The sequence below is a fragment of the Mercenaria mercenaria genome, chromosome 10 (assembly GCF_021730395.1).
Source record: "Mercenaria mercenaria strain notata chromosome 10, MADL_Memer_1, whole genome shotgun sequence".
In the NCBI taxonomy this organism is placed as follows: Eukaryota; Metazoa; Mollusca; class Bivalvia; order Venerida; family Veneridae; genus Mercenaria; species Mercenaria mercenaria.
This window is the reverse complement of record NC_069370.1, coordinates 44,966,714-45,107,257: the sequence shown is the minus strand read 5'-3', so window position 1 is coordinate 45,107,257 and position 140,544 is coordinate 44,966,714. Positions and strand designations below refer to the sequence as shown.

Below are 140,544 nucleotides of genomic sequence, written 5' to 3'. Positions count from 1 at the left end.
ACATATAAATTCCACTCTCATTTTTCGAAAGTTTGAAAACTTAAGTGCCAGAGAAGAAATTGAAATACGTACTTGCATGTTTTGTTTTGTTTTATAGAAAATTCTGTCAACTGAAAAATTCTCACACTCTGAAAACGTCAGAAAGAGGTAGGAGAGCTATCTTTACTAAACAGAAGACGTAAACCGCCATTTGCTATTTTGCAGACTTAAAGTTAGTGAAAGTACATTTTCTAAAATTAAGGGGAGTGTTAGATCGATCTATCAATGTCACGGGGGACGTTTTTGTATTTCTTACATATCGGTTCTGTATGAGGAAATCTGTGGACTTGCTGTGGCATGTGCGTGTTCGTTTGTACTGCTAGGCGCTTTGCCGTAATTGGTCTGGTATATTGTGATGGTGATTTAGTTCGTATATATTCTCTCTACTATATAATAATTTATAATGCGAACTTGTATCCTAGCGGATCTCACGTATGGGAAAGTCAACTGTTCTGAATATAATTATATCCCTTAATGCAAATTATCTATATATATATTAAATGAATCCTCGAGATCCAGTTAACTTTCAGAGAGAGAAAATATACCTTCTCTGGTCCCAATCAGTTATAAAGACTAAAAAGTCACTACTGATTTGTGAGACATGAAAACAGAGATTTGAGTATATATATATATATGTAAATGTTGAACCAGTACGAATGTGTAGTACAATTCGGGCTCGTATATAAAGCAGCATCGAAACTTATCTTATTGGGTTAGTGGACATGCTGTGGCATGTGCGTGTTCGTTTGTACTGCTAGGCGCTTTGCCGTAATTGGTCTGGTATATTGTGATGGTGATTTAGTTCGTATAAATATAATAATTTATAATGCGAACTTGTATCCTAGCGGATCTCACGTATGGGAAAGTCAACTGTTCTGAATATAATTATATCCCTTAATGCAAATTATCTATATATATATTAAATATATCCTCGAGATCCAGTTAACTTTCATAGAGAGAAAATATACCTTCTCTGGTCCCAATCAGTTATAAAGACTAAAAAGTCACTACTGATTTGTGAGACATGAAAGCAAAGATTTGAGTATATATATATGTAAATGTTGAACCAGTACGAATGTGTAGTACAATTCGGGCTCGTATATAAAGCAGCATCGAAACTACTCTTATTTCTGTTAGTGGACATGCTGTGGCATGTGCGTGTTCGTTTGTACTGCTAGGCGCTTTGCCGTAATTGGTCTGGTATATTGTGATGGTGATTTAGTTCGTATAATTTCTCTCTACTATATATATATATATATATATATATATATATATATATTGTATTGCCAATCTCTATCAATCTATAATGGCGGACAACAATAACATAGGGGTTTGCGTAAAACATTACATACGATTTCTTTAATACAAATGCATTATAAAACAATGTATGACTTAACTAAAACATTACATATATGGTGTGTATTAAATATTAGATAGACCTATATATATGTATTGCAATACAACGTCTATCAAAATATCTATTAGATAATGGCAGAAAGCAATATTAGATAAGTATGGTACGGGATCCATCAGTAGATTATTGTATTGGAATGTATAAGTCATAGAGGAGAATATATATTATTGGAATACAATATATATTTTATACTGAACTATAGACCTTAGACAATTCTTATTTCTTTATTCCCTCGTTTGTGAAAATGTCATCCTTGACATTGTATTTCAAAATTCAAGACGGTACGCCCTGCAAAAGAACATACAATAATTACAATGCAATGTAAGATTTAACTAAAATATTATATATATGGTGTGTATTAAATATTAGATGGAACGTGCTTGTAAATATATAAATGATATATTTATTGCAATACAATGTCTATCAATCTATTTATTAGATAATGGCAGACAACAATAGCGAAGGAATTAGAATGGCACGGCATCCGTCAGTAGAATATTGTATTGGAATGTATAGGTCATAGAGGAGAATGCATATTAAAATACTGGAATACAACATACAAATTAACAATGATACTACAGACTTGAGCCAATTCTTATTTTATGACCTATAACATCAATATTGACATCAAACTTGCAATAGTATTAGGTCACGCAAAAATGTTATTTTATTCATTTCAATACCAACACTCGTTTTTAAAATACACAAAAATACACATGAAAAAGTGAATATATATAATTGATAGAAATAAGGACATGTAGATTTTGATTTAAATTTCACACACATATCAGATGCTCTTTTTCCACTGGGCATTACGACGCCATTTTTCTGGGGTTTTTTGTTGTTGTTTTTTTTTGTTTTGTTGTTGTTGTTATTTTCTTCCCTCATAACATTTTTTGCTATTTTTGTAACTTCTTTATATTTTTGTTTATTTTGAGACTTTTCAAAATATGGGTTAAGCAAGTACATTGGGCGAATTTACATAAAAAAAACACAGTATAATTTTGGTGAAATTGTGAAAACTTACCAACAACATATTATTCTAAGCGTAGACTAAATATCAAAATTATACGGTCAGTATAAAAGTACTGGCAAAAGCACTAAAACGGGTTAGACGTTTTGTTCAGTATATAGAATAGAAGTAATTGCATACTCTAATTGTTATAACTTCACTTAAAGTAAATGTACTAAGGTATCCTTTGCAATACATCGACTTGGCCTGCTTTTGGTAATATATATAAAATCTGATAAAATTGGGGCTTTTGTTTTAAATCATACTAAAGTATGTTCGAATTCAGATAATGAGTAAGTAAACCAAGCATATCTCTGAATTCGATTTAGATTCACGGCTTAGAACTTTTATTATTAGGGGTTTTCATCAATCTTTCAATGATCCTCACTACTAAATAAAATGATTTTGGGCAGAATAAATTTTAAGGAACACATCATCTAAAGCTACCAGTTTCTTTATTTTAGTGTGTAAAATATACTCAGCTATAAAAGGAAATCGTACACTGTATAGTTTATGGTAACTTTTCTGGAAGCTGTTCAAGATACAAAATAAACAACGTTTTGATATTAGTCTAACGTTTCTATAACACGTCAATTTTAAAGTGAGTGTCAAATTGATTTTTGTCACATGCGTTTCAGTGCCCTTCCGACGGTTTGAGATCGAAAATCTTAATTTTGCTTGACATTCTGCCTAATAGTTTTAGCGTTTAAAATTAATATCGGGTATGACCATCTCTAGCTCTAATGAGTGTCTCTACACATTTTCTCATTGCAATTATGTAACGTTGTGTCAAATTATAGGGCAAGATGCTCCCTTCCGTCACAAGGGCATTAGTCAGCTTATTAATGTTACGCGGCACAAAATGACGGCGGACGCGCCTCCATAACTGGTCCTAAATGTGCTTCAATGAATTCATGTCCGGGGATGTTGCTGGCCATTGCATTGCGTTAACGTTAAATTGGCAGCGGTTCAGTGAGCACGGGCGACCCTAGCAACATGCGGACGGGCGTTGTCCTATTGAATAACAGCTGGGGCATTCCTTTGAATAAATTGAATGGCTGGCTTTAGCATTTAAAACATCGTTGATGTATCTGTTAGCACTCCAGTTGCCTCAAAAGATAATAAGTGTAGTATATTGTCCCAATTATCTCACCCCACACCAGAACACCAACGCCCCGGAATCGATCATGTTGTATAACACAGACACGGGGAAATCATTCAAAACACGATTACGGCCATTGACGTGACTGAGATTGTACGAAGACTCGTCTGAAAATAAAACTGTGTTTCAATCTCAGCGAAATCAGCGACGGTGCGCACCTGCCCAGCATAAAGTGCCTGGAGATTGCGTAAAGTTATTACGTATGGTTTGTGAACAAACATTATATTAAGCAGGTGCAGTCAACGTCGCAGGTAGGAACCTTTTTCGCTAGTGCGTCAAGACGATTGCAAGATCGTTCCGTTGGCTAGTTGCTACTAGGACGATCATGCACATCCTTTATTAGATACACCGGCGTTATGAAACCTTATGATTTCAGTTGTAAATTGAAATGTGTTCTCGCTGAAGTAATGCATAGCACTTTTGTTCAAGTTTTATCGGACATCATTTACTATGCTCAAGGTCTAAGTGCAAACAAGGCAACTTTGAGATCAGCCGAATCTGAATGATATCCTTTGCCAGAAATATATTTCCTTGTTTGGTCGTGGTGATCCCTACTGTCAAAATATAAATGAAGATGATTTTTAAAAAATCTTGCACAATTTTAACATTTATTTACATTGAATATTCAGCTGTAACGGAGTCATAATCCCTAGTATTGATGGTTTTCAAAATGATAATAATAAAAAGCAAAATTGTGACATAGGGGTTAAAATTTTAAACCTGTTTTATATAGTGGTCGCCTACTTTAGAGAGCAAATACTTTAAATTACATGGAAATAACTTTGGGAAAGTGTCTAGAAATACCAATCAGAAAATAATTCAATTGAATTTCCAATACGATCGATGGTAGATCTTCATGCTATATTGTTTCCTGACAAAGGAATATGTGTAACAGTAATGTTTTCTATATATATGATAAGTAACAGGTGCATATGCATGGTTTGAATATCATTTATCAAATGTGTGGTGACATTGTTTTTTAAATATCCCTTTATGCAAAAATTTGACATAAGAATTAAATATTACCTAAAAAAGTTTTTGCTGAAGAGAAGATAAGAAACAAATGATGAAAAAACCTATTTTGGTCACATTTTACATGTTAATAACCACATGCCAAATTTCAAGAATGTCCAGTAATTCAAAACCACTCAAAACTGAATCATTTTATAGGTGCGCATGGGCTTAAAATGAAACATAACTGACTTTAAGATATAGCCTTACATTTTGAGAATTTAAAAAAAAACAAAAAACCAAAAAGATAGTACGAAAAAATTGTTTCACATGAAAATTGAATAACATATAAAACATGTATAGTACTCTACACAATAACTGTCAGTTGACTGATACAAAAATGTATACATTGAATACCGGTAAAATCGGGCTGCATAAAGGGGACACATTTTCGGACAGTTCAGTGCCTTTAAAAACTCACCATTTGCAAAGCACCGTTACGTATCTTCGTTTTGATACGTTTTTTTAATCATGTCCAGTGCTGATTTTTCATAACTAGGTTGAACGTAGTTTTCAACAATTGTTTATTAATGGCATTCATTTTTAAAGAGGAACCACTTTTTATTTTATGCATCCTTAGTACGGGACAGTACGGTAGAACATGTAAAGGTCAGGTAGATTATTGGTAAAGATGTTGTTCGTTTATCAAATATTTCTGTGTATGGAAGATATACTCCTAAACCTTTATTTTACATTCGTTGCTTCAAACAAAGTACAAGAGGGCCATGATGGCCCTATATCGCTCACCTGAGTTTAGTTGCTTGATTGAACAAATTTCTTTGCTAAAGCTTCAAAAACAAGAAAGAAGGTCAGTAGGTCATATTCATGGTCACTAAAAGTCAGTTTTAAGATTGGTGTGCAAAACTGTACATGTCATCCAAATTTCAAGGCTGTATCTTAAAAAACAAGAAAGTAGGTCAGTATGTCAAGGTCACAGTCGGGTGACCCCTTATCACTTGGGGTCATCAGGTAAATATAATTAAACAGTTTAGGAAATATGATCTGATAATATTAAAGTATTTTTTCCTATATAACTGATATATCAAGTGACCCCTGGGGCGGGGCCTTTTTCCACCCCAGGGGCATAATTCGAACAATCTTGTTAGAGATCATCTAGGCAATTTATCAAAGGCATAGGCCTTGAATTCAGACAAGAAGATTTTTAAAGTTTTTTCCCATATAAGTCTTTGTAAAACTTGGGACCCCAGGGCAGGACCTCTTTTCACCCCAGGGGAATCATTTGAACAATCTTGGTAAAAAACCACAAGGCAATACTACAAACCAAATATCAAAAGCCTAGGTCTTGTGGTTTTAGAAAAGAAGATTTTTAAAGTTACTTTCCTATACACATGAGCCATCGCCCCCACCTTAACCCCCACACTGGGCTGTGTCATATTTCATCCTAGGGGGATCAATCTAGGTAGAGGCCCACTATATGATGCTACATACCAAATGTCAAAGCCCTATGCCCTTTTGTTTTTGACAAGAAGATTTTCAAAGTTTTTCCCTATATAAGTCTAAAGAAACAATGTGACCCCCCAGGGCGGGGCCGTATTAAATCCTAGGAGGATAATTTGAACAATCTTTGTAGAGGCCCACTAGATGATGCTACATGCTAAATATCAAAGCCCTAGGTCTTATGGTTTTGGACAAGAAGATTTTCAAAGTGTTTCCCTATATAAGTCTATATAAACCATGTGACCCCCGGGGTGGGGCCATATTTAACCCTAGGGGAATAATTTGAACAATCTAGGTAGAGACCCACTAGATGATGCAACATACCAAATATCAAAGCACTAGGCCATGTGGTTTTGGACAAGAAGATTTTTAAAGTTTTTCATTTCGGTTGTCATGGCAACCAGAGTTCTGTACGGAATTCAATTCTTTGAACAATTTTCAAAGGAGTCCATCCACGGATCATCCCTGTGAAGTTTCATCAAAATTGGCTTGGTGGTTTCGGAGGAGATATTGTTTAAAGGAAAGTGTGGACGTACGGACGGACGACGGACGGACGGACGCCGGACGGTGAGCGATTACAATAGCTCACTCTGAGCCATGAATGGTAAAATGGAATAAGTAATAGAAAGAGCATTGAAACTCGAGGGTAAACGATTTGTACGACGGGGCGTAGCCCCCGAGTATAATTCGTTTATCCGAGAGTTTTAATGTTCTTTCTGTTTTGTATCATAGCCATCCATATATGGTAGTTGTAAGCGTTCCACATTGCCATATACAGCAGTTCAGTGAGTACTTAAAATCCTTGCTTTACAAATGTGTAAAGCCCAGGTAAAATAAACCAATGTTAGAGCAGAAAATCAATAAAATACACTTCGTTGTCTACTGTTCCAGACACGCTGGCATACTTTCCTATCCAACAGTGCGGTAACTAGCGTGCGGGTATTAAATACCTGTTAAGAAAAAACACCGAGCTATGATACAATATAATAAAATTCATACGTACTTTGTAATGTCACTGAGAAGATGCACAGGGTACAAATTGCAGCAAAATATTTTCTTAGAATATGGTCATAATAAGTAAAGTTCTAGTACATAATATTGACTTATAGTGGACATTAACACAAGTATGATGAATTTAAGGGCTTAAGAAGCAATAAAATTGAACTTTTTAATTTTAAAATCGACCACATCGGAAAAACGCGGATAATGATTTTCAATCTTATGCTGAATAATCTAGTTAAGCCTTAATCTTGTGTGCAAATTGCTAAAAAGAAAGAACTGCCACCGCATATTACAGTATTGCCAAGATGATTGGTGATGTAAACAAAGGGTGCACAGGGGTCATCAATTTTGGCTTTGTGAATGTTTTACAGTGCTTTATATATAAAGCTTTTGTAAACATTATAATTCCTTTTCCAGGAAACTAAAGTAAAAAAAAATCATTTCATTTAAAGAATAAAAGAAACCTGACACTTATCTTCTGAGAAGGTACACAGAGAACATTTTTGAGTCTATAAACATGCATCAAGATTCTGAGAAAGTCTATTTATTGCACAAAACACATTTTGTCTTCAAAGCTGAATGATTGAAGGTCTTCGAAAAAAAAACAACCAGACTTCAGAAAAGTAATGCGTTCACGAAATTAGTGTTCAATATTTAAAATTTAGTTCTTTTTCCACCTTATTTTTTCATTAAGTGGTTCCATCACAAGATGTAAAATAGTGGTTAGAATAAGATGTTATGAATAAAAAATTAATCTGTTTAAAATGTGCAGTGTTTAAGTTACATCAAGAAGTAAAAGCTACAACAATAAAACCTGGGTTGACAAAAGAAAAAAAGAAAAAGAAAACAGAGTTAAAAACTAGCGTTCATGTAAATATCACACTTTTTGGTGTGTACCATGGCCATATTTAGCTACATGATTAGATGTAACAGTAAACTGCTTAAGCCATAAAGCTGAAAGTTCACACATTCATTGACTACATTTTTTGCATACAAATTGCCCCTAAATATTTGACCTGAAATGATATACTAGTATACTACTCCGTATTTTTTGGACATGGTTGGTAATAGGAGTGAGGTTTGACGCGTCATTAACTGGTTTATACTTCCCGGCCCGGTGGTGCTTTTGCCACTTACCGTTCCAATGTGGTGCTTCACTGTAATAATTTGATGTGTTCTCGCTGTATATTTGTTTTACCTCGTTTCAGTATTTTATAGACAAACACATCCACACAAACACTGTCTTTTCCCGTTAGATTCTCCTTTCACCTCACTTTCATTTACCCATTAACTCATACCCATTTTAATATATTTCATATAATAAAAATATACTTATTGTTCAGCATTAAAATCTCTAATTTGTCATTTAGCTTATTTCTCAAAATAAAGACCAAATATCTCATACAACACTCTTTTATTAACATCGATATGCATTGATACTCATCACAACAGGTATATATAATCTGCTTTTATTGCAGCTAAATATACATATAATAATGATGTAATCAAATTAGATCGAAGTATGTATATAAACAATATTAGGAGTTGATCGGCCGCTCATGACTCAGCAAGGGTCTTACATTGTAAAGTCGTTAAAAGCGCAACAGAGTCCGTCGACCGAGAGGAGAATGAATGAATGAGTTGGGTTTGGCCAATCGACACAAAAAGGTCATATATCGCCAACAAATAGTTAAATGGATTACGTTAATTGTAAAGCATAAATAAAACTATTAAAAGTAGAAAATATATACATATATAGTGTAAAACATCAGTTGCAAACATAAAAAAGTGTAAAAGTTGTGAATAAAAAATCAAATAAGGTTCAGATTTTATGACATATACCTATTTGTTTCAAAAATTGTAATATTTTGTCGGCAGGAATTTGCTCAAACACATCTTTTAACGATTCAACATTATAGTATGAATTGCGCTGTGGATCGAAGTCTATACAGTCGATTAAAATATGTTCAATAGTAATTGATGTTTGACATGGTACACATTCAGGTTGATCTTCATGTTCAGAAGGTACGAATGAGTCAACCGAGTATGACCTATTCGACAACGAGAAAGAACAACTTCCTCCCTGCGAACAGATCTGTTTCCTTGGTGCCATTCACCTAGAGTAGGTTTAATATCACGAAATTTATTGAACGAAGCATTGTTCCATGAAGACTGTCATTTAGTTAAAATGTATTTATTGATATTTGGCCTAAAATCAGTGTCTGGTAATTTCAATTTAGGTTGTTGTAATGAAAGTGATTTCTTTGCTGCGGTATCAGCATCCTCATTTCCATATATACCAACCTGACTAGGAATCAAACAGAATATGATGGACTTAAAAGATAGTTCATAAACCCTGGGAAGAATATTTTGAATGAGAGGATTTTCCGTATTTCGGTTGTATATTGATTTTAATACTGAAAGTGAGTCGGAAAAGATGATAAACTTTTCTTCATTATATTCTGAAATAAAATTAAGAGCCAAATTAATAGCTTTTGCCTCGACTGATAAATTATAGCGTTATTTGGCAAACGTAATTTTGATTGATGTAGGTGGCTAACGGCGGCACATCCAACCTTTGAATCATTTTTGAACAATCTGTATAAATTGGGATATGATCTTTTTAAGCCGAATTGATTTCGTTATATTTGAACTTGAATATTTCAAGGTTTGTTTCAGACTTTTTCAAGGCGGTTTTCATATCAAAAAGAACTGTTCATTAAAAAACCGGAAAAGAGAACAATTACGTAAAACTGCCGTTTCAAACATATTCTTCCATATTAAAGAGTAGAAGGTATGACAAGTTAGTTTTTTATTTAAGGCTATAGTCACTGCCTACTTTTGAAACAAGAGCTGTCTCCATAGGATGACACATGCCCCCGATGGCACTTTGAATGAATAGTTATGGCCGATGTTAGAGCTTAGGACCTTTGACCTACGGACCTGGGTCTTGCGCGCGACACGTCGTCTTACTGTGGTACACATTCATGCCCAATAATTTTAAAATCCATGCATGAATGACAAAGATATGGACTGGACACGCCCATCAATGCACTATCATGAAATATGACCTTTGACGTCTAAGTGTGACCTTGACCTTTGAGCTACGGACCTGGGTCTTGCTCGGGACACGTCGTCTTACTGTGGTACACATTAATGCCAAGTTATTTGAAAATCCATCCATGGATGACAAAGGTATGGACCGGACACGAATGCACTATCATGAAAAATGACCTTTAACGTCTAAGTGTGACCTTGACCTTTGAGCTACGGACCTGGGTCTTGCGCGCGACACGTCGTCTTACTGTGGTAAACATTCATGCCAAGTTATTTGAAAATCCATCCATCGATGACAAAGATATGGACCGGACACGAATGCACTATCATGAAAAATGACCTTTAACGTCTAAGTGTGACCTTGACCTATGAGCTACGGACCTGGGTCTTGCGCGCGACACGTCGTCTTACTGTGGTACACATTCATGCCAAGTTATTTGAAAATCCATCCATCGATGACAAAGATATGGACCGGACACGAAAATTGCGGACAGACTGACAGACGGGGGCATAAAAAATATTTGGCCACTGACAATGGTACTTTTATAAATTTATGGTACGTATCATGTTCCAAAATTGGCAAAAATACCCAGTCACAACTCTGAGTAGCTTACTTTGGTCTACATACTCTGCCAGAAAGATGCTTTTGTATGCAGATTTTGCATGTCATTGTATAGGTGACATGTACAAAAACAACTTAGCAAACATATTTGAGCCGTTTAGAAACATAAAAACATTATTTTAGCGATATTGTCTTGTCACAGAAATCTCTATAAACTACGTTACCATTTTGAGCTGAACATTTAAAAATTAATGCGTATATAGATATGTGTTATGATCAGTCTCGAAGACAGTCAAAACATAGAAAAAGTACAATAAGAAATTATTTCGTTCATATGCCTTGATTTTCAAATTTTCAAAGCAATCCCTTAAAATCGGTACCCCGTTAATTTTACATTATTTTGTGAACTACGTTACCATACATAACCGCTATATGCAATAAAAACAAAGGTACGCCTATTTCTCACTAAATACACATTAGTAGACAGTATTATATTAAGCAAAAAAGTGTTACTGTGCATCATGTTTATTAAGTCAGACAGACTTAACCTATTTTTTGTGATCTAAGTTACCGTGAATTATGTTACTATCAAATTAGCAGAATGTCTGATATTTAAACCTAGGATTAATTTATTGGAGAGCAATACACATGGGAACTGACTACACTTCACGATGTTCTGTGTAAACAAGGATGGTGCGTCATATCTGTGATTTCTTCAAATAAAAGTAACACAAACAATCATATTTTAACCAGTCGTCGTTTAGTAACAGATCAGGTAAGTTAACCAAATGATCAATTTTCTACATTTTCTGGTGGTAATATAATGACTTTGCGTTGTGTTACTGCTACATTAAATGCAAACGTAGGTATAATACTTGGAGATCATGCTGGAGATGGTAACGTAGTTCAAATTAATTTATTTGTGATCAGAACTGTTTTATCATACCAGAAAATGGCAATGCATTGTTGTTTTATAGACTTTAACAGACGTAAACATTATGTCACATGTTTAACTTGTATTTTTATCATAAGCAAGGATATAGTTCTTACAAATAAGCATTTTTGTGAACTACACTACCAAATACATGTACTAGTCGGCATTGGCTTCATGTTCTTTTCGTTCCTTGTTATTTTAATTGAGTTACATCTAGTTCACATTTCTTTACGTTAACTGTCACTACTTTTATTTGTAATATTAAGCGTAAAGCAGCACTTAGCGCACAGTTGATAAACACAGTCTCAACTGAAATCCTTACATATTAATCTTGGTTACACGTCTTACTAGTCATATAATGATTTAGTACTAGTCAGCATTAGCTATGCTCCCATACATTCCTGTTTTTATTGTGATCCCTAGTAAATATTTGTTAACTGTGGTGACTATATGTCTATTCTGAATTAATATGGCATGATTTTTTCCATCACATATATTCATATTAAGTGAGTTCATGGATTTCAATATTAATCTTTCTTAAAATACTGTAAAATAAGAATTTTGTGAAAATATAAGATGTATAAAATTACTGTATTGCAATATAAAATCGTGAAGAAAGTATTTGGCTTTAGTTTTGAAACATTATGTAACATAAATTAACGGCAACGTCACAGTTATAGTCTGCAAACTATAGAATAGTGAACTACGTTACCAAACAACATCTGTTTTTGTGTCAATGTGTATTGCAGATTTTGCTTCTTCAAAATTCAATCTTGGATTATTCATAAAGTGAAGTCATAATACTTATAATTAAATGTACTGTCCTGTATTGAAACATTATTTTGCCATCCACAGTTAACTTTGAAATAAGATATGTGTAGAAAATGGTGTAAAACAGAGATATTTTACATTTTAAAATACAAACATCTGACAAAAATATATGTCTGTGGTAAATATGTTCTGTTAAACAGTTTTTTATTGTTTAAGTAAAATGTAAGAAAAAGGAATCGTTTAAATGTTATTCCAGTGGTCATACAGGTATAATGAATGTATCCACTCATTATATAACGTAGTTCACATAGCGAAATTGATATGTATAATGCTGTTTCCAAAAGAATATTTAGCCAGTATTTGCATTTTTTTAATGTTCAAATTGTAGCAGCAAGGATTAATCTGACGAAATTAAACCCTCAGAGCATATTACAATGACAGTTTTTCACGTCTCGTGTAAAGGGAGGGTTCCTTTCGACAGGCGATGTTCTAAATGCGCCAAAAGCAATACGAAGACCTTGATTATGGATGGTGTCCAACATTTGTAAATACAATTTCCTGGCTGAACCATAAACAACACAACCGAAGTCTAGCTTGGATCTAATCAAAGCTCTATAAAGTCTTAACAAAACCTTGCGATCTGCTCCCCAATCAGTATTTGAGATTACCATAAAAAGATTCAATGATTTCAAACATTTGGCTTTCAGGTCTTTTATATGTGGTATAAAAATAATACTAAGAAATTTTGCTTTGTCAACAACGGGTATTTTTTCCATTAAGGAAAAGCTCAGGGTCACAATTATATTTCCGTTATTGATAAAAGTGGACACACTGAGTTTTTGATTGGGAAAATTTAAAACCATTTTTCATGGCCCAAGTTTGAACTTTATTCAAACACTATTGTAGTTGGCGTTCAATCGTACGCATATTTTTAGAACGATAACATATCAGAAATCATCAAAAAATAATGAACCCTGGTAACAAACATTTCACAATATTATTAATTTTGATGCTAAAAAGTGTAACAGATAAAATAGAACCTTGTGGGACTCTCTGTTCTTGTTCAAAAGAGTCAGAAAGGGTAGAACCAACACGTTCTTTAAAATTGCGATCAGATAAAAAATGTGATATAAATGATGAAAGACGACCTTTTAAACCTAAGTCGTTAAGATAATTCATAATACCATATTTCCATGTAGTGTCATAAGCGTTTTCTAAATCGAAAAAGACAATGTTTTTTTTTCAACAAATGCATCACGAATAATATTTTCAAGTCGAACAACATGATCAGTTGTGCTGCGCTGCTTGCGAAAGCGAAAACCGCTTTGAAAGTTAGAAATTAGGCCTTGAGATTCAAGATACCAAACTAGCTTAGAATTGACCATAAGTTCTAGAGTTTTACATAAACAACTAGTAAGGGCAATCGGTCTATAATTATTGGGGTTCGTGCTATCTTTCCCGAGCTTTGGTATTGGGATAACCATAGCTTCTCTCCAGGTATCTTGAAAAATGTCAGTTTTCCATGTAATATTGTAAATTTCAAGGAGGAGGTCTAATGATTCTCGTGGTAAATGTTTTAAAAGTTGATAATGAATTTGGTCTGGACCAGCTGCAGTATTATGACATTTGTCAAGAGTCAAGCAATTCTGTGAGCGGAAAAGGTTTATTATATCTTCATCATTATTTGAATCAAAATTCAAAGGTTCACTTTCTTTAGTCGATTTAATGTTTTGAAACCTTTTATCATAATTTTTGATGAAGAGTTGTTCCAAAAAGTTTCAGCAAGTTTATTGGCAATGTCCTCCTTGGTAGATGCAATAGACTGGTCTGATTTTGTTAGATGGGAAACATTTGAATTTTTTCCTTTTCTACTTATTTTACGAGTCATTTCCCAAACTTTTTTAACCTATGACCTAGAATTAAATTTGGAAACGTATGAATGTTACTATCTTTTTTTTGTTGCTTGTGTTATAGTTCTGTGAGCATTTGCGCGCTCTCAGAATCTTAACTGATTGTAAATTGTCTTTTATGGGCCGTATATTGAATTCTTTAATGGCTGCCCTACGTTTTCGAACAGCGGTCTTACAATCATCATTATACCAATGCTTAATTTTATGTTTACCATCTCTTGAAGTTTTGGGAATGGACTTGTCAGCGATATCGGACAGAATAACAGAAAACCGATCAACAGGATCATAAAAAACAGTGAAATTCTCCAAAGTCAAATCATTTTTACATAACGTTTGAAATTGCTTCCAATCAGCTTTATTAAATTTAAAGTATAAAGGATGGTCTGAAGGCAGATTAGAGGTATTTGAAATAATAATGGGAAAATTGTCACTGCCACGCAAGTCATCAAGTACTTTCCATTCAAAATCAAGAAAAATATTCGGTTGACAAATTTCAAATGAATTGTAGAAAAGTTACCTGTTGCAAGATGAAGATACGTTTTTGATTTATCATTTAATAAACAGAGGGCATTTCTTTCAATGAATATTTCAATAAATTGACCTCTAGTGCTGCTGTCAGAACAGCCCCAAAATTCATGATGACCATTAGAATCCCTCATAAGCAAAAAGGGTTGTGGTTATTGTTGTAAAAGATTGTGAAGATCTTCCAGATTGTGTTTAATTTTGGAGGTATATAAATCCAGCAGGAAGGTATTGGTCGATGCAATGTAACGTTTATTACAGCTGATTGAATATTTGTATTTAGAACAATTTGTCTGTGCGGCCATGCATTATTAATAATATAAGATGTAACACCAGAAGCTCTGTCAGTGTTAGTATTAAGGAAGTTATACACTGAATAGTTTTTGAAAGCTATTTTATCAGTTTTCTTTAAAAATGTTTCACTAAGGCACATAAGTAAAGGATTATATTTTGATAGGAGAAGGAGAATTTCATTATAATTTGTTTTAGGTCCACGGCAATTTTACTGGATAATTTTACTTGCCATTTACATTGTAATATTTGTTTCAAATGGTAAACAAAAATGGACGACTGGAAATTTAATCGATAGATTAGTGCTGCATTGACTCAGGAGGCGGGACCATTTTGATCTTCACCTCCTTTGCTTATGGGATCATTTGATCCCTTTCCAAACCCATCAGTTTTCAAGGCAATTTTTTGTCTGGGTGTTTGACTAACCCCACGTTGATTGGAGTTTGATATAACGTTTTGTCATGACGATGGCGTACTTGGCAACTAGGGAACATTTTGTACAACTGGTGGCAGTGTTGGTTTAGCAACTGCCTTTTGAACTTGTGGTGTCTGCGATGGTTTTGCTGATACTTTCGGCTATTCATTTGGTATGTCTGGGGCAGGTACAGAATCAGTTTGCGTAGACGCGTCAAAAAACGTTGTTGATTTGTTTGTTTTTGATTTTGTGATTGAAAAATATGTTGTTGTGAGAGATGGAGACATGAATTTAGCATTCGCGATTCATCTGGCTTCAGGGAATCCAATGCCCTGTGCGAACTTGACATGGATGACCTTCTTTTTGACCTTCCATGTCTTGCAGTCGCGAGACCTGGCTGAATGTTCCTCGCCGCAATTCACACAGCAAAATGGACTATTACACCTGTCAGGCTCATGAAAGTAACCATTTTGTTTGCATTTATGACAAATGTAATCTCCTTTGCAGTTCGACTCATTGTGACCAAATTTGAAACAGTTGTAGCATTAAAGGGGATTCGGTATGTATTGGGTGACCTTTGTTTGGAGATAGGCTACTCCTATCAAAGACGGAAGAAATGGAATGCCAAAAGTAATTATTATAGTGTTTGTAAAATTTTCTTTTCCATCTCGTTTTATTTTGACTCGTCTAGCTGCAGTAACATGTTGATCAGCAAGTCCTTGCACAGTTTCCGTCTTTGATACCCCAGCATGATCAGGGGAACGAATGACCCCTCTAGAGGAGTTCAGAGTACGATGTGCAATGCACTTGCAAGGATGGCCGAAAAATGATGTTGTACCAAGTAGATTTTGAGCATGTGCCGCTTTATCAACTTCAACGAGCAGATCCCCAGTACGTAGCTTTTTGACAGATTTTGGTACACCAGCTATACTCTCAAGAGTTTTCTCTATTACAAAAAGTGAGATGTTTTTCATCCTAAAGTTTTCGACTGTTGACTGAATGAGAAGAAATCGCGGAAATGGAATGTTTGAATTGAATTTGAAGGTCGGTGAGAATAATTCTCACCTTCCGCGCCGTCGGAGTCTGTTTCGGTATGCGGTCTTTTATTTTTGTTTTGGTTATCCATGTTAAATGATTGGTATTCGTCACTCGCAGCCCCCATCCGCCGCGGAGTCCAACAAGGGAACATGTAAATAGAACGGATATCCAGCTCATACATGTTAGGGATACTGTAGTGATATACTCGACCAGGTATTTTACAATCTTGTTTATATCACCAGCTGTATTGCAGAAAAGCAATCACGGGATTCAAGGGATTGTTACTCTACCAAATTGATTGGCCCTAAGCCACCGCCTTCTTGGAAACTTAGATTGAAGTACATATGAAACTATATTGTTCAATAAATTTGTGTGAACGTAATATGAAGTATGCTGAACACAGTAAAATGTGACAGTAGAGCAGATTAAAGTTAGATTTTGTGTAACGTATTTTGTTTCAAAATTATGTTTGTTAAAATATAAAAATGAAAATATTTAGATGCAGTTTGAAATAAACAATAGAAAATGTAAACGTAAATGTGAGATTTCCTAGGGCTTGGCATGACTAGCCGATTAATCGTATCGGGCCAATACGATCGCCAAAACGTCTACACCCAATTAGAGGCCAAAGATGTGTATTGACACCCACACCAAGAAAAGGGGATACACACATGAAAACAAATATGCATCACCTCCCAGGGCGCTAGGTGGCACCTCAACATCGAGGACCCTCCTCTCCGGCTTACGGGCCGCCACCCACGGCAAACAGGCTGCTCCGTTTTCGGGGGAGTCGTACCTCTCTGCATGAAGATACAGCCGGCACTTTCTATCCCCCCGCCGGCAAGGGGCCCGACTGCGAGGAGAACAGAACAAAATATATTTAATGTCAAGGTTAAGACGCCGATGTCATACATAACTATAGTTGCTCACAATAATATGAAACTGTTTCCTAGCGATAACCAATTAAGATAAAAAAATTTAAAGTTCACATGAAATGATAAATGACTACGATCGTATAATTATTTTTCTGTGATGTTAAGATCTCGATACAATATGTTTAAGTAAAAGAGAAAAGCCGAAAACTGTCCATTATGTGAAAGAATGGACAAATCGAGGCACAACGCGCCGCGATTGTCTATTCTTTCACATAATGGATAGTTTGTGGCTTTTCTCTGACTTCAAGAGGCACTACAAAATAACTATATTCTTTTGTGTTTCCAAGACGGTAATTATTAATGCTTTGCATGAAGAAAATGAGAAATACATTGTAACAAGTATCTAGTTACAAATTGACAGTGACATATTATATAAGGCCAAGGCAATTTGTTTACTGTCATAACATTTTATTGAATTAATGCAGCAATATGTACATAAGTTAGTGTATTTAGTTAAATTTTAATAACATTTTGTTTCTACAGAGTAAGACAGTTATTCATCTATATTCTTAAAAGTATGCTGATTGACTGAATAAGTACGCACATAAAGTTGTCAAAACACATTTATTCAGGAAGGGCCTAAATGTCAACCTCAAAACTTGTAGTATACCTGTATTTTACCTGTATTATTAGAATGATTTTTATGAAGTTTCAGTGAGCGAATAAAGTAGGTCACTAGGTCGTGGTGGGTCTTTATAACACGGTCCTCAAGAAAAAATCAGGATTGTCGTGATATTATATAATGTCTCTTATATTGCTGCCTTTGAGGCAAAGACAATTCATTGATTTGTGTCTCTGTGCTAAGTAAAATTACCAAGTCAAATGCAGTTTAAATTAGATTGTATATAAATATTTATTGCAGTTAAAAGTTTTTTAAATACTAATGATATTCAGTGCTGATTCTTAGGAAAGTTTAGAACATATCTCGTTTTGTCATATTTATGAATAATTTGAAGTACCTTTACAATTCGTAAAATTTGACTTGGCCTCATGATGTATGTATTAATAATTTTCCATGCTTTGTTCGTGCTGAGTTTGCAGTTTTATATAAATCAAGTAATTTAATAAATGACAACACCCTATAAACGACTGTACTCCCACTCTTCCTCTTGCGAGTGATCAAAACAATAAACAGACACCCGGAAAGTAAGAATTATGTCTCCCAGCACACAGTGGTGTGGGAGACATACTGATTTACTCCAGTCTGTCTGTCTGTGTGTCTGTGTGTGTGTCTGTCACAAAGCTTGTCCGCACTCTAAGTCGAACATTTCTCATCCGATTTTCACCAAACTTAAACAAAATGTGTTTGACCATAACACCTCAGCCAAGTTTGATAACTAGCTAAATCGGCCAAGACACTTCGGAATTATGGCCCTTGACAATAATTTATGAATCACCTAGATACATAAAAATGCTGAAGTCTTCATTCTCAAACATGCACCAAAAACCATTCATCTTGTCCGCACGCTAAGTCAAATATTTCTCATCCGATCTTCACCAAACTTGAACAAAATGTGTTTGACCATAAGACCTCAGCCAAGTTCGATAACTAGCTAAATCGGCCAAGACACTTCGGAATTATGGCCCTTGACAATAATTTATGAATCACCTAGATGCATAAAAATGCTGAAGTCTTCATTCTCAAACATGCACCAAAAACCATCATCTTGTCTGCACTCTAAGTCAAACATTTCGTATCCGATCTTCACCAAACTCGAACAAAATGTGTTTGCAAATAAGACAATTGGCCAAGTTCGATAACTAGCCAAATCGGTTAAGACACTTCGGAATTATGGCCCTTGACAATAACTAATGAATCATCTAGACTCATAAAAATGCTGAAGTCTTCATTCTCAATCATGCACCAAAAACCATTCATCTTGTCCGCACTCCAAGTCAAACATTTTTTATCCGATCTTCACCAAACTTAAACAAAATGTGTATGACCATAATTCCTCTCCCAGGTTCGATAACTAGCAAAATTGGCGTAGGCACTTCAGAATTATGGCCCTTGAATTACTGAAAATCAGCCATTTTACTCTTCAAAGGTATATTTGTTGTGACTAAACAGTATAAAAACATTGACTTAGTGTTTAGATGATTAGGCAGTTGTGGGAGACATGCGTTTTTCTCAAAAGTAGCTCTAGTTCTTCTTGAAATTAATTATTTTGTTTGACACTGTATGTGTATGTAAGTTTAACGATAAGTCTAAGTATATGATAGATGACATTGACAGGTAATGTTTACAAACAGCTGCCAATTGTTGACTGATCACACTCATTGCATGAAAGTTCACTAGACCAAGTCACGAAACAGATGAATAACACGTCAAATTGATTTGTAATCCAATAATCCATGATGTTTTCTGAAATAAGAATGCATAAATATATGTAAATTAGATGTTTTAAATCTGTTGCGTTTTTGAATGAAATATATTTTTATCTAGTCAATGAAAAAACATTCACTGTATGCCGACTTGCCAATTTTGATATTTGATCTGAACGCGTATTTGCGAGTGAAACTGTATTTCATCTTGCGAGTAAAGTAGGCGATATATGTCCTGTAAAGATGTAACTGAAATAAAAATGCATGTAAAATTGTCTCTTTTGATCAGTCGTCATGTAAATAATGTCATTTAATGTCGGACTCCTCGTTCTATGCTTGTACTAATCAATTGGGGATAGAGGGTCTGTGACTCTCTATCCTACTTAATCATATAATGAATTGAATCCATCAGCATCGTTGCATGCAAGTATTCAGTATTGGTTTTAAACACATATACTATCATAAAATACAGCATTAGAACCTGAAAATTTACACAGGGTCTCTACTATTCCATGCAAGAAATTAACCGTCGATTCCCTATGGAAATCACGCGAAGAAATGTTACCTGACGATTTCAAAATATCGATGAGATGAGACAGGAGGGGACCTCCGTCTGCCCGTCCGTCTGCCAACAAAAAGATCCTCTGATTTTTTAAAAACTATTGCACCCACAAGTATCCTGCGAATGGACGGATAAATAGAAAACGATAAAGAAAACATTATCGGAAAAGTCGATTAAGTTCTTATTAGTAATTCAGGGTTTACTTCATTGTAAATCAGTCAACATGTTACCGTTACAAATACCGTTCGCGAGTAGTACAGCCGTTATGTTTACTACCTATGAAGATTTAATCATTATTTCTATTTGAAATAATTTAATACATTTGATAGTGATAACGCCTGCACACGCCGGGAATCTGTCTTTGCGGATTTAGTCGTTTTCACTGCTAAGTCTTTCTCAATCCACTTCCGTTTCTTAAAACATTGGGTGAGTTGTACCTCGTCCTTTGTTTCGATTTCATCAAGATCATCAAGGAAAACTTTCTGACCAAGATTCATGGAGATACAATCATAAATGTGGCCTCTAGAGTGTTAATAAAATTTTCCTTTGATGTCAAAACAGGTGACCTGGTTTTTGACCCCACTTGACCAAGGTTTGATCTTTGCCTAAAGATCATCAAGATTAACATTCTGACCAAGTTCCATAGAGATATTGCCATAATTATGGCCACTAGAGAGTTAACAGGTTTTTCCTTTGATCTTATCTGATGACCTAGTTTTTGACCCCAGTTGACCCAGATTTCAAAAGTCACCTATAGATTATCAAGATTAATATTCTGACAAAGTTTCGTTACGATATGGTCATAGATTCGACCTAAATATCATCAAAAGTGACATTCTAAAAAAAGTTCCATTAATAAATAGTCACAAATGTGGCCTCTAGACTGTTAACTAGCTTTTTCTTTGATTTGACCTTGTGACCTAGTTTTCCAACCCAGATGACCCAATTTCGAACTCGTCCAAGATTCTACTGAGGGTAACATTCTGACTAATTTCCATTAAGATTAGGCCAAATTGTGATCTCTATACTGTTTACAACCTTTTCCTTTGATTTGTCCTGGTGACTTAGTTTTTTAGCCCAGATGACCCAATATCGAACTCGTCCAGGATTCTATTGAGGGTAACATTCTGACCAAGTTTCATTACAATTGGACCAAAAGTGTGACCTCTACAGTGCGAACAGTCAAATTGTTGATGCCAGGCGACGACGACGGACACAGGGTGATAACAAAGCTCACCTTGAGCACTTCTTGCTCAGGTGAGCAAATTAACCCTCCTTTTCCCTCTGATGGCACTTCAGCTTGTAAAATGGGGACTTATTTCATTCGCAGAATGTATTTCAGTAAAATAAGACAAGTTCCATGTTGTTAAATTGCATTTGTTTATGACAAATACAAAGACAGAACTAAAATAGAGCTGTTTACTGTGCGACGCTGTCAAGAAAGCAATCCACAAAGGATTAGTGGATTCAATCTGGCGCCGTTTCACTAAAATCACCCCATTTACTGTTCATATTTTCACACCTTATTACTGTAGTTGCGATGATATATCGGTTTCAATGGGTTGAAACTCTAGAAAATATAGTCTTGTGTGCGACACATCATCTCATTGTGGTCTCATGATGGTGAACATTTGTGCCAAGTAATTTCAGAATCCCTTAAAACATAAAGAAGTTATGGCACGGACACGAAAAACAGACCCTGTTTCACCTTTAAGTGTCACTTTAAATGAAAATGAAACTAATAAGACAAACATTAACCACATATTGCCGATGTTTGTGTGTAAACTTTGACAGAGGTAGGTGTAATAGTATTGAAGTAATTGCACGACCAAATTTATGAGGACACATATACAAACAGACCTAACAGACAGACCGCATGTTGACTCCTATATACCACACTCCTTCAAACTTTGTTTGCGGATTAAAATTATGAAAAAATGCTACAGGAGCGTAGGAAACGCCGATATGTTATAAATAAATCACTCACGAACAGGCATACAGTCTTTTTACGAAACTCGCAAGCACTTGTACAGTACTTGAGCAAGCATGCATACAGTCAGGAAATAACACAGAATCTTCTTTCATTGACGGTTATAATCAAATTGGAGAATTTATCAATGATTTTATTTCGTTTTACCAAACTAGTATTGCTTCTTTATCCAGAAAACAGTGGAATTTACATGTAATCAAACTAACACATTAAATACAGAAACTAATCATGTTCAGCTTCCGATAAAATATAAATATACATACCTTCAAAGCAAATCAGTCACTTTAAATTGCTGTTTTTCAACTTTTAGCTGTCAGTTCATTGTTTTGATCACTCGCAAGAGGAAGAGGGGTAGTACAGTCGTTTGTAGGGTGTGATGACGGGTCCAGGTGTAGACATTCTGAAATGTATGTATATGTATTTTATATCGTTATTAGAAAACAATCGTTCTTATCTCGTAACTACGAGATATTCTATCAATATTTTTAAAAGAAAATTGCCCGTATCACATGAGATCTTTACTCGTTATGACTCATATCTCGTTTTTACGAGAAAATATTTCGTTATTACAATAAATAATGTCGTTGTTGCAAGACAATTGTATTCTAGTTCAATTAAGATCATTACGGCAAAATTTTCTGGTAATACCGAAACGTGCAGTAAAACCTTAAAGAACTTGACGTTTTTTGTTTGTTTTTTGTCTTTGTAGTAGAAAGGTAAAATTGCACATATCTTGGTTTGACTGCAACAAATGTCCGTTATGGCACAAATGTAACCATTTTTACACGAACACTGCAGCATTTGAACAAGAGCTATCACTAATGGTGACAAATGCCCCCGCAGCGCCTTGACATTTGAACTGGTGACCTTGACTTTTGACATGGTGACTTCAAAGTCAATAGGAGTCGTGTACTTAATAAGTACTATTAGCATGTGAAGTTTGAAGGTCCTGGGTGAAGTGGTTCGCGAGTAAACTGCCTTCATGCAAAAACATAACATTGGCCCCTGTGACATTGACCTTTGACCTCGTGACCCTAAAGTCAGTAGGGGTCGTGTACTCAATAAGTACTATCAGCATGTGAGTTTGAAGGTCCTGGGTGCAGTGGTTCGCGAGTAAAATGCCTTCATGCAAAAAGTTAACGTTGGCCCCTGTGACCTTGACCTTTGACCTGGTTACTCCAAAGTCAGGAGGGGTCGTGTACTGAATAAGTACTATCAGCATTTGAAGTTTGAAGGTCCTGGGTGCAGTGGTTCGCGGGTAAAGTGTCTTCATGCAAAAAATTAACGTTGTGACTAACGAACGAACGGACGGACAGTTGAAAATTTATATGCCTTCCTTCAGGGGCATAAAAAGAATTTCCCAAAGGAAAATTATGTGTTTTAGCTCGTCTATTCAAAGAATAGGTGGAGCTATTGGACTCTGGTTAGTTTAATTCTGTCCATTATTTTCTCTTTTAGGGCACAGCCGTTATTTTATCTGGGGACCATATGCCGCTTTTCATGGAATTGCACTCTGTGCATCATTGAAGGTTCCATGTGCACCGTCGTATGAATACATCTGCGGATGTCTCTAAATTATATTTTGGTATTTGTAACATGTGTAAATGTTGAGCTCTGTTCAACCCGGGGCTTAAGGGCGTGGACGGTAGCTTGCACTTCCACTACCGTCCATGAACAGGCTCAATCAAACCGAGCCTGCAACATTTTCGTTTATGTTGTGTAAGGCGACCTGTGGTTTTCCACTTTTTTATTTCATCCATGCGTTTGCGTCCGCGTCCGCGTCCCGATTTGGTTATTTTTTTGTATATAAACCGGTATCTCAGTAACCATTTGTGGGAATTACTTGTGGGAATGGATTGAAACTTCACACACTTATTAATTGTGGTAAATTTACTTACACTGCACAGGTTCCATAACTCTATTTTGTATAATTGTTTATTAAGGTTTTATCGTTTTATATGTAAGCTGGTATTTCAGTACTTGCTAATGAAAATGGATTGAAACGTCACCATCTTGTTCATTTTGATGATCTGACATGCAGTGCTCAGGTTCCATAACTCTACTTTGCATTTTTACAAAATCATGCCATTTTTTCGAATATTAAGCAGTTGTTGGTTAAATATTTGTATGAGCTGGTATAGTCGAGCGACAGCTCTTGTTTTTACATAACGTTGCCTATTTCCGTCTATTTTGACTGAAAATGCCATACCATGTGTACATCTGCGATACTTTTCTATTGCGCTTTATGAGTACACAAAGAGGACTTCACTACTTTCTAACGGTTGAAGATTTAAACTAACATTCTGTAATTGCTTTTGGCACATTGTTTCATTATCATTTGACTGATAATTTGTGGGACGATTTAGGTTAAAGTCATACGTTCCTCTTCAGGGCTTTTTTTTATTGCAGTTACAAGTTCTGTTAAACGTTGCAGTTTATATTTCGAAACTTTCATAGCTATATAGGTTGATGTAATCACACCTCTCAACGTACAAGGTTGTTACTACACCTGTCTATTATTAACCTGTACCTGTCCATTCTTAAAGTATTTATTATCTTAAGAATGGACAGTTACAGGTTAATAATGGACAGGTATAGTAAAATAATCGTGTGTATAGAACGGTATCGGTACAATAACCTATATAATGGACAAAATTAACGAAGGATTACATCACAACCGTGTTTTAACTTAAGATTGTGGAACTGTTAAAATAATGTAATTAACACTAAAACGGTATCTAGTTCACTATTGTCTTCACGCACATTTAAATTACATCTTTCACTGGAAATACATATATCAATATCAACAGTTTTTCTATAACTGAGCTTTAAAAAGTTCCAAACTAAACTGGATAGTCCTATAACAATACATAGACAGATTCATACTGAATAATTTCCATGAATAACAAAATTAATACACACTGTCACCGTTCATTTGAAACGTTAAACACTTCAAAATAAAATATGCGTCGAGAAATCCGTGCAGAACTACGCGCTATTATCTGAGTCTACATGTCTTTTTGACAACGCCAAGCACGTGATCGCGATCGGCCAATTTGCTCTGAACAAATTTATATATTTTATGCTATTATAGACAAATTCGGTCATTTCTGTAAAATTACTACATAAATATGGTACGCTTTATATAAAGTATATAAAATATGTTAACTATTTGCGTTGTTAAATAGGCTCAGGTCTATAACTCTCTTTTGCGGAAAATATATTAGCAATAATTGTGTATATGTTAGAAGAGTTTCAAATAATACATGTTTACTATCTTGCATAACTTCGAATATGACCACGCAGATAATGAGGTCACTGAAAGGAAATTTACACTAGTGTTTCCACTGATGTGATAATTATTCTATTATTCTTATCACTATAAACGAATGCCATAGTCTCAGCCTATTCTTTTATTAGTACTTATCCTCGCAGAAACATAATATTTCCGTATTTCGGGTCTGAACGGTAGATATTCGGATCTGGCAGTATGTTAACTAATGATAATGTTACCGTCTGTGTGATTACACAGTCCATAAAAGCTACCACAATTACTAAATAATGGGATAAGTAATGTTATTTCACGTTTATCTGAACGTTGCGTAACCTGTCAATTCTTCAAAAACAATTTGAAACGGTGACGTCGAGAAAACGTAAATTTGTTGACCTAGTATCAACGCATAAAAGCTTATTACATAAAAACGACACCGCAGAACTTTCTAAATTACGACTGTTATTCAGATAAAATACTAATGTAAAACATATTCAGTTTTAATAAAAAAAATTACGAATGGATATTTTTTTAATGCTGAGCGAAGTTATATTTTGTGGAAATTTTAAGTAAAAAGAAAACTCGTATTTTGGCTCTTAAATCATCATTAAATAAAAATCTATTATAGTTAATTGTAAATGTGTAAATAAAGACTAGCGGCACTTTGGCTACCTACCCTATTTGTTTAGCATGTTACCAGAAACAAACTTGTTTTGCCTAACCTTAAGTGCCATATCTTCACATTCACGTCATTTTTTTCAGCGTCGAAAAATGTTATTGTAGTGATGCTTAAAAAGTTCTTATAGCCACAAAACGACACGGTAAAACTTTCTGTTTTTTACTATATATTTTCAGGACGTATTAGTGTAAAACATATTCAATTTTGGTAAAAAAAATTACGGATGGATTTTTTTATAATGCTGAGCGAAGCTATTTTTTGTGGAAAATTTAAGTAAATAGAAAACTCGTTTTTTTTGGCCCTCATTTTATTACGCGAAAACGTAGAGCAATTCCGATTAAACAATCGTCTGGAGGTTCATGTCAGCTTTCATTTCATGTATAATTTGTGGGTTTACGTTAAAAAATATTGCCGGTACAATAATTTCAAGGCAGATTTTGTCCCCGTATATCTGACGTCAAAAATGCGCGAAGTGGTCATGTTTGCGACGTCATGGAAACGTCACTGATGCATTAAACGTAAAAATATATACAGATCTAAATCAGAAATATCTTCCAGTTTATGTTGGTACCAGTCAATAACGTGGGCTCTGAAAAAAAGTTATAGTGTGGTTCCTCCTTAAAACCAGCTTGAAAATTTGCGGATCACTTTAATCGTGGGCAACTATCTCAAAAAGAAGCAAACGGATCTATACATTTTATTTCGATATATAATACATAATGTAGACCATGTGTTTATTTACGAGTGTCAGAAGTGTCATTAAAATCTGCATTGTAGAAAAACTTCTATTCGTGAAAATGTCATGAAAATTGAGATTTTCCCATAGACTCCCATTTTGAAAACTTGCGTGATGTCCTAAATTTTCAAATCGGTCTAGCAAAAAATCAGAAACGCGTTCCTATCTGTTTCATTTGCTAAATTTTCTAAACAGATTCTGAAGTTTTGAAAGATCGTAATTTAATTAAATTCTACATTTGTAGAAAAAATTTGACACGAACGTGCAGAAATGCCTTAATTACATAAATTATGGGCGATGTATTTATAAGATGCTAAGTTGTCAGCTGTCTCTTGAATTGGAACGCCTTTCACACATTACTTATGGACTGAAACAATGTATAAATACATTTTTTTAAATGAATATTTTTGTAATTGCTTAAAATATACAAACGCATATTATGTGTAAAATGTTTATTCATTGCCAGATCGTTAAAGAGTATGTGACCGCTCTTAAAGGAGCTTTCTCTTAAAGCCGTCTTAAATGCAATAAAGTCGTACGAGTTATAATTTTAATTTTTATGTCTTTTATGTTTTTGTTTGGTTGATATACTTTAGGTCATATTGTGACTTCTCATGCATTGCGGACGAAGACGACAAATGCCCCATCGGGCATAATTTCATCACGGGTTTGCACGTTGGTAGAACCACCGATCTTTCGTAAGCACGCTTGGTAACATAATCACATGAAGAATATTACACCAAAGCGAGGTTTCAAACCCAAATCAGTGAAGGACAGGTGATTTGTAACCAATGGACCACGGAGGCCCATAATTTTATGGAACTGTCTAGCAGATATTTGATATTTGTATTTGTCATTACCACATTGATTTTATCTGAATTTGTTACTTACATTAACTTTTGTCTTGTAAGATAAAAGGATTCTCCTGAAGAAAACACATCGTATTTATTACTCGAAAATTAATGTGGTCTAAATATGAAAGGAATAAGAGGAATGTATACTTGTTTCATGTATGAATACTTTTTATTTTATATGATTAGCATACTAATGCGTTATTCCAATCCCCAGAATTTTATTTGTGAACAAAATAACATTGTAACGTCAAATGCGTTGTTAAACTTACGTGTATATATTCCTTATCAAAATAATAGGAAAACGTATCGTTACTATCTCTGGTTCTAAGGGATGAATCATGGGTAGGATTCTATGATTCTGTATTATGTAGATTCAGTACGACGGATGCTAATGGACGTGATGGGTGTCGCATATTTCAGTTCTTCTTATAATCAGGCGCAATCGGGCCAGGTCACTTATCATATGCTTTATATATAATAATTATATGCTTTAGTGCGTCCTGAGTAACAAAAGACGTTCTCGCATATCTTTTTATCTATCAAAACAGCAGGCCACTTTGGCCAATGCCAATCCGAGAGAAGGATTTACATATTTCATTACCTGAAATAAACAGGCTCACATTAACCTTCTGTATTTTCAAGGGCTTTTTAGTAGATTTTATTATGTGTTAGGCAGGGCAATGAAAGAAAATATATATTATAAAACTACAATTTATTGTTGGCTTGCAGTGAAATGCGAAAACTATTTGTATTGCTTTGGGTTTTAAATCATACCAACTCTGATAAGAACAATATTTGACATAATTCAGTTACCATCAATTGATCCTCCTGCTCTTGTCCTGTACCTTGCATACCCTATCGCTACGATCATAATTGTCACTCCTAGACTAACAGTAACAATCACTAATTTGGTTTTGTAATCATACGCCAAGCTACCCCTTGTGTCTGTAATATACAGTTAACATCTTTAAGCAATAATTTAAACAATTAACTGTGACAAAATCTTACAGTTTATAAATAACAATTCAAATCCTTGTTGATTTTTTTGTAGATGTTTTGAAATTAAAAAATTTATGACCTTAGCTTTTACAAAATATGAGGTTTCTTTCCCTTTGCGTTTGTATGTAATGTAATGTCTAAAAAATTTATGGTGTGATAAATGTTCAACATCACTTGAAGTGGGGAAATAAAACGTCTTAAGTTCATGTAACTTTAGTTTGACTTTTCATATTTTTCGAAAGCAACAAAATGGAGCAATAGACGTTTACTCTCGGCGGTACATGTAACCGTGATATTTTCAGAATAATGATATAAATCATGTTTCATTTGACAATATATTAGAACTCGTGTAATTTCAATGAACACTAATGTTTTACAAATATTTGGAAATATTTGGTTCAGGAAAGAAATTAACCGATTAAACAGCAGCATATAATACGGTTCAGCGGAATTACATTTTTCATGGAAAAATGTTTTTGTAGTGTAATTTCGCAATCATTCATCTTTGTTTCGTTTTAATCTTGAAAGGGTGTTCGAGCTTATAGGCGTACTTACTTTGTTTAAAAGCTTACATTACGCTAGAGTGTTTCTTTTTATTATTGGGTTACGAAATTGCCATTCAAGTCTCGAAAAGATCTGCTGAAATCCGTATTGCTTAAATATCATTATTGAAATACACGACAATATTATATACAAAAGTAAAACAAAAATACCAACCCGGCTGCATTTTGTCGTGGTCATCGTCAGCTGAAAATGATAGGAGAAAGGTTTTTGCAACAATTTCAGAATGATGTTGACATTATTGTACAAAGAAGTTGTAAGAGGGATGGTATACTAGTTCCAGGTTGTCTGTCCGTCTCGTGCGCACCATCTTTCCTCATTACCTTAACACAATTTAATGAAACTTCAAACAATTTATCAGTAACATCAGCAGTTTTTCAGAAAAAATAATTGCAGAGGTTTGGGACTTTATTTTTTGTTACTTTACTATATAAATATAGTCTGCATATGCAATTTTGTGCGCGCTAAATCTCCTGAACCCATGCACATAATTCAATGAAACTTCACACAAGTGATTAGTAGTGACCCTAGTTGTGCATGGCGCATCTTAAGTTCTTTAAGAAAAAATCTGCACAGTTATGAAACTTTGTTTTTCCTTAATATACTATATACACACAGTCTGCATATTTTGTGTGCGCCTAATCTCTTGAACCCTTGCATACAATTTAATGAAACTTCACAAAAGTGATCAGTACCAACCTTAGTTGTGCATGATGCATGTTACTTTCTTTAGATACATGTTCTGCAGAGTTATGGGACTTTGTTTTTTGTAACTGCACTATATTCATAGACTCTGTATATACAATATTGTGCGCGCTTAATCTCCCGGACCATTAAACACAATTTAATGAAACTTCACACAAGTGATCAGTACTAACCTTACTCGTGCATGATGCATGCTAAATTCTTTCAGAAAAATATTCTGCAGAGTTATTGGACTTATATTTTGTAACAATACTATATACATTGAGTCAATATACATACAGTCATAATTATGCAATCTTGTATGTGTCAAATTGCAATGCACAGTGTCCGTGCATGCGGGGGTATATTCAACACCTTCAATGATAGCTCTAGTTTTCACAAATTATCCAGCAATTACATTGCCAATGTTAGTGTTGATGCATGCCATACAAATAAACATATGTTGTTATGCATTATAGAAGAGATAAAACGAAAATAAAGTACTTGTTGATTTTAGTATCTTTTGAAATAAAATAAATGTCTCTGATGATTAAATGAGAACAAAGGACTAAAGGATATATGTCCGACCGTTATATCTGCCTAGATACCTGTATATTGTTGAAATTTTATGTCACTTCACCAGATAATTACGTGTATATAAAACAGCGAAATAATGCATAGATATGGTGGCTGAATTCTGCCATTTCATGTTAACGTGTTGACGGGGCGTAAATACGACAACAGGAAAACTAATTTGTCGAGTTTTCGTGTTGTCGTGTCGGCTGGGCGAAAACACGAACACCTGACACATTTTACGCGAAACTCGACGTTCAGAGGGCGCCGACACGACAAATTTATCCGTCGAATTTCCGTGTTGGCGGGTATAAATATGTCGTGTTGACGCCATTTATTTGTTGTGCTGATGTGTTTTCGTGTTTTTGCCCAGCCAAACGAAAACTCGAAAACTCGACAAATTAGATATTTGTCGAGTTTTCTTGTTTTCGCTCGGCCAACACGAAAACACGACAAATACATAACTTATCGAGTTTATCGCGTTTTCATCCCGCTGATAAGAAAACTCGTTCTTATAAAACGTAGTGTTAACTTACTCTGAAACCAGTGGCATAGGCTTTCAGAAGCATTTTTCTTTCTATTCGAACGACCCGTCAGTTCAGTATTTATCTATATTCACTAAAGATATGAGATTATAAAACAGTACAGTAATATGTCAGAGGTCAGTTAGAGCATCATGCTAAGGAACGTTTTTATAAAAACTTAGACTTTTCTTTGGAGGAAGTAAAATCGACCAGTCCGAAGTTTTACTGGAAAACAGTAAAAACGCTTATTAAAAACAATAGTAGTGCCAACAACAATAGTATACCAACATTATTTGTCGAAAATAATGGAGATGATACTTACTATACCACTGATAATGAAAAGGCAAACTGTTTTAATGAGTATTTTGCCTCTGTGTCAAGAGTTGATGATTCTAATGCACATTTACCTAACTTTATGTTAAAAACAAATTCTAGCTTACATGTACCGCCTATAATTGAAAGTAAAATTGCTGACATTATATCTTCATTATTAACTAAAAAAGCTGTAGGTCCTGATCATATAAGTCATAGGTTACTAAGAGAAACACGTTTAACAGTTGTAAAACCTCTTAGTATCATATTAAAAGATGACATTTTGGGTCCAAATTCGACGTTACGTCATTTGAGAAAACATCGATTAAAGTTACGTCACAAAAAATGGTGGACGTTACCACGTGTTCGCGGCCATTAATGCATTAATATTGTTTTCAATGATACTCTGCCTTGCCACAAGAAATAAATGACATTTCCGTGTTTTGCAATTCCGTTTCTTTAAAAAATTTAAATGATTGATAATTTATCGCCCTTTGAATCGACACGCCATTTGTAAACATCGAAGGTCGTGGAGAGAATGAAACTACAAAAACAGTTATTTGATGATTTATTTCGATTGTATAAAGAATGACAGTTAACGAATCGCAAGGTAAGTAAGTGTTTAAACAATATGTAGGGTTTAAAAATATTATTTGAGTTCATATCGACTGTTTGTCCGATATCTTTTCGAAAAATAGCCCGGATTTGACACTAATGACAGTTTGGAGGTAGCGCAATTCACATTTTATTTACAAGTGTCACTGTATTGTAGACTATTTATTATTTACTAAATCTGCCATGAATTAAAAATGTTTTAATCGGTTTTGACTCTTATTCAATAGAATCAGTATGCAAGACAATTAGATTCTATGCAAGAAGACTTTGTGACTCTGGTGCCAGACAAAAACACAACAGTCAGTCATAGTGTTTAGTTACATAATTAAAGCCCTGATCATTTTATATAGCCATGCCATGAAAGTGACTGATCAGGAACAGTTGAAACACATCTATTGTCAGCTTCAATTACTTATTTCTTGTAATGTTAAATCAGTCCATACATAAAACTACCTGTGAAGATTCCACTTTTCTCTATTCTACAAGGCATACATATTGTTTTTACTTGGAATGTTTTTTTCAAAGGCTTTTCAAATTTTTGTTAAATTTGCATACTGTTCACTTGGCCATTATTTCTGGATTCCTCACCATTTTGTACTGTTCTTGGCAAGTCACTGACAACCACTTTGTAAAATGAATTAACTTTAGATGCAGTTTTTTTGGAAGTCTTGCCAGGGATTCAAACCTATTACTCTTCTTATAGAAGTCTTTGTGCTCTATGTACTGAGCTAACTGCCCAGGGCATTTTTGTCTTACATTTCAGCCTTTTTCAGTATTTTTTTCATTTTACAGATCAACCACTGAGGATTGTTTGGCTTCATGCAATGACCTTAAACAGTTAAAGGATTTTCCAGGAAGGTCTATACACCACAAGCTGGATTTTTTGGGGGTTTGTAAATTCCTTCACACATTTTTACAGTTACTATACTCCTATTCTAAGAAAGATAAAGACATTAAAGTAACATAAACATAAATGATCACTTTTATTCATAACATTTTAAGAGAAAAGATTTTAATTATAGACCCATTCAACAAATATGTGTTAATATATTAAGAAGTGAATAAGTAATGATATATAATAATTAAATATAGCATGTATGTATGTTTACATTAAGTATGATTGCATGAATTGTATGTCTAGTCTGACAGAATCTTAGCTAGCTTATGTATTCTTAAAAAGCTACTTTTTCTGCTTGAATACTGTAAGATTCTTGAATGAGTTTATACTTATCAATTCTGCTTTCATTCAGCTTTTAACAAAAAGACCCTCTTAAGCTTAAAAAGATGCTTTACAGTCTTATATTCTGCAACCTTATACTAATCTTAAAATGAAGTTCTAATGTTAATTTTTTGTTTGCAGTGATGAAAGAACTATGAATATGTGAATGGGAATGAAACAGAAGGAATTAATATGTTCTACTGATCATCCAGCTGAAATCATGCCTATGGAATAGAGTACATGTCACAAATACTGATATGAGCAAATAACTCCATATTGCACAAATAAGGTCATGTTTCCTGCCCTCATGACCTGAAAAAGTTAAACATTCTAATTCAAATTACAAATGTGTTTCAAGAAAAAGTAAAACCTAGTCAACTGTGAGAAATATTGGGTAAAAGTATTGTATAAGTGTTTTGTTGCCATGACAGCTGTGAAGTGATTTGAAAAGCACTATCTTAATTGTTTTAACAATACAGAATTTAACTTATGAATTTTCCAAAACTGCATGCATGAAATACTAAGACATGTCTGTTGAATGAATCCTAGTTGTTTCAAAACTACAACATGTGTGACATTTAAAGCACAACCTTTGGATGAAACATTTTTACAATCATAACTGCCTTGCCTGTGTGAGTGTAGGAAGGATTTCCCAGAAATTGCCATGGCAGAAAACTTCTAATATAGCAGAAAATATTTGTTACTGGCTAAATATAATACATTTTATTTCAAGAATTAATCATGTAAATCCATGGTTATAACTGTGTTAAAAGATATTTTTTACATGAACTTTGCAGAAATAGCTAATTTTGTTGCAAAACATTGTGAGTTGCCATGGTAACACAAATTTGACTTAAATTTAGATTTGTTTGATTATGTAGACAGCATGTTTCTTGTTTACATTCTGCTAATCAGACTATGTTCTGCAAAAAATATCTTTTATGTGTAATCATTGCATCAACAAAACATGTCATAACACAAATCTGCCATAAAATGGCTGAGTTGTAATGCAGGTAGGCATATCAGAAAAATATGTAATTCTCAAAGTCAAATTATATTACATTAAATATGTTTGTTTTTTTATAAATGATCATAACTGACCATTTGTGGTGTAAAACAAATGTATATTGAACAGTTGCTAAATGAATGTTCTGGTTCTTTCTGGAAAATTTACAAAAATACTACTATTTTAAGAAAATAGTGCATTGTTGCCATTGTAACATTAATTTGACTTTTAAATATTTTGGATATCAGCATATGTAAACAACATCTTTCTTGTTTATATGTTATATTTGTTAAGCTGTATTATGTTAGTGAATGTATTTTCATATGTAATTATTGCATCAACAAAGCACTATGTTATCACACAAGTCTGCCTTAAAATGGCAAGAGTTGTAACTGAGAGAGGTGTATCCGAAAAGTATGTATTTCTCAAACAATATTACATTAATTTGCATGGAATGATGTCTCTTACTTTTGAATAAGAAAACAGACATCTTTTGATGTAAATATATGTAGACACACTTCAAATGTTCAAAGTATTACAAAGAAATTGACAAAAATGTTAGTATTTTTGTAAGAAAATACTACATTGTTGCCATGGTAATGTTAGTATTTTTGTAAGAAAATACCACATCGTTGCCATGGTAATGATTCACTGATCAGTATATCTAAGTCTACTGAAATTTTAGCAAACTCACAGTTGATAATAACAGTCTAATAATTATATCTTCTTGCCTGATTTTCTTTTTTACTGTTTAATAGATAAGGTGTCTATAACAATAAGATTAATGTCCTAGTTTTTGGGATGTTATCTAATCTGATATCAAATAAAGTCTGTATTTTGTTCAAAAGAATGTCATAAAACAGTTGTCTGTAAGCTGTTTGCACACTAGAAAAAGTTAATTGTGTATTTATTTCACATTCTATGTAATTTATTGCTAGATTCATCAAGGGACTGTTCAAAAAGAGGTTAAACAACAGTGTTGCTATAGAAACGATTTTTAGAACATAAATATTTTTATACTACATGAAAGAAAGAGACAAAAAGAAATACATTCCATTAATTGCATGTTGCTTTTGTTATTTTATCATGTATTTTATCTTGATATTATTTAAATATGGAATCATTATTAAGATATACTACCTCAATTTTGATACAGTTAGACAAAAACATGGTGTCCGAAAAGTGGTAATATCTCCATGACAATGGCTGATTTTTGTTGTCAAATTGAAGATTTTTACTCAGAACGGGTCAATCTGTCAGATTAGCCCAAAACCCCATTTTTGACCAAAATTGCATTTAGACCCAAAATCTCATGCTCTGTCATATTATGTTCATGAAGGTATTTATCCCAGTGCTTGGAAACTTGCTAAAGTAATGCCCCTTTTCAAAAAAGGAATAAAAAATAATCCATCGAACTACTGACCTATTTCCTTAATAAGTTGTGTCGGAAAAGTCATGGAAAGAGTAATTTTTAAACATATTCCCTACAGTCTGGCTTTTTACCTGGTCATTCAACTGTCTTTCAGCTAGTAGATATGTATCACCAAATATGTGAATCTTTTGATGAGAGAAAATCAACTTACATTGTTTTCTGTGATATTTCTAAAGCATTTGATAGAGTTTGACACCGCGGTCTTCTTTTTAAACTTAAACAATACGGCCTAGATGACACACTTCTTAGTTGGTTTGAGAGTTATTTTTTGAATCGCAAACAATCTGTCTTTGTTGGTAGTGAAATCTCGAGGATACTCCCACTAAATGCTGGCGTTCCACAGGGCTCGGTCCTTGGGCCTCTACTTTTTTTATCTATGTGAACGACATAGCTGAAAATCTTTTAAGCATTACCCGTTTGTTTGCAGATGACAGCTCCTTAGCTGTAACTTCTTACGATGTGAATTATATTGAATCTGTATTAAACAGTGATCTAACCACAATTAGCCGTTGGTCCAAACAGTGGTTAGCTGATTTTAATCCTAACAAAACTGAAGTAATGTTTTTTTTTCTAATTTACAAGTAAAGCCATTTCTTTATTTTAATGGTATTCTACTAAATTATGTTGGTTTTCATGAACATTTAGGTTTAACTTTATCGTCCGATCTTAAATGGCACGAGCATATTAGCCACATAGAAAAGTCTTCATCGAAAGTTTTGAGTTCTATGAGAGCCCTAAAATTCAGATTAAAAAGATCTACTCTAAATCAAATTTATATTTCATATATGAGACCTATATTAGAATATGCATCTATCGTTTGGGATGGATGCACTGTACAACAAAAGCAATCCTTAGAAAAAATACAATATGAAGCGGCGCGTATAGTTACAGGATTAACCAGGTCTGTCTCAATACAAAATTTAGTTCAAGAAATAGGATGGGTCTCCTTAGAGGACAGACGAAATATTCAAAAGATTATTACAGTTTATAAAGCTAAAAACAGTCTACTCCCTGAATTCTTGGCAAATAGTTTTCCTCCTCTTGTAGCAGAGATATCCAATTACCCTTTGAGAAACAATAATAACTATGTAACAATAGCTCGAAGAACTCAGACTTATAGTAACACATTTATACCGTCATCTACCGATCTATGGAATTCACTTGATATAAATATAAGAAATTCTGAATCCCTTAATATATTTAAATCAAGGCTAAAAGATTTGTTCAAAGCACCAACAATCCCCAAACACTTTTTGATTGGTAAAAGACTTCCCTCAGTATTAAATGCAAGGTTAAGAAACCGATGCAGTAATCTGAATAACGATTTATACAGAAACCATTTAAGAGAAAATCCCAGTTGTGATTGTGGGTACCCCATCGAGAATGCTGAACATTATTTCTTTCAGTGTTTGAAATTTAGAGAACAAAGAATCGATCTATTTTATGAAACCAGAACTTTTCATCCTTTAAATGACACACTACTATTATTCGAATCTGACATGTACTCAGACGAAAGCAATTCACTAATTACTTTCGCGGTGCATAAATTTATCATAAATTCTAATTGTTTTCAGTGAGAATAGGTGTGACTTGTTATTTCTACCAGTACCTAACAATTAATATTGATTATTAATCAAACCTCAATTTATCTCAAACGAATACAGTTACTCCTGCCCTTGCCTAGCTTCTGGGAAACATATCCATGAGGAAAATAAATAGCAAGCTCAACATCATATATAACATTAAACTAGCTACAGTTTTCTTTTTTAGTGTCAGTCATACTTTGGTCATTTCTTCATTCAATTTTTTGTAATACATGTTATGATTGTTTATTTCGTAAAAGTAATTAATTCTATGTAATATTCAATTTTCAAGAGAAGGGCCGTTTACTAATGTTGGCAGAACTTGTGGCCCGATCCTATTGCTATAATTCAATTGATTGTTAATATCCATATGTTGCTGTAATGATATAAATACATGTATTATAAGCAATAAAATATGTTTAAACTAGCTCAGTTATCGTTTTAAGAATACAAAGTGTATGTATTGTTACTTCAGAGGGAAACAATTTCTTGTTACATTAAATAAAAGTATTAGAAAGACAAACCAGCAACAAAATTTTATTCAGATTAGTAATATGTAGTTATCAAGAAACATAGGAAAGTTTCATCAATATCTTCAAACTAAGTTTCATACTCAAGGTTCTGTCCTAATCCCTAAATCCCTAAATTATCTCACTATTTATTTATCATGGAAGGTTCAAGAATTTCCATGGAACAATAAGAATAAAAAGAACATTCTGGAAAAATCAAGGACAATCCTTTCTAAGAGTAACAGTTTATCAGTATTGTTACAGAACTCAATATAATATTCTGGACTAAAATCTACATGATGTCTTAAAACTAGGCTAGTAAACAATAATTTGCCTCACAGGAAAAGACATATACATAACACTATTATAACAGACCCGGTTGCAGAAATATTTCATTGGGGTGCGAAGAGCGGCAACAGTAAAAGAATGAAGGCGGCATCGGCGAGCCGAGTGGGGTTAGGTACGGAAGGGATAACCTCTCATGTTAGGTAGGTTAAGGCGTGTCCGCCTAGAAATGTTTGAAATATATGAATCAAATGATTGACCCTGCTGCATTTTATGAGTCCAAAGTTTGAGGTACGGGGTTAATCCGCTCCTGACGGTGAAATCACAGGGTCTCTCCCTTGTCATTTTTGAAATATAGGTATGAAATGGTGATCCCTGCTGCATTTTTGTCCAAACCCTGAGGTACGTGAGGGGGTAAGACGGTATTCTCACGGACATTTTTGAAATTTAGGAATGCAATGGTGGCCTCTGGTACACTTTTGGATCTAAATTATGAGAAAAAAAATATTTTCATATTCGAACTTCGTCTTTTAATATCTTTTTATGTAACAAAAAGGTATCCGGTCGAAATATACATAAAATAATAAAACACATACATTTATATATCGCAAAATGTTGATCTGATCTAAAAAGAAAAATATTCTTTTGCGCTTTACAATAACCTTAAAATGTATAACTTAAATTTATTTTTAAATATATTAAGTAATTTTAGAAAAAAATAATTACAAATATCAAATACAACTTATTTACAGTATTTGCATATCACTAGTTGGTTATATTCCAAACAAGGCTTCGTCATAATACTATAACAATTATAAATTACACTTTAGAATTCTGACAATGTGACATTATTGCCAAGCTTTTTATTTGTAAAGTCACTTGAAAAACTTTTCAAAAATGTGTGTTTTAAGTTTACATCTGAACGTATATTCACTTTTGATTCCTTTTAAGTCTCTTGAAAGGGCATTTCACCATTTTGGACCTATTACACGCAATGATCTATCTGCAAATTTTGTTCTTATTCTTGGTATAGCAAAGTTTATTTTATTTGATGATCTTGTTTCGTATGTAGTATCTTGAACAGGATGAAGAAGTTCACTAAGTTGAGATGGAGCAGTGCCTTGAATAACTCGAAAAATTAACATTAGAAATTTGAACATCACTCTTGCATTTACAGGGAGCCAATATAGTTGTTTCAAAATGTTGGTAATTGGTTCATTAAACGAAGCATTGGTCACAACTCGTGCAGCATTAGTTTGGACTTTTTGAAGTTTTTCAATCTGATATGCTGATATGCCGGTAAAACGTTTGAACGTTTTCCAATCTTATATGCTGATATGGCGGTAAAATAAAAAAATAAAATAAAATAAAAACATTGCAGACATAAATATGAGAATGAATTAAACCATGCACTAGAATTTCTATTGATGTTTTGTGACAGGTGTTTTCGAATTCCTTTCAGATTCTTCAGCTGACCAAATGCAATTTGACATTTCTCTCTAACGTGTAAGTCAAAATTCTGAGTATTTTCCATATACACACCAAGATCTCTATATGATCAACGCATTTCACTTCATAAACACCAACACTTCCACTCATGACGTTAACTTTAGCTGACTGATTCTTAGTTCTATATAGATAATAATTTCCATTTTTGAATTATTCAACTTCAGTTTGAATTTCGTCAGCTACGTAATAATGTCATCCATACAGCTACGAACTTGGTTTAAAACATTTGATTCATCTTGCATGTTGCCAGCTTGGATTCTGAAATCAAGTTTATGATCGTCAGCATATCCATAGAGTTCTCTGAATACTTTTGAACAACTTTGTTCAGGGCAGATATGTACGTTGTAAATATTACAGGGCCTGCACAGCAGACTTGAGGGACAACATTATGCACTAAATCAGTCTCAGAGGATGCATTATTGATAATGTGTTTCATTTGTCTCTCTGTAGCCTAGTGGTAGAGCGTCCGCTTCGAGCGCGGGAGGTCGTGCGTTCGATCCCCAGCCGCGTCATACCAAAGACGTAAAAAATGGTACAAGCAGCTTCCTCGCTTGGCGCTCAGCATTAAGGGGATAGTGCTAGGACTGGTCAGCCCGGTGTCAGTATAATGTGACTAGGTGGGGTATCATGCCACGTGTCTATGGCGTGATATTCCAGTGAGGCAGCACTTTAAAGTTGGGCATTGTGCTCAATGCTACATGTAGACACAGTCGTAATATATGACTGAAAAATTGTTGAAAAAACCCGAACACACAAACACACACGCACGCACACACACACACGCACGCACACGCACACGCACACGCACACACACACACACACACACACACTAAGATACGATTTCAATGACGTATTGATGATATTTGGAACAATGTTGATGAAATATGGCAAGTTCTCCTTCAATTTCAGAGTGGGAATGACGTCCGATTCACAGGTTGTTGGCTTTGAAGGTATAATCAGTTCTAAAAGACGTTCAAACTCACTAAATTTTGAATCACACAGATGGTTGTTTATGAAATTCGACTCAGTATCAGTATACAGAAACTATCTATATTGTCTCATTTCTCAGTTTTGTGACTTTATCGACGAAAAGAATTTCGGGAAATCATGTGCAAGTGTCACTTCACTTGTGTAGAGTGGCAATTGATTGTCCCTCGTACGACCAAGCAGGCATGACGTAATCCCATACAACTTTCTGCCTCACTATTTTTCATCTGATAAAACTCATCCTTTGCTGTTGATACCACAGTGTTATATTGATTTCTAACATTTTTGTAAACAAATTCAGAAGTTTTTGTTTTATCATTCAAGAATATATTTGCTTCAGCCACTTATGAGAACTAGTATACAATAGTATATCTGGCCATACAATAATAGTTTTTTCTTTTAGAGGAGCAAGTTTGTCAATTATTTCAGCGGTCGATTTACAGAAGATTGCTACCAAATCATTCACATTAGAAGTACCATTTGATAATGAATTCACCTTCAAAAGATCGTCTTGAAAAGAATCATCTGAGATCGACTTCCAGGTTCGGTTCCTGACAGTCTGTAAAGTTAATGGTGGTCGAGACTGTTCAATATAACAACTTACAAAGTCATGGTCAGAAAAGAATTGTCTGGCAGAGGTTCAGTGACATCTGAGAATTTGTCTTTTTTATAAGTAATGATCAAATCAAGAAAATGTCCACTGGTATGAGTTGGATTCTTTACGTACATGATAAAACTAAATGTCTGTAATAACTGTGTGTATTGTTTGGTGTAACAGTCAGAGTTGTTGTCTAGATGTAAATTGAAAACGCCCAATATTACAACAGGTTTTGAGCATAATGAGAGCTGATTTAGATAGTCTCTAAACTCAGTCATAAACACTACTTGTGTCACTGGGTTTCTTTCAGAGAATGGCGGACGATATATATCAACAATAAGAAAAACAGATGTTTTGCATTTGATTTTCCATTTTGAATATTCAAAAGATTGATAACAATTTCATGTAGTTCTTGACATTTTGAAATTACTTCTGTATAAAAGGGTAGCCCACCACCATTTCGATCGGGACGAGGAACATCATCAAATTCAAAGCCATTCTGCTTTAGTTCTCCCCTTACAACAACATCACCATCAGTCCTAGGCATGTTTCACTGATACCACAATGGTCAATGCTCTGTTCTAAAGTATGTTGTAATAATTGTGTAGACTTTCCACGTAATGGTCTTGTATTTACAGTTCAAAGCTATTGTTGGGTCTAATTTTATTATTGTAAAATTATCCCAATGAGTGCCATTAGTTGTGTACATTAGTCTGGGTCGACCTGCTTGTTTTCCTCTATACACAAGCAATCCCAGTTCCTTCAATCTTATCAACGTAGAACATAAGTCAATTTTAATTCTTAAACTTATATATTCTTGCATGCAGTTATGTTTTCTTCACTTATTGCTGTGCGCATATCTAACGGAAGATGCCAAAGCGAAAACACGAAAACTCGACAAATAAGATATTTTTCGTGTTTTCGAATTTTCGTATCGGCAGGGCGAAAACTACGTAAGCATTTTTCGGCCTCGTGTTACGTGTTATAAATATCAAGAGGTTGTAATAAAAACGCGTATTGCGACAAAATTTTCATAGCATTTCGACATTTTTTCTCGTACTGTAGAGATAAGTATACAATTGTCAAATAAAATAATGTGTGCAGTTTGATTTGTGTAAGAGTTGTTGACAAAATTTATTTCGAGATAAACATGTTAATAATGAAAGCGGAATAATTATTTTAAACTGCGAATTAAATAACACAACATATTGCAATTCAAAAACGTATTTGGACAGACACAATTCAACAACATTTTGCCAATATACCCTAGCATTGTACAGAAGATTTACATTTAATGTCCGTAACATCTTCTTTTAAATAAAATAAACAAATGTCTGGAAAGTTCATTCTTGAAATGATCTTTTCTTTAAATTGAATATCATTACATACCATAAAAGATCATTTTAGGAAGCACATAATTATATGGAATTATATAGCCTATCAAAAGGAGCTATGTAATTCGCATTATAAGACTACATCTATATCATTTTCTCTGTCTTTGTATGATTGTATGTAGAACAACTTGTATTATGTAGATGTTAATTTATTCAAGGGCAATTACAGCTTTCACTGAAAGTGATTAATACCCCTGAGCATCAAGGCACAATGTTAGTACTCTGTCAAAATTTTGACCAACCTCTCAGCATTATCCTACCTATTATCTTAAATACATAATAGCTCAATGTTTTCAAAAACTTTTAAAACAGTAGATGTGCTAGTTTAGAGAAAAAAAGAAACAAGAACACCGTCTGCGAGTGCCATCACTCGCATGGTCTTAAGTGCTTGACATAAGAAGAATTATTGTTCTTGGCCTTCGTACTCATCTTACTTAAATAAAAAACAATCAAGAAATACTGATTTTTTAAGTAAAAAAAAAGAGCCAGAAGTCTGAAAAAAAAACGCATGTGACAGTTACGGTAAGGGTTAAGTGCGAGGTTGCTCTCCTTTTTACACCCCCTTACTTTAAGTTAGTTTTGGTGGCTTCCCTTTATTTTGACTGCCAGAACCCTAAGGCGTACACGATTGATTTTTCCTGCTTATTGGGGTGCGTTTGTGTGCTTGTGAGTTTCAAGCGGTGCCCGACTGTGTTCTTGTATCTTACTTGTTCGTTTTTCTATGTTAGTTATTTGGGTGTGGTTGTGTGGTTATCTTTGGTACATGAATGTCTGTGCTATTGTGGATTACATTGTAGTGTAACTGTGATTAAGGAACGTAGCATTCCCTTTATTCATCCTTGTTCTATTTTCCCCTTCAACTTCCTCTCCCCACCCCTCACCCACCCCCTTTTTACCCCTTACTACTTTCTCTCCCTCTATTTTTATTTGGCATAAATGTATGTGTACTTGTTGGATTTTTGAAGCAACCCGTCTGTAATATTTTTCCATTACGGCTTCTTTTTGTTGTTGGTCTACTTTGCAAAAGCGTGGCTCTGAGGCTGTGTTTTTGGTGCTCTGTGCTTCCGAGAAATCTACCGTTACCTATTATCTTTTGGCCTACTTACATCCCTCATAAAGATGAACAAATATACTAAGTTTCAAAGCTATAGCTCTTATACTTTTTTTAAATAATGGAGGAACTAACGCTAACTATCAAGTGATGACAATACCTCGTAGATTTTTTTCAGAAATCAGACGAGCAAAGAAGGATCACAAATACAAACTCTATTAAAGAGGTATGGCTTTCTAATAGCCATAACATTTAACAAGAGGGCCATGATTTATTGCCACAGCGTTCCAGTGTTCGATTCCCAACGCGGTCATCTGTTTTAGGATTTTTTTTTAATATTTTAGAAAAAAAAAATTCGTACACTATTTTATTCGAAAATTATATAATTATCTCTACAGTGCTAGAAAAAATTGTCGAAATGCTATGAAAATTTTGTGTCAGTATGCGTTTTTATTGCAAACTGTTGATATTTATAACACGTAACAAGAGGTCCAAAAACGCTTCCGTAGAAAACACGAAAACACGAAAATACAACAAATAAAGGGCACAAATACGACATATTCATACCCGCCAACACAAAAACTCGGCAAACAAATGTTTCGTGTCGGCGCCCTCTAAACCTCATGTTTTCATGTAATATTTGTCGTGTTTTCGTGTTGGCGGGTGTGAATATGTTATATTTGTGCCCTTTATTTGTTGTATTGTCGTGTTTTCGTGTTTTCTACGGAAGCGTTTTTGGACCTCGTTTTCACCCCGCCAACAAGAAAACACGAAGAGGCAGACATCAGCCACCACGCATAAAGCATTTCTGCTTGTTTTGGCGAATGTACAAAAAAAATCCTATAGTTTTATTTATATTATTTTTTAATTGATACGCATTTAATCAACAGTCCCTGTGGAATGAGGACAAAAACCCCAGACCTCTGGAAATTCTGGACCAGACAAACCGAACCCAAACGGCCGGGCCACGTTATTTATACAGACCATTTTATAGAAGAGCAATGATAACATATTTTTAAAAGTTATATTGAAATTCATTTTATGTTAAAGATTTTATTACTAAGTATTAGCCGGGGAGCCAAGGCATGAAAAAATGGATTTACCTGTCCGGTCATGCTATAGTCAGTTTCTATACATATTATGAAAGTACAAAGTCTCGCGGATCAGAAAAATCGGGCCTGCAAAACAAAAGCTCTTGCAAAATTTGAGAATATCAAGGGGAGATAACTCTGTATATTTGCAGTATTTAAAGATTCAAATCGTGTTTTTACTAACAAAACATGGCACCATGTTTCTAAAATCAGTTCAAATATATATCTTTTAACATTGCTTTTACGCATAAGGCTTATGCTTGAAAAATACGCAAAATGTACTCATTTTATATACATTTTATTATAAGATTTGGCACCTAAAATACCAGAGAATAAAATAAAAATATATAACCTAAAATTTACAGTAAGAAGAAGTAATCTTTAAAATGGTCTTATTTCTCAAAGTCATTTATTAATACCGCTGCGAAACAGTCTGTTAGAACAGAAAATCATCTAGATACTCTAGTTCAGGTTTGGCTAAGAAATACATAAATCCGGGGTATTTTATGTACCCCACCCACTTTATATAATGCAAAAAATGTATAATAAAAATATTCGACCAACAACCAAGAAGATATATTCTTTTTATCACGTAACAATATAATCTATATTTTTGACCATATAAAGCTGGATGAGGGGTATTTAAAAGATTTTAAACAGAAAAAGGGGATAGGAAAACCTATGTATTTTACAACCGATAATTAGAATAAACAACCCGTTATTAAATAAGAGCAACACAAATGAAAGGCGATGAAACCTTTTCTTGCAATCTATTCATTTGGAAAGTAATTTATTTAAATACTCTTTCGTGCAATCTAGTTCGGTTTTGGCTAAGAAATACGCTAATACGGGGTATTTTATGTACCCCAGCCACTTTATATTATGCAAAAAATGTATAATAAAAAATATTCGACCAACAACTAAGAAGATATATTATTTTTATCACGTATACAATATAATCTATTTTTTTGACCATATAAAGCTGGATGAGGGGTATTTAAAAGATTTTAAATAGAAAAAGGGGGTAGGAAAACCTATGTATTTTACAACCAATAATTAGAATTAACAACCCGTTATTAAATAAGAGCAACACTAATTAAAGGCGATGAAGCCTTTACTTACAAACTGTTCAGCTGGAAAGTACTTTAATTAAATACTCTTTCGTGCAATCTACTCCAGGCGTGGCTAAGAAATACGCAAAACCAGGGTATTTTATGTACCCCACCCACTTTATATAATGCAAAAAAAATGTATAATAAAAATATTCGACGAAAAATCAATGAGATGTATTCTTTTTATCACATATACAATATAATTTATATTTATGACAATTTAAAGATGGATGAGGGGTATTTAAAAGATTTTGAATAGAAAAAGGGGGTAGGAAAACCTAGTTAGTTTATTAGTTTATTCGAGTCTCTTCCATTTACATTTACATAAATATACATATAAAAACCAGTAAAACTACATGTAAATGGCCGTTCATATAAATGAATTATAAGAGACTATACAAATATCATATCACATTTTAACTATACAACCTATGTATTTTACAACCGATAATTAGAACAAACAACCCGTTATTTACCATTTAATAAATACAAACATCAATAATAAAAGGCGACGAAATCTTTACTTGCTAACTGTTCATTTGAAAGTAAATAATTTAAATACTCTTTTGTGCAATTTTGTCAAAATTGTGAAATTGTAGGGGTATGAACATTACCCCACCCATCTAAAACTATGTATAAAATGTGATTGATCGATCAATACAGTTTTTACAAATTAACAAAGTATACATGCTTGCTTCGGGGTTGTACACATCTGTTTTTACCTTTCTCATGATAAACAGATTGATGGAATGTAGTTCTGATATGTTGAATGTAATGTAGAGTAGAAATTTGACATATGTGTAACTTTAATGTTTATAAAATGAGACATTTTGAATAATCTTTACTATTCAGAAGATTTTAAAACTAATTAATGTAATGAAAGAAATTTTACAAATCGTACAAAAAAGTCGTAATTGTATCCCCCAAACATATATAATTCAAATAGATTCTGTCACAGTTTTAGCTCACCTGTCACGTAGTGACACAAGGGAAGCTTTTGTGATCGCCTTCGTCCGTCCATACGTTTGAGAACACGGTAGAAACCACATTTTACTATTGATTTTAATCAAACTTGCGCGCAACTTGTATAAGAGCTAGGAGACGAGGGAGGAAATCTACTGGCCACCAGGAACAAAAAAAAAAAAAAAGAAGTCAATGCAACCTTTCAAGGTTATGCATTGGAATGCAGAAGGACTCCTCAATAAGAAAATGAATTAGGGAACATATTGTTTGATAAGGACATTCAGGTCTGCTGCATCAAAGAGATTCACCTTAGCGAGGATAAATCCTTCAATGTTAAGAGGCCACCAGTGCTTCCGTTGTGACAGGTTGGGTAGGAGCAAGGGAGGAATCCTAACACTGATGAGAAACAACATAGCAACTTGTACTGGTATAAAATCTCGCTTTAAAAACTGGCCAGAGTTAGGGTCCCTTAAAGAGCCAAAACTGGTTTCTGTTTTGGCTTGTGAACAGGGTAGAGACCGCATTTTGCAATTGATTTTAATCAAACTTGCAAATATATTCTATTGGCATAATATCTCGGTTCCTGTCAAATACTGGCGAGATCCCACAATGTGTTCTAGAGTGGTGGCCCAATAAAGGGCCAAAATTTGCCATGTTGGCTTTTGTAGCCATACAGGCACTTCACTTATAGTTTGATTTGAAACAAACTTGCGAAATATCTTTAACAGCAATAAATCTTGCATTCCATGATGACTTCATCAGATCAGATTATAGGTTCCAGAATAACGACCCCTATTTCAACCCCGAAAGTCCCAAAATTTGTTAATTGTTACATTATGAACACGATAGAAATGACATTTTACGTTTGACTTTAACCACACTTACGACTTAAGTCACGATACGATCTCGGTTCAGTTCGAAAACTGATTTGATTGACCTTTTAGCCATAAAGAGGTTTCATTTATGCTTTGATCTGACACAAACTTGCAAACTTGATAATATTTAGACCAAGTTTGAAACTGGATTATGTGGGGTCAAAAACTAGGTTACCAGATCAAATAAAAGGAAAAGCTTGATAGCACCGTAGAGGCCACATTAATGAGCTATCTTCATGAAATTTGGTCAGAATGTTTGTCTTGATGATTCCTATGCCATGTTAGAAACTGGGTCATATATGATTGAAAACTAGGTCACCCGCTAAAATCAAACGAAAAGTCTGTTAACATTCTTGAGGTCGTATTAATTACCCTATCTTCATAAAACTTGGTCAAAATATTTATCTTGATGATCCCTAGGCCAAATGTAACAGGTGAACGATATACATGACCCTTTTATCTCAGAAAATGCTATTATAAATCTTAGATAATCTAAATTATAAACTTATTGAATGGCTTGTTTGTCATTACTTATAAATTACCTTGTATATTGCTCTATGTCTGGATGACAAACAACAAATAGTTTTGACTATTGATAGGCAAGCCCTTCAATTAGTGTTTTTATACATGACATTAGAATTAAACATTTGTTGTATTTTTTCACGAATTGAACAACAAAGTGCCATGAACCAAGTATTTATACAGAGTCATATCATTTTAGATAACATTTACTGGTTTGGCACTAAAGGCTATAATAGTAATTAGAATTTTATTTATATGCGGTCCATCTGGAGCACAATTTTAGTTACACATTCCTGCAGTACTAACGACAAATAATTACACCTGTACGTGCAATTTAAGTAGACATTAACACAATACTTCATAATATCGTGCGTAACTATTTTTCCGATCTGTATATAGAAATACTTGTATCAGCTACACCACAAAAATGATTTTATCTCGTACTATAACTTGCACTGGCAGTGTAAATGGTAATGCGTTATATTGTTTTAACTTGAATTTAACTTGAAATATGTGATTTTAGACTGCAACAGTTCAGTATGTCTTTTTCGCAACTTATACACTAGTATTAATCAAACTCATCTAATTCTGTGTCAAATAGATTGTGTTTTATTCTGCGACACTTTAGAGGCATTGCATTACACCAGCAGGATACAGTGTATTTTATATTAGATTTGGCGCAGATACAATATCTTAAGCATTTTCCATTCGTGCCTTTACAGAATGAAGTCTGGTTTCCGCTCAATGACGTTAAAAATCAGCTATCATTGAATTTAAAAGAATTATTTTCTGCGGTCAGTAAATGAGCAATATTGTTTTGCGACAATTGATCAAGGAAAAGGGTCACAATTACCTAGTTCAAGTCTAATATGATTACCACTCAGTAAATAAGGAACGTTTTGTCTGTCGAGCCCCTTAAAATGTAATGTTTGTAGTCTGTAGAAGACACCTGATGTTAATAAGGTCAATGTTATAAAATTAGAACTTACACTCCCCTTTGCCTTCAACAAACCATCATGGGGGCATATGTTTTTTACAAACACCCCTTCTTTTTATCATATTTTATATAACTTCAGATAAGTTATATGAGCCGCACCATGAGAAAACAAACGTAGTGTATTTGTGACCAGTATAGATCCAGAAAACAAACATAGTGCATTTGCGACCAACATCGATCCAGACCAGACTGCGCGGATGGACCCATGCTGTTCACTTTCAATGCCTATTGCAATTAGAGAAACCGTTAGCGAATAGCATGGGTCCTGACCAGACTGTGCGGATGCGCAGTCTGGTCTGGATCGATGCTGGTCGCAAATGCACTATGTTGGTTTTCTCATGGCGTGGTTCATATTTAGTGCAAATCACCTTAATAATAATTCTAAGATACGTTTTAAAATTAGTGAAGAGTAACTGCCCTTGACTTTTCATTTATCAGTTGGATAAGTTTTGCAGTCACGAACTTTCCAAATAAATCAGCATTTAACTATAATCATTTGAAGAGAACAACGGACTAGCAATATCGTTTTCCGTGCATTTTCGCTATTTTTGCTCCTATGGTATAATCATTTGCCTTATTCAAGGTGGGTTGGTGAATAAATTACTTCTGTTTTTTTTTTTTTTTTGGATTTGACAAACTTGCAAATGAAAGTTACTAATAATTCAAATGAGATAGTAAAAAATTAAAGTTTGAATGTAAAGGTTTCAGTATTTTTCGGTAGTGTCGCTTGCATTTTATCACATCACAATGAACAGGTTTTTAATTCTAATTATTGGCTACTGTTTTTAATCTAAAATCTCTTAAATACTCCGAATCTATCTTTAAGTTGTCAAAATATAGATTATATTGTATACGTGACAAAAAGATTATCCCTCCTTGATTGATGGTCGAATATTTTTATTATCCATTTTTTTTTTGTATTATATAAAGTGGGTGGGGTACATAAAATACCACGGTTTTGCGCTTTTTGTCGCCAACCCTAAACTAGATTGCACGAAAGTGTATTAAAATGAATTTCTTTTCAGATGAATAGTTTGCAGGTAAAGGTTTCATCCCTTTCATTAGTCTTGCTCGTATTTATCAAATGGTAAATAACAGGTTGTTAACTAATTATCGGTTGTAAAAGACATTATTTTCATATCCCTATTTTCTATTAAAATCTTTTAAATACCCCTCATCCATCTTTAAATTGTCAAGAATATGCATTTCATTGTATGCGTGATAAAAAGTATCTATCTCCTTTATTTTGGTCGAATATTTTTATTATGAATTTTTTGCATTATACAATTGTATAAAGTGGGTGGGGTACCCCCTTTTTCTACTTAAAATCTTTTAATTACCCATCATCTAGCTATATGGTCAAAAACATAGATTATATTGTATACGTGATAAAAAGAATTTATCTCATTGATTTTTTGTCAAATATTTCTATTATATATTTTTTTGCATTATATATAGTGGGTGGGGTACATAAAATACCCAGGATTTGCGTATTTTCTAGCCAAACCTGAACTAGATTGCATTATAGTGTATCTAAATAAATTACTTTCCAAATGAATAGTTTGCAAGTAAAGGTTTTTTCGACTTCCATTAGTGTTGCTCTTATTTAATAACGGGTTGTTTATTCTAATTATCGGTTGTAAAATACATAGGTTTTCCTATCCCCTTTTTCTGTTTAAAATCTTTTAAATACCCCTCATCCAGCTTTATATGGTCAAAAATATAGATTAAATTGTATACGTGATAAAAAGAATATATCTTCTTGGTTGTTGGTCGAATATTTTTATTATACATTTTTTGCATTATATAAAGTGGGTGGGGTACATAAAATACCCCGGATTTGCGTATTTCTTAGCCAAACCTGAACTAGAGTATCTAGATGATTTTCTATTCTAACAGACTGTTTCGCAGCGGTATTAATTAATGACTGAGAGATAAGGCCATTTTAAGGGTTACTTCTTCATACTGTAAATTTTAGGTTAAATTTTTTTATTTTATTCTCTGGTATTTTAGGTGCCAAATCTTATAATAAAATGTACATAAAATGAGTACATTTTGCGTACTTTTCAAGCATAAGCCTTATGCGTAAAAGCAATGTTGAAATATATATATTTGAACTGATTTTAGAAACATGATGCCATGTTTTGTTAGCAAAAAAGCGTTTTGAATCTTAAAAAACTGCAAATATGCAGAGTTATCTCCCCTTAATATTCTCAAATTTCGCAAGAGCTTTTGTTTTGCAGGCCCGATTTTTCTGATCCGCGAGACTTTGCACTTTCATAATATATATAGAAACTGACTATAGCATGACCGGACAGGTAAATCCTGTTTCTAGGCACTTTTCGCACTTTTGGCTCCCTGGCTATATATAGCCAAGGGATGTTGAGTCTAGATATTTTAATGAACATCTTCTGATACTATAAAGAGGTATTATAGTGAGTAGTATAGTGTACACAGTAGATAGTTTTAATCACTTTAGGCTGGTCATTTTAACTTTTAGTATTTAAGTAATTCCAACATAAATTGGTGTATTTAAGAAAATTAAACACCGAAAAAATACTCAAAATATTATGGCATATTTTCGAGCTATTGTGTCTGGAATTTATAAAGTAACGTCTTATACGTATTGTGGCCATTACTGTGGGCCATATGCTATATCATTTCACTACTTGTATACTACAGCATAAATGTTTCCTTTGAATAACATAACAAAATAAATAGATTTCTAGCATATACTCATATTTTACCATCTTTGTCAAAAAGCTTTGGGTACAAAGGCGTCAAAATTCAGAACATAGAATTACTAACCAAATTAACTAAATTTAATTTGTCGGCTTTGAAGTTAAAAGGGGTTGAACAAAACATGTGTATCTATAAGTCCGGAAAAAAAGAAAAACTATCATAGTAGATTCGTAAAACAAACAACGTATTCACAATCCTTCTGCAGATAGAATGGGTACTTCATAATATCACTGTTTGCTCGAAATTTATAAACAGTGACTGCAGTTTTTCTTAAAATGATTAATGAACCGTTTTATAATGTAATGCATGCATGTGAATAAAGAAAGGTCATTAATATTTCGTTTAATTGATCATTTTTAGAATAGTTTAATTTGCATTACTTTGTTTAATCGAAATCTAAATAAAGCTGCCCTCAAATATCAACTAACTTCGCTATAAATTTGGTTTTGATTTCTTTATAGGACTTTTACCTACATTTCGTAAGTACCAAAAGATTATAACTCATTAATAAAACATTTTGTTGGAATTAGTTTAAGGTTCTGACATTATTTCTAGTGATATAACTGGCCTTACTGGTAAAGGCAAAAGTTGTTTTCTTCGACATTGACATTCTGCATTAAATGTTTCTTGAATCACTTTTTTCTCAGAAAATTAAATGTATTTTTACGCTGAGGATCCATACATGGATATTAATATAGTCCTGTTGCTGTGGATTTTGCAGGGTGATATTGAATGTCAAATGATCGTGAAATGAGCATTTTCAGTTTAAACAAAATGTAACACTATGGTACCCTAAGTCGGACAAACATACTTACATACAATTGAAAGGCTGGCATTTCTTATAACATAGGCAACGCTGCCAGTTATGTTACTTTTGTAGGTAAGCTCACATCTGTAGTCTCTGGCGTCACTATATGTCAGTTTATCTTTATTCATATCTAATGTTAAATACGTGTTAATTGGAGTATCTTTATCAATTACACCTCGTAAAACAAAGCCTTTGTCATTTACAATGTCTCTATCTAAAACTGGAACTTCGGTCACACCTGCTTCAATTTCTGCGATGGTTTCCCATGTGTACTTTGATCCTGGATCGGTTTCTCTCCGTATTTGAATGTTGTATATCAAAGATGCATCTAATTCGGTAACATTACATGCCATTTTCAACGTTCCTGTAGTTCCTACTTTTACTCGCGATGCTGACAGAGTAAAAGATAAGCCTTCAGCTGAAAAATAATATGTTTTACACAAGTTAACAAATGTCAAAAGATAATCAAAGTGATACAAAAGAAAGACTTGTCAGGATAGTTGTTTTTGATACCATAAACATATTCAACGATATTTTCATTATTTACATCATTTATTATTACTATTATAATTTTTTCGTATAGATATTTACATAACATTCCATAAATAATAACAAATTCAAAATTCAGAAGGCTTGAATCAGGTGATGATCAGTTCGATAAGCTTTTATGATATTCGCTGTTGAAAGTGTTCACGCGATACGATAAGACTACCGTAATTAGTTTTAATTAATGTTCAAAATAGGTCAATGAAAGCATTTCTAAATACAAAAAGTATTTTCCAACAAAATTTAGATTTTCTTTAATACTTGGTCACAAAACTGTGTCTCCTTATATTGAAAAACATTCCAGAGCTTAAGGTGGCAGTATACCTTAAATTTATATATGTGCATGCCCAACCGATAGATAACGTGAGGACTTAATTACGACAAATTAAATGTATTCACATTTGTTAAAATTCTCTTGAAACAAATTCATTCAACTGTCTTTGATCAGATGCTTAAAGGTTTAATACTGTTGAAATAATCAATCAATTAACGTAGAAAAGCTACAAAACATTGTGGCGTTGAAATGACGTCATCGACGTGTCAGTAACCACACAAAGTTGATAGCTTTTACCTTGAATGTTCGCAATTCTGAGCGATTTTAAGCAGTAGTTAATTGCCAACATATTTTAGGAGTCTTATAGTTTTATTTATATTATTTTTTAACCGATACTCATTTAATCAACAGTCCCTGTTGAATGAGGACATGAAAACCCAGCCCTCTGGAAATTCTGGACCAGACAAACCGAACCCCAACGGCCGGGCCTAGTTATTTGTACAGACCATATTATAGAAGAGCAATGATAACATATTTTTAAAAGTTATATTGAAATTCATTTTATGTTCAAAATCTTATTACTAAGTATATAGCCAAGGAATGTTGAGTCCAGCTATTTTGATGAACATCTTCTGATACTATAAAGAGGTATTATAGTAAGTAGTATAGTGTACACAGTAGATAGTTATAATCACTATAGACTGGCCATTTTAACTTTTAGTGTTTAAGTAATTCCAACATAAATTGGTGTATTTAAGAAAATTAACCGAAAAAATACTCAAAATATTATGGCACATTTTCGAGCTATTGTGTCTGGAATTTATAAAGTAACGTCTTATACGTATTGTGGCCATTACTGTGGGCCATATGCTATATCATTTCACTACTTGTATACTACAGCATAAATGTTTCCTTTGAATAACATAACAAAAAAGAAATAGATTTCTAGCATATACTCATATTTCACCATCTTTGTCAAAAAGCTTTGGGTACAAAGGCGTCAAAACTCAGAACATAGAATTACTAACCAAATTAACTAAATTTAATTTGTCGACATTGAAGTTAAAAGGGGTTGAACAAAACATGTGTATCTATAAGTCCGGAAAAAAGAAAAACTATCTCTTTAGATTCGTAAAACAAACAACGTATTCACAATCCTTCTGCAGATAGGATGGGTACTTGATAACATCACTGTTTGCTCGAAATTTTTACACAGTGACGGCAGTTATTCTTAAAATGATTAATGAACCGTTTTATAATGTAATTCATGCATGTGAATAAAGAAAGGTCACTAATATTTCGTTTAATTGATCATTTTTAGAATACAATGTAGTTAAATTTGCATTACTTTATTTAATTGAAATCTAAATGAAGCTGCCCTCAAATATCAACTAACTTCGTTATAAATTTGGTCTTGATTTCTTTATAGGACTTTTACCTACATTGCGTAAGTAACAAAAGATTATAACTCAACAATAAAACATTTTGTTGTAATTAGTTTAAGGTTCTGACATTATTTCTAGTGATATAACAGGCCTTACTGGTAAAGGCAAAAGTTATTTACTTCGGCATTGACATTCTGCATTAAATGTTTCTTGAATCACTTTTTTCTCAGAAAAGGAAATGTATTTTTACGAGGATCCATACATGGATATTAATATGGTCCAGTTGCTATGAATTTCGCAGGGTGATAGTGAATGACAAATGATCGTGAAATGAGTATTTTCAGTTTAAACAAAATGTAACACTATGGTACCCTAAGTTGGACAGAAATACTTACATAAAATTGAAAGAGTGGCATTTCTTTCAACAGAGACAACGCTGTCAGTTATGTTACTTTTGTAGGTAAGCTCACATCTGTAGTCTCTGGCGTCACTATATGTCAGTTTATCTTTATTCATATCTAATGTTAAATACGTGTTAATTGGAGTATCTTTATCAATTACACCTCGTAAAACAAAGCCTTTGTCATTTACAATGTCTCTATCTAAAACTGGAACTTCGGTCACACCTGCGTCAATTTCTGCGATGGTTTCCCATGTGTACTTTGATCCTGGATCGGTTTCTCTCCGTATTTGAATGTTGTATATCAAAGATGCATCTCTTTCGGTAACATTACATGCCATTTTCAACGTTCCTGTAGTTTCTAATTTTACTCGCGATGCTGACAGAGTAAAAGATAAGCCTTCAGCTGAAAAATAATATGTTTTACACAAGTTAACAAATGTCAAAAGAAAATCACAGTGATACAAAAGAAAGACTTATCAGGATAGTTGTTATTGATACTATAAACATATTCAACGATATTTTCATTATTTAAACCATTTATTATTACTCTTATTTTTTTTCGTATAGATATTTACATAACATTCCATAAATAATAACAAATTCAACATTCAGAAGGCTTGAATCAGGTGATGATCAGTTCGATAAGCTTTTATGATATTCGCTGTTGAAAGTGTTCACGCGATTCGATAAGACTACCGTAATTAGTTTTATTTAATGTTCAAAATAGGTCAATGAAAGCAGTTCTAAATACGAAAACAAAGTATTTTCCAACAAAATTTAGATTTTCTTTTATACTTGGTCACAAATCTGAGCGATTTTAAGCAGTTACTGTAGTTAATTGCCGACATATTTTAGGAGTCCTACACTTTGATAATGATCAATATTTTGAGGTTTTATGTACTTATAATGAAATATTATTCGGAATGTAAGAAAATGGATAATGGTAATGGATGCTATTGGGAATTTAGTAGGATGCAAGGTTACTTATTACGGCCATTTCAAAAACAATTAGACGTTCATCTGTAATTTTTTCTGTTTCTACTTGGCACTTTTATGTTTATTATAAAACTAAACTCTAAAATTCTTCATATTTCAGGAATCCTGAATTAAATTAGTGTTAACATTGAAACAAACCCCGCGACCTACTGGTATATATTTAAATGTCCGTTTTATGCAAGCTGACACTGGTTTATCTAAGGAACACGATTTCAGCTTTTTAACTGTTTATCAACGCTATTCATGAAAATAAAATTCGTTTACACAATTATTTTCCATACAAATATTCTGATGAGGAGTACTGCTTTCAGATGTTTAAGTTCTGTTATTTGTCTTAATAAATGCAAATAAAATAAACATATTTATTTTTTTATTTAGATCTCATCGGCATGACATAGATATGCACAATATATTAAAACACAATAAAATACATGTATATGCATAGCCGCCACTCTAGCATAGTTATAAGAGATCATTTATGTTATATACATAATACTACGTAAAATCACTTATCTAAAATCCGATTGTACAAATCTCTGAACGAAAATTTGTCATACTGCCCGTTCTCAAATGTATCAAAGTATGAATAGATGCTGACCAAATAATGGTTAAACTTGTCTAGAAACAAAACAAAATACGTTATGAGCTTATTACCCTACTGCTAATACATCAAGTTATCAAAATCCAGCGCAACTTGAATCAATTTAGAAAAAAGTCAAACTTTCGTTCTATTATCTGATCACATAGTCAAGCATAATAGAATGACTATACATGGGCTGAGTGGAGCACAAGATATTTCTTACTTTAAATGTAAAATGTTTTCGAAGCTACATTAAACAAGAAAGGTAAATTATTTGATACTTTCCTTAGAAATTTCGATAAAAACCGTTAAAGATATTTTAGACATCTCTGTCTTTTATTAGGGGCATGTGGCCGAGTGGTTAAGGCAACTGACTTCAAATCACTCGCCCCTCATCTATAAGGGTTCGAGCCTAACTCAGGTTTGTTGAATTCTTCATGTGAAGAAGCCATCCAGCTCGTTACGGAAGGTATGTGGTTTTACCCAGGTGCCCGCCGCTCGTGATGAAATAATGTACGGAGGGGCATCTAGGATCTTCCTCCACCATCAAAGCTGGAAAGTCGCCATATGACCTGTAATTGTGTCGGGGCGACGTTAAATCCTTAAACGTTAAAATTTGGGCAGTACCATTTATTATTCGAAAGGGTGTTTACTGAAAAGGGCGGGGGGGGGGGGGGGGTTCCCAGTTAAGTGTCTGCGCAAAATGTTTTTTGATTTTATTTATACTTTGTGGTAATATACCTACATGTATTAAGTTTCATTAACAAGTGTTACTGTTACCAGTTTTGACTTACATTTATAGATATTCACATTTAAAGTGGGTGAAGTCCATTGAAAATCAGTAAATTTGATTATACCACTTTGTGGCTCTGTGATGAAAAAAGTATTCAGTACAATTTAAAATGCAACATGTTGTGTGAATGTCCATTGCTTAGTTATTTTATCATGAAAGTTTCAGGTAAAATGTTTCAACCATTTTAAAGAAAATAACAGAAATTGTGTTCCTGGCTGATCACATGTCAGATTACCCCACCCACTTTAAATGTGAATATCTATAAATGTAAGTCAAAACTGGTAACAGTAACACTTGTTAATGAAACTTAATACATGCAAGTATATTACCACAAAGTATAAATAAAATCAAAAAACATTTTGTGCAGACACCTAACTGGGACCCCACCCCACTTTACTGACAGAATAGAGAACAGTGCAGACCATGATGACCATGCACGAATGTGCAGGCTGAACTTGGTCTGCACTAGACGCTAAGGCATAATCATTTGCCGCCAAATGGCTAAGGTTTAATTAACCCTGTGACAAGGTGTACTGCCTCCTTGATATTTAGCTTTTTTAACACATTCTTACAAATTACGTATGAATTGCATTTTGCAAGGGCGCATTATATAAAACAAAAAAGATAATTACCAAACTGCACAGTAATAATCAACCATATGACACATTTGTCAGCTAAACCAATACTTTCTCTGTTTTGCTTTCAGCTCCTGTAAATACGCGTGATTGCATATTAAATAAAGTGTTATCATCAACTTTGGTGATTAGATGAAATTATAATTATAGTTTTGCGCTTCTTCCGTTTGTAAATCCGTTAGCCTCCAATTCTTTTCCAGTCGACACATCTGCTATCCATCAAGGAATTTTGATATAGGTTCAATGAGATAAGCCATTATCTGCTTCCGGAATAAAAGAGGATCTTCCGGTCCGTCCCTCTTTTTTGCCGCTATATGGAGTTTTTACCGGTGAAAATCACAGCATAATTTGAAGAAATCGCAGACCACAGCAACAGAAAATCAGAATTTGTTCGTACGTACGAACAAAATACGAACAAAATTCCAAATAAAATTTACAAATTCTTGTTCATTTCTCACATTTTTAAATGAATTTTGGAAATTTGTTCGGACGTACGAACAAAATTCCAAACTGCTTTAAAAATTCTTTCTCACAATTATTTGTTGGTAATGAGCAGGCTGATTTGTTCGTACGTAGGAACAAATAAAAGAGCTGAAAAAGAATAACTTTTTAAAAAAGAAAGCAATTTGGAATTTTGTTCGTACCTACGAACAAATCCAGGGTCTGTATGTAAAATATTAATTTTCAGTTTTGACATTTTATTTGAACAGTCCAGATTTGCATTTAAAAATTCTTTTTCATATCTCATTATCATTTGTTCGTACGTACGAACAGCCTGGATTTGTTCGTACGTACGAACAAATGAGAGGACTGTAAAAGAATTTATTCTTGAAATGCAATTTGGAATTTTGTTCGTACGTACGAACAAATCCTGATTGTTCCTATGTACTAACAATAAACTATATTCCATATTATTTTTCAATTCTAATATTCTGTTCCATGAGCCCAGATTTGTTCGTACGTATGAACAAAATTCCAAACTTCTTTTTCACTCACAATCCTTTGTTCGTAATGAGCAGGCTGTATTTGTTCGTACGTACGAACAAATCAGTGAACTGAAAAAGAAATAACTTTTTAACAAAAAAGCAATTTGGAATTTTGTTCGTACGTACGAACAAATTCAGGGTATGCAAAAGATTAATTTTAAGTTCTGCAAATTGTTTGAACAGTCTAGATTTGTTCGTACGTACGAACAAATTTCCAAACTGCATTTAAAAAATCTTTTTCATTTCTCAGAATCATTTGTTCGTACGTACGAACAAATGAGAGAAAAGAAAAAGAAATTAAGTTTTTTTAAAAATGCAATTTGGAATTTTGTTCGTACGTACGAACAAATCCAGGGACTGTAATTCTGACATTTTGTTTGACCAGTTCAGATCTGTTCGTACGTATGAACACATTTCCAAATGTCAATTAAAAAAAATATTTATTTCTCATAATCACTTGTTCGTACGTACGAACAAATGATTATGAGAAATGAAAAAGATTTTTTTTTTAAATGTAATTTTGAATTTTGTTCGTACGTATGAACAAATCCAGGGTCTGTAATTCTGACCTTTTGCTTGAACAGTCCAGATTTGTTCGTACGTACGAACAAATTTCCAAATTGTATTTTTTTTTTCATTTCTCATAATCAATTGTTCGTATGTACGAACAAATGAGAGAAAAGAAAAAGAAATTCAATTTTTTAAAAAATGAAATTTGGAATTTTGTTCGTACTTACGAACAAAGCCAGGGACTGTAATTCTGACAGTTTGTTTGACCAGTTCAAATCTGTTCGTACGTACGAACAAATTTCCAAATGTCATTTAAAAATTCTTTTTTATTTCTCATAATCACTTGTTCGTACGTACAAACAAATGATTATGAGAAATGAAAAAGAAATTTAATTTAAAAAAAATGCAATTTGGAATTTTGTTTGTACGTACCAACAAATCCAGGGTCTGTAATTCTGACATTTTGTTTGAACAGGCCAGATTTGTTCGTACATACGAACAAATTTCCAAATTGTATTTTTTTTTTCATTTCTCATAATCAATTGTTCATACGTACGAACAAATGAGAGAAAAGAAAAACATATTTAATTTTTAAAAAAATTGCCGTTTGAAATTTTGCTGTTTGCCTGGATCTGTTTGTATGCATTTGAAAAATATCCAAATATGAACAAATGTGAGAACTGAATAAGAATCTGTATACATTTGGAATATTGTTCGAATTTACAGACAAATGCCACTTAATATCATTTTAAAAAAAATACAAATATCACTGAAAATTTCAACACATATTTTAATCTATTTATTTAAAGAAATACCAAAACAAATACGTATGAACATAATAAATATAACACAAAGTCTAACATAAATAAACAAGAGGGCCATGATGGCCCTATATCGCTCACCTGTTATCATTGCACTTGAGGGCAAGAAGGTCCTCAGAAAAAATATTAGTCTAAATCCAAAGGACAGGAACAACAAAGGGAAGAATTTAAACAAAACAAAAAAAAATCTTACAAGGTATAGATGTGTCAAAATACACCTAAAATTTGGAGGTACCATCCATGTTGTACCATAGAAAAGTGGTCTCGGTTTTTCCCTACGGCCAATAATAAAAAAGTTACTAAAAATAAGCTATTTATAGTAACGAAAAAGGGAAGTAATTAAAAAAAATATATTGTAAGTGAACAAAAGAAAGATCTGCCAAATAAATCTGTTGACATAAATGAAATTTCAGGTCAGTATCTTCATTAGTTACGGAGATATACCAATTTTAATTTGAAATAAAGGGAGGTAATTTGACATAAATCAGTCCATAGTTATCTACCCTGGTTGTCTCACTCCAACTAATAACAATAATGAAATTTCAAATACGTCCTATAAGTACTTACTGATATAAAAACATTTTGATTACAATCTGGGGAGGTAATCAGATATAAAATAACTCTGGAACCTACGATTGGATCTGATTTGTCACGGAATCAATTACTCTGCCATTCATCAAGGGATTTCAATTTTACTTGGCACATGTGTTTTACTCAATAAGTCAACGAGTCTTGCGTAAGACCAAGACCTCTTGCTCAAGGGTCAAAGTCACACTCGTCGTATATCCACGTATGACTACTTATTACAATTTTCTATATACTTAAGCCGTTGGTTAATTGACCAGCTTTCTGTCTATTTATAAAATATTTGATACGCGCAAGCATTTCTGTTTATTAGTCCTTATTTTCTGAAAATCAGTTTCAGGGACTATAGAATTTCAATTTATATTCCTGCTAAACTTTTGAATTTCATTATACTAATTCAGTCCCTTCTTTATTTCTTATAAACAATTTAGTTACATTACTAAAATCAGAGCATTTATAATAAATGAAATTGAAACCAATTCAATATCAAACTAATTAACTAGTCTTTATTCCAAAAACGAAAATAAATATATTTAGATGTTGTGCTGCATATTACAAACAAGAACTGTTTCTAAATTTTTAAAACAACGCTCTTTAAATACTCCCGTAAATTTGTTTTCTAGCTTCTAGCAATTACGCGTTTGTAAACATAATGTCAACGAATAAAACTTAAACTTGGAAATTCACAATGAAAGTGGTCAATGTAATAAGCAATAAAATTGAAACAAAAAGGAAAATGCTACATCCTTATATGCCTCATATTACCATATTTCATCAATCACATAGAACTAGATTTGGACTTCTTCACATGTTACACTGAGTTGTCACTTTCTACTAGTATTTGGTGTGAACAGTCCTGTCAATGAAGACATTTATGCTGTATTTGGGAAGAGTATTCCAAAATCTGGAAATTCTGGGGTAGTTCAGTGTTGGTATCATGTTCCAAATACAAATTTATACTGGAACTTGTACTAAACAGTTACAGTTTGGAATTTTAGAGAATTCCGCTGGAAAATATCATGGAAGGTTACCTTATGTACAGTAAAACACGTTTTTCAGTTTAAAAAATGACCTAACTGGCAAATGTACACTTTGACCTTAATCATCATGTCTACATGGATGGGTGACCGTTCCTGTTTTGATTGACTTCCGATACCTTTTAAGACCCGGTCGTCTCTTAGTAGCTAAGAATACGAGTCAAGCATACATTAATTTTACACGACAATTACTCATTTTTGGGAAACTGAAAATTCTTAGCACATAACCATCATAAATTACAAATTGAATTCTGCTTGAAATACACTGTATGAAATGACAATGTTTATGGTCTTATAACAAATAGCAATACCCATTTTAGATAAAAGCATCTTACCTCGTTTAGACATTAAAGTTAATATAGGGACGGGATAGGGTGTAGCTTTAAGAGAAATCTTAATGTCAATCTTAATCTGTTTGCTACGGACTGTTTTAGTAAAATACAAATGTAATATGTATTCAAGTATATTGTCAGAATTCAGGTATATTGTTAACATTCAAGTATAGTGTCAATATTCGGGTATTCTGTCAGTATTCAGGTAAATATTGTCAGTATTCAGGTATTTTGTCAGAAGAAATGATCTACTAAGTATATTCAACATTGTCACTGAATTTTAGAAGTTGTTCCAAATGGCAATCTCCTAACCAAATTAAATGACTTTGTATTGTCTTACAATGCCCCTATCACTTGTTATACTAGATTTATAAAGCACCCTTTTTCGTGGTAAACACGTTCAAATGTACTTCACATACAAACACTGCCACTCAGGACGCAAAAATCACCCTCTGTGAGTACAGATTGAACTATTCCAGTCACTGAAAAATTCTAAAATGCTCTCTAGTGTTGGGAGTAATAAAAAATGATATATGCTGAAATTACATCGATACATCTTTGTACATTTATATTCATACCCTGTATAAAGTTTGGCGCTGAATATGTCAAATGTCTATACTTCAGATCATAACATGGAAATTAATTGTTTTCATTTAAGCTCATAATAAATTTAACATTTATCTAAAATGTGTGCTGTGTAAAATGTTATATATCTACACGTTAACAATTGCCGTGCTTCTTGTTATGTTAGTTTTGATACATTGTATCTCAGGTTCCCCCATAATATATCTGAAGTGCTACAGTCCATTAATTGAAGTATGCTATACACGTTTATTTTCGGCCATCGATTATCTTATATGTTGTAAAAATTATTTTAAATGAATAATATCATTTAAAATACAACAATTTCTGTTGCCTGTCAATCTAAAAGTATGGAATGCTTAATTTGTCTGCTTTGGTTCATTTTTATACTTGCGTTAGTGCACTCCCCTTTATATGTGTTAATTTTTATCAATTAAATGTATTGTATATTCATTGTCATATTTTGGAAAACAAGATATCTATCTATTTATACATCTATCCATCTATTCATTTATCCATTCTTCCCAGACGGGTTCGGGTGTATCAGGGGTCTCCGCACCATCAAAGATGGAAAGTTCCCATATGGCTTGAATAGTGTCGGTACGACGTTAAACCCAACAAAATAAATGAAATGAATTCGGTGTTTCATTGCTACGCTAAGGACAAATAATGTCTATTCACAAACAGCTAAATTAGTCGGACAGGGCTTTCTCTCGCTCTCCGTTCAAGGGGATTTCTCTCGTTCAGTGTCTCTGATTCGATCGATTTGTGTTTGTAATAGTAGATGATGAATAGCGGCGTGGCCTGTGTGGCTGCCCTTGAACGTAAAGCGCCTTTTAACGTGTTTATCATAAAATGGGCAAATAGCTTAGTCAAGAAGTTTCAAAGGCTCGTTATACTACACATACCTTTCACATTAAGTTTGAACTATTTTTGAAAAGACGATATTATAGAATTCAAAAGTGAAGCTGTAGGTTTATGAATCGATGGTCTAATTTGAGAAAATTGCAAAAATCGAAATTAACATAATATGACTTTTCCCAAGAATGTCTTCTCTCATGAAGTTCGCATGATTATGTTTATTATGCTCATTCTGTAACTGCTGTATGTGCTATTTGTTTTCTTACGCAACGAGTTATAGTTAAATGATCACTTTTGTCATCGGCTTATCTAAGATGTCTGCAAGTTTTATGTATACTGGTATACTGGTGCCGAATATAAGGTACAGAAAAGACTATCTTGTAGTAACCAAAGAATATATTCACTTCACAAATGAGAAAAATCAGACTTACTAAAATATATATACTGAACTTTTGTACATGTCGCTACTAAGTTTCGTATATGTAGATACTTAGTACAAAAATATATAGACAGAGTTGGTCATTCAATATATCAAATATATAGTTATCTTATTCACACTTTCTTCTTTTTTACTAAATATTCTTTTTGATCATTATAGATACCGATTCATATATCCTTAGGACAACGGACAAATTTAGGATGATTATTTTCCATTACTCAGAACAAAATATCTTATTCCTTGTATATTTCGGCCGTATCACACAGCCTTCATCAGCAAAGTGCCTGGTCAGTGTTGCATAGCGTCACGTGACAATTGGTGATCACGTGACACTAGTGTTGTAAACCAAGAAGGACGTCCCATTACACCCCATAGTTTCAAATATAGAAAGCGTTATGTACCCGATTGCAAGGTATCTGGCTAGCGTCATTGGTCCTCTTGCTGGGACGACTGAGCACTACATCGTGAACAGTGTGGATTTTGTTCAGAAAATCAAAGGGTTTGAAGTACCACCTGTGACATAACTGGTTTCGTATGATGTCTCGGCGTTATTCACAAGCATTCCGTGGAAAGGGCAATAGTGACAGTAAGGGCAACGGAGCAAGGGTACATAGAAAATTGAATTTTTGAACTTCGTCAAATCGCCTAAAGGGTCCTTTTGATGCTATCTGAAAGTGTCAGTATATGTGTCGATAAGATATTTCCGTATTTGAGAGCTGCAGACCTAGACATTTTAAAAAATAAAAAATAAAAACGCCCCTGCATTGCCAAGAGGACCATAAGCTCGAAAAAGATGTTGTACGTAATTTTCTTTAGTTATAGTGAGGTAATCGTTTAAGTGCCTTGTCCATGTAGCCGTACAGTCACTGGACGATTCTACAAAAACACATTTATTTAGTCAGTTTCATGATCAACGGGTGTAGTTTTATTAAAAGGCAAAATATCAGTAGTGGTATAAAATAGTATTTATACATGTCTAAATCTCTAAATCTAAGCTCTAGAATCCTGTTAATATTTTTGAATGTATATATTTTATATTGTGTTATGTAAATGTAAAGCGCAATAGAATATTCAATAATTTTTGCGCTATATAAATGCCATGTATTTGTATTTGCATTTGATAAAACGTAGTACTTAAGAAATCCGAACTCTCGTATATCAAATTTGATACATTGATGAGATCAAAATAAAACTAAACACGTGGATAATGAAAAAACAATAGACCAGTTAATTAGTCAGATACAATTTCTTGTCCTGGTTTAACATTCAATATTTTGTATTAAGGTACATTCTATAGCCAAAATATCGACATTTTAGTGCTTGTCTTTACAACCATTTTGCGAATTTGTACTGAAGAATTACATAATTTGATGAATGAAATGCCTATTGAAAATGATTTAGCTCGCCTTTGAAGTATATATCTTGAAAAACAAATGCCAACTTGTACCCGAAAATCCGGACAGAAGACAGAAAAAAATATTTTTAGGTGGTCATATTTTTCAAAATCGACAGCTGCTACATTCAAGCATTATTCTACCTAAAATTGTGACCAAAACGTACCTAGATAATATATCTACTTCCTGCGAGCAATCAATTTTTAAATAAATTTGATGAAAGTGCCTTTCAGAGTCGATAATTTCAGATGATTTTTATTTTCTCTTTTTTTTTCATGTAGACATCATCATTTCACAACTAATTTGAGATAAACATGCGTATCTATGACAAAAATCCATAATATCATTACAAGGGCAATACACATAAAAGTCAGATGTGTCAATTTTATTTTTAGAAACGGTTGCAGTCACAAAGTAATTGACAGAATAAAATGTAAATTTCAGTATATTTTTTCACACGAAAATGTGTTAGGGCGTAGAAATGTGATCAGGCTGAGCACATGGTCTTATGGATTTCATAATTTTCGGCGCTTAACGTAAAAAAAGTTAAAGCACAGGATTCAAAAACATTAAATTTATGCTTAAATCTATATGCGATACATTATGCATATAACTATAATTCACGATAATACCGCATATGGAAGTAACTGGAATAAATTTGGACTATTTCTTCCGGAAGTTTACATGACTGTCCTGTCAAAAGGCCTCCCTCGTGTTTACATATTTTGACAGGTCGAGTTGTTCTGGGACTAGGAACAATGGTAAGTGCAAAGTTATATCGATTTATAAAAATTAATTATTTTTGCAACGAGTTCAAAGTAAGGTTGATAATCAATCGCCTCTATTTCAAGATCTGAGAATGATTTGCCTATTTTTTGGCGGAGAACATAGCATATGCATGCTTGTATCACTGCAACCATAGATTATGATTAGATACCACAACAAATCATTCTCAGATCTTGAAATAGATTCGATGCAGAATTAACGCATTGTTTCATAGATAGTGAATCGATCAGAATAGACAGAATAGATCATTGTCATAGAAAAAAACGTTGATGTACTTTTTCCATTCGAATTGACATAATTTGAAATAGACTCTGCATTTATGCCATAAAATATGTCTGATTGGACATGCTGAATCATCCGGCAAAAACCATCAATTTTTCTATAGTAACATTAATTAGAATCAAGGTCTACTGTGCATTTAATCCGTCATGTGTTTGTTTCAGATGAATGAATACCTGCACCATGGAAACAATGTCATTGCAAACTTTTTGAACCTGTGCTGGCGTTCACATTGACATTTCTTGTTCAACAGCAATACATGATGTCGACCAACAGTACAGCTAGGTAAATGTCAATGTTCTATATATATTCTACAATAATTTCGTAAAAAAATGAACAATGTCTGTAAGTAAGCCAAAGAAAGGACACCTCTGCATAGCTGACACGGTCAAGGGTCTGAATGAAGCATGATCATGCACCAAAATATCAACAAATTTATACATTTATATAATGGAATGAAATAACTTACAGTAGGCCTATATTACAGCAAGATGTGATTAATAAATAGTATCATAATTATTTATTTTACATGGCATGCATAAATGAGCTGTGCTGTAGACCTACAGAATCAGCATAAAGAAATGAAGCTACACGAGTAGTTTTAAGATACATAAATCCACACTTGTCAAGATTCCATATATAATGCTGATTTCCTTATATGGGTGGTTTTTAAAATAATGAAGCTTTTTCTTCTTTTTCACCTTATTTTAATTCAGTTCAGTTTTAGAATGTGTTTTGGGGCCAATCATATCCAAATCAATGTATTCAAGAAATGTGTGCAATTTCAGATGAATGACTCAAGCGTTTTTAAAGTTATGTTAAATTATATAGCTAATTTTGTCCCCTCTGCACCAAAAGTGTGACATTTTGCATGAAGGATAGTTTTCAACTGTGTTTTACTTTTTCAAACCAAACTTAATTGTCACAGCTTTGGCTTTTCTTATGTAATCTAAATTCTGCACATTTAAAACAAAGTACTTCTTTACATTAACTACATTTTATTCTTACCAATAGTTCATGTCTTAATTGTGATGGAAGCCACTTCATAAAAAAATAGTGATAAATTTAAAAGTTGAACAGTACAATTTCATAACCTCATTACTTTTCTTAAGATCTTTATCCTTGAAGCTTTGAAGACACCTTATGATTTTATTGTTTTATAAATCAAATTTCTCAGAATCTTCATATATATCTGTACACCCAAAAATGTCCATTGTAAGTATTCTTTAAATAAAATGGGATTTTACTTTATTTCCCTCTAAATGGAAGTTACAATGGTTACAAAAGCAGCTTTCAGCTTCATATATTAAGCCAAAGTGATGTCCCCTGTGCACCTTTTTTTGACATTCATCAGTTATCATAGCATTTATATTGTATATGTTGTGCAGTTCTATATTCTTAGCAGTTGTAAGTTAAATGCAGGCATTACATGATAATTAAGCATTATATAAGAATCCCAGAACAATTTAAATTTATTTTTGCATTTTCTCAAGTTGGCAATTTTCAGGTTTAAAAGGGGAAACATCAATTTTAATTAAAGTTTACCTACATATGTAAATATTCAGTACAGAGTATTGTGTAGTTGAAAGAATTTTACTTACTATGAACATATTCCATGAATATATATTTTGCTGCCATTTGGCCCCTGTGCATCTTCTTAAAATTAGTAGCATTATAAAGTATGTATGAATTTTACCATTCCATTTTACCATGCATGGCATCTTGTCATTTTTCTACTCTGAATAAGCAGTGCATGTAAACTAAATGATTTCAATGTGTTAATTATGTTTAAAGTCAACTTGTTTTTCATTTAAAGCATTATATGCTGCTGAATTTTCATGTTTGTATTGTGAAAATTTTCAGTTTTGTAGTTATTTTGTGGAATAAACTAATTGTTCAATAGACTTTTGTCTTAAGATGATCACCATTAATCTTGTTTTGAACAGAAAAACTAATACTTAATGAATATTACACTGATTTTTAGTATGTGTCCCCTGTGCATCTCTTAAATAACTCAATTTTAAGTTGACAATTTTAGAAATTAAAATCACCAGACATTTTTGAAATTTGGAATGTGGTTTATAAACCTGCAAAATGTGAGAAAAAAATAGGTTTTATAATAATATGTTAATTATTTTTCATTCAGCAACAACTTTTCTAGGTAAAATTTTATTTTTATGTCAGATTTGTGCAGAAAGGGTGATTTTAAAAACATTAATTAAATAAGTTTCAAACTAAACACAAACACCTATTCATATATGTTGAATTGAAAAAATTACTGTTATACATATTTCCTTGTCATAAAACACTGCAATATTTATCACCCCTCTTACTGGAAATCCTCTGAACTTATGAACTGAAGGCTGTTCAAAATATTATCTGATTGGTATTTCTCAACACTTTCCCAAAGTTGTATATTTTCTTGAAATTTGAATTAGTTGCTATCATAAAAAAATAGGTGACCACCAAAAGAAATAGGTTTGAATTTCCAATATGTCACACTTTTGCTTCATTATTTTGAAAACCACCAATATGTTTCCACATAGTTTTTTTTTATATACTATACTATACTTATTTCAGACGAAGATATAAATTTATTCAAAAAATATGATGGGACAATGAATGCCAAAATTGCCAAGAAGAAGACTGCCAATTTACACAACATTTTATACAGGTAGGTGTTTATAAGTGTTTTGAAAATAGATATGGCATTCAGCACTTATTTTACAAACTATAATAACTGATTTTAGAATTATGTACATTGTACTTTTAAATTGTTTTTAATGTGAAGTATCAGCAATGGAAATTTGTAGAGAAATCACAGTTAATTGTGAAAGAAAAATTTATGTATATATAAATGTACATGTTGTGCTTTTTTTAGTTACAGTATGATATGGTGAACAAAAAGCCCTCAATGCAGCCAGTTCTGGAGCTTTGGTTAGACTATGAACAGTAGATATCAAAAGGTACAGTATAGTTTAGAGCTGCATTTATTAATTTGTTTATGTAATTACTATTTATCAGTTCAAATGAAACTTGGTACATCAGCATGAAGTGGACAGGCACATATTGTCAGGACTATCAAATTTGATTATTTGTTTCTTCAGTTATTATGTCATTTTCTTTTTCAAATTGTCATATCATAGCTTCCTTCATACCTTTTGCATTAAAACTCTCTTTCTGCAGATTCCATCATATTCAAATGGATCATGGTATACTTCATGGCCAAGCAGCAGAATTTTACACATACTAGTGGATTTTACATCTGATGACAGTTTTCTAAAGTTATGGTCCTTTTAGAATCTTGAATTAAATGAAACAGTTACAGTTTCTTTTCTTTTATTCTTATGTACTCAGCTCCTCCCCCACTTTCTATCCAATGCCGTTGAAGCTTGTAATACACTTTTACCTTAAATGTAAAGGCCTTTATCTATTTTTGCCTAAAATCTAAAGTACTATGCCCCTTTTTATATTATAAGAATTATATTTCATCTCCTCCTACAGTTTTCATACTGTGTCACAGTGCAAAAGTAAGTTTATATGAAATTATCAACATGAAGTAGGCACATATTGCAAGACTTCATTTCAGGTTACTTTTTATTAGTGATGTCCTTTAAAATATCACAAATACACTTGTACATTGTGTATGCCTACTCACAGTTTCAAACAATTCATAAGAAATTTAGTATGGACATGAAGTGATGGTGTGCCTATATATAGTGTTAGTTGAAAATGGAATGCATGAAGACATACAGAAAAAATATATATCATCTGTTTGAATTCAAAGCTGTATTTTTTAGTCTGTATTACTTGTGTAAGGTACTGTTTTTCCATTTCTTAATGACATTTTCTTGATTATGTCTGTCAGACTGATAATGTTATAATTGTAAGAGTTTACATTCTAAACTTTTGTGTTTTTATGAACATATAAAACATGTAAAGTTTATACTAGTGTAAAAATAGCTAAATTTTTCCATTTCAGATGATCATCTGAAGGGCCACAATTGTTTAAAGCACTGGTAAACAAACACTGAACTATTTGATGGATCATAGACATACGTGTGCAGAATGTACTACCATATTTCCAGAACAGAGAAATAGAAATATCAAGTATTAGAGAGAAAGAAAAGTATGCATCATGTATAAAGAACTGCCTAAAAATAATTTGCAAAATACATTGAAATCTAACAATTGCTAATTGCATAATGCATATGGAAGTTAAGAAAGGTGTACTCTTCTGGAAAATATGTGTCCAGTGCAACATTTCTTTTTCAATTTTGTGAGCATAATTCTACATAAAAATTGTAACATGGCTACAGGGATAATACAAAAGGTTTAATCTTATTTCCAAACAAATAGGGGGAATCAGAGAAGAAATATCAAGAATTAGGGAAAAAGAAATAATTGTCATGAATGAAGAACTTGCTTTTTATTAATTTACAAAATACTTTTTAGCCTCACAACTGTTAGTGATATTATGAATATGGAAGTTAAAAGTGTGGACTTTGATTAATCTTCAACTTCTCTGAGCATAGTTCTACATAAAAATTGTAACTTTATAAAATAGTCTTGTAGAAAAAGTGTAAGACTTTCATACTTGTTTATAGAAAATGTTTCTGGATGTTTCAGTGTAAGTTTGCTAGACCCAGACCACTAGCTCCTAAGTCAAGGTTACACTTAGAAATCAAAGGTTAAAAGGGTCTGTTTCTGTCTGGTCAATAACTGCCATACATAAAGGGATTTTGGAATTACTCGGCATCAATGTTCACCATAAAGAGACAACGTGTTATGCGCAAAACCCAAACCCTTGCTCCAAGGTCAAGGTCACACGTAGAGGTCAGAGGTTAATAGAGTCTTTTTGGTGTCTGGTCAATAACTCTGCGATCCATGAAGGGACTTTTAGATAACTTGGCATAAATGTTCACCATAACGAAACAAGGTGTCGTGCCCAAGACCAAGACCCCTAGCTCGAAGGTCACACTTAGAGGCCGAAGGTCAGATACAAAAATGACTTTGTCCCGAGCATTTCTTGTTCATGCATGGAGGGATTTTGATGTACAATGGCAAAAATGTTCATCATCATGAGATGGTGTGTCATGAGTAAGAACCAGGCCCCTAATCCTTTGATGTTACTATAAATAGCTATTACTGTAAAGTTCTATTCTATTATCCCTTATGCTGAACATGATTTATTCTGTCTTTGCGACCAGTGTAGATCATGATCAGCCTGCACATTCATGCAGACTGATGATGATCAGCACTGTTCGCCATTCAATCAGTATATTTTTGGTAAGCATCCCTTTTAACAGTTAATGTACTGTCCAAATTGAAAAATGGACAAGTTCATTATAGAAATTCAGCATGGTAAGGGTTAATATTAGCCTAAGGAGAAAATTGGGACTACTTTTCTGTAGTACAACACGCATGTTACATCAAATTTTTGATGTATTTTGACCTAAGGCTACCTGATTAGTACTTTTGTGTGGACTTTTTTTCAGATTAACTTCTCTTTGTTGTCACTATAACAAACGATTATTCTTGAAACTTTTTATCCTGGTTGTTAGAATTGGATATGTCATTGTTTTGGCTTTCTGTCTATCAAACTTATAGTTTTGTACAGAAAATGTTTTATTATATCATCTACCTGACGAGCATATATTTAACATCCTGGCACTCTTGTTTTATTTTGTTCAAGCCAAGATGCTGTATTGGCATACAGTATGTATGATGAAAATGTCTTTAGGCAGGGGACGTTGCTTACTCTGTTACAAATTCTTGTTGTTGTTTTTAGCTCACCTGTCACATAGTGACAAAGTGAGCTTTTGTGATCACCCTTCGTCCGTCGTCTGTCGTCTGTGCGTGCGTCCGTGCGTGAACAATTTCTTTTCTGCACGATAGTGGTTTCATTTATGATTTTATTTTAACCAAACTTGCAAAAATGTATCACCATAAAATCTCGGTTCCGAACTGGCCAGATCCCATTACAGGTTCCAGAGTTATGGCCCCTGAAAGGGCCAAAATTAGCTATTTTGACCTTGTCCGCACAATAGCAGCTTTATTTATGACTTGATTTTTACCAAACTGGCACACAACTTGTATCACCATAAGATCTCGGTTCCTTTTTTGAACTGGTCAGATTTCATTATGGGTTCCAGAGTTATAGCCCCTGAAAGGGCCAGAATTAGCTATTTTGACCTTGTCTGCACAATAGCAGCTTCATTTATGATTTTATTTTAACCAAACTTGCACACAACTTGTATCAGCATATGACCTTGGTTCCTTTCTTGAACTGGCCAGATTCCTTTACGGGTTCCAGAGTGATGGCCCCTGAAAGGGCCAGAATTTGCTATTTTGACCTTGTCTGCATAATAGCAGCTTTATTTATGATTTGAATTTAATCAAACTTGCATAAAACTTGTGTCACCATAAGATCTCGGTTCCTTTCTTGAACCGGCCAGATCCCCTAATGGATTCCAGAGTTATGGCCCCTGAAAGGGCCAAAATTAGCTATTTTGACCTTGTCTGCACAATGGCAGCTTCATTTGTGATTTGATTTTAACCAAACTTGCACACAACTTGTATCACCACAAGATCTTGATTCTTTTCTTGAACTGGCCAGATTCCTTCATAGGCTTCAGAGTTATGGCCCCTTAAAGGTCCAAAATTGGCTATTTTTGGCTTTTGCAGCCATATAGAGACTTCATTTATGGTTTGATTTGATACAAACTTCCAAAATATCTTCAACAACAATAAATCTTGGATTTCATGACAAATCATATCCATTCGTAGGTTCCAGAGTTATTTTATATCTGATTACCTCCCCTGATTGTAATCAAAATGGATTAATATCAGTAAGTACTTAAAGGACTTATTTGAAATTTAATAATTGTCATTAGTTGAACTGAGCCAATGAGGGTAGATAACTATGGACTGATTTTATGTCATATTACCTCCCTTTATTTCAAATTAAAATGGGTATATCTCCGTAACTAATGAATATTCTGATCTGAAATTTCATTTATGTCAACAGATTTATTTGGCAGATCCTTCTTTTGTTAACTTATAATCATTTTTTTTAATTACTTCCCTTTTACGTTACTATAAATAGCTTGTTTTTAGTAACTTTTTTATTATTGGCCGTAGGGAGAAACCGAGACCACTTTCCTGTGGTACAGCATGGATGGTACCTCCAAGTTTTAGGTGTATTTTGACATATCTGTACCTTGTAAGAATTTTGTTTTTCTTTTTGGTTTAATTTCTTCCCTTTGTTGTTCCTGTCCTTTGGACTTAGATATTTTTTCTGAGGACCTTCTTGTCCTCAAGTGCAATGATAACAGGTGAGCGATATAGGGCCATCATGGCTCTCTTGTTTCTGGAGTTGTTGCCCTATTTGTTCTTGAACTAATTCATCACATCGTGAACTCGTGAACTTAAGTCGAACAGATCCATCCAACTGAATTGAAACTAGGTATATATCAGAAGCATGAAATGAATATGTACATGTTGCCCTGACTTTTATGATCGATTATTTTGTCTGGAGTTGTGGCCCTTCTTTAACGACGAATGACAACTACATTGTAGTTTCCTTCTCTTCATTTCAAATAAAACTTGTTAAGCATCATAAACATTATGTAGACATGCGCATTTGTTTCTTGTTCAGTTGTTTAACTTCTATATATTTTTCCTTAATAACATTATTGACCCGTCGTTATTATAAATTATTGAATGAAACATTTTTGTCGACATCATTCTAGTTCGCTTTGCAACCTCCGTGAAGGAATATTGTCAAACTATACCGATAAGGGGAAGAGTTTGCTTCCTTTTGTAGCACAACTGTCTATGCATTATTGTGTCTTGCTCATATACATAACACTTTTATTTGTGTGAACGTGCATGAATTTGTTATACTGCAAATTAAAACAGTCATCATTGATCACTTTCCTCCTTTTTATTGTAAATAGCACAGTCATACACAGAAGATGCTGTATACTAAACATATTTTCTCAAAATTTAGACCAAAAAAAATCTATCCGATGCCACCATTACATAACGACATTTCAAACTTTTGCAGGGGGAGAACACCCTGACTCCTACTCATGCTGGGAGCTATGTGTCTCGCTGGTGACACATTCTTTCTAAACTGTTGCCTCGCTGCATCAAATAAAGGTATTTCTGGATCCGGACTAGCCTGGGAAGCCGTGGACAATAATTGTCAGAAGAAATCTTACCTACATTAAAGATCCAGCTTAAATTGTGCTAATTAATGTTAATTGGCATTCATCCGAGTTTCTGATATTGTCAATTTGCAGGTAGAAAAATGGTTAGAAATTGTCAGACTGGATTCCCAGGCTAGACCGGACCTGCCCTTAAGTATGATAAAGGCCTTTAAGGTCGATGTCGAAATTGGGATCTAGCAAAGTTTTACAACATTTAAGCTTATCAACGAGGTCGGCAGAGATTATGAAGTTGTTCTGTTGTCAGGCTCAAGATGCAGGCATACTTAAACTCCAAAACGACGGCCGTTTTTGTACAATAAAACTCCATCAAGTTTGAATAAATGGTTGAAATGGTTATGAATTTTGTACAGTAATCATTTCTGCGTACAGACTGAAGTATTACCATTAGTGGATTCATAGCGGAGTTCGGAGTGAGGGGGGGGGGGGGGGGGGGGGGGAATCACCGGGACGCTCCCGCCACTAAAATCGCCGGAGCATAGGTAGTTTGTCTTATGTTCTGGGTAAAATAATTGCAAAATATACATTTTTTCTCGCTCGCTACGCTTGGGTACATAAATTGTCTTTTATTCTGACTGAAGAATATGAAATATGCATTTTTTCTCGCTCGCTACGCTCGCATTAATAATTAATCTTTTGTTCCGGCTGAATAATATGCATATTTTTTCTCGCTTGCTACGCTCGGAAACTTAATTTGTCTTCTGTTCTGGGTTAAACATAAAAATGCATTTTTATCTTTATCTCACAGGTAATTTGTCTTACTTGTTTTTTTGTTTTTTTTGTGTTTTGTATTTTTATTGATGGAAAAAATGCATTTTTTCTCACTCGCTATGCTGGCACATTTAAAATCTGACAGTTTGCATGAGCTCCGAAAAAAACTTTTTATTTTAGTCCTAAGTAAACCCTCCCCATGAAAATTCTCAAAAAACGAACGGCTAAGAAATTCCGAGATACTCGCGCAAGAATAAGACTGACAGTTCATAAGACGTGACTATAATTAGCATGTTATTTCTGTTGATTTTGTCACAAAACCTGTCCTTTGTCAAACACAAATAAAGTACCCCAGAACGCCCAAAATGCACCAGATGGATCCATTATTTTCATAGTTTTCCGGGCAATCATGCCCCCGGACCCCACTATTTGCTCTAGTCTTCAAATATTTTACGCCCCCTCTTACACCAAATACTGTGTCTGCCCCTGAGGTAGTCATTTTTTTTTTAAAAACGTAATGGATGTAAGAATTTTTTTACAAAGTTTGGAACGATAACGCTTTTATCATATTAAGTAGACCGTTTGAAAAGATGTTGGATAGTTCAATGAATCAGATATTCTAGATTTCATTTCAGGTTGTAGAATATTTTGAAAAAAAAAATATTATTCTTCGAATACTTTTTGACTGTACTATTAGAATAGTGTTATTGGATCTATAAAATTTGCCGAGAATGATAATCGGGATAAAGAACTCTCCCTTCAGGTAAACGGCGTGAAGAACTATCCTTTATTTTGTTTGGCGGGAATATAGCACGTTTTCACCGTGCAATATTAGTATTTATATGAACAAAAAAGTAGTCCGTCATGTCAACAAAACACGATGAAAACAATCGTCTGAGGCATTATAAAGTATATTTTCAATCGTAAATTGTCAGCCTTTTAGAAAAAGTTTGGGTAATTTAAAGGGTGGCAGGAACTAGATACATGTCTTGTCTGTCTATTAATACATTTTAAACCGACTCCGCATGTATTTTGAAGCAACCCTTGATTTTCAAAAAACATGACCAATTTTGTTATCAAATTCGTCGTCGTACGACCTATGGAAGAGTCGTAGTCGTAATTTGATTATCTAGTCGTATACTTCGTGTTCTGCGCAAGTAACTGCCAACTTCCCCACATGAATTATCAGAGGCGGAGAACGACTGATTTCAGACACAATGTCTTTTATCAAATCGTCACGGAGAACATAACGCCCCGCCAGAGGATCGAACTCGCGAGCCCGCCATCCGCAGACCAACGCTCTCCCTACTGAGCTAAGCGGGCGGGCTTGTTATAATGTTGTTAAAGAACTGTCAGTTAACCAAGGTAACGTAAATAATATACTTGTATATCCTCACAATAATTGAACTCTGAATTAAAATATGAGATCTATATATCTATAATATATAATTGAAATTTGCTATATGAAAAAAAATTGTATTGACGATTGACTTTTCATATGCTAGTACTGGCTTAAAAATTAGCTAAGATTCGATATTACAATAATAGTTGATAACCAACATTTTGGAGTATTCAAAAAAAATGTACTGGGTATGTCTTACAGAAATTTGTAAAATCTCAGTTTCTCGAATAGGAAGTTTCCAATTGGCGAAGCTTTAAACTTTAGAAATGAAAATGTTGTATGTGGTACCATGTGTCTCTTTTGCATCGGACCTTTTCAAAGAAACAAGTGCAAATTTGAGATTTTGCTCCCCGAACAGGAAGCTAGTTACTGTAGTTAGTATCAAGTTTCCCGTACGGGACATTTGGAAAACTACGTAACATTTCACTTAAGAGTATTTAGGTCTTCTGTTAATTCTTTCGTCCGTATGTCAGGCAGATCATGTTCGTTCTATATTTCTAACTGACAACTCTTCTTTAGATATATAACTTAAATTGCAAAAATTGAGAAAATGTACAAGAGAATGTTTTTATATCTGTTTTTAATCTATGTTGACATTAATTAAACTTCACCTACAATTCAATGAGAGGAAGTATCGAATTTCCTTCCCTTTTGTAAATAAATGTGTCCGTATCTCATCCGGAGAATAACTTTGAAACCAGATTTAAAGACCATAATGAATACTAATTTACATATTGCTAATGTTTATAAATTATATGTCTATAAAGGTGATACAGTTTCTTAGTCGTCGTTTATTTGATTTGCTTACAGCTAGCGGTTAACTTCTTCTCAATTAACCTGTTTGTATGGTTTTACTATACATACGGCATAACAGTAAAATCATATTGGATAAGACACTGACGACAAAAGAAAACGCCTTATCCGAACTCCTCGTAAAATATTTTGTTAACCGTGATTCAAAATAAAAAGAAAATTCAATTTGCAAAACGAATTGCCCTACTCAAATGTGTAAAAAAGATAATCTTTATGATTTCGCTTATTCTTTGTACCTTTTATGCAATTATCATTACTTTTAAAACGGAGAATCGGACCTGTTCGGCATTTTCGAAGTTCCCCGAAACCGAAGGGAATATCTAAGCAGACGACGCGTTTGCCAAAATAGTAGACATTAACAGAGATTTTGTGATCTTCAGATCAAATTTAGTGTCTACGACCAAGTCAAGATCATCACTATTTATCAGTTATATTAGTTCTTTTTTATTTCACTAAATTTTAAATACGTCTTACCATCACACATCTTGGAACTGCAAATGCATAGAGAAAGAAACACAAGTAGATATATACAGGATCTTTCATTAAAAGAAAATACATGCAATACACACAAAAATGAAGTTGTGTGTTCTAAGATAAAAGCACCTTCATTATTTTCGGATTGTCTTCTTTAGAACACATAAATCTAAACCGTTATAATGATTAGAAAAAAAACTGCTTCAAATCATTTAAAATAAGGAAAAAGTACCGGCGATAGATTTTCACCTTGACGTACACCTGCACGTATGGCTTGTGATAAAGTCAGAAATCTTACTGAAAAAGTTTGCCTTAATATAAGATTTAGTTTTTAAATACATATTTTGAATGATTTTAATATGTTTGCCATCAACATTATATTGCCAATGTGCCGTTCTATTGATACTGTCGAACGCTTTTCTGAAAACAATTTTGTACCTTCTGTTAAGTATAAATTAATCAACTTTTAAAAGGAAAATACATGATCAACATGTAATTTGTCCTAAAGAAAAAAATGTTTACCGAAACAACTTAAATTGTGATGCCTCGACAACTATCTGGATCATTTATTTTTCTTTTATTTTTATAAATGGGAAAAATGATCCCATTGCTTCATACATTTGGAAAAATACAAGAATCCAAGATAATATTTAAAAGATAAAAACAGTCGTCCAACATATTTTCAGGAACATTTTTCAGATATTCATGTAATACATTATAATTATCAAACGAAAAAGACGCTTTATTATTTTTCAATGAACTTACAGCTTTGCGGATTTCTGATACAGTGAAAGGTTTGTCAAGTTCAAGATTATTAATACTAATATTAGATAAATCAATATCATCGGAATCAATTTGCACTAAAGTTTCATTTAATTAACTAAAATGCTCAATAGTAACTTTATTAATGATATCTTTCTTATTAGTTAAATATTTATCAAGTAAACTCAAATAAGGTTTTGGAGCCTTCTTTTTAAACCGTTAATTTTATCAACGATGATTTGCTGAAAATCTTCAAATTTCTTATTGATTTCCTTTTTATATCTCCTACTACTTCTAACTATAATATCTATATTGTCTGCTGAAGGTTTACTATTATACATAGATTGACAATTTAGATATTCCATTCTTGCATTTTTTACAGTCTTTATCAAACCATGGTTCTGAGTGCCTTTTATGTTTTTTGTGAATATATTTGTTCTGAAAAAGATCACAACCTTTAGCAGCATTTGTTAACATTCTTGAAACTTTTTGTGTTAAGTCATTTACAACATCTTCATCAAAATTACGGGTTTCAAAAACATTTGTTAATTCAGCTTTCACATCTGTTATCGAATTTTGATCCAAGTTATTTTTGTAATCTGTACTCGAATCTGAGGTCCAGGATGGTTTTACATAAGAATATACATTTTCATTATAAATTATATCATTATCTTAACCTCTAACAATACTTAAACTACAACAAAATTCTAACACGCTATGTACATCTGATAAGATTGGCTCATATTTCAAAAATATCAGAATAGATGGCTCAGATTTTGGCTGAACTATTTCTATTTAGAACAAAGGTTTTGTCATATTATAGACAGATATTGTTTCTAAACTATCCTAGAAAAATGCAAAATCAAGAAATCATCACGCCCGAGTCGTGAATCGAACCCGGGCCGCCGCGGCAATAAATATTTTCCTGCGTTCTTGCCCAATACAGCACACAGGAATACGTACTTATCGGTGGTTAAATATAAAGCTTTATAATTAAGGCAGTACCTCTTATGAACGCCTGTCAATTTTGAATGGAAAGCAAACAGAAAAAAAACCAACTAATTATCATGTGTTTCTATAAGCTTTCTTATTATAATCAATAGCCTATCCCCAGATCCAATGGTTAGCTTTAATAGGAGATGATTTTAATCATATTGATTAAAACACAAGTTTTGTAACACATCCGAGTCCTGAATCGAACCCGAGTCGCCATGACAATAAACATTATCATGCGGTATCGGCCAATACACCACGGAGGAATATACTGAACAGTCGTTAAATATAAAGCATTATAATTAAGGCGATTTACCTGCGGTACCCCATTACAAACGCTTTTCAATTTTGAATGGAAAAAAATAGTAAAAACAATGTATTGTTTTCGTAATTTATAATCATTAATTATTCTCTTATTTTTTATTGTCGTCCGATCTAGAGATCAAGTCTAATTATCTCATAATTATATGTTACAGAAATAATGGTGGAAGGAACGAATAAATCTATCCGCGTATGTATACAAAATACATATGCTTTAAATAGCCTTTATTCTGACGTAAGACACTTAAATTAAACACGAAAACGAAAGTGTATTAACGATAAATGATGAAAATTGCATGCTAAAACTAGAACGCAATAAACTTTTACCTAGTTTATGTGCTTTTAACAAGAAAAAAAGAGTCTACTAGGTAGATAACGTTTAATTATTTTAGTTATAGCAAAAAAAAAAAAAACCTGTAGCTTCAGTAAGTCGATCCAATAATAAAATTATTTTAATGCAAACAGGTACAAACAATGAATTAATTGATAAGTTTATGAAACAAAGAATGATTTGACTTACTGACCTTCAGCCAGAACAGATAGTCCGAAATGATATAGGCATATAGTTGACACACTCGTGCTGCAAGAAAAAAGAAATCATGAGCAGATACAGGAATTTAACAATCGGCTGAATAAAATCGTATTAGTTCCGGTTGGCTGTGTTATGCCGGTCAGAGAACGTGTACATTTTTGACATTGCTTAAGAAACTTAAATTACGTAACTTTCGATGAGGCTTTTCTTTATCTCGTCAGTATAGATACTTGCATAGGTGAAACTATTAAAAATCTGTGACAATTTGTAAGGATTACTTGTCATTACAGAGATTTATACCTGTTTATTTGTTCCTTGTTTTTAACTCTAATATCCTTTTTACGACACGTAATCTCACGATTTATGTAAATATTTGCCGGTGCATGCATTATGCGACCGTGAATCGATATTTGTCTAGACTTAAATGTTTACGTACAAAGAATAACGTTGATCGTAAATGTTCGCTATAGGAGATTATAACATACATAAGAATTCACATGAGATCTAGTGATTTATTTCTATTGAATTCTTAAAACTGCCAAATGCTATCCTTTTCTATTTACATTGTGTTATCTTTTTGAAATCACCAAGTTTAATCCGTAAAAGTTAATCCTAACCAGATACTTTAAATTACCAGGAATGTATTTCAGACTGGAAAAATACAGACATCTTACCTTATAATCATTTGTTATGTAGATTTCTGTTATGTTGTTCGTCCTTTGATTTTTCTATGTTAAACCAAATTAAGTCTGCTTGTCATGACATTGCAAAAAATTATGATAACGATAGGAATGTGATGTAAATATCATATCATTTTCCCGTTAGGTTTTCGTTTATTGTCAGTTAAGTTCAAATGAGTCTCCTCCTACACCGAACTCTATTCTTGCATAACACCTTTGTTTTTTTGCCGATTTCGGGCATGCACAAACAGGGAAAAAAACGTGTACAAACAAGGAGATTCTCGTGAGCACGCGCTGTTGGTGAACGTTTTGAATATGCTGTTGCGGGTCCAACGTAAGCAAATTATGGATCTCGAATCAATTTTGGCCGAAGTCGAAAGGTCCAAGATTTATGAAATCTTTTCATCTGCATTTTTATTAAAAATATCATTTTTCAACCTAACTTTACTTTAACTTGTAATAAGTGCTACCTCTCTTGATACGCGACTGCATTGACGTTCCGTATTAGTATTATTACGCGTATTTGACTCAAAGTAAGTTTACACGCCGCGATTTAATCCCTGAAAATGATAGGCAAACAACATTTAAAAAAATACAATTTCGTTTTCCAAATTAATATGAGTCGAGAAAGTTGACATGCTAACTTTAAATCTTACACTAAAACTTAAACTAAAATTTAAAAAAATGTTTGTGTCTACTTTACACATCTATGCAGTCTACTGATGTAGTGATGGTGTGTATAGGCCTAATGTATAGCATAAACATGACGAAGCGTTAAGTTTGAAGGATTTTTCCAAAGTTAATGAACATTTGGTGAACAGAAGGTATCTATTATATATTTTTCAATTTATTTGTAGATCTCACCAACCATGTTTGAGTATATAATTCCAATCCAAATTGATTATATCGATGTTGGAAAAATTCAATTTTTTGTGTTTATCAAACTTTGATCGCGGTGGGGTGGGGTGCAAAGCAAAATTTTCTACGTTATAGGCCTAAAGACTTCATTTTTAACGATATTAAGAATATACGTATCGATACCAATTTCTATTAAACGATAATGTTTACATTTAAAAAGCGTAAGGGACAGACTATTAATTTAAACCAAGCACCTCAACTGCACATTGTGTAAAGACAGGATGCCGTGTATGCCCTATTCTCATAATTCCGAGCCTCTAAAGCTAAAGTTCCTACCGATATATCGGGAAAAGGGGGAGTCATACTTATTTTACATATATTTAATATTAAAGAAATTACCACATCAAGAATGTCCTTTCGACATGTATGAAATATGCACTGTTTCTGTAGGCTTTGGAAATGCATAAATAAAACATGTGTCCATAACAACCTGAAAAGGACGACTTCGATCGGCTAATGTCAGCTGAATAGTCTTGTTTTTTTCCGATATTTCCAGCACTTTAGTTGTGTTTTATGCCAGAATAGCGATAACACACGTTTGTTTCGTGAAACAACATCTGCAGAATCCCTCGGGCTATGTTTGTGCACTCGCCCTACGGGCTCGTGCACCAACCAATCCCTTGGGATTCTGCAGATGCTGTTACACTAAAAAACGTGCGTTAACCCTTCATTCCTAGGTGAACAATTCGCGGAAACTACTCAGTGAGTAATGCCAAGTGAGTAGTACTCAAAGCTATGTGACAAAGTAACTGTCAAGTGTGTAGTATTACTAACAACGCTATTAACACTGTCTAATATTTTGTGCAGAGACAAGTATATTTTGTATTTGTATAATTCGTAGAGAACAGATCTTGTACAATCAAATCCGACCCACCATATCTCTAATTCATCCCTGATTCATATTCTTTTAAATATGATGTTTCGACATATTCCTGTCGTAAGTGTTAAAGTACTAGCTGTCAGCGTCATATGCTATTGAATATTATAGATTGCACGTATTAGCAAGAAAGTTACTGCTGCTGCACGAATCTGTCACGGTGCTATAAAGATTTACAGTACTCAGAACTTAAGACATATACATATTGGAAATAAACTGTTCAAATCAGAATATCAAATGTCTTGGTATTTTATGTTCAAATTTATGACGTTGAATAAGTGATGTGTGAAAATCGTCACAGTAACAGTTAAGTCAACATATTAGTAATCTCGATAATTATTTTGTACTACTGGCTTTTATTTCATTATAGCAATATAATAAAAACAAACAAAAAATGCCGGAGAAGAAAAGCCACATTCCAAGAAAGCTACTGCCAATACAGTACTCCACATAGAAATATTGCTATGTGAAACTGTATACCCGTACAGTAGCTGAGCACATGTGTCAAATTTTAATGCAATGATACTAAAGACGTAACAAACAGACACACAACTTCACTTCAGACAGAGATCTAATTATTAAAAACATATTTACATGTATAAACCCTTCTGACATAGCTTTATCAGAACAGGATAGGTTCTAACGTTGTTCAAGCAAAAATGGTGGTTAAATGCGGATTAAACGGTATAATTTTGGTTTTAGAAGTATGATTTTATGGTATTCTTCCATTTTTTTCATATCGAATTAAATGCAAACGGTGGGTAGGACTGGAGCTCAAATGAGTCTGTTCCTTACCACATGTGTTTATTAAGCTACGTTATTGGCATTTGTCGAAACAATTCTGCACAGTCTTAAGGAGATGTTTCTCAAGAAATGAGGATATTTCACAAAATACAATAATACTTCTCGTGGTTGGATAACTATTAACGAAATTTATAACAAATGGTAACTTCCTAAGAGAAGAAGAAGAAGAGAAAGACAAAGAGAGAGAGAGAGAGAGAGAGAGAGAGTATTTTCAAAATTTAATCCGTTTTATTTCTACCACTGGCACCAGACCAGAACGAAAATGCCTCTGTACATGGTATACCCTACCCATAGATTTTCTATAAGAACCATGGTCATGAACTGGAAAATATACTAACACATTTTAATCGCGCATTTCATACATAAAACACGCAGTTTGGTTAATGTGTACTATGGATATTGAACAAGTGGTAATTTATTTTCCATTGTGTACCGGTCACATTTCTTCAATAGTTCTTATCTTAGAGAAACAATTCGTAGTTTATAGATTTGTTTTCAATGTTACACGAAAAACTTGGTTGAACTTCCCTGGTGAAGTTCCGGTCTAGATTACAAAACCATTCTGACTGGCTGATGAAAAAATGTATGTCAGTTGTCGTTTGACTACACGTGTATGCTAAAATGTGTATATGCAGCATAAATGTGCAAACTGAATTAAATAAACAGAACAGATGTATACCAATGTATGACTAAAATTCAAAATCATATGTAAGATGAATTTCATTCATCATTTCGATTTTTATTGTAACACTATGAATATTTTGCATTCTGTTTTTGTTTGTTTACATTTCGCCTTACATGTGCACACTGCTGTGACCTCTAGACCGGATGTTCATTAGGGAAGTTCACGCAAGGTTTTCTGTAACGTTGACGAAAGCATAACTTATGTAAAGTATCTCTGCAATTTGAAACATTGCGTATTGTTTTAGATTTTAAAAGGATACTTCATTTAGTAATTCAAATTAATGACTATGTGACATTTTACAATTATTTTGGGACTATATGATTTTTATAACATTTATGCTTGTGCTATCTTGCAATTCGTTTTAATTTACAAACTAGGACGACACATTGTGTATGAAAGGAGTTGGAATAACTACCCTACTGTTGTGAAGATAAATGGTCAATTTTTGTAGAACATTATTCTGTTGTTCGAATTTTTTGTAAATCGAGTTGATCGAAATAAAAAAAATAAACGTGGTTGAACAAATAGTCGTTTTCGTGAAATTAGTGTTTTATCCGCCCTTTGATTTAATGGTAGCAGAGCGTGGTCGTTTTGTAAGAAAATTGACTATAGAAACTGTAAAGAAAGGGTGTCAAATCGCCGCTCTAATATAAGTGTAATAGTAATCGGACAGGAAGAATATTTCGAATATTTTGTGAAATAACACGTTTTTTTGGAACATATAACGCTTGCAAACTAAAATCGAGATGACTGAGATGGAGAAAGCTGAAGAGGCTATTAAAAGCCATGAAGATGTATAAAAAATTGTTGAACTAAAAATGAAAAAATCTCGGTGTAAAGCAAAATTCACACGAACAAAAAACAAATCAATATATGAGATGAATGATGAAACACCGGACACAGATCTAATGAAAGAATTAATAGACAAATTAGAGACTGCAATGGATGACGCCATGCAGGCAATAGAAGAAGTATGTAATGAATACAAACTGGAAGCGAAAACAAAAGAAATGGTTTCTACTATGTCGGAAGTTGAAGCTATTGAAAAAGAGTACGATAAAGTTATAAAGGACTATCATGCCTTGCAGAATGAAACAACAGTAGTGTCAGATGCAGGTGAAGACACAAGCGATAAAAAGCAACTAGATTTAGACTTAACGCGCCAGATGAAAAGAGTCGCGATACCAGTATTTCATGGAAATAAGCAAGATTTTCCGTTTTGGGTTGCAGCGTTCAGTGCTTGCATTGACATTACAGATGCGTCACCGGAATATTAATTTTTACAAATGCGACAGTACTTAAAAGGAGAAGCCTTGAAAAGGGTAGAAGGCTTAGGACATTCAGAAGTAGCCTATGAAAAAGCAAAAGAGAGGCTTGAAAGAAAATATGGATGCACAAGGAGACGAATCGCGCTATTTAAGGAGGAATTAGAAAATTTCCCACCTATGAAAGTTGAAAATGCTAAAGAGATTGAAAAATTTGCGGACATTTTAGACATTGCCATAATAAATTTGAAAGAAGAAAATTATGGAGAAATAAATGATGGAGCACTGTACATGCGTATTCAAAAGAAAATGCCAGAAACTTTGTTAGCGAGATTCCTAAGGTGGATAGGAAGTTCAGGAATGAAAAAATCACTTGAACAGTTAAAGGATTGAGTGATTCAAGAAAGTCAGTACCTTACTATTGCTTCAGAAACAATTCATGGACTTAGGTCAGAAAACGAGAGAAAATACTCACCGACATCAAGTGCTAGAACACGATCGTACTATGCTAATCCACAAATAGAGAAAAAGAAGAAAATCGTGGGGTATGTGACAATGAACATGAGACACACCAATATGTAAAATTTAAAGCTATGGATGTTCCAAGTCGATGGGCGATGGCAAAGGAAAAACGCCTATGTTTTCGATGTTTACGGAACAATCACAGAGGAAATGAATGTCGTCTATACCGAAAATGTAACATAGACGGGTGTGTGAAAACACATGATAAACTTTTGCACTCAACCAATGACCAATCAAAACAGGGCTTTAGTTTGAATGTAAATGCACAAGAATTTACTTCAGGTACAAACATAGATGAACAAGCATTTACCAGCAGACAAGCAAATAGTAAAATTGCTTTGAGAACAGTTCCAGTAATTATATCAACTGAAATGCGAACATTGAGAATTAATGCATTATTAGATGATGGAAGTTACATAAATGAAGATGTTGCATATGAGTTAGGTTTAGATGGAGAGTTTGAAACTGTAAAAGTTAATTTATTAAACGGTAGGACAGAGAGTTTTTCAACTAAAATAGTAGCATTTTGTATTAAAAGTGAAAATAGACAGCTAAAAATGAAATTAGAAGCAAACACTACTACAAATGTAACTGGTTCGTTGAAAGCAGTTAACTGGAATGAACATTGCGGAAGATGGGATCACTTGAACACTCAAACATTACAAAGAAAGTAAAGTAGACTTACTGACCGGTATCGATTATTCAGATTTGCACAGGTCATTGAATGAAATTAAGGGAGCGCCAGGAGAACCTATCGCAAGATTAACGCCACTAGGTTGGACATGCGTGGGACCAGTCTTATCGCAAAGTATTGAAAAAGATAAAAATTTCTTCACATTTTTCGGTAGCACATTAGATGAAACAATTAAGCAGTTTTGGGAAATTGAACATGTAAAAGTGGACACATCGGAACTGTCACAAGAAGAAAATGTTGTTCTGAGAAAAGCGAAAGATACAATAGAGTATACAGAAAAATGTATGAAATAGGAATACCATGGAAAGAGAATAATGTTGAGTTGCCGAACAATTATGACATGGCACTGACTCGTTTACAGAACACTGAAAGAAGGCTCGATAAAACCCCAACAGTTAGCAAGGCATAGAGTGAGATAATTAAGAGCTATGAAGAGCTATATAGAGAAAGGGTACATTACAAAGATAACTGAATCTGTGCCACAAAATAGCCAGTCATGGTATTTACCACATTTCCCAGTAATTACACCTGAAAAGGAAACAACAAAAGTACGTATCGTGTTTGACGCTTCCGCGAATATCAGAATGTATGTCTGAATGATGTAGTCTACACTGGACCAAAACTGCAGAATGAATTGTTTGATGTTCTTCTCCGTTTTCGAAAGAAGCCAGTGACTATTGTTTGCGATATAGCAGAAATGTATCTTCGAGTCGGTATCCTTGAAACTGATAGACGTTTCAATCGATTTCTTTGGAATTCAAGATGTGACCCACCAGAACAGTATGAATTCAATCGATTAGTATTTGGAGTAAATGCGTCTCCTTTCTCAGCTCAATTTGTAGCTCAAGAAAATGCAAAAGCTTTTAAAGAACAGTTTCCTCGAGCTTCAGAGAGTGTCATGAAATCTACATACATGGACGATACAATGGACTCTGTAGGAAATGAAAATGAAGCAATGAATCTTTATCATGAACTGTCAGAATTATTGAAGTTAGCTGGCATGAACCCAAGAAAATGGATGACAAATTCAACTGCAGTCTTAGCTGAAATACCTCAAGATGAAAGAGCATATAAAGCTGAGGTTAAGGCAAATAGTGAATTACCAGCAATTAAAACATTAGGTTTAAGTTGGGATTCTCAAGAAGATGTGTTTTCGTTCAGTAACACATTATCGCTTGTCTCGGGAAAAAAGTTAATCAAATGAATTGTGTTGAAAAACATAGCAAGATTGTTTGATCCACTAGGTTTTCTCACTCCGTTCACTGTTCGCGCAAAAATGATCATGCAAGACATATGGGTGACTGGAGTAGACTGGGATGATGAACTGCCTGAAGGGTTGTCTGAGGAAATAAAAAAGTGGGTTTCAGAACTAGAACACTTGAATGAACTACAAGTGCCAAGGTGTCTCGATATAAAGTTAGATAGTACACTACACACCTTTGTCAACGCGTCAACTAAGGCATATGGGGCAGTTGTATATTCTGTAAACGGTGGAGATAACGGACAGACTGTGAATTTGATAGCCTCGAAAAGCAGGGTCGCTCCTTTGAAATCCATAAGTATTCCTAGATCTGAATTATTGCTAGCCTTTGACTACAGTTGACACAGGCAATATGTAATGTGTTGGACATGCCAGTTGAAAACGTGGTATTCTGGTCGGATAGTATGAATGTGCTTTACTGGATTCATGGAGCAAGTAGACAGTATAAAACGTTTGTAGCAAATCGTGTATGGTCAATTCATGAAATAACATTTCCAAGTCAGTGGCGTCAGGTACCAACAATAAATAATCCAGCAGATTTGACATCGCGAGGAACTTTGATTCTAGAATTGTCAGATTGTTCGTTTTGGTGGCACGGACCAGAATTTCTAAAATATGCAGAGGAACATTGGCCGGAAAATAAGTTTGAAATGACTGAAGAAGTGAAAGTTGAAATGAAACGAAAATCTGAAACTGACAAGAAATACAATTTTGTAATTACTACGAAAGAAGAAGATAGGCTAAATCCTAGTAACTATTTCGACTGGAATCATTTACTTAGAATTAGTGCAGGGATTAATAGATTCATAGACAATTGTCAAATGTCAAAGAGAGATAGAAGATTGTCAAAAGAACTGTGTTTAAGTGAAATCGGAGAGGCAGAGAAAAGACTTATAAAAATAGCCTAAATTGAATGTTTTGAACAAGAATATACGTGCATTTCGAAAGGTAAAGCAATTCCTAATAGCAGCAAATTGGCTCCGCTGAATCCCATATTGGATACAGATGGTCTCCTGCGTTGTAATAGTAGGCTAAAATACGCGGATTACATTTCATATGACGTTAGATACCCAATTATTCTGCCAAGAAAACATAGTATCACAAAACTTATAGTGAAACAGAACCATGAGCTCGTTAATCACGACGGTACAAACCAAACATTGTCATCATTATCAAGCAGATTCTGGATTATATCAGCACGCGAAGAAATTCGACAGTGGGAGAAGATTTGTGCTGAATGTAGACGCCATAAAGCAAAGGCAAGCAAGCAAATAATTGCACCACTACCTGTTGAACGTTTAGGTCATTCAGTCAGGGCGTTTGCAAACACAGGGGTGGACTATGCGGGTCCATTCATTACTAAGCAAGGTCGTGGGAAAGTTCGGCTCAAACGGTATCTTTGTGTGTTCACATATTTAGTGACGCGGGCGGTGCATTTGGAAATTCCGTACAATATGGACACAAACTCTTTCTTGAACACACTGTATAGATTTATCAGTCGGAGAGGTGTTCCTGAACTATAGTTTCAGACAACGGTAGCAACTTCGTTGGTTGCTTGGATGAATTGCGAGAACTGTACAAACAACTGGACGAAGACGCCATTATTCATTATGCTAATGAAAAACGTATAAACTGGAAGTTTTTGCCGCCAAATGCCCCTCATTTTGGCGGAGCTCATGAATCAATGGTTTAGTGCGCTATGAGAGCTTTGTCCGCCATACTGAAAAACGGTGACATCACAGATGAAGACTTGATAACAGCAGTTGTTGGAGCGGAAGGCTTGATTAACAGCAGGCCTTTAACGTATCAGAGTTCGAATCCAAAAGACAACACGGTTTTGACGCCAAATCATTTTCTCTATGGACAGGCTGGTGGCAATTTCGCACCAGATATTACAAATGTTACTTCTAGAAATCTACAACGTAGATGGCGTTTCATTCAAGAACTTTTAAGACACTTTTGGAAACGTTGGCTCCAAGAGTATCTTCCTACACTTGGTGTACGCAATAAATGGTTTCTGGGTACTCGAGATTTCACAATAGGGGATAACGTTATGGTCATTGATCCAGACGTTCCGAGAGGTCAGTGGCATCTTGGGCGAATCACGAAGGTATTTCCAGGACCGGATGGTCATGATCGAGTAGCTGAGGTTCACATTGGAAACAATATTCTCAAACATAGTGAATGACAGTTTTAAACTTCGCGGTACATGTATTTAAATTACGTACATAAACCAAAGTGAAGCATACAGAAAAGCAATGTTAATTAATCTGAATAGTTTATAAACTAGCACTTGTAAGGGCATAATAATCCCTGTGCTATAATAGAAGTGTGTAAAGTGTTTATTGTATAGTATATAAAAGAGAGTGTGTGTTAAAGGGCATAATAATTCCTACACATTCCAACGTATTCCAAATGGAAATAATGATACAAGTTCCTAATAGAACTCGAAATGTTCCATTAGAAGTCCATTAAACTGTTAAAGCCAACAGAACTTAATAGAACTAATTGCATAATAGATAATTTTGCTGAACTGTCTAAGAAGAGCTAAATAACATTATATATTAGTATTTGTTGATAAGCTACAATGTATGTGCTATCAAGGAGGGGGGAATGTTGTGAAGATAAATGGTCAATTTTTGTAGAACATTATTCTGTTGTTCGAAATTTTTGTTAATCGAGTTGATCGAAATAAAAAAAAATAAACGTGGTTGAACAAATAGTCGTTTTCGTGAAATTAGTGTTTTATCGGCTCTTTGATAGTATATAGAATATAGAACACCTACCATTACATCATCTTAAGAAAGGACTGAGACGGTTTGAACACTTTGTTTTACTAATAGATCTTTGTAATTCATAAAAGTCTTGGTTCCATTTCTCATCTTTATTTCAATATAAACGAGTTTTTTTAGCCCTGTATGGCGCCATATAACTTGCCACGTGTTTGTGCGCTCTAAAATCCAAATCAAAAATCATTATTTGACAAAAGTGTATAACTTTTATAGATCTCTTTAAAAGAATACCTACGTCTTCCAACGTAAGAAAGTTTACACAACGACTGAACTTAGTCAAGCACATTTCCGGCTCTGGAAAGGTCTTAATATGTTATTGAACAAAAGAGGTTCTTTAAATTTATGGAATTTGAGTACATTTTCGGGAAAAGATTATTTTAGTTCCATTTTGGTTTGATTGTTTTCAACAAAATTGTATTCTTCTAAAATGAATTTATTATATACATCACTTAAACACATATAATACTAAAGGGTAGGAAATGATGAGAATATGGCTTTTCAACAGCGGAATGAAGACACAAATGAAAAACAAATGATACAAGACAAAGGCTTTAATCGTTTTCATCATGTCCAGAAATCCACAAACAAGGAAAGGGACGACATTATAATACCTAGACATAACATGTGACAAAAGCGTTTTGAAAACCTCTTTCTGGTTAAAGTTAATATATTATGTACAGTTTTTTAACTTTTGTTTTCTCAAACATTACTGTTTTACGAACTGTGCAACATTTGAAGTATGTGTGAGGTAAAACGACTTTCATATAAAAGGAATTAGGATAGAAAACTGAGAAACAGGATAATATCCACTTAAATGCGTTGCGTAGCGAGCTTTTCAAAACTGCCTTACGTAAGTAATTGTGTACAACACTAATAACACTCTGAAAATATGTTTGTTTTCCTTTTTAATATGAATATGTCAATAATTACTTGATGCCGATAAGCACTGTCTGAGATTTTCTCAAATGTTAGCAAGGATCTCTTTCACCCGCAGTGCTATACAGAAGTGTTTGAAAAAGCAGCAGAATACTGGGATACATTTTGTAAATGAACACATCTGCTACAAAGCAGACTCATTTGTACTTCAAATCTACCAAACGTTCTCATTCAAGTAGATACATTTCATCTGTGATTTTCCACTCATTCTGCTCATAATTCACCATAGAAACAGCGCTGAAACCACTGCACTAATAAAGCTTTGGGTTACGTGAAAATGTATCTGTTACGTATGTAATAAGTTTTTCACAGGATAATTCATAAACTGTTATCATGCTTTTTTATTCCTTATTGTAGGTAACAGGAAATGAAAATTTATTTTGTTCGAATTTGCTCTGGTAAAACTGCATGTCATTTTTACTGTTTCAACGTTCACGCAGTTATGTCTTCAAACTACTGTCCAAATAAGGGGAAGAAACACCATATCGGGGTGTATTAACTCTTTGAACAACCTATACCAACTTCCCTATATTTTATAAACCAAAATCTTAGTACAAAATTTCTTGATATTGATATCATAAACATGGTCCGGATATGACTATTAAACATGATCATCAAAGCGTTATATTGTTATAATGGCTGTACAAATGAACTGACTCATTAAAAATTGATATTTCATGATGCATTGTAGACAACTCAGCATGAGACAGTTAAGCTCACAATAGGAAACAGTCATAATTAACAATCCTTAACGTTTTACAGGAGAATGCCTCCAGATAAACGTCAGCATATCATTATGTTTAGGTAATAAAAAATTGTGGACTATCACGAATCATAAATCGGTATTTTTTGTTATAATATTTTGTAAATATAATTTCAGAGCTATAGTTTAGCTGTCTGAAGTCAATTTTACTGCTTTGATATTGCCTTAATGCAGTTTTCTTTACATTTTACAGGTTGTTTTCACGTTAGATATTTAATAAATAATAACATTAGTACTGTTTTCAATTTACGGAATCAGTAAAAGGACGACTTTTAAATCAAGCAGACAAAAGATTAACACCATTAAATACCTTTGACTAATCCATATCGTCTTCAATATGAAATTTAAAGAAATCTTTCACAGGAGACAAGGAAAACCAGGACGTGGAATGTGGACGCTTGTATTTGTTGTTCCTTTGCTGATCGCAGGTCATTAATTATCTTGCAAATAAGTTTAAATCTTGCAGGTTACAGTTATTCCCTTTTTGTAACACACTTTAAATACGTTTTAAGAGGCATGCTGGTGACCCGGCGATGTCATGACTTACAAAATGATCTGCATTTTATTCATTAGTCGATTAGACTGAGTGGTTAAAGTTTCTGACTTCATATCACTTGCCCCTTGCCGATAAGGGTTCTGGCCTCACTTGGCGCTTTGAATTCTCCAAGCGGAGAAACCATTCAATTGGCTTACGGAAGGTCGGCGGTTCTATCCAGGTGCCCGTCCGTCATGGAATAATATGTGATTATTTTTTTCTTGCTAATCCGAATTTGTTTTATACAATAAGTAAACTTTTAAAGACTATCATGGTCAAAGTAAAGGTAAAAACACTAATATGCTCAGTACATCTAGAAACGCAACGGTTTTACCCTCGAGTTTTTCATACTTTCCTTTATAATTTCCTTGTACATGTATATTTGAATTATATCAAGTATCTCAATTCACGTTTGAACAAGCAGACAGTTAATAACGTGTAAAACCCTCATTTGCATTTAGCAATGCAAGGCAGCGTCGGTTTAAAAAGTATTAACGAAGACCAAGTGTTGCGTTTCTAGATGTACTCAGTATATGAAAGGGGAGATGTAAGATATACATATAAAAAGTTTAGTGTTGTTATATTTGCTGGTCCTTTGGGATCATGGCGTCCATTCAACATATGTGTAATAGAGTTCCGCTTAAGCCGGTGCTAGGGGGCGTGAGAGGTGTTGCACATTTCATTATCTCTCATGAACAGACTCAATCAAACCGAGTCTGCTATAATTATTATTGGAAAATTCAAAATTATCACAATCACAATCTGTAACAAAATTATGGACCTACTGATTACCATAAGTACATATACTGAGCAGCAAGTAACAGTTGCATTTTATCTGCATTGTCAGGATCTTCGCATGACCTTTATTCACAATATTATATTAAACTTCGTGATTTTTCCAGTTTCCGGATTGAATTTCACTTTGTCAAAGTCGCGAGTCATAGTAGGAACTACAGGAAAGCTGTTCATGACATGTCAGGTTACAGAAACAGACGTTGCGATATTTTATTACATATAGATACGGCGAGAAACTAATTCCGGATGGCAGACAATTGCACTTATCGAAGCAGGTGGTACTGAAGTCCCAGCTTCATAGAAAGGCTTTTTCAATGACAAGGATTTTGATGTTGGTGATAATCTGGATGAAGAAAACCCACTTAACACTCATTTGACTTTAGAAATGAATATAGAGAAGATGACTTATGATGATGCGAGAGTATATGGATGTGAGATGACGTGTAAGAGCAGCATTTCTGGAAGCACTCTCTGAAGTTACAGATGTGTCACGCTTATGATTGAGGGTAAACGTTTTGTTATATTTTTTTGTTATGATGCTGATAGTACTTATCTTTATTTCAACCAAGCAAAGCATTTGGTACAAATAAGTTCATCAACGTGATTGTGTCTTCATTTTCAAAATTCAATATATTCTATCGGTAAACAGGATATTTGCTCCACAGATGTATAGACATATCGTCTATTATATTTATCAATATCTTTCATAAGATTTTTTGTAAATAAATGTTATGTGATAGCACGAAAACAATATTTTTACACAAAATACTGAAAAGTGAGATGTAAAAAATGTATAAAATATGAAATACCATTGCCAGACTGACAGCATGGGTGGGCCGGTGGTCTAGTGGTAACACGCTTGACTGTCAATCCAGAGGTCTGGGGTTCAAATCCCGGTCCAGGCACTGGAAATTTCTGAGATGATCTTGAGTGTCTCCCACCTAACTAGAGGCCTGTACTGGTTCTTCCCAGGAAAGACGGCATCGCGTGTATCGGTGCTATACACCGGGCACGTTAAAGAACCAGACTGTCTATTCGAAAAGAGCTAGGCTAAGTTAGCCGGACACGTCTGTATCTGAGAAGTTCTCTCTGTCTGTTCTGGGGGCTTTATCTCACTCTGTCCCTCTGGTCAGATCACTCTGTGTCAGTACCAGTAGAGGATGATTTCGCGCCCTGTGTGGCTGCAGTATATGTAAAGCGCCTTTGAACGTGTTTATCATGAAAAGGGCGCTATATAAATCTGGTATAATAATAATAATAAAATAATTACGAGATGAAACAAATTTACCCATTACTCCCGATCGGCTACATTGGCTAAGTTCACAACGAACTCTGGGGTTGAGTAGAGACCGTCTCTGTAATAGATAACCAACTTGAACGGTGTAAGTTAGTACACCAATCGTACCTTCCTTGTTGGAGAGCTGAGCTCCTCAAACTCCGCTACAAGACAGGGTTTATTGGTTCCTGGCTTTTCATCACAGCGTTCAATGTGCCGAGGAATAAAAGTTTTACATATTTCCAGGGCCAAATTTCTGACTGGTCAGTTACTTTACAGATGGGAGAAAGTATCATTTACACAACAGCCTACACTTCCCTAGACCTCAGACGTGGACTTAGCCATTATATATCATTTTGGTGAGCGTACTCGCTTTAATGTCTAGCGTAAACACATTTGAATAACAGTCCTATGGACCCATTGAAACGACATTTTCGTCTTGTTTTATTGTTTGCTTTTGTTTCAGTTTCCGGCTTGAATTTCAAAGAGTTATAGTAGGAACTACAGTAGAACTGTTTATGACATATCAAGTTACAGAAATTATGAAAATCTATGAAAGCATAAACTATACACATTAATGCATCTGCTACTGATAGGACTAATTCCTCCTTTTTTGTATAGTATTACGTACAGTCCCTGGCTCGCGGATTTTGCTTTTTCCGCGTTACCACCGGCACAAATATTTACCCTGAGTAGAAAATCGCGATGATTTTTCTCATTGAATCATTTCTCAAGACTGTGATAAATCGCGATGATTTTGTAAGACCCCGCGATCAATTATAGATAAAGTGTCCACGGCGACCCGCGATGAAAAATCTCAGCGGGTCGCGCTGAATCGCGATGGATCGCGGCGAATCACCGGCAGTCACCGCGAAATCCAGGTAAGGCTGGCTACGGGGCATATTTATACACTTACCGAATGATTTTACGAATTATTTGCAGTCGGGTTTATAGCAAATGGCTAAATAACTAATGAATGTATCTTAAAGTTTATAAAATTTTACTTTTATCAAATACACTTGTAATATCTTAGATGCAACAATATTTAAAATGATGATTTTACATTGATCATGAAAACGTTGACTATAACAGGAATTAAAATAAAGCGGCACCATTAATTCAAATTAAGTTTATTTCCTTTTAATTAGTTTGCTACTTTACTTGGTATATAAAAGTAGTATTTTATTTATTTTCATATAGGTATACAGAACGGACTACGATGTTAATTAAACATATCACACATTACGAATTAATAAAAGTTATTCAGTAGTTTATGTGGACGTAACATTTAATAGATTCCTGTGTATACTAATTTAACCAATTTTGAATAACTGTTAAATTTAGATTTAATTTGAACACAATTTAATCTTTACACTGGTAACATATAAGATCCAGTTTATAAAATATATAGTGTATGATTCATTATTGTTGATAATTAAAAATAAAACATACTTCAAATGTTTAACAAATATAATATACGGAAAGAATGTGCATTTCATACCACGTGTAACAATTTTCTTAAACTTGATCAGATATCGGCAAAAGTTGTCAATTAACCCCATATCTATTGGCACGCGTTAAAACAACATTGAAATACCTCGTCACTGCGAAGAGTGAAACACGTAGCCGCCGGTATAATAATGCATAATGTAACAGTACACTGACAAACTTGCAGAATTTACACTTTCTTAAATATTATAACAATATTGCTGAATTGATCTATCAACCACATATTCGGCTAAAATTTGATAATTTAACGCCTGCACGTAGCTTACATTTTAATTTGAAAGCAGTACCTGGTACATAAATAAACTTTTCATTTTCTTATAATTTTGTTTATTATTTCAAGTACTTCATTTAAAAAACAAAGAGTTTATGCGCCAAATTTAAGGGTTGTCTTCAAATTTTTATTACAATAACAAGAAAAGAAAAATGTTAGGCAGTTTTTTACATCCCTTTATTTCAAAACTGTCTTTAACTTTTCAAGATTGTTTCATCTTGTAATATTTATGTGCTGCCTTAAAATGTATTTAATAATAATTTCTTAATTGTGAAATGTAAATGTTGAAATGATTTTGATTTGCTTTTGCGCAATTATTGTGAATTTAATTATTGATTTTATACATGTATCTAGCAGAATGTTGTTTTACATGCACCGATTTTATTTTAAAAACGCGTAGACTGTTCGTTTTGCAGTATAAAACAACTGCATACGTATCGTTAATCTGAGGGAGGTTCTTTGATATATATGTGATTTATCTTTCATATTCATTCATATTTGCTATCATGAGTTTTGACATTTCTTGCACAGGTGAAACTCAATAATCTGATTTCATCCTGTTGTGTTATTTATCCCCCGCCAAAGGCAAAGGGGATATTAGAAATGCTCTCCGTCCGTGCGTCCGTCCGTCCGTCCGTGCGTCCGCAACGATCTTTGTCCGGAGCATAACTCCGAAAGTACTGGAGGGATTTTCTTCAAACTTCATACACTGATAGAACACTTTGGGAGGAAGTGCAGTGTGCAAGAACAATAACTCTACCTTGCCTATTTTTTGAGTTATTCCCCTTTATCTTATTTTCTTAAAAAAAAATTGTCCTGAGCTTAACTCCAAAAGTACTGGAGGGATTTTCTTCAAACTTCATACACTGATAGAACACATTGGGAGGAAGTGCAGTGTGCAAGAACAATAACTCTACCTTGCCAATTTTTCGAGTTATTCCCCTTTATCTTATTTTCTTAAAAAAATTTGTCCGGAGCATAACTCCAAAAGTACTGGAGGGATTTATTCAAACTTCATACACTGGTAGAACACATTGGGAGGAAGTGCAGTGTTCAAGAACAATAACTCTGCCTTGGCTTTTTTTTACTTATTCCCCTTTATCATAATTTCTTAAAAAATTTGTCCGGAGCATATCTTTTTCATGCATGGAGGGATTTTGATATATCTTGGCACAAATTTTCACCACCACTATTCCCCTTTATCTTATTTTCTTAAAAAATTTTGTCCGGAGCATAAATCCAAAAGTACTGGAGGGATTTTCTTCAAACTTCATACACTGATAGAACACATTGGGAGAAAGTGCAGTGTTCAAGAACAATAACTCTGCCTTGCCTTTTTTTGAGTTATTCCCCTTTATCATATTTTCTTAAAAAAAATTGTCCGGAGCATATCTTTTTCATGCATGGAGGGATTTTGATATATCTTGGCACAAATGTTCACCACCACGAGGCGGAGTGTCAAGCGCAAGACCCAGGTCCCTAGGTCTAAGGTCAAGGTCACACTTAGAGGTCAAAGGATACAAAAATGAAAACATTGTCCGGAGCATTTCTTCTTCATGCATAGAGGGATTTTGATATAACTGAGCACAAATGTTCACCACCACGAGACAGAATGTCATGCGCAAGATCCAGGTCCCTAGGTCTAAGGTCAAGGTCACACTTAGAGGCCAAAGGTCAGATACAAGAATGACTTTGTCCGAAGCATTTCTTCTTCATGCATGGAGGGATTTCGATGTAACTTGGCACAATTATACACCATCATGAGACGAAGTGTCATGCGCAGTTCCCTTCTTTAGAATTACTTCCCTTTGTTGTTACTTTAAATAGCTTTTATTGTAACTTTTTCATTACTAGTCGTAGGGAAAAATCGAGACCACTTTTCTGTAGTACAACAAGCATGCTACATCCAATTTTGAGGTGTATTTTGACCAATCTCTAACCTGGTAAAGATTTTTGTGTGGACTTACAATTTTTTTTCTTTTTTTTTTTTTTTTTTAAGATTAACTTCCCTTAGTTGTTACTATAAATAACTTATATTGTAACATTTTTATAATCAAACAAGACTACTTTTCTGTGGTACAACATAGATGTTACTGTCCAATTTTAGGTGTATTTTAAGATATCTCTACCTGGTAAGGAGGTTTCTTGTGGACTTAGAAAAACAAAAGACTTACAATGATTACTAAACAACCACAAAATTAAAATTCCATTTGCAAATACAGCTGCTAGAGTAAAGAAATTTGCTGTGACGGGCATATATTGTGACATTCTGGCACTCTTGTTCCCTGTTAGCTTTCCATTCCTTCTTTTTACAGTAGCCATAAAGAAAAACATCATAGGTATACTGTTCATGAAAATTAATAAAATTTAGCAGTAAACCACCTCACTACTGACTTATTCTTTCTTCCACATCGTTAAAACCCCTGATGCGGACCACATCTAAACGGTTCTTCAAAGCTTTCCCCAAAATGAATACTTTCAGACACTAACTTGCCAGGAACTTTAGCCTTCAATTATAATATACCCGGCGGGGGGATTGGCCATGTCTAACATGGCTCTTGTATTTCTGTAGCTATGCATGATTGTACGTTTATGATAATTAAATAACCATTCTTCTGTAAACTTTTTTATATCAATACAAAAATCAATTACTCTGATGTGATTTTTTTTCATTATCTTATTATTATGATACTAGAAAAATTTAGTTTTCACTATATGTAAATATTTATCTGTGACCTCTTGAGTGATGTAATAGACAACAACTCCGGTTCAGTTTTATATCTGTATTGATTCTATCGTAGTATTGTAGTCTTGGTCCTATATCACAAAAACATATAAATACATCTATATAAATAATATTACCACAATATACTCAGAATTATAAATGATAAAAATAATAATAAAACACTGGTAAATTAGTGATTACTATATAGGTTCATCTGACATACCTAACTCACTCTAAATAACCTTATACACATATTCCGAGCAGTCAAATACTTGTAACGGCAACTGGTGTTACAATGCCATAAATAACTGTTCTGAAATATTACAGTAGTAACAGTACATACAATATTTCCTAAAAATAAGACTGAAATACCAAATGTAAGGAAGACAACTTACAGTGATGTAATGATATCAGTGACCTTCAACAATGCATATATCTGTCTCACATCTGTGCTTACACCCACAATCGCTCTCCGAGCTGTTACTGTGCATCTGTGCTACAAGAACATTAAAATGTTATAGAACATGTGCATAAAAGTACTCATTCTGACAACCGCTGAGCGAATTGCAAATGGCGTCAAAACTTCACCAAGACTTCAAACCGAAATACACCACTAAAACGATAAACATCAAGCTAACTACTATTTCAAAACAATATCTACAAACCTGTATCTTTTACTACATACTGGAATGTGCCTTCTATCATTAGTAATTTCAATAAAAACTAAAATACTCTAAGCTGCTGCTCAAGCTATCAACTCTGCGTGGAAAGTGAACGATTCGCATGATATTGTTCTACTTGACTGATTTCACGCGCTACTTCTTTTACCCAAAACTATTTAACTACCTACATCTACCGTAATATACCATGAAATTACCATAATACACGGTTAGTAAACAATTATAAACGAACAGTAAATAACCAGGTGTTGACCCCGCCACATACTCCTCTCTTCTCGGAAATGGCGTCCCGACATTTAAATCAAAAATAAAAATGTAAAACTATAATACATCATGACATAAATTAGTTCTAATAATCTTTACAGAAAATATGTTACGACTAACTCTTATTATTTCATTGAACTATATTCCAATGTCTGATTTCAGCATCTGACCAAAAATCTGCAAATGAAGCAAATGTAAGTCAAAGCTAACTTAATTACACTGAAATAAAGATATGACTTTACTTAGATCACATAATGCTAATATTCTCCTTCACCCTGCAACTTCTGTTATACTGAATAATTACATACATGAAATATTATTCAATATCAAAAATTCATAGTAAAACTATGTACAGTGTAATGCTATTCTATCTAAGCTAGTTCTTATGTAACATCATCTGAAACAAAATTAGATGACAAAGTAATCACGCTTATTGACTATTCTAGGATTTGTTTGCAACTGCCCAACTATATATGGTTCAAGCCAAGCTGGTAATTTCCTGGTCCGCTCTGGTCTCCTTGTTTGTATCTGACCCGTATCTGGGGGTTCTGCTTGCGGTCTATTCCCTGCTGGTTGTTGAACAGTATCGTTCTCATTTAATCTATCATCTGCACCATTTTCACTACTACCATCTGCACTGTTTTCACTACTACCATCTGCACCATTTTCACTACTACCATCTGCACTATTTTCACTTCTACCACCTGCTTCAGAGTCATCCTCTGACCCCTCCTCCTCACTTTGATCATCATCATTACTATTATGATCATTTTCCTCATTCTCAGAACTACTTGTATCTCCACTGAATCTTTCTACCGTGTGGTGGGCGTCCCCATGCACACTTGGTTTAAACATAGTTAATATGTATTCCTCTGATTCATCTTGTGTGACGTCACTTTTTTTATCAAACTCCGTTTCATTTTCAGAACTATTTGTTTGTTTTGTCACTGAAACAATATTCTCTGGTGCTGGTAATACTGCATCTTGTTTCTTTACAATGTCTATTTCCTTATGTAATGTGGCATGCCTGATCTTAGTATCTACTTGAAACAAATGATTTCTGTGCAGGGTTTTCTCAATTCCATCGGGTGACTTGACCACAAACACTGGTATATCCGTATTTGGCTGTCTAACCACCTCGTAAAATTGTTCTTCAAATTTGTCAGCCAGCTTGTGTGGGCCATCGAATGCTAGTACTTTTACCATTACTTTGTCTCCTACCTTGATACTTGAAGCTTTGGCTTTCTTATCAAACTGTTGTTTTTGTTTTAATCTTGATTTGTCTGCTATCCTTTCTGCTACTTCATATGACTTTCTAAGTCTTTTTTGTAAGTCACAAATATATTCAGATTGAGTAGTTTCTGTACTGCTGGAATCTGTATGAAATATCAGATCAACTGGGAGCACTGCTTTCCTTCCAAACATGAGTTCAAATGGTGAGATACTTGTACTCGAATGAGGAATAGCATTGTATGCATATACTAGTGGTGCTACAAAACGTTTCCAATCCTGTTTTTCTTCCTTTTCTAATGTCCCAATCATATCTATCAGGCTTCTGTTGAATTTTTCAGTGATTCCATTACACATCGGATGATAAACCGTTGTTCTTAGTTTCTTAATTCCTGAAATGCTACAAAGTTCTTTCATCAGCTGACTTTCAAAGTTTGTGCCTTGGTCTGTTAACAGTTTTGATGGAAATCCATAGTGTAGAATGAAGTTATTGAAAAATGTTTCTGCTGTTGTTTTAGCCGTTTGATTTTTGGTTGGAAAGGCTTGTGCATATTTAGTGAAATGGTCAGTAATTACCAAAACGTTACTAATTCCGCCTCTGCTTGGTTCAAGTTTCAGAAAATCCATGGTCACCATTTCAAGAGGGTATGTGCTTTTTATGTTAACAAGTGGAGCTTTTTGGTTTAATGGACTTTTTCTTTTTAAACATCTCTCACATGTTTTTATCCACTCTTCCGTGTCTGATGTCATACCTGGCCACCAAAATCGTTCTTTAATAACAGCCAATGTTCTTTCCCTTCCTGGATGTCCCAAGTCGTTATGACAACCTTTCAACACATCTTCTTTGAAAACATTTGGTATAACAAGCTGAAGTTTTTTACATCTTTTTCAGTTACTTCCCTGTACAGGACTCCTCTTTTAAGTGTGAAGTGGTTATAATTCTTTGACATAATAGTGTGAAGTTTGTTCTTCTCAGTCAGTTTCCTTTTTGGTCTTATTTTATCTCTGATTGCAGTGACCCATATTGATATAATGCTGTCGTGTCTTTGAGCTTTACGTATCTCATGTACATCTGTCTGCGTAGTCAAAGTACCAGGTATATCTGCTGCATCCATTATGTCGATTGATGGAGAATATGCTGTTTCATCTATAAATGGTGGTTCTTGAATGTGTCCACAGACTGCTTTGATTACATCTGTTGCTATTTCTACACTGTTACTATCTTTATTGACTGTTGGTAGTCTTGACATAGCATCTGCATCAGTATTGTGTTTGCCAGGCTTGTATACTATGTTGAAGTCATACGATCCTAGAGATGCTAACCATCTATGACCTGTTGCATCGAGTTTTGCTGAACTGAGTACATATGTCAATGGGTTATTGTCTGTTATGACTGTGAACTTGTTACCATACAAGTAATCGTGGTATTTTTCTGTGATAGCCCACTTCATGGCTAGAAATTCTAATTTGTGTGTGGGATAGTTTCTTTCTGACTTTGTTAGTGATCTGCTAGCATAACTGATTACACGTAAAATGTTATTCTGTTTTTGGTATAGTACTGCTCCTAATCCATCTCCTGAGGCATCTACATGTAGTTCAAAAGGCATTGAATAGTTTGGATATGCGAGTATGGGAGCTGTTGTTAAACATTTTTTCAGACGTTGAAAAGCCTCTTCTTGTTGAACACCCCAAATAAAATTGTTTGTATCTTTAGTTTTCTTTCCACTTCTCTGGTTTTGTATTGGCATTACTTCATACAAGGGTTTGGTAATTTTTGTAAAGTCTTTTATGTATTTCCTGTAAAATCCCACAAATCCGACGAATTGTCTAACTTCCTCTGGATTTTTCGGTGTTGGCCAATGTATAACTTTTTCTACTTTGCCTGGATCTGTAGAAACTCCTTTTTCTGATACAACATATCCAACATATTTAACTTCTGACTGCAAGAAAACACATTTCTGTGGAGCAAGTTTCAAGTTACATTCTCGAAGACGCTGGAATACTATTTCCATTCTTTCAAGATGTTCTTCAAATGAATTTGAGAAAATTATCAGGTCATCTAAATATATTACACAGATTTTCATATTTAGGTCACCCAGACATTCTTCCATCACTCTCTGGTATGTGGCAGGTGAATTGCACAAACCAAATGGTAGCCGATTGTATTCATAAAATCCAAGCGGTCCCACGCAAAAAGCTGTTCTTTCTTTGTGCTGCTCTAAAACCTCTAACTGATGATACCCACTTTTCATATCCATTACAGAATAATACCTGCGCCTTTTAGAGTGTCTAAAATGTCCTCAATCCTAGGTAAAGCGTACTGATCACGCAACGTCCTAGAATTCAATAATCTGTAATCTGTACACATTCTGAGGCTGTTATTCTTCTTACGAACTAGTACTACATTGGAAGCATATTGAGAATGTGATTTCCGAATTATACCTGCCGATAGGAGCTGTTCTAAATGTTGGCGAACTTCGTCTATCATTCCTGGTGGGATTCGTCTATAACGTTGTTTGAATGGTCTTTCATCTGTCAAGTGTATCTCATGTTTAATTCCTGTATAGTGACCGATGTCTTCTTCATTTTTAGAAAAGATATCAATGTGTTTCTTGATGAGCTGTTCTAATCTGCTAGTTTGTGCTTCACTAAGATTAGAATTTTCAATAGTAATTTGTGAGAATATGTCGGTATCCCAGTCAGTGTCAAGTTTGATACTGTCGTCCACCTTCACCGGTTGTAGTTCGCACAGGACTGCCTTTGGAGAGATAGCAACTGTCCTAGTTGTAACATTTGAAACATTGATGTCTATGATGTTGTTATCTTTGTACTTATAGTTAATGAGTACTGGAGAGATGTCGATATCTGATGGTATTACTGAAAACTCACACGCTTCTGTCATGGCACATGTTGGACTGTATTCAAGTTGTTGATCTATATACCCTTTGATGTTGATACTGGAGTTAGGTTTAACTAGCACTGTTTTACTTTCAGCTGATCTAACGATTCCTAGTCTATCTTTGTTTTTTCGCAACTCTCTTTCTCGAATTGTCATGCATCGGAATGCTAAGTACCATGGTGTATGGAGCTTTGCTGACTGTAAGAATCTATCACCATGTTTTGTTTTGCAATGTTCAATAAGTTCATTTAGTATGTTTGTACCAATTAATAAAGGAACTTTGGCGCTGTAACTGCTTTCTGGAACGACTAACAGGAGACATTGATGTTTGGTAGAATCGTCTATTCCATTAAATTGTAACTCCACTTCAATAAATCCAAGGTACGGTAACTGTTGTCCGCTAGCACATTCAATCTTTAATATCTGATCTAGCGGCTGTATTTCTAAATTAGCTAAGTTCTGTTTGTAAAATGTTTCACTCACTGTGCTCACACATGACCCTGTATCTATCAATGCATCTGATGAAATGTTGTTAACAGTTACTTGTGCTTCATTGCTTTGTCCGACTAAATTGTTTTTGAGACCATCATTTTTATCTTCTTGTTTTTGTTGTCGGCCCAGCATGTGTCTCCTCATCTGGACCCTTCCCAGTTTAAAAAATCTTCTCTTAAATTGCATTGATATTGGTAGTGACCTTTCTGACCGCATCTGTAACATGTTACATTGTCTAAATTTCTTCTTGGTGTTTGTTGTTGTTTCTGTTGTTGCTTTCCATGGTTGCTTGTTACTGTTTTTTGTTGATTTGTTGGTGTTTGGTTGTTATTACGGTTCTCGTCTTTCTGTGAGAATCCTTTTTTGTAGCCTCTACCTCTACTGTATGAATAGTTATATCCTCCCCTATTATATCTGCTGTTGTTATATCTGTATGGTGTATGCTGTTGTAACTGTCTTTGATGCTGTTGTAACTGGTGACTCATAACAGTGATGTTTTCTGACATAGTAGCCATCATCCCTTTCAAATCTTCCAATTCCTTCTTTGTCTGGTTTTCTTCAGTACATGTTGCTCCTTTGCTGATAGTGTTTGTTGTTTTGCACTTCTGTTCTAGATGTTCCTGCTCCATTTTTCGTAACTCTACTCTTAATTTATCAAAGTCATCTATTTTATCGAACTTGTAACCACAGATATCTTTAAGATCTTTTTTCATGCCTGTCCATAACATTGATTTCAACATATTGTTCATATCTGGTTTTTTAACTAGACCTTTCTCAGCCGCTTTACACAAAATGTCTTCTAGTCGACACGACCATGCAGTTATGTCTTCTGATTCTGTCTGTTTGGCAGCATAAAATTTTGCCAGCAAGCTTTCTCTTGTTTCTACAATTCCATAAACACTTTCAAATTTCTGTAATATTTCTTCTACTGTCACATCAGTTCCTAATCTCATTAGTATTCTTCCAGCTTCTCCACGTAATGAACGTCTTACCGCTTGTAATAGTATATCTGCTTTGTAAGTGCCGCTCTTCATAAGAGTTGATACTTCGTACCGCCACTGGTCATAAACAACTTCACCTTTAACTAAAGTGTCTGTATCACCATAGAAAATAGACACTCTTGGTACTTGAGTGTTCAATGTTACTGTTGGGGTAACTGGAATTCCTCCTGATGCGCCGTATTTATGCAACCAATCATCCAAGTCCTCCTTTGTGTCAGCCTTAGGTTTGATCCCAAGTTCCCTCATTGATTTAATAAGTTGTTTCTCTTCTTCTGTCACTTCGATCGACATCTTGACAGAATAGTAAGTTAAGTTTATGCAGAGTTAATGCTAGAGTCTATTTGACGCTCAGTCTATTATAAAATATTCACACTTCTTTCCACAGTCCCAAGTATGTCGGAGTAACTGCTTCAATCTTTACGCTTGGTTTTCACAAGTTCTATTTGTATTAACTTGATAAATGCTCCTGAACCAAGTTACAAGACTTATTTACGTAATTGCTGACGATCACTAATCATTCAGTGTCTATATTTCAAGTATCTCTTGTATTTAAGTACCTTAATCACCAAGTGTCTTTTGTCACTAACTGCTTGTATTACAAAGTGTCATTTATCACTCTATATTCTGCTACAAGTCTTTTCATTCACAGTCTTTGCACTTCAACTAATTCTACTTCAACTGCTCCCAGGAACGCCAATGTCGTTGCACGGTGAATGTTACGCAATTTCCAACTTTTTGATATAGAATATAGTATTTTCAATTCTCTTCACAATGATTCAGTATGATGAAGTCTGTACATTCACTCGTCTCCTTTGCTTGGTATTCACCAGTTATAATTGCACTGATATTTAAACACAAATGTTGAAATTCTTCTCCAAATTATTATTATTATGTGTGATGAAATTCAAATCCTCCAATATAACTTGATGCTTGTTTCACTTTTCCAGAACTTATCATTTGAGTGAATGCAATAGCTCAACCTATCGGTATGTGAGTGAATACAATAGCTCAACTTTAATAAAGGAATCACAGTGTATTCCTTAGATATATTCTAACCCTAATCTAAACTAAGCATGCATAAACCTGTAATCTGTAACTGTATAGGCTGTAGTACTTCTTCGTAACTGTAACTGGACTTGGTAACTGTAACTTTAACTGTAACTGGTCTTGGTAACTGTAACTTTAACTGTAACTGGTCTTGGTAACTGTAACTGAACGGTAACTGTAGATGTTCTACTCTTGTTATCTGTAATTCCTGAAACTGTTCTAGATTTAACACACTAGCATATTATATATAAATTATTATCAATTAATCATATAAAATGTACTACCTATTCAGAATAATTATAACTTAATTAAATCAAATCTATTTTGTATCTATTTAATGTATATTTACTTTCTAATTTCCACTTGACCGGTTATCTACTCACAGTAGATTATCTGTAACCTCTGCAGTTCTGATAATCAGTTAATAGCTGTTTCATCAAACTCAATGGAACTGGTGGGCTCACACAATCTGTAACTTTGTATTCTGAAAGAAAACTTGTTAGTACTTTTTTTTTTTTTTTTTTTTTAATCCTACTTGAAAATTTACTTACACTCCTACATCTATAATTACTTAATTCCTGTTTACCTTATATGCTTTAAACCAATTTGAAACTAAATTACTTACTGAAACCCTTATGTACCAACCAGACACTAGAGCAACTGTAACGCCAAATATCACTCCCGGTTGTCAGAACAATTACTGTTAGCAAAGTTAAATATAAGCAATTTTAAGTGAAATTCATGCAAACTTACAGTGAGATATTACAAAGCACCTTCACCAAGTGAACATTGTGATTTTAACTGAAACTTACTCACAAAGTCTCTTTTTCACCCTTTAAATATTTAAACACTCCAAAAATAAAGTGTTCAATGTAATGCTGCAAAAAATTTTGTAATTCTTTTTCACCTGTACACTCACCTATGTATAACTGCCAAAATTTTTCACTGAATTCAGCCTGTTTTACTGTAACACACCGACTTGTAAAAAATTCAGTCAAATATTCTCAAATTGTATATACCTACTTCACAATAACATATTTCACAACATTGAATCTATCATCAAATTTAAACTAAAAATTATTTTATTAAAAATCTAATAAAAATGTATTTAAAATGGTTAAATTATCCTAATTAATTCTAGCACCACTCCTAATGACAATGTCTTATAAACACTCTACAGTTCATTTGTATCCTCTCTAATCTGTTGATAATTCCTCGTTAAGCTGGATTCCCGACATAAAATCTTTAAAGTTACTGTCTAATTCATGAACACTTACTATACACTGTTTAAATTGCCTTATACCGTTTGTCGTCAGCACTAAAGTGAGCAGATTTTCCAAAATGTTTATCGCTAATGCAACATCTACGAGATCCTCTATCCAGTAGTAAATTGGTAGTACCAAGGGCGTCGTCAATCCCTGTTGTTGGGGGCTCCAAAATGTGACCTCTTGAGTGATGTAATAGACAACAACTCCGGTTCAGTTTTATATCTGTATTGATTCTATCGTAGTATTGTAGTCTTGGTCCTATATCACAAAAACATATAAATACATCTATATAAATAATATTACCACAATATACTCAGAATTATAAATGATAAAAATAATAATAAAACACTGGTAAATTAGTGATTACTATATAGGTTCATCTGACATACCTAACTCACTCTAAATAACCTTATACACATATTCCGAGCAGTCAAATACTTGTAACTGCAACTGGTGTTACAATGCCATAAATAACTGTTCTGAAATATTACAGTAGTAACAGTACATACAATATTTCCTAAAAATAAGACTGAAATACCAAATGTAAGGAAGACAACTTACAGTGATGTAATGATATCAGTGACCTTCAACAATGCATATATCTGTCTCACATCTGTGCTTACACCCACAATCGCTCTCCGAGCTGTTACTGTGCATCTGTGCTACAAGAACATTAAAATGTTATAGAACATGTGCATAAAAGTACTCATTCTAACAACCGCTGAGCGAATTGCAAATGGCGTCAAAACTTCACCAAGACTTCAAACCGAAATACACCACTAAAACGATAAACATCAAGCTAACTACTATTTCAAAACAATATCTACAAACCTGTATCTTTTACTACATACTGGAATGTGCCTTCTATCATTAGTAATTTCAATAAAAACTAAAATACTCTAAGCTGCTGCTCAAGCTATCAACTCTGCGTGGAAAGTGAACGATTCGCATGATATTGTTCTACTTGACTGATTTCACGCGCTACTTCTTTTACCCAAAACTATTTAACTACCTACATCTACCGTAATATACCATGAAATTACCATAATACACGGTTAGTAAACAATTATAAACGAACAGTAAATAACCAGGTGTTGACCCCGCCACATATCGTTTACATAACACGGTCACATTGAAAAACAAACTTAACATAATATTATAAATAGTAACACAAATAATGCATTCGTTATATAAAGATAATTGTTATCAGATCTTGTTAGCAGAAAATTTTTATATTATGAAAATACGTATAACTGAAATAATCTAAGCAAGATATGTTTAAAATTATTATTATTAAAGATAATGAAAAACCATTTACTTTTTTGATTTTTTCCTCTAAATAATTCATGTTAAGGTATCCGATCCATAAATAGCGCATATCACTTCGGCAGTTATCGGACGATGTCGGTATTTTCCGGAATTTTCATTCAGGAACTTAGTTTTATTTTATTTTTTACATTTTTGAATATCATTTAATAAAACCATTAATAAAAAGACAAATACATAAAGAATTTTTACCAATAGTTTTCTGTTATCAAAAAATTACGGAGTTCTCGTCTACTCTCTTACAACGAGATGCAATGGCGGCGCCCATGAAAAAACATTGCGAATGCCGATTTAAAAAAATAAACAATGATAAACGTTTCACATTAGAATTAACAGTCTATCGAGTGATCATATGGGCGCCAAAAAATTATCATTTATTGTGCTAACAAGACCTGTCGGCTCTGAATATGCTGTGAATAGCCCAAAACATCCGGGTTGACGTCATTTCGACATGTACAATGATCAGATGATATAGAAAAAGTAGGCATCGAAAACAACGATTGTCCACAAAACGCTTGATTTAGGTAGGTGTTTTATTATTTGCTTGTAAAAAGTCAATGGAAGAAATTTTTATGAGATTATTTATAAATTCATAAACATTTCTACAGGTATATAATCGAAGTGCATGTCAAATGGTACAGTACCACAAAACAGGCAATGTTCCCAAAGGCAGTTGCTAGGGGTCCGGTAACCGGACTTCTAGACCTGGAATCTAGAGGTCCGGTAATCAATACGGATGCTGAGAATGGTATTTACAAAGGATTTCAGAAGTTTGCTCTCGTATTTTACTTGTCATTTTAAATGCTTTGTAAGTGACAGGAAACAGAAGTATTTATAATTCTTTAGTCCTTGAAAGAATGGATCGCAAGTTCGATAAATTATAAATAGGAATTTGTACGCTGTACATAATCGGAGGCATTTATCAGATAAATATATTCTCCTTATAAACAGTTCTCAGTATTCATACTAATTGGGACAAATTGGGGGAAAACATGCTTTTTTGCTTTGGAACTGCTTCCTTTTAACACAGGTAGATTTATACAGGAAACGGCCCTGACACTGATAATACAGCATTAAATAGTACATGTATATTGAATACTGGACCTTTAGACTCCAGGTCTTGAGGTCCGTTTACCGGATCCCTAGCCACTTCCTTTCCCCAAAGGCCAAACCAAAAATTTCAGATGCACTGCAGCACGAAGTAGTAAGCATGTTATTTTGATGAAAAAAGATCTTAAAATAGGATTTGATAAAATATATGAATTGTGTTGAATATAGTTACAATTGATAATTCTTCAAATTTGAATGTAATTTAAACTACTAGCTGGGACTGTTACAAGTACTGTTTATGTATTGATATTGAAAATTAATACAAGCTAGATGTTATATGTACAAAGCTGTTACTGCATTGGTTATAGCCCTTTGGCATCTGTGCGCCATTTGTAAGCATCAATGTTAAATAAATAAGTTGTATTTGCGAAAAGAGTTATTTTAGACCTCAAAAGGTTTGTTATTGGTTTAATTTGATAGATTGAGGTACATCTTATCTATGCTATGATATGTCTGCGTTTATATTAATGTTTGTTATGTTTTGAAAAAGATGGAATGCTTCTGTAATATGTTTTCGCTACTCAATGAAAATTTATGATGTCAATAAATTTATAATAATTTATATCTGAACAAGTTTTCTTGACCCGAGGATTTGTTAAGTTCGTTTCAGTTTTGACACAGAAGTGTGAATTACATACAGTCTTGGTATATTCTCTAGTATAACATGTATAACACTTGCATTGACTTTCATATTTTTTGTGCTACTGTTACAACCTTGATGATTCTTATTATACATTTTAAAGAAATGATAGGTTAGGCATCATCATCCCTTTACCGGACCTAGAACAGAGTAAGGCATACTGCCAACCATTATAATATACGATAAACACATTTAGTGTTTAACATCTGCAAACATATCCTAGTAAATCCATTGAACAGCTTGCTACATTTATGACTGAAATAAAATGTATATAAGGCTATTATTAAAAATCATTTGTTTGTGGTAACATGACCTACCTGTGAAAATCGCTGTTACCCAACTTTTTTTCCTGGACATTCGGATGAAATGTTTTTCCCTATATGATTATATACAAAAAAAAATCCCTACCAACCAACTCGCACAAAAAACTTTGGATTGTGTTACGCGAGTCTCTGATGTTTTCTTTAGTGCTGGAAAACTCTTGTCTTACACCCTGGATGTAAGATGACAATTGTCCTGTCATATGTATAACGAACTATGTCTATATAATGTACATATTTTAAAAACATTCCGAATTTTTTTTTGCAGCAATGGTCTGTGTTGATGCTATTTTCTCTGAAAGCAAACTGTCAGTAATCTGCAGCCATTCAGCTACTGTTCCAGAAACTTGAAGAAAGGCGTAAAAAGGTAGCTTTTATTTCTCATTTTGCCTTTATTAGGTTCATACAGAAGAGAGAAATTTGCTAAGTTTAAAATTAACTTTAGATAAATTGTGAAGAGACGGAGTTGTGACTTTAATTCATAGTGATTTATATTTGAGCCGCGCCATCAGAAAACCAACATAGTGGGTTTGCGACCAGCATGGATCCAGACCAGCCTGCCTGTTTGCTTTCAAAGCCTATTGCAAATAGAGAAACTGTTAGCGAACAGCACGGATCCTGACCAGACTGCGCGGATGCGCAGGCTGGTCTAGATCCATGCTGGTCGCAAACCCACACCATGTTCATAGTTGGTTTTCTCATAGCGCGGCTCATTTTGTTATTTGTGGTGTGATATGCCAAAGACATATATGACTTCAGTCTTCATTTTATGATCATGTATATGAGGAAGTTTTCTTTCACATAAAATGTGCTGTTATCATTTTGCACATGTCCAGCTAATATATACATGTAAGTCATATACCTTCAAGCTGTGTATTGTTGAAAATGTGATTAAAACTTCTGTCTCACCCAACAATTTAGTGTATTGTTGTTAAAAAAACATGTTCAGACATGGCGTGATCCTTCATTGCATGTCATACATCTTGATGAGGTCACTTTTATTTATGTACACCCCATTGTCATTGGTCAATGAGGTATATAGTGTCAACACTGTTTGAACTGTCTGCCCATCAGTCCCACATTCTGGTGTACATTCTGATGTACCATTTCCATCCAATTAAAATGAATCATGTATACTTCATCAACATGAAATGAACATTAGCATATTATCAGAACAGATAATTATTTTTTAATTATTCCCCATTTGACTTGACAGTATTACATAGATCTGTACAACAGCTTCCATATTCAAATGAAAATTGGTATATATCATGAAGCAAACATAAGCATAATGTCAGATTATTATTTTTTGAGTTATGCCCCTTTTTATTATATCACATCTGTACATTGTGTCCTCTGCTTCTACTACATATTTCATGTAATTCAAATGAAACTTGGAATACATCATCAGTATGAAGTGGACATGTGCTTATTGTCTGACCCTATTTTTAGTTAAGTCCCTTTTTGGGACTTAACATTATTACAGCTATATCAGTTCATAACTTTCAGTTTTCATTAAATTCAGAGTTATGCCCTTTTGAACTTTTTTAATTCATTTTATAAGCATTCTGAAGGGGCATAAGTCATACAATGTGACATCATTCCTGCTTTTAGTATTTAAAATTAACTCAATTTTATAATATTCCTACTTGATCTTAATGTTGATAATTTGTCTCATTTCAGTGAGCTGCCATTACCACAGTACCTCAGATATGTAGGAACCATGACATTCGGGCATTTCTGTTCTGTTGAAATAATACTTGAGCTGGAACCATGACATGAAAGAAGACCTTAGGAAATATATGCAAGTGGAGATTGAGACATTAAATTTGAAAAATGAAAAGACTTATGAAGCAAATAGCAAGTTCTGAATGCTTCAAACTAACTGTTAGTAGACTTTGGATGATTTACTGCAAACATAGGGCAAAAAAGACTCAGACACAAATGTATCATAACAATGCTTACATGCCAAACTTCCAGGGCATCTGTACAGGAGAATTCAGTTGAAAGTCCAGGAGATTTCAGAATTTACATTGTACCTAGTTTAATAGTATAATTAAAAAGATAGTTTTGAATTCTTTTTAGTAAATCTGATTCATTTTTAAATCTACAAGGTATTGTCATCATTTGTTGATCTTTGTCAGCTTTGGTCTTGGTTAACATTTTTGCTTATGTTCCTCTTTTCTTCGAAACTATAAGAAATATAGCTTTGAAACTTAGTTCACCTGTTTATCATCATTAGATAGCCAAGAGTCATAATTCCCACTTCTGTCACTTTTTGGCAGAATTATGACCCCTTGTGTACCTAGAAAATTGGAATTTCTTGGTTAAATATTTGGTTAAATTAAATGTTTCATACTTTAAGAGCTATAGCTTGAAACTTTATATGCTTGTTTATCATCATTAGTTGACTAAATAGGTCATGAACCATAACTATTGCTTGTATTCTGTCAGAATATGGGCTTTTTAAATTTGTATTTCTTGGTCAATTTTTTGTTTAGCTCGACTGTTTGAAGAATAGGTAGAGCTATCCTACTCATCACGGCGTCAGCGTCGGCGTCACACCTTGGTTAATTTTTTCGTACCATTTCACATATTGACAAAACTTTTTGAGGTAATGCTTTAAAACTTTCAACACTTGTGTACCATCACCGTGTCAAGTTTTAGGCAAGAATACTTAACTCCATCAAGGATTTTGGCTGAATTATGGTCCCTTTTAACTTACAAATCTTGGTTAAGTTTTCATACCAGTTCATATATTGTGCAGACTGTTTGATATGTGGCTTTGGAACGTTTATACCACTTGTTTATTTTATCTGTAGGCCTGGCAAGAGTACATAACTCTGTCAAGTATTTTGGCTGATTTATGGTCTTTTTGGACTTGAAAATTGGTTCAGTTTTTGTACAAGTCCATGTTTTGTCAAAACTTATGACATGTGGCTTTGAAACTTTGGACACTTGCTTATCATCATAATTTCCATCTGTAGGCAAGAGAACATAACTCTGTCAACTATTTTGGCTGAATTATGGCCTTTTTTGGACTTGGAAATGGTGAAGTTTTCGTACAAGTCAACTTTGTGTCAAAATTGTTTGACATGTGGCTTTGAAACTTTGAGCACTTGCTTATCATCATGATCTCCATTTGCAGACAAGAGTACATAACTCTGTCAACTATTCTGCCAGAATTATGACCCTTTTTGGACTTGAAAATCAGTTAAATTTTTCATACCAGTCTATATTTTGCCTAACCTGTTTGTCAAATGGCTTTGAAACTTTTACCACTTGTTTACCATCATAATATACATATGTAGGCAAGACTACATACGGTAACTAGGACAAGGACTTTAGCTCAGTTATGGCCCTTTTGTGAGAAAGAAATTTGTTAAGTTTCGCATGCGATTCCATATTTTGTCTAAACTGTTTGATATATGGCTTTGAAACATTGAACAGTCTTGCTTACCATCATGATCACATATTGCCATATATTGCAAGACTTATCCAAATCCACAAAAACAGGTACATTGTTTGTCTAATTTATTTTTCATCTTTTGTCTGCAAATCTCTGGTAATATTTTGACCCCATACTTCCATCAGTTCTTCGAATAGTCAAGTGCGCTGTCAACAGACAGCTGTTGTTTGTGAATACTACAAGATCTATTTGCTTTAAAACTTTGTACATTTCTTTACTATCAGTAAGTGGGTAAGAAGGTCAAGAACCATTTATAACACATTCTGTTGCATATTGTTAAACGTCAATCAATTACAGGCAAGGGTAGGCACCCGCAGGCGTTTCTGTGGTTCATACCAATTTTGACATATTTTAATGAATGTCTGGGGTAATTTTGACTGAAAGAGGTTGCTTAAGTATTATGATAGCATGGTTTTTGATAACTTTAGATTCTGACATTTGAAAGCAGTATGGGTAAATAAAGAAAATGTCAGTAATGTAAATGCTATAATCTTTTTACTGAGGTCTGAAAAACAAAAAGGAGAAATATACTTATTTTGGGCCAATTTTCTCCAGTTTGGATTGATAAGTTTTCATTGAAAACAGCTGTAATAGAACTAAGGTCATTTCATTTGTAACATTTATTGTAAACTACACTACTTTCAAGTCATAATTTGTAATGAATCACAAAATTTTGAAGTAACAAATTTATATTCAATTCCTTTTGATTTTGCATTATTTTTGCTGGTGGGTGGGGTAAGTCTATTTATATAGTGTTTTTTTCTCTAAAATACAGAATTGCATGTTGTTTTTCTAATGGCTTTTACTTGCAAATATTTTATACTATCATATTTATAATCTTGAAACATGTAACTGATGGAACATACTGTTTTCAACAATATGTTATGTTGTTTTATGTACCTGCAAATATTTAGTTATTCGTAAAGCGAAGTTGACAGCTAAAGTTATTGCATTTTATATTTAAAAAAGGTATATTAATACTATGTATTGCATCAAACATCTGATAAGATGTTGTTTTGTCTGTTGAAGTAAGCAGTTGTATTACTTAAATGTTTAAATAGAAAAACAGCCAAAAATATGCAACATATTAGATTAATTTTGGTGCTAACTTCAGCTTTATTAGACATTTTTGATATTGGTTACCTTGATATAGTCCGTCTCGTAAAATTTTAAAATGCATGGTGACCTATACTTTTTAATATTTATTTCATCTATATATACAGCTATCTTAATTTTTGAAAAGTTTCAGGAAAGTAAAGAATGTAGAAAGGTCTGTAACTCTTCTTCAAATAATCTGGATTCATAATGGTTTCAGTGATTTATGTATAAATTTTACGAGACAAGATTTAGATTTTTGTCATTTATCTGCAGATAACTTCGATTAAAATTCAAATGTTTGTATTATTTTTCAATAATATAGTGTTTTGTAGATCATATAACTATTTGGAATGGAAATCACTTGAAATATTAGCAAAATAAAATTTTGAAATATAAACTTTGGCTATTTTTAGTTTATTTATGTCACATTTTCATGTAAAGGAAAGAATTGTAAGAGTTATCTCCCCAGTTGAGTTATGCTCCTTAATATTTGCATTTTTCAAACTGCCAAATGGTAAACTTTCATAAAACAGCCAAAAAGGATAACGTTACCAGGCATATAATTTAAGCCATTTATGGATCGGATACCTTAAATTTCCTGTCAGATTGTATGCATTCTACACTGTATATTGTCATTTATAACGTCATTCCCTTACCTGTAAATCGCGGCGATCCACCGCAATTCACCGCGAACCACCGGCACTTCACCGCGACACGCTGCGATTTGTCTTCGCAATATACCGCAATCGATTTATTGCTTTTGGTCGCGATGGATGCTGTAAAATATATTACGGGGATGCAGGAAAAAACGCGCATCCCCGCGGCTCATAAAAGTGTCCGCGCTAGGGTCGAATCGCGGGAAGCGCGGACTTTGAAAAATCCGCGAGCCAGGGACTGTAATATGTAAACTTTCAAGATTTCTTGTTTAGCTTGATCACCCTTGTTATCCGGATAATATGAAATGCTGTGATAATTCCAAAATGCTACAGACTGGATGAACTGTCAAACTTGGTAAGGACATTGTTTTTTCAATTTTCTAATTACTCATTCTGATCGTTTAAAGTGTTATAACTGATTCAACATGGTTAAGAAGCTGTACCATTTGCACTGAACAATTTGCATATGGGACATAATGTTCACTTTGGAAAGCCTTAAACAATGTTTACATTTGCTTTTAAGAACGAGTTTTCAAAACGTTGTCAACCTCATTTAATGGACTTTCGGTAATGAATATTATTTTGTATTTTTCAGTTATTCTATAAACAATGATATGAACATATTCTGAAGTTTTTGTTTTAGATCAAACAAGTAAATGAAGTATTGTCATGCAATACAAAGTCCCCTACTGGAAGGCACCTAATTTTCTCTACTGCAGTATAGCATAATGAACTGATATCTGTCAATGATGTATAAACAATATTGTACTATAAATAAATCCATTAAGTCCAAACAAAACTCTTGACCAGGTAGAGATAGGTCAAAATACACCTAAAAATTGGATGTAACATGCACGTTGTACCACAGAAAACTGGTCTCGATTTTTCCCTACGGTCTGTAATAAGTAAGTTACAATATAAACTATTTATAGTAACAACAAAGGGAAATAATTATAAAAAAACAAGAGTGCCGCATGGTGGTAAACATTTGTGCCATCAAAATCCCTCCATGCATAAAGAAGAAATGCTCCAGACAACGTCATTCTTGAATTTGGCATTTGACCTCTAAGTGTGACATTGACCTTAGACCTAGGGACCTGGTTTTTGCGCGCAACAATCTGACTCATGATAGTGAACATTTATGCCAAGTTACATCAAAATCCCTCCATGCATGAAGAAGAATTATTCCAGACAAAGTCATTCTTATATCTGACCTTTGGCATCTGTGTGTGACCTTGACCTTTGACCTAGGGACCAGGTTCTTGTGCACGAAACTCCCTCTCATAGTGGCGAACATTTGTGCCAAATAATATTAAAATCTTGTTTTGCATGACAAAGTTATACACCGGACAGGAAATATGTCCCATTAACCTTTGCTCTCCAAGTGTGACCTTGACCTTTCAGCTAGGGTTCTGGGTGTTGCGCATGACACGTCGTCTCATCATGGGGAACATTTATGCAAAGTAATATTAGAATCCCTTAATGGATGTCAGAGTTCTGGACCGGACAGGAAAAAAAACCTATTGACCTTTGACCTCCAATTGTGACCTTGACCTTTGAGCTAGGGGTCAGGGTTTTAACATGACACGTCATCTCATCATGGGGAACATTTGTGCCAAGTAATATTAAAATACCTTCATGGATGGCAGAGTTATGGACCGGACACGAAATGACCCTGTTCATGCCATGTTAAGATTTGACTGCCAAGTGTGACCTTGACCTTTCAGCTAGGGGTCTGAAAGTTATGCATGACACATCGTCTTATTATTAGGTACATTTGTGCCAAGTTATATTAGAATCCCTTCATGGATGACAGAGTTATGGACCGGACAGGAAAAATGCTCTGTTGACATTCGACCTCAAATTGTGACCTTGACCTTTCAGTTAGGGGTCTGGGTTTTGCGCAGGACACATTGTCTCATCATGTGAAACATTTGTGCCAAGTAATATTAAAATCCCTTCATGGATGACAGAGTTATGGACCGGACACGAAATTGCGAACAGACGGAAGGACGGACGGAATGACAGAATGACGGATGGATGGAAAAGCGCTTTCCTATAGTCCCTGAACTGGTTTTCAACCAGTAGGGGACTAATAACCCAAATTGACAAATATATAAGCATATGTATTAGTCGATGGATACTAACCAAAGTGTTCATAGAAATTTCGAAGATAAAGCCCGAAATGTTGTATGGATAATAGCCAACATTGTATTTTGAAATTTTGCATATGCTGTTCTTAGGGTAGAATGTTGTATTTTGAAGAAGTATACGCATGAAATATGGTAACTTATTGCTGCAGCATGCTCATTGCAATGTATTATACACATAGTCAGTACCAGACGTTCCTGAAACATTTTCTCAAACGGGTAAATGTCTATATCTTTAATATTCGTCGCACTTGCACCAGAATTTAACTGTTTTGGTTTGTTTCAGTTTTTAGCTCGACTATACGAAGTATGGAGAGCTATCCTATTCGACCTGTCGTAGGCGTCGGCGTCCTTCCGCGTCCGCACTTTGGTTAAAGTTTTGATGCACTTTCTATTTAACTTTTTTATTATTAGATGGACTTGCTTCAAACTTAAAATAGTTGTTCCTCATCATCACCCTCATCATATGGCACAAGGGTCATAACTCTGGCACCAATATTTCATGAATTATACCGCATTTTTTACTTAGAATTTCAGGTTAAAGTTTTGGTGCACTTTCACTTTATCTCAGTTATTACTAGATGGATTTGATTCAAACTTGAAATAGTTTTTCAACATCATCACTTACATCATATGACACAAGGGCCATAACTCATGCACTATCATGTTGTGAATTATCCCCCCTTTTTACTAATAATTTCAGATTAAAGTTTTGATGCACTTCCACTCCAAATTAGTTATTTCTGAATGGATTTGATTCAAACTTAAAATAGTTGTTCCACCTTATCACCCACATCATATGACACAAGGTCAATAACTCTGTCACCATTTTTGCATGAATTATGCCCCTTTTGATTAGAATTAAAGTTTAATTTTGATGCATTTTCATTATATCTCAGTTATTTCAAGATGGAAGTGATTCAACAAGACACAATGTGCATCATGCTTGCATCAATATTTAATGGATTATGCACCCTTTTTGCTAAGAATTATACTTGTTTGATACTTAATACTTTTGACACAGACTCAAGATACTATCTAATTTTTCATCCACATTGGAGTCATTAAACACAGCTCCAGCTTCGTCAAATGTGCTTCGTTTCACTATCCAGCATCGAAATAGTCGAGAGCGCGGTCTCCTGTGACAGCTCTTATTAGCATCACTATTTGGAGAATATGGGGCTCTTCTACTCACCCCGGCGTAGGCGTCAGTGTTGGCGTGGCCCTTTTTTGTTAAAGTTTTTCGGCAGCTTTTGTTTTTCTGTCATATCTTTGTTACGATTGCTTATATCTTATTGTAACTTCACATATACATTGTCCAGTATACAAGCAATTTAAGTTTAGGGGCTGAGCCCATTATACCTAAGGTCAGGTTCACCAAGCTGATATACTTAGATTTTTTTTAAGGTTTAAGTTTTTCGGCAACCTTCGTTTTTCTGTAATATCTTTATTAATATTGCTTATATCTTACTATAACTTCACATAAAAATTGTCCAGTATACAACAAGTATATATAGGGGCTGAACCCATTATACCCAAGGTCAAGGTCACCAAGAAGTTATACTTAGGTTAGGTTTAAGGTTGAAGTTTTTCGCCAACCTTTGTTGTTTTTTTTTGTCATATATCTATGTACTTTATATGGAATATGGAAAGCGTGGGGTCAAATGGGACAGCGGGGGAAAATAATACTTATACATATGTGTACTTGATACCAGGAAGGAGCAAATTGTACGCTGTGCCTGTTACCAGTATAAGAAAATGTTAAAAGTTTCATATCATCATGTCGTTACAAAGTGATTTACCAAAACATGTTCACACACACAAAACTGGTCAATCTGTAATGGAATGTCAATGAAAAAAATCAATGTCGTCTATTATCAACTTTCAGATACAACGCATGTAGGGTATTATCCATGGTTATTTTCGGTTATTATCCATTTTTCACTCAAGGATCAATATAAATCGTTTTGACATAAAAACGGCAGAAGTAAACAACTTACTTGAAACTATGTCAGATAGTGAAATGGTAGAGCCGTATATACAGTAAATTACAAGCATGAAAAACACTCTAAATTCTTTTTTATGAATTTTCAAACTAAACTTACATTATTTTCGTAAATTATTTAATATATTGTGTATTGTATTCACAAAATTACAGTAAAATAGTTTGAGTTCCATTGAAACAGATCACCATTCGTTCTTTTTGCAATATCTGGTGGTTAAAATCTCTTATCAAGCCGCAGCCATTTTGTAGCATTTTGGAATTATCACAGCATTTCGTATTATCCGGATAAGAAGGGTGTTGATCGATTAAAGACAGTCTTGTCCGATACTGCTGATTTAAGATTTTAGAACTGAACACTGATATGGATATTTTCCGCAATCTGGTATTGAATTCGAGCCGCTGGCTTTGTAGTCTAATCTTTTAACCACTGTGACACTAACTCCTTTTTAAATAAGAACTAAGCGATTTAATCTTATTCAGATAGACTGATATATACTTCAGTTTTCTTAGTTGCCATGATAACAACATACGGCAATTTCTTAGGCACATATATTTTCTACTGTCTTTTTCAGAAGCCGACAGTAAGACGAAAGGACGAGCAGGTATAATTTCTCCACCTGTTTCATAGCTCTTGGTATTTTTTCATGGTACCATCCATTATGATTTTTATTTTTGTTGCTGAAGACTGTACTGTAGTTTAGAATTACCGACTCTAGGAAAATATGTCATATGCTAACATTTAAGGTATACGAGCGAATTTTTTCTAACGTTAAGAATTTTTTTCATATCCTGTGAGCTAGAAGATTATTAGTTTCTAAGACAAACAAGAGCAGAAAAAACATAGGTCACCGAACTCGTTTTAATTTTATAGGGTATTTTCTTCACCCACTGTTTACGCATTTCTGAAATTTTGTAAAGTTGAAAAAATGTTGGTACTTTATAAAACATATAATATCCTACTGAATCTTATAGGGATTTCAGGTCTTACAGGTTAATATGAATATATGATGATATCAGTATTATATAAGCATAAATGTCACTAACAGATCTCTTTAATTTTTACATGTTGACATAATTACCCCACCCACTTTATTTTCAATGGAAGAAACGTATTTAGATCTACAAAAAAAATTCTGACGTTAAGATTTTCAAAATATTTTGCAGCATTAATGACACACAGAAATGCTTCAAAATGGAAAGAAAAAAATTGGGGCCACCGTGCATCTAAGAGATTTATTAAGAAAAAACTGTTAAAAAGTGGTGAATTTTGATATTTTTTGTTCTTTTTGTTTTAATTTATATTTTCTAGATAATATAAAGTGCCTCCTTGAAAACTTTTATTTTATTTATAGCTTAACATTATATGTATCAGTCAGAAAAAATATCAAAACCAAACCTGATCTACTTTAATATATATTTGAAATTACCTACCCCTACCCCATTGTAAATCTTTTATCAATTTTAGGCAAATGCCAGCCAAAAATAAGGGTGAAATTTTTTTTCCGCAAAAAGCATAATGTATTTGGTTAAATGGTACATTATTAGCCACATTTTAATTATTTAGCATTAATTTTTGGCAAAACTTTTGTTAGAAAGCAATATTCGAAGAAATATTTTTCAAAATGGCGGATATCCTGGAAAAAAAAACGCTCGTACATCCTTAACTTTGCGATAGCTTTTTTAATACTTGCATGTTAATTAATTCATTTTGTTAGTTAACTAAACTATTGCTATAATGATATGGAAAACAATTAATTCAATTTTCAATGCGTTGTTTTCTCTTTGCCAAATCCCCCATCCCCACACACAATCCTTTCAAGAGAGAACTTAGTTTCGGTAGTTTGACTGAAAGTACAATAGCTTTTAGAATAACGCTATTTATTTATTTATTTTGTTGGGTTTAACGTCGCACCGACACAATTTTAGGTCATATGGCGACTTTCCAGCTTTAATGGTGGAGGAAGACCCCAGGTGCTCCTCCGTACATAATTTCATCACGAGCGGGCACCTGGGTAGAACCACCGACCTTCCGTAAGCCAGCTGGATGGCTTCCTCACGTGAAGAATTCTACGCCTCAAATGAGGTTTCGAACCCACATCGATGAGGGGCAAATGGTTTGAAGTCAACGACTCTAACCACTCGGCCACGGAGGCCCCTAGAATAACGTTAAGAACTCATGTGTGGTTGAACTGAAGCTCTGTGTATACATTCTAAAACCTGCTATTGTGTACTGTATTACTGAGACGTTATCACTAACTTCCAAACCAAGACACGTAGTCCAGTGATGTTGTTTGTTACCACACGCAAGTAGAAAAAATACACTGAAGATCAGATGTGTATCGCCAGTTGAGCAGTTATGCCTTTTCATTCTACTTGCTTTTTGTGTTGACTTTTTCCGAGCGCTAATTCCGAGGCGGATGTGTTACTTGTTCATAATCAGTCTCAATCGGTTGATCTCTTTGAATCTTGTAAAGCAGACAGCGCTGACATTTGGATCCTTTCTAAATTTCCGTTAAAGATGTTTTACATCCCACAAACATATGTAAGATCATTTTAAAATTAGAACCCAGCGTGTTCTTGTGGTGCGTATTAGTTTCTGATATGGATTTATGTCTTTAAAATAATTCTACCAAAATGTCAATCATTTTATTATAACATTAGATCTCATTATGAAATGACAAATTACCAATGCAATTTACGTATAATGATTGCCAGACCAAAACTTTCTGGAAACAGTTAACGCCTTGATTCCACAAAAGTTTGTGATGATTTGACTTTTCAGTGTATGTCTATGGACTAAAAGTATAACTGACTAAAACAGTAAAATATTTTATCGCATGTTTGACCCCTCGACCTTGGCTAACATATGCCACGTTAGTGACGTTTGTTAATCAGACTTCTTGATGACACATTATTAATAATTTATCAAATAATATTGAATAAAAATGATATTATGCTCGATAGAGCCTCAAATTTCAATTTTTATTTCAACTAGCTTAATAAATTCAAAATGACACTAAGGTCTACTATTTATTTTTGTAGCAATAATGCAGAGGTAAAGAACGTAAAGTTTGTTACCTCTAAAATCGAGTAAACTGAATCAATAACATTTTTTTCAGTATGGAATTTGTTTGCGGAGTTCCTATATTAAAGATTATTATTCTATCTATGTTATTTACAAAGAGTATACATTTGTGTAGCAATGCATCCATTTAGTAATGGCAATAGTATAACGTAAACAAAATAGTTATAATATTGTTTACAAAAGTATCAAATGTAAAGGATATGAAATACATCTTTAATATATTTCAGTAACGCTGCACCAAAAAATGACACAAGCGAAATTCAAAACAGTTCAGACGAGGTATAGATAACTCCCGAAATGAAGGAGAAGATACGTTGGACTTATATTCAAATAGATATGGATCAAAAATGATTACAACAAATTTATGTTTTCTGACAGTTTCAAGGAACTCAACTGAGCAATAAACAGCGCTCAAAAGTGTTAACAATTTGCTTTGTAATACATGTAGTTTAGAGCATTTTAAAATGCCTTAAAAACTGCATTTGTTTTAAAATAATGTTTGCATGTTTTCTTTTGAGATATTTTAAAATGCTAACATGCGGGTTAGTTTAAACTTGCAATTGGCATAAAACCAACTGAAAGGAAATGTGATAGAAGTAGGGAAGAAAGAGGTTGAATGTGCCATTTTCCATATTTGCCTTCTTCTCGGGCGCTAGTGTGAACGTGGCCTGTCAAACGTCACAACCTGCCCCGCGTCTGGGGTAGGCTGTGACAGTATTCGGTGTACAATTTGCGGGGTTCACCCTTACCATAGAGTATGGTATAGCATTATAAAAATACATGGCATTTAACCTTTCATTATTTCCGTAATTACACATATCAAAATTATGAATTTCATAATATGTCTTATGTCAATAAATATACATAATAACGTACTGTCAGAACACAAATGTGTAATAACATCAAAAATTTACTTACAGCGGTGCAAATTGGTTTTTCAAACACAGTTTCGTTGTCCTTTTGTTTACAATGCTTGTGCTTTCCAAGAAGTGTATTTGAAAAATGGCGCGATTAAAATATTTGCAAATGCCGTCACAGCTCTTAAATAAAGATGGAAAGTCACGTGTGGCACAACCAACCCGTAGCACATTCAACCCCGTTCTCCCCTACCTATATTCCTATAAGGATAAGACACGTTAACGTCTGCAGAAGTTCAAGGGATTATTGGCAATCGAGACCGAATGGCGAAACATCTCAAAAAGCCTATATGCATATCGCATTTAAAAATGATGACTTCAAGGTTCAAGGACAATTTTTATTTACGATTATGGTTGTTCTTGGAAACGGTCAACGTTTAAGATATCCTTAACAGGGACACACAAATCCGCGTCGCCATCAAAAGCATGTATTCAATGTTTTAATTGACCGTTTTATTTTTCTTTTATTACAAACATGACATTAAGGATATTTCGCGTAAGGTTTAAAAATTCGATAAACAGGGGCAATATTTCACATATAGAATAATTATGTACGAGTAAGTCCGAGTACGATATCGAACTGGCATGACCTCATGTTCACATATTTTAAGTCTAGGTTGACTTTGATTATGAAACTTTATGTATATCTTTGTTTGTTTATAAGTTTATTATAAAAATTATAAGTTTGTCTTTGATATACTTTTTAATACATCAGAGCATATACAAGTAATAAGCGGGCTAACCGGCATTATTACAGAGGACCAAAACGGATAACAATATTATTACCTCTATTAGAGCCCCGGTTGTATGCGCAATAGTATGGGCATACTTCTATCAGTTGAACACCACTAAATCAGGCTAATAGATTCTTTATCATATATACACGTTACTTACAAAGAAGCAATTTTATAGATAAAAATTGGTCATGTTTTCCAACCACTCATTTTCGTGTACTATGTATAGCTATGTGCATTTGTTTAAGCATGATGTTCAATTTTAGCAGCGAAATCTAGATGCTGTACCCTTCAATTGTATATAAGTGTACTATTATAGAAAACAGCATAAAAACTACAGACGTCGAGGACGGTGATAAATCATATTACTGCACTAATTTCCAGAATGTCACTATAAGATGAACTATGCATCTTGATTACTGTCGAAGAAACTTTGTATAGATAAGTCCAAGAAGAACCATTCTACAAGTGGAAGCGAATGCAGTCTGCCTAAGTTATAACTTTATTAGAAACATTCAGAACTTACTTAAAAATGTATGCCATGCCTTTAAGTCGTTCCAAAAATCATCTCATTTCGCGAAATGATGTACGCCATCGTTGATTTTTCTTTATATATATTCTAATTACAGAGGATATTTGTTTAGTTCAGCGTAAGATCGATAAATATATATAACACCAGATACAATAATCCAAAGAGTGGTAACAACTCGTGAAAATATAAAATATGGTATTCGTGAGTGAGAGTTATTTCCATATTGCATGTAAAATAAACAAATCGTTATTTGATTTCACGAACTTTCAATGGTTTTATGTAAAATATACCGATTTACGTGTATTGGGGGCAAGGCGTAGAAATATAATGACCTCACCACAATATATGCATGGAAAAAATGTAAATAGTCCTATGAAATTTCAACATTTCTTGTATATACAAATACGGTAGAGGGTATATATTTATGTTGGTATAGGTATTTATATAAAGACATTGAAGTATATTTTGGGAAGAGTTTCCGATAACTAAGCATTGATAAAGGCATAGTTCCATACTTTGAAACACTGAAAATATCAATTCTGTCTGACTGATTTGAGAGATAATTTTTTGGTTTTTCCATCTCGGGTTATTCTGCAATATACCACTCGCGTGCAATGACGAAATAATAAGTTCCCAAGTGTGATTTATCGTAGAATAACCCGAGTTTTTCATTCTTATGCAAAACAATATATCACTCAGGCCTACGGCCTTCGTGATATATTCTTACGCATAGGAACTCAAAACTCGGGTTATTCTACGATAAACCACGTTTGAGAACTTATTTCTTAATTTAATACTTTGTTATACAGATGACTTGTACTGGAAAATTGTATAAACATCAAAAGAACCCCCCCCCCCCCCCCCCCCCCCCCCCCCCCCCCCACCCTCCACACTGATTTTTGATTCCGAATACGTTTGTACATTTCGTGGTGTAAAATAGTATATTAATGATTTATAGGCTAAGAACTGAGTTAGCTAATACTGGAAAACGGAAAACATTCAAGCGGTACAAAAAATTACCTCTCTGCAGGAAACATGTGTAGGCAACGCCGTTTTAAAAATTTTCCGGGTAGAAATCTTTCTTCCTTGACCGCCCTTTTGTTGACGTTGCGCAATCGCTCAACTAAAAATGTCTCGACGGTAGGATGGAATGAACATCATTCAATTCTTGTTTTTCAAATATTCAGTCGCCCTTTTCTAAGTTAAAGCAATGAATTGATTATGCAACTTTTGGTATATTAAACATTACCGACATTTTTTTTTACGTCCAAAACTACAATTATTAGCCTAAGATATTCAAGTTTTCTTTCGTGAGTTTGTCTTTTGTTTTCACCGAACAGCAGAAACTAAAGTATTTCACGAGTGGCGTTGCCATAAATGAAATATTTTTTTCTTATACCATAACATGAAAATAAAAAAAAAATCATTTATGATAAAAAAATCTGGAAATGGGTACGTAGGATTTGGGCCAATTTTGGCCCCCACCAAAATGATAATAAAACATGTGCCGTTTTTACCAAAATGCATGTATTTTCCAGAAATAAACATTAAAATCTGCAAGGACAATTGTTTATGGAAAATCTAATGTTCACCTTATGTGCTGTAGTGAAAGAAAGCATTAGCGTATCTTGGGGGTATACTAAAATAAATTGGGAAAAAACAAGATAATAAATGATTACTGTTACAAATGTTTGATTAAATAACGATGTAAACACATCAGGCTATTCACACTACATAAGCCGGTAAGGAATTGTCTTAGAAACGGTCTTAACTAAGGGAAATAACTCTTGTATATGTCTTCAGGTGGTCTCAGATTATCAAGGCAGATAACTCTGGGCTGATTTTATTTTGAATTACCTCCTTTTGTCTTTAATCAAAATGAACATATTTTGGTAACTTTTTGCATGATTGGTTCCAAATTTCATTTATGTGATAAGTGGACACAGACAATTAGGGTAGAGAAGAGTGAATTTTTGACAAATAACCTCCCTTTATTTTAATTTGAATGGATCATAGGAATATCTTATTAACACTCTAGAGACCACAATTGAAGTTTGAAACTCATAAGAATTGGTCAGAATGTTTGTCTTGATGAAATCTAGGTCAAGATTGAATATTAGTCATCTGGGGTCAAAAACTAGGTCACCCGGTCAAAGAAAACTGTGTATGTGCAAAAGGTGCTGCATTTTTATTTGATATTCTTGAAATTTGATCAGAATGATTTTCATGATGAAATGTAGGTCATGTTCGAATCTTGGGTCAAAAACTAGGTCTGGTTTAATCAAAGAAAAACCTTGTGTAGGCAATAAGGGCTGCATTTATCATTTTATTTGCATGAAACTTGGTCAGAATATTTATCATGAAGTCTTGGATGATTTCGAATTTTGGTCATGTGGGGTCAAAAACTAGGTCACTAGGTCAAATCAAAGGAAAAGCTTGTTTGCACTCTAGAGGCCACTCTTTTGTTTCAAACTTCCCGAAGCTTTATCAGAATGTTTGTTTTCATTGTTCTAATCTGGGTCATATGGGGTCAAAAACTAGGTCACTAGGTCAAATCAAAGAAAATGCTTGTGTACACTCAAGAGGCCATATGTTTGGTCCAATCTTAATGAAAATTGGTCAGAATATTTGTCTCCGTGAAATCACTAGGTCAAACAAGTTTACACTGTTATGGTGTGTTACTCAGGTGAGCGACCTAGGGCCATCTTGGCCCTCTTGTTTCTTTACGCTTTAGTTAAAAACTAAAACCGTAAAGAGCTGCAAAATAACATCATTTAGCATTAACAATCCTTGCAAAAGATGATAATTGAATAAGATATTGCATAAGATATTGATGTAAAGGTTGTTGGTTATCAGGTCAAGTCTACGTGATGAAGTTCTGTTTTTTAAACAAAACACATTTTTGATGGGTCTTTTCACTTTGTTTTGTCTGATGTCTGCAATAGAAATATATTTGGCACGAAAAGTAAGGGCTGTATGAAAGGATTTTATCAAAAAGATAAAAGAACAACACATATGTTAGATATGAACAGAATGAGTACTTTATTGAAACATATTGTTGAATGGGCCTAATAGATGTTATCATGTTGACTTCCATTTGTAAGGTGTTTGAATATCTTTCCTGAAGCTGATATATGATAATGATTCTGTGAAAACAAATCAATTTACTTTAGTTTTTAAAACTAGAGGAAAGAAACCCATACATTTGAAACTCGGTACATGTATCTCGAAATTTCTCGGATCGAGCGTATTACTTCGAGATAACCGAAATTTGACTTAAAATGATATTTTGTGCACGTGTTTCCGGGACTGGACTTGAAAATGTCTACAAAATAGCCGGAATTTTGAGATAAGCTGGCTCGAGATATCGAGTTTCAAATGTATTTGCTTATTATTTACGAGCAGTATATATTTAAAAAATTCAACGTGTGAAACATACAAGGACACGTTGGAATAGAAATATATAGAATATATGAAATATATATTTCAATACACATGTATGTGAAGTAAAGTAAAAACAATCGTTCAATCGGTTTAAACAAGTGACAATTACTATACAGTATCGGCTGCTCCTGAATTCGCCTTTCTACATATTAAACATCTACATTACAAATGTATGCTAACAAGATAAAATGCGTAGGCAGAAATAATAATATACATCGCTTACTTAGCTACATCTGCATTAACAACAAAAAGATATGCGTAGGCAGAAATAAAATTCTATAGTAATTTCATATATAAACCGAGCCAACCATAACTAAAATTGCTAAATAACGATATCGTTGATATATGACAATTTAACAGAAATTTAACCGTATCTATCAGGAATTTAAAGCTAAGTTTTAGAATTAATGTTTAAACACTCAATCTTTCATTCATTCTTTATTTACAAGGCTCATGTGCTTATTTGATTGTTCATATTAATCATTCTATTTGGATCAAAATGGTGCTTCCACGTTTCACCGCCAGTTAGTTTTATCGCAAATAAAGTAGTAATATATTTTGGATTAAGTTTCAGAAGTTCACGGGGGATCTTAACCCGATGCTAGTTTTGTTCTTTTGACACCAAACACATTATCCAGAGTGCAAAGATATGCCTTCCTTTAAGATGTTTTCGTTCGATTATTTTAGATCTCAGCAATAGTATATCTTCCGATCTTTGCAAAAATAATCCTTGAAATTTGTGTTATGATTAACCAGTGAATGCAGTCTTCCGGTAGTTGTTACATCGTCTTCACATATGAAGTATTTATTTCTGCACATCTCATGGTGTACTAGATACCATCTTTAACAAAAACATAATTAACTTTTGTATTTATATAGAAACTGAACTGGTGGCTAGACCTTCTGAAAGTTATACTCCACACGTTTGAATCTATTTTGCTCTAGTTATAGTAAGTTATTCCTGAAAAATTGCGCTCATCAAGGAAAAGTAAACAATGATGTAAGGTTTGAATATCTATGTGAAAATTTTGTTGACGACCTCCGTTTAGCACGTTCTTAGCTACGGTTTATTTTGACAAATCGTAAGTGTCTTCATCGTCGCTTACAGAGTAAGTTTGTTGATCAACAGCCAGACCCTGTTTGGCAACAGTTGCAGTAGGTTCACTGAAACAATTCATTAAACAGTATTTGCATTATGGTCCTTTAATTTCAAGTAGAATATCTGTATAGTATTGTGAAAAAGGTAATTTTGACATACAACTGAAGTGCAGATGATATTGCCAATTTAAAGATATAATACTGATAACTTAATACTTGGTAGTCATACATATCAATTGCAGTGGTAATAAATCTGTTACCGACAAAATAATAATCTTAAGTAAAAAAGAGTAAAATCTACTTTAGATGAAATATACTGTGTCATTTATATCTGCCACGAGATAGTTAGGCAGCTATTGAGACAGTAACAATTATTGTCTTGATCAAGCGAAGTTTTCTAAAAAAAAGATTATCTCAAAAATAGAAAGTTTCTTTAAAATTTACATCATTATCTTGATACTTATCATGCAAGTGTCTGCATCTGCGATTTATCAGCTAGATAGCTACCTTGATACTCCCAAAAATTATCTTGATATTTGGAGCTTTTTTGAAAACTTTAGTCTTAATAGCAAAGTTTACTGAAAATCAAACGCATATCTAGAAAATATAATTAATGCGATAGGTTTGATAGAAAAATACATGTATATAATGGCAACTTTGTTAAAAGTTCAGCATATGTTCATGATAGGAACCTAGGTATAACGTGGCAATTTCAAACATTAATGCATTTTGCGCTGAAACATTTTAAGAAAATCAAAGAAGATATCTAGAAAATGTTATTTATTGCTGAAATATTCTTCGATAATATGGTGATAGTTACCTAGCTACCTCTTGACAGAAATAAGCCACCATAAGGTGCATACAACCAATATCAAGAATGTGTACTGCTTTTTTGTTGTCAAACTTGTTTCGACCTTAAAATGATCTTCTGATCTAATAAAGTTATTTAGTTAAACGACAATGTAAAACATAACAAAGAATGTTAGGGTAGACTGACCTAAAACCTTTGCTTAGGTCGGAACCGAGTTTCTAGGTATCTATGGTTTCTATAGGTACATGCCTCCAATCAGCCTCGGGAAATAGTGTCATCCGACGTATATTTAACAAAAATGGTAAGGGTAGATTTCATAGAAGCATACAGCACCACAAACACAGCCAGAGTGCAATTCATAGAAAGTAGGACCGCAACAAAAAAGTTTGAGCATGATTTTTGACAGAATGTCTTCTAAATTTAAATTTTCACACACCCCAATAAAAAAATAACATTGGCCAAGTAGTTTGTTTTTATATGACAGTCGTCTGTTTCCGCCATTTCACCGATGATAAATACTATTGATATGTGCTTTTGCAAGCGAAGCTAGTCGAACTGTATTAATGAACTGACTAAGTGTCTGAATTCTAGGCTGTCAGAAATGCTTGCTTGCCAAAAGTATTGGGGACCGCTCTTGCTGCAGAATATTATACATGTGGATTTTTCCAGCTAGTTTATTTTAGTACAAATATTCTATAAAATTGATAAAAAGGTAATTTTCACTCAATGTAGTTAAATTTGTTAACAGGTTCAGTGCATTTAAAAAAATCAATGTTCCGCCAAAACCCCGTGCAGTCCGAAATAAAGAAAAGTTTTAAAATTGTATACATAAATGAACTTTGAGTTTAATAGTGGGTGTTATCAGTTAAGCAATCTTCGACTCATAAACATTTTTGCAATTCCTGATAACTCTTTGGTCACCAAGGGCATGATCGAACTCTCGTGGAGAGAAATAATGGTAAAAAGGCGGCCAAACATTAATCCAAGAAAACAAATACTTGTATGTATTTGTAAAGCATTTTACTATTCATATGTTTGGTTGTACCAAAGCTTAAAAGTATTCTTATAGCTGAATATTTTATGATTAATTTGAAATGCAAGAGTCTTGAGCCAAGACCAAAATGTCTTGCAAGTTTTACTTACGGTTCACATTTTCCGTGGCATAAGCTTCCATCTGAAAGATAATAGTCAACTGTCTGTATAAAATTAATAGTCTTATAGTACTCAGAATTTGAACGCTATTCCGGTTCCAATATAAAATGTAAACAGGTAGAAAGTAACTACACTACACTACACTACACTACACTATAATTTATATCCTTATTATACCGTAGAAGAGGGAAGGTGTACGTTGATTTTTAGGTTCAATCCGTAAAAGTGGGCAGATACTTTAGAAATACGACCGTAAATGTGGGCAGACTAACGGTACTGGATTCAAAAGAATCTGCCTAGATTTACGGAGGCCTGCATATATATATATATATAAATCAGTATCAGACTATACAAGTGTTAGGTTCAAGAATTTATGAGTTATATGAACTGCGTGTTACTTATTTTCTGTATGACCTACGTTGAAATAGAATAAACAGTAAACTTATAATTTGTTTGTTTTTGTTTTGATTGACAGTTTAAGAAAAATAACGGCATTTCAGTTTTCGTTGGGTTATGGAGACCCCAGCTTCCTCCTGACTTTATTTCTTGAATTGACAGTTTTTTCTTGAGCTCATATGACAAAATACATGCCATGCAAGGTAAGTGATTCAGCGATCATAGTAACTGGCAAACGGTACAATACTAGTATACAAGAAATAATTTACCAAAGGACCTTTCTCGTGACCTTCTTATAACCGCCGTTAAATAAGCTGCATACAGTACTGTCAAACTATTTGTTACACCCAAGATTGCACCGACAGTCACTGAATAGTTTCCGGCGTCACATTCGGTACATTGCTGTGCGTTGTCTGAAATATCTTGTCCAAGAAAATAGAACTGTTAGATAATTTAGATATATGTATCTGTGCAATTTTAAAAATGTATAAGGACGTCATCGATTTCATTTTAAGTTGTAAAGCTGAGTTTTGAGACTTGTGTAAAAACAGCCTGTCAACTTAGAATCAACCAAACAAATGCAAGATATTTGAGGCAAGTTCAGTTTTAAGATAAAAATGAATGAAATTCAGTCTTTACTTTAGATTTGGCCCAATAATTAGGTAAGAACTGCAACCTCTCCGAGATGAAACAAATTCCAAAAGATGTGTTCTTTCTTATAACGATCAGATTCCTCTGATGTATGTTTCTTACTAAAAATTGAACATACACTCTAAGAAACGGAATTAAAAGTTTAATTCAAAATTGGTTTCACCTTTTAAACATTCTCATTTCATTATATGCAACCGATTCGCAAAATATTTATATACATGTATAATTGTGTCATGGCTTTGACAGTACAACTCAAAAGAAGTTCAGCAATTCACTTTATTGATTAACTTACAAAGCGGTGCTCAGAAGTTTAATAAAAAACATTTAGATCTACAGTAAAAGGATCGAATCCTTACCCTTTTTCAGTTACGCAATACAGGAAAAGAAAGCAACTTAGTGGTTTTGAAAGTTTAAAAGTACCTATTCAACGTGATCTTTTATATCATTGTAATATGACATTATGTAATATAGTCATAGATGCTTTCGTATACTAGTGTAAGATGTAACAGATCAGAATAGTTACTACTTAGTCTTTAACTTTGATTTCTTTAACCAAAGACTTTCAATCATTCCTACCTTTTGATCAACTGGTAATGCATACCTGACATCTGCGTAATATGAAGTTAAATCCCAATGCTACGAAAGACCCGTGGTGACATTTCAACTTCATTATTTCACGATTTCTGCTTCCTGATTTCACGATTTCCACTTCATGAATTCACGAATTCACGATTTCTGCTTCCTGATTTCACGATTTCCACTTCATGAATTCACGATTTCACGATTTCCACTTCATGAATTCACGATTTCACGAATTCGTTTATCGTAAAATCAAGAAATCGTGAAGTTTTTTTTACGTGAAATCGTGAATTCATAAAATCGTGAATTCGTGAAGTGGAAATCGTGAATTCAGGAAGCAGAAATCGTGAATTCATGAAGTGGAAATCGTGAAATCAAGAAATCGTGAAATCAAGAAATCGCGAAATCAATAAATCGTGAAATCAAGAAATCGTGAAATCAATAAATCGTGATTTTTTTCTTGAAATCGTGAATTCATGAAATCGTGAATTCGTGAAATCGTGAATTCATGAAGTGGAAATCGTGAAATCAGGAAGCAGAAATCGTGAATTCATGAAGTGGAAATCGTGAAATCATGAAGCAGAAATCGTGAAATAATGAAGTTGAAATGTCACCACGGGTCTTTCGTACAATGCTGTATAAAGAGTTGTTCTTGACATTTATATACACACGTCCAGTTTTGAAAAATCGTAGATTTATCACATAAAACCTGTATAAATCATTTTCTATTCATGCACTCCGCATATTTTCTCAGATAACATTTTGACTTTTTTTTAAATTGTCTTGACATAGAAATATTAAATTCTTGCATGCAGGAACGGTCAGAATGATACCGTTTTTCGCGAATAATGGCGGTGGCTCAGTTAAAAGCATAAACATTCTAAATAGCTGGTGTCCTTTGTTCTGAATAAAACTAAGACTTTTCCAATGACTTCACACTTAAGAAAGTAGGACACATTCATAGTCATTGAAATTCAATTTTAACATTGGTGTGCAAAAGTGTATATGTCATTCAAATTCAATGCTGTATCTTAAAAGAGAAGAAAGTAGGTGTGTAAGTCAAGTTCAAAGCCAAGCGACCCCTTATTACTTCGGGTCATCAAGTAATTATAATTAAACAGTCTAGGAAATTTGATCCGATAATTTTTGAAGTAGTTTTCCTATATAACTCATATAAAAACTAGATAACCTTCGTGGCAGGACTTCTTTTCACCCCTGGGGCATAATTTGAACAATCTTGTTAGAGAACTACAAGGCATGCTACATACCAAATATCAAAAGCCTAGGCCTTGAAATTTCAGTCAAGAAGATTTTAAAAAGTTTTTTTTCCTGTGTAATGTGAACCCCATGGCAGGTCACTTTTTACCCCAAAGACATATTTGAACAATCTTGGTAGAGGACCACTAGGCAATGCAATATACCAAATATCAAAAGCTTAGGCCTTGAAATTTCAGACAAGAAAATGTTTTTCCTATATAAGTCTATGTAAAACTTTGGACCCCCGAGGCAGGGCCTCTTTTCACCCCAGGGGCATGATTCAAATAATTTTGGTAGAGACTACAAGGCAATGCTTCATACTAAATGTCAAAAGCCTAGGTCTTATGGTTTCAAACAAGAAGAGTTTTTAAGATTTACACTATATAAGTCTATGTAAAATTTTCGAACCCCGGGGCGGGACCTCGTTTCACCCCAGGGGCATAATTTGAACAAATTTTATAGAGGACCATTAGATGATGACACATACCAAATAATGAGGCTTTGGTTTTGGACAAGAAGATTTTCAAAGTTTTCCTTATATAAGCCTAAGTAAATCATGCGACCCCAAGGGTTAGGTCACATTTGACCCTAGGAGGATAATTTGAACAATCGTGGTACAGGACCGTTAGATGATGTCATACATGTATACCAAATATCAAGGTTCTACGCCTTGCGACTTTGGACAAGATTTTTTAAAAGTTTTTCCTTTTGGTTGCCATGGTTCTATGCGAAATTCAATTCTTTGAAACAACTTTTGAAGGGGACCACCCAAGGAACATCCAGGCCGAGTTCCATCAACTTCCACGAAATGATATTAGAGGAGATGTTGATTAAAGGAAAGTGTGGAAGGACGGACGACGGACGGACGGACGGACGCCGGACGGTGAGCGATCACAATAGCTCACCCCGAGCACTTTGTGCTCAGGTGAGCTGGAAAGTCAAAAGAAACGTGGCAGTCGAGCTTTGATAAACGAGCGTTGATGCAAGAAATCTATTTTCAGTCACACAATCTCAACCAGCTATAAAATGAAACCATATATTGTAGTTTCCATGACAAATTTTGTAATGTTATTATTGAACAAAACGCTACCTAAATATCAAGCATAGATCTGTCACGTGATTTCAGCAAAACAATGCAATAAAAATAAGCAATAAGCTATTTAGTGTCTGTATCTCTAAATATCAAAGATTGCTTTGATAATGGGACAAATGCAAGGCGAATTTGGATACCATACTAACCCCGAACTAATTAACCATGCATATTCAAAAGATTTAAGTTAATTTGAAAATCATCAGATGGTTAAATGTAAAGTTATCATATGTAAAAATTCACAACCGGATGTGACTAGTTGATGGTAATACTAAGAAAGAGGTAAAGCATACAGAAACAAAATAAATAAGTCAAAATGGATGGAATGGAACTTTAAAAGGGGGAAAAACAAACAAGAATTCGTACCTGCTCGTACTTCTGCTTTATTGTCGGCTTCTGAAAATGATAGCAGAAAATATCTATGCATGCAAAATAACAGTCTTTGTTACTTTCACAATTTAGAAAACGGTCTACATCAGTATATCTGAATAAGTTTTAAACGCGTATAGATATTATTTAGGGATCAACGTATAAGAAATCAGTGGCGCAGTGATTAAGGTGGAACGCCACCTGTTCAGGTTCGATTCACGGTGGCGGCTGATATCCAGAACAATGTTATGAGGTCTTCTTTCTTACTCATATATTTCAGCTTGCATAATTTGACCATATTATAAAAACCCACGTATCATATATGCCAGCAGTACTTCATACTGAAAAGTCTTTTTTTTTCAATATAGCATTAATTCATTTGGGTACATTACGAATTTGTCAGTCTGTCATGTTACGAACACATTGGTTTCATAATTAGGCATGACATGATGAAAGTACGTTTAACTAAATACAAACGTATGATCTAAGGTAAACAGTATCATAAAAATTTCATAATTATACTTCCTTTGCTATCCGTGTGTCCAATTTGAAAAAAAAAAAACGAAAAAAAAAAAAAAAAAAAGAAAAAACGAAAAAAAAAAAAGACAAAAGAAAAAACGAACAGAAAAAATGCAACACAATTGCTGTAATGAAAATAACAATACCCGGATAACACTGCGTAATAAGTAAGAATTAAGTCTGGGTGTTCATGAATATGCAATTTCCATAATGAATGTACTTGATATTATCTGTTTTTCAAACAAGCCGTTAATAAAAGATGCAAAATGTCATTGTGTTACAGCGGAATAGAACTTTGCTTTATTATTTAGCATTTCTAAATACTTGATAGAAAAAAAATTGTGCTCACGTGTCTTTAAAGATTCAATTTTCGCTCCGGTAAGGGTTGTTAAAGTATAGGCTGGGCATTTTGACTTTGGGGTTCAGTTAATTCCAACATAAACCTTTTGGTGTGGAATAAATAGTGTGTAAGGAAACGACACACAGAAAAACAGTTCTAAAATATCATGGTACATTTTTGAGATATTGCTGGTATTCTGAAGTAACGTCTATATAATGCTGTGGACCATATGCTGCATTGTTCTGCTACTGAAATATTATAGCATAAAGGTTTGCTTGAATATCAGAAAAAAATATTATAAAATTGGTATGCTACGCTTAGTATGTTACCATCTTTGTCAAAAAGCGTTGGGTGTCAACATCCAGAACACATGTGTCAGAATTCAGAACATAATACGTCTAAACCAAATATTTAAAGGAAACTCAAATGGCATTGAAGTTAAAAAGTTTTGAACACTAAACATGTGTATCTCAAAGTCAGAAACAAGGAAAAACATTCTTAGCGCATTGATAAAACAAACAAAAATATTCACAACCTTACTGCAGATGGATGGGGTATTTAATAAATTTATACAGTTACGGCAGTCATATATAAAATGCTTATTGAACTGCTTTATTATGTAATGCATGCAATTGAATAAAGATTCTGAAATGATACTTAGATTTCGTTTAATTGATTTTCTTTTAGATAAAATTGCAATACTTTGTTTAATTAATATCTAGAGGGAGAATATTGTCCTTAATTATATACCACCTACTTTTCGGAGTATGGCTTGGATTTTCTTTGAGGATTTTTTTCCAGTATTGCATAAGCAACTAAGAATTATAAATCATATAAATAATCAATAAAACTTTATGTTGGGATTAGTTTAACCCTTAGCCTGCTAAATTTCTAAAATGGACTGGTCCATCATTCAATTTGGGCAACACCATCTATTATTTGAAGGGGTGTTCACTGAAAATTTACTGACTGAATAGCGAGCATGATTTTTGTTTATTATGCGTATATCCACCGTTTTATTAGCTCACCTGTCACATAGTGACAGAGTGTGCTTTTGTGATCGCCCTTCGTCCGTCATCCGTCCGTCCGTCGTCCGTCCACAATTTTCTAGCGAACATGATAGAGACCACATTTTGAATTGATTTTTATCAAACTTGCACACAACTTGTATGGGCATAATTTCTCGTTTCTTTTCGAAAACTGGCCAGATCCCATCACGGGTTGCAGAGTTATGGCCCCT

General features: G+C 33.8%; 2 protein-coding genes and 3 long non-coding RNA genes across 7 annotated transcripts in view; 2 read left to right on the top strand and 3 right to left on the bottom strand.

Moving 5' to 3' along the window:
- Positions 1-22,673: 22,673 nt before the first annotated feature.
- Positions 22,674-81,766, bottom strand: LOC123544773 (uncharacterized). 3 transcript variants are annotated; one of them, XM_053552948.1, is made up of 8 exons: positions 81,668-81,745; positions 81,360-81,415; positions 58,511-58,587; positions 55,502-55,912; positions 52,909-53,319; positions 29,667-29,696; positions 28,764-28,895; positions 22,674-22,810 (listed from the first exon to the last, which is right to left on the bottom strand). In XM_053552948.1, exons 4-8 carry the CDS (start codon positions 55,845-55,847, stop codon positions 22,710-22,712), a joined length of 1,020 nt encoding a protein of 339 aa, XP_053408923.1. In that variant the 5' UTR covers positions 55,848-55,912; positions 58,511-58,587; positions 81,360-81,415; positions 81,668-81,745; the 3' UTR covers positions 22,674-22,709. The 3 variants fall into 3 exon arrangements, with proteins under 3 accessions (XP_053408923.1, XP_053408922.1, XP_053408924.1); XM_053552947.1 differs by lacking the exon at positions 58,511-58,587 and having other exon boundaries at positions 81,668-81,766; XM_053552949.1 differs by lacking the exon at positions 58,511-58,587 and having other exon boundaries at positions 55,733-55,912; positions 81,668-81,766.
- Positions 32,151-37,764, top strand: LOC128559901 (uncharacterized). The gene is made up of 3 exons (XR_008372750.1): positions 32,151-32,213; positions 33,011-33,107; positions 33,579-37,764. It is a non-coding gene; the product is annotated as an uncharacterized LOC128559901 (long non-coding RNA).
- An 18,906-nt stretch (positions 81,767-100,672) lies between the features above and the next one.
- Positions 100,673-110,659, bottom strand: LOC123547394 (uncharacterized). Its single transcript, XR_008372749.1, has 5 exons — positions 110,388-110,659; positions 110,118-110,218; positions 109,566-109,814; positions 101,071-101,171; positions 100,673-100,767 (listed from the first exon to the last, which is right to left on the bottom strand). It is a non-coding gene; the product is annotated as an uncharacterized LOC123547394 (long non-coding RNA).
- A 274-nt stretch (positions 110,660-110,933) lies between these two features.
- LOC123541003 (uncharacterized) lies at positions 110,934-117,916 on the top strand. The gene is made up of 3 exons (XR_006684340.2): positions 110,934-111,406; positions 113,221-113,319; positions 114,636-117,916. It is a non-coding gene; the product is annotated as an uncharacterized LOC123541003 (long non-coding RNA).
- Positions 117,917-130,616: 12,700 nt separating this feature from the next.
- The window catches only part of LOC123560347 (uncharacterized), a 15,852-nt gene continuing 5,924 nt past the window's right edge, over positions 130,617-140,544 (bottom strand). Inside the window, exons 5-8 of the mRNA XM_053552946.1 lie at positions 138,443-138,472; positions 134,769-134,921; positions 134,095-134,125; positions 130,617-132,206 (exon numbers count right to left, since the gene is read on the bottom strand). Coding sequence (XP_053408921.1) covers positions 132,110-132,206; positions 134,095-134,125; positions 134,769-134,921; positions 138,443-138,472 — 311 coding nt within the window. The 3' untranslated portion in view covers positions 130,617-132,109. The remainder of the gene's footprint in view (positions 132,207-134,094; positions 134,126-134,768; positions 134,922-138,442; positions 138,473-140,544) is intronic.

Coding starts and splice junctions, on each gene's coding strand:
- LOC123544773 (XM_053552947.1), bottom strand. CDS start 81,756: ATGCATGCACCGGCAAATATTTACATAAATCGTGAGATTACGTGTCGT. Junction 53,320..55,501: donor TGCCACTCTTTCAATTTTAT/GTAAGTATTTCT, acceptor ATTATTTTTCAG/CTGAAGGCTTATCTTTTACT. Junction 29,697..52,908: donor TGCCAGCCTTTCAATTGTAT/GTAAGTATGTTT, acceptor TATCATTTTCAG/CTGACGATGACCACGACAAA.